General features: G+C 48.4%; 1 protein-coding gene and 2 long non-coding RNA genes across 3 annotated transcripts; 2 read left to right on the top strand and 1 right to left on the bottom strand.

Moving 5' to 3' along the window:
* The first annotated feature begins 62,957 nt into the window (after positions 1-62,957).
* Positions 62,958-70,790, top strand: LOC123154791 (uncharacterized). The gene is made up of 3 exons (XR_006477059.1): positions 62,958-63,293; positions 69,259-70,006; positions 70,108-70,790. It is a non-coding gene; the product is annotated as an uncharacterized lncRNA (long non-coding RNA).
* Positions 70,791-71,497: 707 nt separating this feature from the next.
* On the bottom strand, positions 71,498-121,242 carry LOC123154095 (glutamyl-tRNA reductase-binding protein, chloroplastic). Its single transcript, XM_044572888.1, has 5 exons — positions 120,828-121,242; positions 119,832-119,912; positions 117,391-117,495; positions 72,475-72,624; positions 71,498-72,086 (listed from the first exon to the last, which is right to left on the bottom strand). Exons 1-5 carry the CDS (start codon positions 121,197-121,199, stop codon positions 71,862-71,864), a joined length of 933 nt encoding a protein of 310 aa, XP_044428823.1. The 5' UTR covers positions 121,200-121,242; the 3' UTR covers positions 71,498-71,861.
* On the top strand, positions 79,360-80,203 carry LOC123154096 (uncharacterized). Its single transcript, XR_006476669.1, has 3 exons — positions 79,360-79,583; positions 79,699-79,803; positions 79,934-80,203. It is a non-coding gene; the product is annotated as an uncharacterized lncRNA (long non-coding RNA).
* Positions 121,243-144,179: the final 22,937 nt, after the last annotated feature.

The raw sequence follows: 144,179 nt of genomic DNA, 5'->3' as shown, positions 1-144,179 counted from the left end.
GTGTTTTTATTCATGTGTCTTGAATTTCTGACCGCGGCATGGAATGGTCGGTGCTGACGCTAGTTGTCGGTGTAGTAGCGTTAGGCGGGGGAGGCGGTGACGCGGGCAGCGTCGGGTCCTCGCATAGGGCGGCGCCGAGCCGCCCACATGGGAAAGACAGCGTCGCACCACGACCCCAGGCCCCGAAGCGCACGGCGGACCTGGCCGGGGCCGGGAGGCCAACCCCGGTCCCGGTCTTGGCGGGGTAAGCTTCATCTCTCGTTTGCGCTCTGATTTTTTTTCCTTGAGCTAGTCTTGTTTCTTTTCTGCTTATTCTATCTTCTTCGGGTCGCCAATCGCACTGGCGAGGGCGGCGGCGGAAGCCGCGGCCGCCGAAGGGGCCGAGTTCCGCAGGAGCCAGTCTAACCTCGCCGACCAGGCCGAGGTGGAGGGATGGGCCGCCTCGGCCTGGATCCAAACGACGCAGAAGCCTTGGCCTGGCGAGACAGGAACCGGGCCAAGGCGGAGCTGGAGGCGGCATCGGTCCGTACTTGGACCGACGCGGCGGCGGCATGGGCGCGAGCCGGCGCGGAGCCGGCCTGGCGCGAGATGCCGGAGGGCACGATGGTGGCAGCGACGGTCTTTGCGCCGTCGTCGGTGAGGGAGCGCTTCCATGGAGGCCGGGCTGAGGTGGTGATCCCCGACCGGAAGGTCGTGGAGGTGGCGGATGACACCCCGCCGCGGGCCGACGTGGTCGGGCGAGCGGGGACTGATGGTGGTGGAGGTGGCGACATTTTGGAAGAGACGCTATGGGCGGCGGTGTCGGAGGAGGCACCGCGGGTGGCGGTGCCGGAGGCCACCCCGGCAGCTGGGCCGGAGACGGCGACGCAGGGCATCCCGGCGTCCGGGTCATCGGCGGCGCCGGGAGGGGCGTCGGAGGAGGTGTTGGCCGCGTCGCGAGTGGCCAGCGGGGAGTATGCCTTGGTGCCCCGGAAGGGAGGGCGCCGAGATGCCATGCCGCAGCCGGCCCGCAGCAGGAGCGCCGTTGTCTTCGGGCCTCTGACCCAAGAGGAGGCGGCGCTGGACGCCGTCAGTCACTGCCTGCGAGGCCGAACAGACGACTCGAGGCCTTCGCCCAGGCCGAGGTGGAGCGGATGCGCGACCTGGAGCGCATCGTTCTGGTAAGTCTTCTTGTAATTTCTTCTTTGTGGGGGCGCGCCAGCGCACCCACTGGGTGTAGCCCCCGAGGTTCGGGCCAACTTCGTAGTAGTTGGGTCGAATCTTTAGAGTGTTGGCCTTGTTCTGATTTCTGCTTTCTTCAGCATCTCGACGCCTTCCGGGTCGCCGCCTAAAATCGTCTCCTGGGCAAGCACTAAGAGCTCATGGAGCAGCTTGCCGCCAAGGAGGAGGAGCTCCGCGTCGCCACAGGTATTCTTGTGCTCTTTTCTAGTGGGGGCGTGTTAGCGCACCCACTGGGTGTAGCCCCCGAGATTCGGGCCAACTATGTAATAGTTGGGACAAATCTTAAGTCTTGCTTTTTTTCTTCTCTTGAGTCCTTTTTCGCAGCCGAGGTGATGTCCTGGCGGACTCGTCTGCTCCAGGCCGGTCATCACTACGACCGGCTCATTGCCGACACCGGCCGTCTTGGCGTCGAGGCTGCGCAGGCGAGGGCGGAGGCGGCTGCGGCTCGGCGGTCTCTCGACGAGGCCAACCGGCTGCATGAGCAGCTGGCAGGTCACAAGAGCCACCTCGAGGCCGAGGTGGAGCTCCTTAAGGCGGAAGCCGCCAAGGTGGCAGAGGCGCAGCAGGCCCTGGTGGAGGCGGACCAGCAGCGCGGCCAGCTGGCCGACGACAAGGGCCGGCTCGAGGCCGAGGTAGATCACCTGCGGGGGCAGGTCACCACGGCTGAGGGGGCCGTCAGGATGAGGCCCGTCGCCGCGAGGCGGCCGAGAAGGCGGCCGAAGACAAGGACGCTGAGCTGAAGGCGGCCCTTACCAAGGCGGCCGATCTGGAGAAGGTGCTCAAGGAGCACGACCGCGCCATCGAACGGGAGCGGCGTGGTACGTTGCTTGTGGCGCAGCACCTGGAAGAGTCCTTCTCCACTAAGTGCTTCTTTTGTCGTTTGCCGGGTCGGGATCTGGCCTTTCTTCCTTGTTGTTATTCTTCTAACTCGCTTCTTCCTTTGCGGCAGGGGCCTTCCCGGAGACGCAGCGGCTGGCGGAGGAAGCCGTCCGCCATCAGCGCGACCCGACCGGCATCGTTGGGTCCAAGACGGATCCGTGGGTGGCCTGGAGCTTCCCGAAGATCATCGCCGCCGCTGAGGCCCGCCTGCAGGTCCTGGGAACGTAGTTGGGGAGGCTGTCTCAGGCCGGCACCGCAATTACGGCGGCCCTATGGCCGGACTCCGTCCAACCGAGCAGCTTCTCGCGCCTGGCGTGTTGGTTGGAGATGGGGCCGGACCGGCTTGGCGAGTGGCGCGTCTCCGCCGCTCGTGCCGGTGCTGAGACGACGCTTCGGTTCGCGCTGTCCTGGCATCCGGACCTGCAGTAGGACGCGTTGATGGGCCAGCGGGCCGATTCGGAGTAGCTCTTGCATGAGCAAGCCGGCCGGATCGCCTCCCGGGCCAGCTACATCGCCGAGTTCGCCTTCCACGACGAATTCCATTCAGAGCGGACGGAAGACGGCAAGGCCATGGACGGCGACGACTACGGCCTGCTCCTCCATGATCCGGAGGGGAGCTCAGAGGAGACGGGCTTCTACCGTGACGCGGGTGCTGAGGAGGACACCGGCGCCTCGCTGGACCCGGAGGCCGCCAGGGGAGAGCCGTCGATGTCGTGACGCGGCGCTGGAGATGCCTGAGACACTTTGTGTAAAATCTGTTAAATAGCAGGTCCGCCCACCCACTGGGGGTTTTTAGGGTGTAATGAACTCGGGCTGTGGGCCTTTTCTTAAATACTTATGTAGATGTCGTGGGTGCTTTTGCTTTTTTCCTTCTGTTTTTTGGACTGATTTCATGCGTTTTTCCTTTCTCAGACCTTCCCCCCCCCCCCGCGAGTTAGACGGCCGAGCCTCCGGTCTGTGACAAGGAGTTCGGTTCTTTGAGAGGATCGTGCAGGACTTGGGTCCCTCAAAACGTTGAGGGAGAGCGAAACACCCACTGGGCCGGCTGGCGGCAATCCGGCGAAGCCGGTTGGCAAGTAGCCGGTCGTGCGGTTGTTTATTTGATGAATGGTGGGCCGGGTTGATCGACCTGGCAGCCTTTGACTTAGTGTATGAAGTGTAAAGGAGCTTTGGCCCGTTGTGCTTGCCAGCCGACAGCCAAAGCTGGATCTGTGACTTTAGGGCGAAGTGGGGGACCACGGCATCCTAACTTTATCAGGAATCACCAAGTAAGGCGGCGGGGTGGCGACCGAGCCGGCCAGCCCCCGAGCCCCCGGGTCGAGCGAGTCGGACCGGTGGCCGGGTTCAGTGGTATAGTGATGCAAGAAAATAGGGACATAATAAATTGGTCGACAAAAGGCAGCTCCCGAGTCTCGTTCGGGGACCCCATAGTTTCATGCGTTTACAAAAGGCGACGATACCTACGCTCGTGCGGATAACTGTAAAATGGGCGGAGGAGTTCCGCGTTCCACGGCCGGGTCGTTTCTTCACCGGCGGTGTCCTTCTTGCACTTCCTTGACTTGCGTGCGTTGATGAGGTAGTAGGCGTTGCAGTCGCGCAAGGCACTGCTCACGATGAATGGGCCCTCCCATGGAGGGGATAGCTTGTGCTGGCCTGCCTGCTCTTGGACGAGTCGGAGGGTGAGGTCGCCCTCGTGGAACGTGAGGGGCTTGATCTTCTTGTTGTGGTAGTGCCTCAGGCCTTGCTGGTAGATGGCCGAGCAACTGAGCGCCAGGAGGCGTGCTTCTTCGAGCAGGTCAACGCCATCTTCGTGGGCTTCTCTGGCTTTGGCTTCGGTATACATCGCGGAGCGCGGCGAGTTGAACTCGACGTCGGTCAGAATGACGACTTCGGCTCCATAGACGAGGAAGAACGGGGTGAACCCGGTCGACCGATTTGGCGTGGTGCGTAGACTCTAGAGAACGGCTGGCAACTCATCAAGCCAGCTGCCGGGTGAGTGGATGAGTGGCTCGATGAGTCACAGCTTGACGCCGGACAGGATGAGTCCATTAGCCCGCTCGACCTGCACGTTGGACTGCGGATGCGCAACGGAGGCCAGGTCGAGGCGGATGCCGGAGACGGAGCAGTATTGCTCGAGCGCGTCCTTGGCGAAGTTGGTGCCGTTGTTAGTGATGATGCTGTTCGACATGCTGTAGCGCACTGCTATGTCCTTGATGAACCGGACAGCTGTTGGCCCGCAGTTTCTTGATTGGTCTTGCCTCAATCCACCTGGTGAATTTGTCCACTGCCACTAGCAAGTGCGTCATGCCGCCTCGAGCAGTTTTGAAGGGTCCCACCATGTCGAGTCCCTAGACCGCGAAGGGCCAGGTGATCGGTATGGTGCGGAGTGCTGACGCCGGCTGGTGGCTGCGTTTTCTGAAGCGCTGGCATTCCCCACACTTGAGGATGAGCAACTCGGCATCTTGGAGGGTCGTGGGCCAGTAGAAACCGTGACGGAACGCCTTGGGCACCAGGGATCGTGATGCGGCATGGTGCCCGCACTCGCCCTGATGTATGTCGAGGAGGATGTCGATGCCCCGTTCCTGCTCGACGCAGCGCTGGAACATGCCGGTCGAGCTGCGCTTGACGAGCTTGTTGTTGATGATGTTGTAGGCAGATGCCCGGCGCTGCACTTGCCGAGCTTCAGTCTTGTCCATGGGGAGAACCACGTTCTCCAAAAATTCTGATATTGGGAGGGCCCAAGATGGAGCCGTAACCACGGCGAAGACGGCCACTAGGGTGGGTTCCGGGTCGGCAGCCCTCGAGCCGGGTTGAGCAGCCCCCGGGTCGGGGATGGCGACGGCCGGGTGCGGGTCTATGGTGGTCGGGTCGGGCTGAGCAGCCCCTGGGCCGGGGTCAACAGTCCCCGGGCCGGGTTGAGGTGCGGCCGGGTTGTCTGGAACGTGGATGGACTCGGAGTCCGGTGATGGTTTGACGGACGGCTTGTGCAGGTGCTCGAGGGAGACACCGGACGGGATGTCTTGTCGTGATGAGGTGATCGTGGCGAGCGTGTCGGCTGCTTCGTTCTCCGCGCGCGGGACGTGGAGGAACTTGTAGCCCTCGAAGGATCCGGACAGCTTTTGGACGAGGAAGCGGTAGCTTGCCATGTTAGAGTCGCGGGCGTCCCATTCGCCGGAGCACTGCTGCACCACCAGGTCCGAGTCGCCGTAGCACAGGATGCGCCGGATGCCAAGTTCCTTGGCAAGCTGGAGGCCATGCACAAGGGCTTCGTACTCAGCGACATTGTTGGTGGCGGCGAAGTGGATCTGGAGCGCGTAGCGGAGCCGGTCGCCCTTCGGGGACGATAGTACGATGCCGGCCCCCAAGCTGAGTCGCATCTTGGACCCGTCGAAGTGCATGCGCCAATGCGTCGAGTCGGGAGGCGGCGGCAAGTACTGGGTCTCGGTCCAGTCGATGAGGAAGTCGGTCAGGGGTTGAGACTTGATCGTGGTGCGGGGCTCGTAGAGGATGGTGTGGCTGGCTAGCTGGATCGCCCACTTGCCAACTCAGCCAGAGACATCCCGGCACCCGATGATTTCTCCGATAGGCGCCGTGCTTACCATGGTGACAACGTGCTCTTGGAAATACTGCTTCAGCTTCTTGGCGGTGAAGTACACGCCGTAACACATCTTCTGGTAGTGCGGGTAGTTCTGCTTGGAGATGGAGAGCACCTCGCTCAGGTAGTAGAATGGGCGCTGGACGGCTTGGATCTTGCCCTTCTCTGGTCACTCGACCACCAGCACCGTGCTGACAGCCCGCGAGGTCGCGGCTATGTAGAGCAATAGTGGCTCCTTGTCGGTCGATGCGGCCAGGAGTGGTGCGGTGGAGAGCATGCGTTTGAGGTCTTGGAAGGCCTCGTCTGCCTTGTTGTTCCATTCAAACGGGCTCGTCTTCTTCATCAGTTGGTACAGGGGTAGCGCCCTCTCGCCCAGCCGGCTTAGAAACCGGCTGACCGAGGCCAAGCATCCGGTGAACTTCTGGACATCGCGCACCCGAGCCGGCTTGCGCATGCGCTCGATGGCCTTGATCTCCTCCAGGTTCGCCTCAATGCCGCGTTCCGAGACGAGGAAACCGAGTAGCTTTCTAGCTGGGATGCTGAAGACGCATTTTTCCGGGTTAAGCTTGACCTTGTATTCGCGGAGGTTGGCGAAGGTTTCCTTAAAATCGTCGAGGGGCGTGAGGTGCTACTTGGTCTTCACCACGATGTCGTCCACGTATACGTGGATATTGCGGCCGAGTTGCGGCAGTAGGCATTTCTGCATGCAGCGCTGGAAGGTGGCGCCGGCGTTCTTCAAGCTGAACAACATGGTGACGTAGCAATACGCCCCAAAGGGCATGATGAAGGATGTCTTCAGGGCATCGGCCGGGTCCAGCTTGATCTGGTGGTAGCCGGAGTAAGCATCCAGGAAGGACAGGAGCTCACACCCGGCGGTTGAGTCGATGACTTGGTCGATCCGCGGGAGGGCGAACGGATCCTTGGGACAGGCCTTGTTGAGGCTGGTGTAGTCGATACACATGCACCAGGTCTTGTTCTTCTTCGGGACAAGGACTGGATTGGCCAGCCACTCGGGGTGAAACACTTCCATTATGAAGCCGGCCGCCAAAAGCTTGGCGACCTCTTCTCCAATGGTTCTTCTCTTCTCTTCGGAAAATCGTCGTAGGGGTTGACGGACAAGCTTGGCGTCCTTGCGGACGTGAAGTTTGTGCTCGGTGTACTTCCTCGGGATACCGGGCATGTCCCTGGGGGTCCATGCGAAGATATCCCGATTCTCATGGAGGAAGTCGACGAGCTCGCCTTCCTATTTGCTGTCGAGGCGGGTGCCTATGACAACATACTTGCTGCAGCTGGGGTCTTCTGGGTTGAGCTTCACTTTCTTGGTCTCCTTGGAGGGCTTGAAGGTGCCCTCGTCGGCCAGGTCTGGGGTCGGGATCGACGCGGCGGAGGCCTCGCCTGCCAGGGCGACGATCCGGTCGAGCTGGCGCCGCTCCTCGGCAATGACCAGTGACTCGGCCAACTTGGCGCCGTCTCGGGCGCACTCCAGGGACTTGCGGTAATCACCTGTGATGGTGATGAGGCCCTTGGGACCCGGCATGTTCATCTTCAGGTACGCGTAGTGGGGAACCGACATGAACTTGGCGAGCGCGGGCCAGCCCAGCAACGCGTGATACGTGCTGGACAGGTCCACCACCTCGAACCAGATCGGTTCGCGCCGGAAGTGGCCGCTGTCACCGAACAAGACATCTAGCCGGACCTGGCCAAAGGGGGAGCAGGAGAGGCCGAGCATGATGCCGTGGAAGATCGTTCGGGTCGGCTCCAGGTCCTCGGCCTTGAGGCCGAGCTTGGTCATCGTGTCACGGTAGAGGATGTTGATGCTGTTGTCGCCGTCGATGAGGACTCGGGAGAACTTGCATGTGCATCGCGCGATGATGGTGGGGTTGAGGACGAGGGCGTAACCACCTGGACTCGGCATGACTGCCGGGTGATCCTCCCGGGTCCAGGTGATCGGGTGATCCAACCAATGCATGAACTCCCGCTTGCCCGGGATGACGGTGTTCACCTCCTGCCGAAGGAGGCGCTCGCTGCGCTTGTCGTCGCCGAGGCTGGTGAAGACGACGTAGGCCGCTTTCTGGTCCAGGTAGGCGTCGTTGCGCATCGCGCCGCCAGCTGGAGGCGGCGGTGGAGGCGGAGGCAGCTGTCCCGCGCCTGGAGCCGAAGGGGGCGGGACGTCGCCCCTCATGATGCGATTGGTGATGGCGCACTGCCGAAGCGTGTGTGTGTGGAGGGTTTTGCGCCGCTGTGGTGCTTGCAGGGGGCGTCGAGCATCTGCTCGAAGCTCATGGCGCGTTGCCATGCCGTCTTGCCAGTTTGTCGGCGCTTCGCCGCCGGGTCCACCGCGGGCTCGGTGGCCGCGACGAGCTGGTTATCGTGACGCGGCGCCGGCTGGTCGGCCTTGCGCTTGTTGTTCTAGTGATATTGCTGTCGGCTGCTTTCGCCGGTCGGCTTTGGAGGGGGAACCGGCTTCGTCTTCCCGGCTTCATCCAGCGCCACCTGGATCTTCATGGCGGAGTCGGCGGTGGCGTACTTGTCCGCCGTCACCATGAGCGCGGCCATGGTGGCCGGCTCGGAGCGTAAGAGCTTGTGCTTGAGGAGGGTGCCGTCTCGGCACCCGCTGACGAAGTACTGGATCGCCTGGACTTCATGGACGCCCTCGCTGCTGTTTTGGAGCTCAGTCCAGCGTGCGAGGTACTCGCGACCGGTCTCCGTAGGCCCTTTCACAAACATGGCGAGCTGGCTAGGGCGGCGGGGCCGCTTGTAGGTCCCCGTGAAGTTGCAGACGAAGGCTTCCTCGAAGTCCACCCACGTGTTGATGTTGTACTTCGGTAGGCTGTTCAACCACGTGCAGGCCGACCCTTGGAGCATGAGCGGTGCGTAGCGCACGGCGAGACGACGATTGGCACCGGTGATGCCAATGGCCGTGGTGTAGTCGGTGAGCCAGTCTTCTGGCTTCACCGTCCCGTTGTACTTGGGGGTGTCATGGGGGAGCATGAATCCTTTGGAGAAGGGCTCTTCCCGGATGCGCAAGCCGAAGCACGCCGGCTCGATAGCGCCGCTCTCCTCCACCTCCAGGGAGCGAGCGAGCCGATCGAGGCGGTGGCGAGCGTCGGCGTCATTGATGGCACGCGGGCCGAGTCGACTTGCGGCCAGGCCACGGGGGGCCGGGTTGGTTGGAGCCGGATGCCGGCCATGCTGGCCGGGTCCGCGCTGGATCTCTAGGACGGACTCGTCACCCAATCCGCCGGCGGCTGTAGCGGCCGGGTCGCGCCGAGTCCGGGCTCGGCTGGAGTGTGCCTCGCCGTGTGGCGAGGAAGCGGTGTGGTCGCGCCGAGTCCGGGCTCGGCCGGAGTGCGCCTCGCCGGGTGGCGAGGAAGCGGTGTGCAGAAGTTCGCCGGGCCCGCCAAGGCGCGTAGAGCTGGATCCCGCCGGTTTGGTGAGCTGGTTGAGGCGGTCCTTCTAGGTGTTGGCGGCGTGGAGGAGTTCGCGCATCCGTCCGATGCGCTCTTTCAGCTCCTCACCCGCGAGCTGGTCCAGGCCGGCTGCGGCTGCCTGGGCAGCGCGCATATTCTTCGCTGGGGTCTCGTAGACGGTTGGGACGGCGCCGAGGGCCCGGCCGATCGCTCCCCCCTGGGCACGCACGTCGGTGCCCGGCTTGGGTCGGCCGCGGCGGGCATGAACCGTAGGTGGCATCGTGCTCCAGCCGAGCGGCGTCCAGGCGACGCTGAGTGGCGGCAAGCATCTCGGACAGGTCCAGCATCTGCTGGTGCCTTTCCTCGAGCTGTGTTCAGGCCTCAGCGACGTTGGTGGCGTCGACATCGGTGCCGATGGGGATGCGGAGGCTCTGCATCACGGCGCGCAACGGATCAGATGGCTCGATCCGATCCGCTGCGGCCCTGGCTTCGGCAGCCTTCCTCATCTTGCTCGACGAGGAGGAGGCGCCGTCGCCGGTGACGAAGACCTCCACGTGGACGTCCATTGCCCCGGCGGAAATGCCGCTGTCGAGGGAGAGGGGAGAGTCAGAGTAGCTAAGCACCTCGCTGGGGTACTCGTCGGTCGCGAACGCATCAGAGATGCGCAGCGCGGCGAAGGAACCGACAAGTGCGCCGACGACGTCGTCCACCAGCACGACGGACTCGTCGGTGTAGGAGAAAGGCCCCGTCTGAAGCATGTTCCCGGCCAGCTCCTCGAGCTGCCCCACTGTGGGCGCCAACTGTCGTGGTGGGCGCATGGCAGATGCCAAGGGATGGCTAAAGAGAGGAGGAGGCTCGAGGGCGCTGGTGGACTCCAGAGGTGAGGTTGGCATGAGCGGGCGCGGGATGCCGGACATACCCAGGTTCGGGGCTCTCCGGAGATATAATACCCCTAGTCCTGCCCAGTGTAGTTGGATGATCGATAGTACAGTGTTGCTCCTGGAGCTGTATGGAGGAGGAAGGAAGCTGGCCAAGGCTTGGGCTGCTCCTTCTCTCCGGTGTCGCTGTTTTGTGGCTAGTCCTATGCTTACTTGCTTTTCTCTCGTATGTGTTTTTTGCTTGCTCTCTCGCTCGGTCCTTCATGATCGTGGGCTCCTAGGGGTTTTATAGTCCAACCCCCCGGGGGTACAATGGTAATGTTACAAGTCGGTGGGTCCGTATTGTCGGTGTCCGGGAACCCGGGCTGGGTCCCGTTGAGGGCTTGTGGTTCGCCGGGTTCCCATAGGTGCGGGCACTGCATGCCTAGGGGGACTGTGCGCTGTCTTGTCAATCGTCAGGGCGTGGCCGAGTCGAGTCACGTACAGTGCTCTCTGCCAGGTTGCCGCTTGCTGTCGTCAGCGGTGAAGGCGGGGGCACTGTAGCCACGCCAGCCCTGGTCAGCGGGTAGGTGAGGGGCACTGTTGCCACGTTCCTGCTGACCAGAGGCATGGGCGGGGCACTGTTGCCTCGGTCATCGTTGATTGAAGTATCGTTCCCATCATACGGCCTGTATGGGACGGGAGTTGACCCGCGGCTGGATTGCGTAGCACGCCACAGGTGGCGCTGGCTTGTTGAGGAGGCCTTGACCGTGCCGGGTTCGGCTGTCTTGCGCTAGTTATTGGGGCCGAGTCGGCGTGCCTTGCCGGGTTGGCTAGTCTGGCCGGCTTGCGGGGCTTGGCCGGGTCGGGCAACCCGGCCAAGCGCGTGCCGGTATTGAGGGGCGGTGCCATCCCCGTTGTTTTTTGAAGAGGATCCGGGTTCCCTTGCCTGCCCGAGGTCCATCCCACCGACAAACTTGCATGGCATCTTTTGTCCTACCCTCCCATGGCAACGGGGTCCATGAGGGACTTCCTTATTTGGCCCTTTCTTAAAATTTGCTTCCCTTTTTGGCCCAAAAAACCTTTTCTTCTCTATTTGACACTCAAACTTTATTTTGTGCCTTATGTGAAACTTCCATCCATTTTTTAATCCAGAGGTGTTAACTGGCATATGCAAAGACAATTCTGCCCTTAGTGGTAGTATGTCACGAAAAGGGTAGAGAAGGGGCACTTCGGTGGATGGTGGCATTTCATCATATTATTGTTATTAGTTATATAAATACTTTTTGTTGCTCTCGCAAAAAAAACTTTTTGTTGGAATTAACCACGATAAGAAGACGTTGTCCGGCTCAGATCGGTGCAATCACCAAATAGATTTGTACTTGTATTACTAGCTTTTCAAACTATATATATTCGTCTAAACTACTCTGTCTAATACAAAGATATTCAACAGCTGTGACACGCCTGAGTTTGTACCGGCGAGTTGATCGCTAGCTTATATCCTATTTAAGCTTGCTACACGTGCGTGAGGTTCCCGCTGAAATCGAGCCACCTGCCTGTATGCTTGTCTACTTGCATGTTGTGTACGTGCATATCCATCATGAGAGAATCGATCCAGCTGCCTGCCTACTTGCTTCTTCTGTACCAGCGTGTTATGCTCGATCGGCTGGAAAGCAATCGGCTGCAGTAGCTCGTACGTGCGTCTCGCTGAAAGGTACAGGGCGATCGCAGCGTTGAGGTCAGACATGTGCTAACACTTTTTTATTTACTTATTCAAACATGACAAAATATATCACATTACCTTTATGTTTGCATGTAAATAATCTATTCACATACTACACTAGGGGTAAAACGGTCTTTTCATATCAGACTTAACACTGTTACTAGACAAAACTGACGGAAGTGTCACATAGGGAACAAAACGAAGTTCGGGTGTCAAAAAGGGAGAAAACAAAAAATTTAGGCAAAAAAGGAATTAAACTTTATGAAAGGGCAAAATAAGGAATTCTCTCAGGAAACTAAGAGATATTAAGGCCTCCTTTTAATAGAGAACCGGAACAAAGCATTAACACATAGTGAATACATGAACTCCTCAAACTACGGTCATCACCGGAAAGTATCCCAATTATTGTCACCTCGGAGTTTATAGATCATAACACATAATAGGTGCATATAACTTGCAAGTTCAGATCAAGAACATAGATATAATGGTGAAAACATAAACGGCTCAGATCTGAAATTATGGCACTTGGGCCCTAGTGACAAGCATTAAGCATAGTAAAGTCATAGCAACATCAATCTCAGAACATAGTGGATACTAAGGATCAAGCCCTAACAAAACTAACTCGATTACATGATGAATCTCATCCAACTCCTCACCAACCAGCGAGCCTACGAAGGAATTACTCACTCCCGGTGGTGAGCATCATGGAATTGGTGATGGAGGATGGTTGATGATGACAAAGACGGAAGATCCCCCTCTCCGAAGCCTCGAACGGACTCCAGATCTGGCCTCCCAATGAAGAACAGGAGGCGGCGATGGCTCCGTATCGTAAAATGTGATGAAACTTCATCTCCTCTTTTTTCTCCAAAAATAGGAATTTATAGAGTTGAAATTAGGGTCAACGGAGCCTCATGGGCCCCACTACCCACTATTGCACGCCAGAGGGGATGGGGCGCCCGGTGCCTAGTGGGCAGCTGGGACCCCCCTCTAGTGGGTATTGGTTCCAAATTTTTATTTATTCCAAAATAATTCTCCAAAAAGTTTCGTCCAATTCCGAGAACTTTTATTTCTGCACAAAGACAACACCATGGTAGTTCTGATGAAAACGGCGTCAGTCCGGATTAGTTTCATTCAAATCATGCAAATTAGAGTCCAAAACAAGACCAAAAGCGTTAGGAAAAGTATATATGATGGAGATGTATCACACGCTCCCGCTTTTCTTTCTTAATTTTTGTTCGCTTCTATCACACCACATGGCTAGTATTCGGTGATTACCTATCTTCTAATAACAGTCAGGACATGGAACGAACAAACTGAGAGTTTGATTAGCTCGGTCACCAGTCGTTTTTTTTCTTTTGGTTGGTTGCTCGGTGACCGATCATATTTACCACGGTAACACTGACCCCAGAGAAAAAAGTTGTTTGAAAAATATTAACATCCCATGACCTCTGTGTAAACAACATGGTAATATACGCATGGCAGAGATGATAACTCACTTCAAATACAGTGGTACCTTTTGAACCCGTGATAAAAGTTGCTGAAAAACATACCCTTGGTAATTTCTATGTAAATAACATGGTAATATACACAGAGAAAAGATGATAACTCATGTAGAAACACTGTGGTAACTTTGGACCCTAGGATAAAAGTTGTTAAAAAGCATACTCCCGTAACCTCTATGTAAATAGAATGGTAATACACGCACAACAGATGATAACTCACATATAAACACCACGATAACTTTGGACCCCGTGATAAAAGTTGCTGAGAAACATACTCCGGTAACCTCTATGTAAATAACATGGTAACATACGCATATCAGAGATGACAACTCATGCACAAACATCATGGTAACTTTGGACTCGGAATAAATGTTGTTGAAAAACATACCCCTAGTAACCTCTATGTAAATAGCATGGTAATATAACTAACAAAGATGATAACTCATGTAAAAACACCATGATAACTTTTTGGAAAACAATTTGTGTAAATATCATGGTAATATATGCAGAGCAAAGATGATAATTCATGTACAAACATCATAGTAACTTTTGACCTGGAATAAACTTTTGAACAAATATACCCCCAGTAACCTCTATGTAAATAGCATGGTAATATACACACAACAGAGATGATAACTCGCGTACAAACACCACGATATGGATAAAGATTGTTCAAAAACATGTTTGGTAACCTCTATGTAAATAGCATGGTAATATGTGCACAACAGAGATCGTAACTTACTCAGCCCACACATGGTAACTTTTTGACCCGGCCAAAAAGTTGTTGGAAAACACCCCAATAACTCATTTGTAAAAGGTATGATAATATATACACAACCGAGCTGATAACCTAGTTAGCCTAGACCTGATAACTTTTTGACCAGAAAAAGTCGTTTGAACATACCAATATGGAATGTAGTTTCGAAGGTCTCATCGCGACGGATTTTTTGTATAAAAACATTTTCCCGGTCTAACTGACGGTTTGAGTTACAAAACATTTTGAAGTTTCATACTAGTAGAATGTAGGACGACATCAGTTTTTTGTCTCTAGTGCATGTGAGGAGGAGATTGGAGGAACTATTTTGTATGCACCAATAATTTTTGTGTAAATAGTATAATAACTTATGTACCACAAGTATGATAGTTTGCACAGCACAGGCGTGATAACTTTTTACTGTAAAAAGTTTTTGAAACATATTAATATGAGATCTAGTTTCGAAGGTCTCGTCGTGATGATTTTTTATGTTAAAACTGTTTTTAATAAGATTGGTGGTTCGAGCTACACATAATTTTAAATTTCGAATTACATGACAATCTTTGTTGACGTTGTCAGTATTGTCTTACATGCATGCATACTTAAAATCACCTAAGCACATCACGGCTTTCACTAGAAAAAGAGCCACACTGGTAAAACTACATACATGCATAGGGATTGTTCAGTAGTGAACCTAAATTCCAAACAATCAAAATGTATCAAGGTCTTAATTAGAAATGTGTGTCAAACAATGCCATGTGGTTTCTAGCTATATAACAACACATACCAATTTTACCTCCCGCTTCTTTCCTTCGACAATCGTAAATCCTTGCAAAAATATAAAGTGCCTTGTTTCTCCTCGCATGTCCTTCCCTTTCACTTTACTTCCTTTAACTTTACTCTCTTCATACTCTCGCCTAAACAACATAGCATCTCGTTGTACCATCCATTGGGCACCTTTTTCAATTGTAGCGAATCAAACAACAATGTTAAAAGCATTGGCAAAACTCGTTTTCCACTTTGTAGTTGTGTGTTGAGCTTGTTGTTTTCTTGTGTTTGATGAAAGAATACATATTTCTTCCACTTCTTACCTCCTCTAGCACTTTGGGTCTCTTTCTCTTGTTCATGTTTGATAAAATTAAGCATACTTTTTCCCACTTCTTACCTCTTTGACCACCGTGCACCACTTTGACTCTCTTCTCTCGGCCATATATATGCTTTCACATGGCTACCCCGTCACTCCATTCCACTCCACATTTCTTTGTTGTCCCCTTTGTTAACTGGGTGAATCTAAGAGGCCAAGCATAAGATCTCGCAACCAACTCATGGTTCTAGCACATGTATAGCAGGCTTCCACGCACCCCCTGTCCATGGCTAGTTCTTTGCCGATACTTCAGTCCTCCATATATCTCTCTACGGACTCCTCCCATGTCAAGTTCGGTGTGCACTGACCTCTCTTGACATTAGAAACATGCTTTAGCTGTCCGCTATGCACTTATGCTTCTAGAGGCCTATGTTGAATATGCCCAAACCATCTCAGATGATGTTGGACAAGCTTCTCTTCAATTGGTGCTACCCCAACTCTATCTCGTATATCATCATTCCGGACTCGATCCTTCCTTGTATGGCCACACATCCATCTCAAGATGCGCATCTCCGCCACACCTAACCATTGAACATGTCGCCTTTTAGTCGGCCACCACTGAGCATCATACAACATTGCGGATCGAACCGTCGTCCTATAGAACTTGCCTTTTAGCTTATGTGGCACTCTCTTGTCGCAGAGAATGAAAGAAGCTTGGAACCACTTCATCCATCCGGGTTTGATTCAATGGTTCACATCTTCAGCAATCTCCCATCCTTCTACAACATTGACCCAAGATATCGAAAGGTGTCCTTCTGAGGCACCACCTGCCCATCAAGGCTAACCTCCTCCTCCTCCTCGTGCCTAGTAGTACTAAAATGGCACCTCATGTACTCGTCTTTAGTTATATTGAGTATAAAATCTTTCGCTTCCAAGGTTTGTGTCCATAGCTCTAACTTCCTGTTGACCCCCATCCGACTATCATCGACTAGCACCACATCATCCGCAAAGAGCATACAACATGGGATATCTCCTTGTATATCCCTTGCGACCTCATCCATCACCAAAGCAAAAAAGATAAGGGCTCCAAGCTAACCGTAGTGCAGTCCTATTTTAATCGGGAAGTCATCAGTGTCGCCATCACTTGTTCGAACACTTGTCACAACATTATCGTACATGTCCTTTATAATGGTAATGTACTTTGCTGGGACTTTGTGTTTCTTCAAGGCCCATCACATGACATTCCGCGGTATCTTATCGTAGGCCTTCTCCAAGTCAATGAACACCATATACAGGTCCTTCTTTTGCTCTCTATATCTCTCCATGAGTTTTCGTACCAAGAAAATGGCTTCCATAGTCGACCTCCCAGGCATGAAAACAAACTAATTTTTGGTCATGCCTGCCATTCTTCTTAAGTGGTGCTCAATGACTCTCTCACATAGCTTCATTATATGACTCATCATCTTAATTCCACGGTAATTAGAATAACTCTGAACATCCTCCTTGTTCTTGAAGATTGTTAGTCCCTCCATTTCCTTATACAAGGCCATTATGAAAATTAGATTTTTCATCTATACAAGGCCACTAACAGTAATCGAGACAAAAATTGATGATGTTTTCTCATTGTAGGATCTAGAAGTAGATGTGTCTAGAGGGGGGGGGGTGATTAGACACTTAGTGCTAAAGTTGCAATTTTTAGGCCTTTTTGGTTTGAGTGGAGTTTAGGCATAATTTCAACATTCACAATACATATCAAGCAAGCATGCAAAGAATATATGAGCAGCGGAATGTAAAGCATGCAACTTGCAAGAATGTAAGGGGAAGGGTTTGGAGAATTCAAACGCAATTGGAGACACGGATGTTTTTCCCGTGGTTCGGATAGGTGGTGCTATCCTGCATCCACGTTGATGGAGACTTCAACCCACGAAGGGTAACGGTTGCGCGAGTCCACGGAGGGCTCCACCCACGAAGGGTAACAGTTGCGCGAGTCCACGGAGGGCTCCACCCACGAAGGGTAACGGTTGCGCGAGTCCACGGAGGGCTCCACCCACGAAGGGTCCACGAAGAAGCAACCACCCACAAAGGGTCCACGAAGAAGCAACCACCCACAAAGGGTCCACGAAGTAGCAACCTTGTCTATCCCACCATGGCCATCGCCCACGAAGGACTTGCCTCACTAGCGGTAGATCTTCACGAAGTAGGCGATCTCCTTGCCCTTACAAACTCCTTGGTTCAACTCCACAATCTTGTCGGAGGCTCCCAAGTGACACCTAGCCAATCTAGGAGACACCACTCTCCAAGAAGTAACAAATGGTGTGTAGGTAATGAACTCCTTGCTCTTGTGCTTCAAATGATAGTCTCCCCAACACTCAACTCTCTCTCATAGGATTTGGATCTGGTGGAAAGAAGATTTGAGTGGAAAGCAACTTGGGGAAGGCTAGAGATCAAGATTCATATGGTAGGAATGGAATATCTTGGTCTCAACACATGAGTAGGTGGTTCTCTCTCAGAACATATGAGTTGGAATTGTGTATGTGTTCTGATGGCTCTCTCCACGAATGAAGAGGAGGTGGAGGGGTATATATAGCCTCCACACAAAATCCAACCGTTACACACAGTTTTCCAATCTCGGTGGGACCGAATCAAAAAACTCGGTCGGACCGAAAAGGTAAACCTAGTGACCGTTAGAGATTTTCGGTGGGACTGACATGCAACTCGGTAGGACCGATATGGTTAGGGTTTGGGCATAACGTAATCTCGGTGAGACCGATTACACAAACTCGGTGAGACCGATTTTGGTAATTAGCTAACCAGAGAGTTGGTCAGGCAAACTCGGTGGGACCGATTTGCTCTTTCGGTGAGACCGAAAAGTTACAAAAAGGAAACACTGAATTTACATTGCAATCTCGGTGGGACCGATTCGCTCTTTCGGTGAGACCGAAAAGTTACGAAAGGGAAACAGAGAGTTTGCAATCCCATCTCGGTGAGACCGAGATCCCTATCGGTAGAACCGAATTGCTAGGGTTTGGCAGTGGCTTATGACAAATGAAACTCGGTGGCGCCGGATAGAAAGAATCGGTAGGACCGAGTTTGGCTTAGGGTTTAGGTCATATGTGGATATGGGAAAGTAGTTGAGGAGTTTTGGAGCATATCACTAAGCACATGAAGCAAGAGGCTCATTAAGCAACACCTCATCCCTCCTTGATAGTATTGGCTTTTCCTATGGACTCAATGTGATCTTGGATCACTAAAATGTAAAATGAAGAGTCTTGAGCTTGAGGCTTTAGCCAATCCTTTGTCCTTAGCATCTTGAAGGAGTTCCCACAACCTTTAGTCCATGCCACTCCATTGTTGAACTTATCTGAAACATGCTAGATAGAAATGTTAGTCCAACAAGAGATATGTTGTCATCAATTATCAAAACCACCTAGGGAGCACTTGTGCTTTCAATCTCCCCCTTTTTGGTAATTGATGGCAACATACATCAAAGCTTTAGATAAAGATATAAAGAACAGCAAGTAAAGCTTTGGAAGGACATGTAACAAGCATAGGCTCCCCCTACATGTATGCACTCATGTAAATATGAAATATAGAGGCATGTGAGAGCATAACCATGACAGAGTAGGCAATGTGTTACATGTATCTTGGCCATATGCATCAGAGCAAAAGATTATCAAGGAGAATACCTTCATGCTCATGAGTCCTTCTTGCAAACAGTATGTACATAAGCAAGAACTCCTCATACTCATGATTTTGATGCATATACTTACCTTGTGGTCTTGAGTTGGCTTAGGATGGAATGAACCTGCACAAACAAAGTTAGATAACACAGGTACATCCACTAGCCAGAGTAAACAAAAGAAACCACAAGAATACCAAGACTGGGATGACATGTAGAGAGTGAGTGCAAGGTACCACATTGGATTCAACATGTCCCCAAGAATAAAGATATGCAATGAATTTGACTGATTTCTTTCCCTTAGGTGTCTTGCTCCCCCTGAATCTTACATGGGATATTGGGAGAAGATAGGGAACAGAAAATCAGAGCTGAAAGATACAAATGGATAGAACTTAATGCAAATAAGCGTATATGAACATGTCTTTCCCCCACAAAGACATGTGACATCTCTCCTCTTGAACATCAAGCATCTGGGATCCTTGAGTATTTTCTCTCCCTGGAAATCTCTCTCTCCCCCTTAATAACATCTGGGAAATCTCTCTCTCCCCCTTAACAACATCTGGGATCCTTGAGACTTTCTCTCCCCCTTGAGCTTTGATGTGCTTTGATGTGATCTCTTTCTCCTGCAAGCTTTGATGTGATCTCTCTCTCCCCCTTTGACATCAATTTCCAAGAAGGGCTTTCTGGAATCCGTCGTATAGGTTTGGTCCTTGAGACTCAGCACAAAGCAAAGGATAAAATTGTGATGCTTGTAGAGGACAAGATTCATTGAGTGGAGCTGGATCAGAAGAAATGTAGAACAAGTGGCAAACTGTTTTTCTGATTGCAAAGTCGGTGGCACCGAGTGGCATATTTCGGTGGTACCGAAAAGATTCGGTTGGACCGAAAATTGCAAGTCGGTGAAACCGAGTTTACACAGAGAAAAACACTTGTCACCTCAGCTCACTAGACATGTAGGATCTCACAAAGATTTGCAATGAATTACCTGAAGGATTTGCAAGGAATTAAATGCAGAAAATGCAGAACAAAAACAAAGAGAAAAGAGAAGAAACTGAAAGATCTAGATGGAGTTTTTTTTGAAAAGAGAAGAAACTAAACATGCATGAGACAAATGCAATAACACAGAAAAGAACACAAGAGAACTTCATCTAGAGTTGGGCGGTGACATAGTCACCTATGTTAGAGTATATTGACTTAGGAGTCAAGTGAGAACACTTGATCATAGGTCATACTCATCGTTTAAGCTCAAAATGGGGTTACCATTTTTCGTTTAAGCATCTTGATGTATTCACATCTTGTTGAGTTGCTTTGACTCATGTCTTGGAGTAAAGCTTCTCTAAGATGGAATAACATACCTTGGGTGGTGGTGTGGTTCTTGCTCATGTAGTTGAACTTGTGTGGGTGCTCAAGGTTGATGTAGCTCATCAAGAGTTGGGAGCACCACTTGGAGTTTGAGTTCATCTACCTACATGGGTTAGTTCTTGCAAGGAAGAGCACTTGTGTATCCAAAAATGACAATCATGAAGCTCAACATAGAATTTGTCAAAGGATATGTTTGAATGGTTTTGTGCTTCCTTGTCTTCAACCACCATTGTGTAGAGTCTTGGTGATGTAGAGATTGCTCAAGATGTGAGTGAGTCGCAATCTCATGGAATTAGATTCAACCAAGCACCTACATGGGTTAGACAACATGCAAGGTACAAATATATCCAAGACATAAGATAGTCATCATAAGAGATATATCATGGATTAGTCATAAGCTCATGTCTTGCATGTATCCAATGGAGTTTCTACTCCAAGTTCGAAGCATCAATGATGTTCAATTCACCTCTCAACCTGCAAAATACTTTCTCATCAAGAGGTTTAGTAAATATATCCGCTAATTGCTTATCGGTGCGAACGTGCTTAAGATTAATGTCACCCTTAGCAACATGGTCTCGAATGAAATGATGACGAACTTCAATATGCTTAGTTCGAGAATGTTGTACAGGATTATGACCAATTTTGATAGCACTTTCATTGTCACAAAGCAGTGGAACATGTTTCACATAAATCCCATAATCTTTAAGAGTTTGGGTCATCCAAAGTAATTGAGCACAACATGAACCAGCGGCAATGTATTCCGCTTCGGCGGTGGATAAGGATACCGAGTTTTGTTTCTTGGAAGACCAAGACACAAGAGATCTACCAAGAAATTGACAAGTACCCGAAGTGGACTTTCTATCAACCTTGTCTCCGGCATAATCCGAGTCGGAATAGCCAACAAGATCAAAAGAAGACCTCTTAGGATACCAAATGCCAAAATTTGGTGTATGGATTAAATATCTCACTATCCTTTTCACAGCCTTAAGATGACATTCTTTAGGAGCAGCTTGATATCGTGCACACATGCACACGCTTAGCATAATATCGGGACGTGAAGCACATAGGTATAACAATGAACCAATCATAGAGCGATAAACCTTTTGATCAACCGGTTCACCATCTTTGGTCAAATCATTATGTCCACTAGTAGGCATGGGTGTAGACATACCTTTGCATTCTTGCATATTGAACTTCTTGAATAAGTCCTTGGTGTACTTCGTTTGAGAGACAAATGTACCTTCCTTAGTTTGCTTGATTTGCAAACCGAGAAAGAATTTGAGTTCACTCATCATAGACATCTCAAACTTCTCTGACATAAGCTTTCCAAACTTTTCACTAAAGAGAGGGTTAGTTGAACCAAATATGATATCATCAACATAAATTTGGCATACAAATAGTTCTCCATTAACCCTTTTAGTAAAAAGAGTAGAATCAATTTTACCAATTTCAAAACCACTTGTAATAAGGAACTTGGTCAAGCATTTATACCATGCTCTAGGAGCTTGTTTAAGACCATAAAGAGCTTTGTGAAGTTTGTAAACATGATTTGGTTTCTTAGGATTGATAAAGCCGGGAGGTTGTTTGACATAAACTTCCTCCTCTATTTCACCATTTAGAAAAGCACTTTTAATGTCCATTTGGTACAAGGTGATATTATGGTGATTAGCATAGGCAAGTAAGATGCGAATGGACTCAAGTCTAGCAACGGGAGCATATGTCTCACCATAGTCCATACCTTCGACTTGTGTGTACCCTTGGGCGACGAGACGTGCTTTGTTGCGAACCACTTGTCCATCTTCATCTTGCTTGTTGCGAAACACCCATTTTGTACCAATGATGTTGTGGTTGTTGTCGGGCTTCTCAACCAATGTCCAAACTTGGTTTCTCTCAAAGTTGTGTAGCTCTTCATGCATAGCGTTTATCCAATCCGGATCTTCCAATGCTTCTTCAACCTTCATAGGTTCAATGCTAGAGATGAATGAATAGTTTTCACAAAAGTTAGCTAAACGAGTTTTTGAGCGAGTGATTCTCCCGGTTTGTATATCATTGAGGATTTGCTCGACGGGATGATCTTTGGCAATTCTTGCTCGAACTCGTGAGAGCTTTTGCTTGGGTCTTCGTTGAACATCTTCTTCATCTTGTTCTTCTTCTTGGCCTTCTTCATTGTTGACGTCATCGTTCTCTTGTCGTGGTGGAGAAGGAGGTTGTTGATGTTCGTCTTGATGCATTTCCTCGTTTTCTTCATCTTGGTGTGTCCCACTTGTGGATGCTTCCGTGTCAATTCTTGGTTCACCTTGTCGTGAAGTAGAAGCTTCCACTTGGACGGATGAAGTACTCTCCTTCACCTCCGTTGGACGAATTTTGCCAATGGACAAGTCTTGGATTGCTTCTGAAGGGTCTTTGTCTCCTACATCAATTGGCAATTGCTCTACTTGCGAGCCATTAGATTCATCAAACTTCACATCTACCGTCTCTTCAACCTTTCGGGTGAAATTGTTGTAGACACGGTAAGTGTGAGAGTTTGAGCCATAACCAAGTAGAAAACCTTCATGAGATTTAGGAGCAAACTTTGAACGATGATGCTTATCAAGAATGTAGCACTTTGAGCCGAATACTCGAAAGTATCCAACTTGGGGTTTGTTACCGGTGAGAAGCTCGTATGCCGTCTTGCCGAGTAGCTTGTGAAGATATAAGCGATTTGTTGCGTGACAAGCTGTCTCAACCGCTTCTGCCCAAAAGTGCTTCGGCGTCTTGTATTCATCAAGCATCGTTCTTGCCATTTCGATGAGCGTCCGGTTCTTCCTCTCAACGACTCCATTTTGTTGAGGTGTGTACGTAGCCGAGAACTCGTGTGAAATCCCTTCTTCGTCAAGAAAGGTGTCCACATTTGCGTTCTTGAACTCCGTTCCGTTGTCACTCCGAACCTTCTTGATCTTCACGTCAAACTGATTTTGGGCCTTCCTAGCGAAGTTTTTGAAGATCTTCTGGACCTGCGACTTGTCATTAAGAAAGAACACCCACGTAAATCTTGAAAAATCATCAACTATAACTAGACCAAAAGAATTTCCACCGAGACTCTTGTAGGCGTTGGGACCAAAAAGATCCATATGAAGTAGCTCGAGTGGCCTCCTTGTGGTCATGATGTTCTTCACGGGATGTCTTCCTCCAACCTGTTTACCTGCTTGACAAGCACTGCAAAGTCTATCCTTATCAAATATGACATCGTTAACTCCAAGGATATGATTTCCTTTAATAAGCTTGTCAAGGTTTCTCATGCCAACGTGACCTAGTCGTCTATGCCACAACCAACCTTTTGAGGATTTAGCAACAAAGCAAGTTTTAGGTTGTGCCTTTTTAGAGAAATCGACAATGTAAAGATCACCTCTACGCATACCGGTAAAGACCATTTTATGATTGTCTCGACGAAATACTTGGCACTCTACCTCAGTAAATAGGACATTCAAACCGAAATCAGCAAGTCTAGATACTGAAAGTAAGTTGTAGCCAAGAGATTCAACGAGCATGACATTTTGAATGGAACTATCATGTGAGATGGCCACCTTACCAAGGCCAACCACTTTACCCTTTGAATTATCACCAAAGGTGACATATTTTCGAGGGCCGTCATTTTCAGCAAGCTCACGGAACATCTCTTCATCTCCGGTCATATGATCAGTACATCCACTATCAAGAACCCATTCCTTTCCTCCTGATTCATATCCCCGAAGATTTGCCATAAGACCAAAATGTCTCATTGCATCATCAAGATCGAAGTCACTATCATCATCATCATCATAGTATCCATGTTCATCATGATCTTGTGACTCATCATTTCCTAGAGAGGGTAATTCATTAGATAAATGATCATCAAAGTGGTCACTTTTATGAATTCTTATAGCTTCGAATATGATATCACTAATGATTCCAACATCTCCTTTAGCATGCTTAAGATTGGTAAGTTCAAATAGACAATTACCAAAACTAGGATCACTAGAGTTCATCTTACTCAAGGCAATAGATTTATGGAGAATTTCATCCAAAGTTTTCAAGGAATGATCGGGAAATCGTTCCTCAAGAAATTTCCATATAGTATAGGCACAATTAAGAGTAGGCAAACTAGCAATCAAATTTTTGGGCAATCCTCTAATGATGAGCTCAATAGTTCTAAGATTGCGAATCATGTCAATATCTTCATCTAGGGTAGGATGCAAAGGATCAATGTGAGGTGCACAAGGACTAGCAATATACTTGTTCAAATGATATTGATTGAAAATTACAAGCATCTCATTTTTTCACTCATGAAAATACTCTCCATCAAGAATAGGCACTCTATGTCTAAGACTCCCTAAAGTAGACACATCCATCTTCCTCCAATGGTGATTAAACCAAGGCAATGGAGACCAATGCTCTGATACCACTTGTAGGATCTAGAAGTAGATGTGTCTAGAGGGGGGGTGATTAGACACTTAGTGCTAAAGTTGCAATTTTTAGGCCTTTTTGGTTTGAGTGGAGTTTAGGCATAATTTCAACATTCACAATACATATCAAGCAAGCATGCAAAGAGTATATGAGCAGCGGAATGTAAAGCATGTAACTTGCAAGAATGTAAGGGGAAGGGTTTTGGAGAATTCAAACGCAATTGGAGACACAGATGTTTTTCCCGTGGTTCGGATAGGTGGTGCTATCCTACATCCACGTTGATGGAGACTTCAACCCACGAAGGGTAACGGTTGCGCGAGTCCACGGAGGGCTCCACCCACGAAGGGTAACGGTTGCGCGAGTCCACGGAGGGCTCCACCCACGAAGGGTCCACGAAGAAGCAACCACCCACAAAGGGTCCACGAAGAAGCAACCACCCACAAAGGGTCCACGAAGAAGCAACCACCCACAAAGGGTCCACGAAGTAGCAACCTTGTCTATCCCACCATGGCCATCGCCCACGAAGGACTTGCCTCACTAGCGGTAGATCTTCACGAAGTAGGCGATCTCCTTGCCCTTACAAACTCCTTGGTTCAACTCCACAATCTTGTCGGAGGCTCCCAAGTGACACCTAGCCAATCTAGGAGACACCACTCTCCAAGAAGTAACAAATGGTGTGTAGGTAATGAACTCCTTGCTCTTGTGCTTCAAATGATAGTCTCCCCAACACTCAACTCTCTCTCATAGGATTTGGATCTGGTGGAAAGAAGATTTGAGTGGAAAGCAACTTGGGGAAGGCTAGAGATCAAGATTCATATGGTAGGAATGGAATATCTTGGTCTCAACACATGAGTAGGTGGTTCTCTCTCAGAACATATGAGTTGGAATTGTGTATGTGTTCTGATGGCTCTCTCCACGAATGAAGAGGAGGTGGAGGGGTATATATAGCCTCCACACAAAATCCAACCGTTACACACAGTTTTCCAATCTCGGTGGGACCGAATCAAAAAACTCGGTCGGACCGAAAAGGTAAACCTAGTGACCGTTAGAGATTTTCGGTGGGACTGACATGCAACTCGGTAGGACCGATATGGTTAGGGTTTGGGCATAACGTAATCTCGGTGAGACCGATTACACAAACTCGGTGAGACCGATTTTGGTAATTAGCTAACCAGAGAGTTGGTCAGGCAAACTCGGTGGGACCGATTTGCTCTTTCGGTGAGACCGAAAAGTTACAAAAAGGAAACACTGAATTTACATTGCAATCTCGGTGGGACCGATTCGCTCTTTCGATGAGACCGAAAAGTTACGAAAGGGAAACAGAGAGTTTGCAATCCCATCTCGGTGAGACCGAGATCCCTATCGGTAGAACTGAATTGCTAGGGTTTGGCAGTGGCTTATGACAAGTGAAACTCGGTGGCGCCGGATAGAAAGAATCGGTAGGACCGAGTTTGGCTTAGGGTTTAGGTCATATGTGGATATGGGAAAGTAGTTGAGGATTTTGGAGCATATCATTAAGCACATGAAGCAAGAGGCTCATTAAGCAACACCTCATCCCTCCTTGATAGTATTGGCTTTTCCTATGGACTCAATGTGATCTTGGATCACTAAAATGTAAAACGAAGAGTCTTGAGCTTGAAGCTTTAGCCAATCCTTTGTCCTTAGCATCTTGAAGAAGTTCCCACAACCTTTAGTTCATGCCACTCCATTGTTGAACTTATCTGAAACATGCTAGATAGAAATGTTAGTCCAACAGGAGATATGTTGTCATCAATTATCAAAACCACCTAGGGAGCACTTGTGCTTTCACTCATACTCCCTCCGGTCCTTTTTACTCTGCATATTATATTTGTGTCAAGTCAAACTTTGCAAAGTTTGACCAAATTTATCTTAAAAAGTATCAACATCTACAATAGCATATATATATATACTATGAAACTACATTTTGTAGTGAACCGAACAATATTGATTTGGCATTGTAAATGTTGATAAATTTTTCTATAAGTTTTGTCAAAGTAGAGATACTTTGACTTCAGACAAAACTTATATGTGGACTAAAAAGGACCGGAGGGAGTACTAGCAACTTGTTTAATACTTGCATGCATGTAATCATAATGACACTATGCTACTTCCTTCACATTCCTTCTTTGCATGCATGCAGGCATATTAATGATCCCGGTTAACAAAAAAAGTTGGCCTCCAAAGCAGTCATTAAATTTTACCATGGTATGTGTAATATGAGTTTGTGGCCTTGTATAAGGGAATGGAGGGAGTACTAATATACTCCGTCTCCATTCTTTTGGCATCTTGTTTGCCCGAAAAATGAGGTTGAAAAGCTAAGCTAGCCATACTATAGCTATGTCTCTGAGGCCTCTCCACACTTCAATGGGGATACAATCAGGGCCCATCGCCATGCCTCCTTTTCATCCTTTTTAAGGCCTCCTTGACCTCAGACTCCTGAATTCACCACACAAAATGCCTGTTGGTATCATCAAAGGAGTCATCCAGTTCAGTGGTAGAGCTCTCATTCTCCCCATTGAATAGTTTGTCGAAGTACTCCCGCCATCTATGCTTAATCTCCTTGTCCTTCATCGGGAGCTGGTCTGCTCTGTCCTTGATGCATTTGACTTGGTCAACATCCCTTCTCTCCCTCTCCCAGATCTTGCCCATCTTAGATGTCCCTTTCGCCTTCCTTCATGTCTAACCACTGGTAGAGGTCCTCATATGTCCGACCCCTTGCTTCACTCACAGCTCACTTTGCGGCCTTCTTTGCCATCTTGTACTTCTCTATGTTATTTGCACTCCTATCCAGGTATAGGCATCTAAAACAATCTTTCTTCTCCTTAATAACCTTCTAGACATCATCATTCCACCACCAGGTATCTTTAGCTCCGCTTCTACTTCCCCTGGACACTCAAAACTCCCCTGAGACCACCTTACGAATACAAGTCACCATCTTCGTCCACATATTGTCTGCATCACCTCCTTCCTCCGAAGGGCCCTCCTTAATGACTCTCTCTCCTTGAATGCCTATGCTACCTCCCCCTTGAGCTTCCACTGCTTCATCTAGCAACTTTGGCACACTTATCCCACCGGACACAAATCCGAAAGCGGAAGTCAACCACCACAAGCTTATGCTGCGGGACAACACTCTCTCAAAGTATCACCTTACAATCTAAGCACGCACGTGTGTCTTATCTTCTCGAGAGGATGAAATCAATCTGGCTAGAGTGTTGACCACTACTAAAAGTCACTAGATGTGATTCTCTCTTTTTAAAGAGGGTGTTAGCTACAATCATGTCATAGGCTAGAGAAAAGCTTAAGAAATCTTCTCCTTGATTCCTGATGCCATAGCCAAGGCCCCCATGCACCCCCTTCAAAACCTCTAGTAGATGTACCACATGGCCATTGGTGCCTCCTCCTATGAAAAGCTTCTTCTCAATTGGTACACTCCTAACCATGTCCTCCAAACCTTCTCATAACTCCCTCTTAGTGTTCTCATTGTGGCCTACTTGCGGTGCATACATGTTGATAACATTCAGAACTATGTCCCCAACTATCAGCTTGACCAAGATAATCTGGTCCCCGTGTCTCTTGATGTCTACCACTCCATACTTGAGGTTCTTGTTGATAAAGATGCCTACTCCGTTTCTTTTGGCAGTTGTCCTCGTGTACCATAGCTTGAAGCCGCTATCCTCCACCCCCTTCGCCTTCTCCCCCTCCATTTGGTTTCTTGGACGCAAAGGATATCAACACCTCTCCTCACCGCTATATCAACTAGTTCCTGAAGCTTACCTTTCAGGGACCCTATGTTCCAGCTACCTAATCGAGACCTCCTAGGCTTAGCTAGCTTTCTTACCCTTCGCACTCATCGAGTCAAATGTGAAGACCCTTGCTCATTTTCAACTACACCCGAAGTCGGTGTAGCACGCCACTAAGGATGTGATGACTCGATCCTTGCTCACTTGCCACCATATCCATATCAAGATACAGTGCGTCACTGGGGGGGTGACGGCCCGGCCCTTGCCCATTTGACACCACACCCAGGTTCTGATGTGGCGCGGCGCTGAGAGGGTTACACCCCAACAAAAATCTTTTTGAGTTTCATCTCCATAAGAGTGGCTGAGTTTTGACGTTGGATCGCCAAGCCTATCCCAACCCTCCTCCTTCACTCGGGCTTGGGGCCAGCTATGTTGAGACTGTTGGAAATATGCCCTAGAGGCAATAATAAAAGTATTATTATATTTCATTGTTCATGATAATTGTCTTTTATTCATGCTATAATTGTATTATCCGGAAATCGTAATACACATGTGAATACTTAGACCACACAATGTCCCTGGTAAGCCTCTAGTTGACCAGCTCGTTGTGATCAACAGATAGTCATGGTTTCCTGACTATGGACATTGGATGTCGTTGATAACGGGATCACATCATTAGGAGAATGATGTGATGGACAAGACCCAATCCTAAGAATAGCATAAAAGATCGTGTAGTTCGTTTTGCTAGAGCTTTGCAGGTGTCAAGTATCTCTTCCTTCGACCATGAGATCGTGTAACTCCCGGATACCGTAAGAGTGCCTTGGGTGTACCAAACGTCACAACGTAACTGGGTGACTATAAAGGTGCATTACAGGTATCTCCGAAAGTAGCTGTTGGGTTGACACGGATCGAGACTGGGATTTGTCACTCCGTATGACGGAGAGGTATCTCTGGGCCCACTCGGTAATGCATCATCATATTGAGCTCAATGTGACCAAGGTGTTGGACACGGGATCATGCATTACGGTACGAGTAAAGTGACTTGCCGGTAACGAGACTGAACAAGGTATTGGGATACCGACGATCGAGTCTCGGGCAAGTAACGTACCGATTGACAAAGGGAATTGCATACAGGGTTTGATCGAATCCTCGACATAGTGGTTCATCCGATGACAACATCGAGGAGCATGTGGGAGCCATCATGGGTATCCAGATCCCGCTGATGGTTATTGACTGAGAGCGTCTCGGTCATGTCTGCATGTCTCCCGAACCCGTAGGGTCTACACACTTAAGGTTCGGTGACGCTAGGGTTATGAAGATATGTATATGCAGAAACCCGAATGTTGTTCGGAGTCCCGGATGAGATCCCGGACGTCACGAGGAGTTCCGGAATGGTCCGGAGGTAAAGAATTATATATAGGAAGTGCTATTTCGGGCATCGGGACAAGTTTCGGGGTTATCGGTATTGTACCGGGACCACCGGAAGGGTCCCGGGGGTCCACCGGGTGGGGCCACCTGTCCCGGGGGGCCACATGGGCTGTAGGGGGTGCGCCTTGGCCATCATGGGCCAAGGGCACCAGCCCCTATAGGCCCATGCGCCTAGGGTTTCCCCCTAGGAGGAGTCCTAGTGGTGGAAGGCACCCCTAGGTGCCTTGGGGGGGAGGGAAACCTCCCCTAGGCCGCCGCCCCCCTAGTAGATCTCATCTACTAGGGCCGGCGCCCCCCCCTTGGCACCCCTATATATAGTGGGGGGGAGAGGAGGAGAACACACCAGCCCCTGGCGCCTCCACCTCCCCCCGTTACGTCTCTCCCTCGTAGTCTCGGCGAAGCCCTGCTGCTGTGACGCCCTGCATCCACCACCACGCCGTCGTGCTGCTGGATCTTCATCAACCTCTCCTTCCCCCTTGCTGGATCAAGAAGGAGGAGACGTCTCCCGTCCCGTACGTGTGTTGAACGCGGAGGTGCCGTCCGTTCGGCGCTGGTCATCGGTGATTTGGATCACGTCGAGTACGACTACATCATCACCTTGCAAGCTTCCGCACGCGATCTACAAGTGGTATGTAGATGCAAACTCTCTCCCTAGACTCGTTGCTTAGATGAACTCATAGATGGATCTTGGTGAAACCGTAGGAAAAATTTTAATTTTCTGCAACGTTCCCCAACAGTGGCATCATGAGCTAGGTCTATGCGTAGTTCTCTTTGCACGAGTAGAACACAACTTTGTTGTGGGCGTGGATTTTGTCATCTTACTTGCCTCTACTAGTCTTTTCTTGCTCAACGGTATTGTGGGATGAAGCGGCCCGGACCAACCTTACACGTACGCTTACGTGAGACCGGTTCCACCGACTGACATGCACAAGTTGCATAAGGTGGCTGGCGGGTGTCTGTCTCTCCCACCTTAGTTGGAGCGGAATCGATGAACAGGGCCCTTATGAAGGGTAAATAGAAGTTGACAAAATCACGTTGTGGTGATTCGTAGGTAAGAAAACGTTCTTGCTAGAACCCAATTGCAGCCACGTAAAAGATGCAACAACAATTAGAGGACGTCTAACTTGTTTTTGCAGCGATTGATCATGTGATGTGATATGGCCAGAAGTTGTGATGAATGATGAATTGTGATGTATGAGATCATGTTCTTTGTAATAGGATTCACGACTTGCATGTCGATGAGTATGACAACCGGCAGGAGCCATAGGAGTTGTCATTATTTTTTGTATGACCTGCGTGTCATTGAATAACGTCATGTAAACTACTTTACTTTATTGCTAAACGTTAGTCATAGAAGTAGAAGTAGTCGTTGGCGTGACAACTTCATGAAGACACGATGATGGAGATCATGATGATGGAGATCATGGTGTCAAGCCGGTGACAAGATGATCATGGAGCCCCGAAGATGAAGATCAATGGAGCTATATGATATTGGCCATATCATGTCACAACTATATAATTGCATGTGATGTTTATTATGTATTATGCATCTTGTTTACTTAGGACGACGGTAGTAAATAAGATGATCCCTTATAAAATTTCAAGAAGTGTTCTCCCCTAACTGTGCACCGTTGCTACAGTTCGTCGTTTCTAAGCACCACGTGATGATCGGGTGTGATGGATTCTTACGTTCACATACAACGGGTGTAAGACAGTTTTACACAGCGAAAACACTTAGGGTTAACTTGACGAGCCTAGCATGTGCAGACATGGCCTCGGAACACGGAGACCGAAAGGTCGAACACGAGTCGTATGGAAGATACGATCAACATGAAAATGTTCACCGACGATGACTAGTCCGTCTCACGTGATGATCGGACACGGGCTAGTCGACTCGGATCGTGTAACACTTAGATGACTAAAGGGATGTCTAATCTAAGTGGGAGTTCATAATTTGATTAGAACTTTATTATCATGAACTTAGTCTAAAACCTTTGCAAATATGTCTTGTAGATCAATGGCCAACGCTAATGTCAACATGAACTTCAACGCGTTCCTAGAGAAAACCAAGCTGAAAGATGATGGCAGCAACTATACGGACTGGGTCCGGAACCTGAGGATCATCCTCATAGCTGCCAGGAAACAATATGTCCTAGAAGGACCGCTAGGTGACGCTCCCGTCCCAGAGAACCAAGACATTATGAATGCTTGGCAAACTCGCGCTGATGATTACTCCCTCGTTCAGTGCGGCATGCTTTACAGCTTAGAACCGGGGCTCCAAAAGCGTTTTGAGCATCACGGAGCATATGAGATGTTCGAAGAGCTGAAACTAGTTTTCCAAGCTCATGCCCGGGTCGAGAGATATGATGTCTCCGACAAGTTCTACAGTTGTAAGATGGAGGAGAACAGTTCTGTCAGTGAGCACATCCTAAAGATGTCTGGGTTGCACAACCGTATGACCCAGCTGAACATTAACCTCCCAGATGAGGCGGTCATTGACAGAATCCTCCAGTCGCTCCCACCAAGCTACAAGAGCTTTGTGATGAACTACAACATGCAGGGAATGGAAAAGACCATTCCTGAAGTGTTCTCGATGCTGAAGTCAGCAGAGGCTGAAATCAAGAAAGAACATCAAGTGTTGATGGTCAATAAGACCACTAAGTTCAAGAAGGGCAAGGGTAAGAAGAACTTCAAGAAGGACGGCAAAGATGTTGCCGCGCCTGGTAAGCCAGTTACCGGGAAGAAGTCAAAGAATGGACCCAAGCCTGAGACTGAGTGCTTTTATTGCAAGGGGAAGGGTCACTGGAAGCGGAACTGCCCCAAATACTTAGCGGATAAGAAGGCCGGCAACACCAAAGGTATATTTGATATACATGTGATTGATGTGTACCTTACCAGTACTCGTAGTAACTCCTGGGTATTTGATACCGGTGCCGTTGCTCATATTTGTAACTCACAGCAGGAGCTGCGGAATAAACGGAGACTGGCGAAGGACGAGGTGACGATGCGCGTCGGGAATGGTTCCAGAGTCGATGTGATCGCCGTCGGCACGCTGCCTCTACATTTACCTACGGGATTAGTTTTGAACCTTAATAATTGTTATTTAGTGCCAAGTTTGAGCATGAACATTGTATCTGGATCTCGTTTAATACGAGATGGCTACTCATTTAAGTCTGAGAATAATGGTTGTTCGATTTATATGAGAGATATGTTTTATGGTCATGCTCCGATGGTCAATGGTTTATTCTTAATGAATCTCGAGCGTAATATTACACATGTTCATAGTGTAGATGCCAAAAGATTTAAAGTTGATAACGATAGTCCCACATACTTGTGGCACTGCCGCCTTGGTCACATTGGTGTCAAGCGCATGAAGAAGCTCCATGCCGATGGACTTTTAGAGTCTCTTGATTATGAATCGTTTGACACGTGCGAACCATGCCTCTTGGGCAAAATGACCAAGACTCCGTTCTCCGGAACAATGGAGCGAGCAACCAACTTGTTGGAAATCATACATACCGATGTGTGCGGTCCAATGAGCGTTGAGGCTCGCGGAGGATATCGTTATGTTCTCACTCTCACAGATGACTTGAGTAGATATGGGTATGTCTACTTAATGAAACACAAGTCTGAGACCTTTGAAAAGTTCAAGGAATTTCAGAATGAGGTGGAGAATCAACGTGACCGAAAGATAAAATTCTTACGATCAGATCGTGGAGGAGAATACTTAAGTCACGAATTTGGTACACACTTAAAGAAATGTGGAATCGTTTCACAGCTCACGCCGCCTGGAACACCTCAGCGAAACGGTGTGTCCGAACGTCGTAATCGCACTCTATTGGATATGGTGCGGTCTATGATGTCTCTTACCGATTTACCGCTATCATTTTGGGGATACGCTCTAGAGACAGCTACATTCACTTTAAATAGGGCACCGTCTAAATCCGTTGAGACGACACCGTATGAATTATGGTTTGGAAAGAAACCTAAGCTGTCGTTTCTAAAAGTTTGGGGATGCGAAGCTTATGTCAAGAAACTTCAACCTGAAAAGCTCGAACCCAAGTCGGAAAAATGCGTATTCATAGGATACCCTAAGGAAACTGTAGGGTATACCTTCTACTTAAGATCCGAAGGCAAGATCTTTGTTGCCAAGAACGGATGCTTTCTGGAAAAAGAGTTTCTCTCGAAAGAAGTAAGTGGGAGGAAAGTAGAACTCGATGAAGTACTACCTCTTGAGCGGGATAGTGACGCAGCACAGGAAACCGTTCCTGTGATGCCCACACCAACTGAAGAGGAAAACCATGATAATGATCAAGGTACTTCGGATCAAGTTACTGCTGAACTTCGTAGGTCCACAAGGACACGTTCCGCACCAGAGTGGTACGGCAACCCTGTCCTGGAAATCATGTTGTTAGACAACAATGAACCTTCGAACTATGAAGAAGCAATGGCGGGCCCGGATTCCAACAAATGGCTTGAAGCCATGAAATCCGAGATAGAATCCATGTATGAAAACAAAGTATGGACTTTGACAGACTTGCCCGATGATCGGCGAGCGATAGAAAACAAATGGATCTTTAAGAAGAAGACGGACGCGGATGGTAATGTTACCATCTATAAAGCTCGACTTGTCGCTAAGGGTTATCGACAGGTTCAAGGGATTGACTACGACGAGACATTCTCTCCCGTAGCGAAGCTAAAGTCCGTCCGAATCATGTTAGCAATTGCCGCATACTATGATTATGAGATATGGCAGATGGACGTCAAAACAGCATTCCTTAACGGGCATCTTAAGGAAGAACTGTATATGATGCAGCCGGAAGGTTTTGTCGATCCTCGGAACGCTAACAAAGTATGCAAGCTCCAGCGATCCATTTATGGACTGGTGCAAGCATCTCGGAGTTGGAACATTCGCTTTGATGAGATGATCAAAGCGTTTGGGTTTATGCAGACTTATGGAGAAGCCTGCGTTTACAAGAAAGTGAGTGGGAGCTCTGTAGCATTTCTCATATTATATGTAGATGACATACTCCTGATGGGAAATAATATAGAATTTCTGGACAGCATTAAGGCCTACTTGAATAAGTGTTTTTCAATGAAGGACCTTGGAGAAGCTGCTTATATATTAGGCATCAAGATCTATAGAGATAGATCGAGACGCCTCATAGGTCTTTCACAAAGCACATACCTTGATAAGATTTTGAAGAGATTCAGAATGGATCAGTCCAAGAAGGGGTTCTTGCCTATGTTACAAGGTATGAGACTGAGCTCAGCTCAGTCACCGACCACGGCAAAAGATAAAGAAGAGATGAGTGTCATCCCCTATGCTTCAGCCATAGGATCTATTATGTATGCCATGCTGTGTACCAGACCCGATGTAAACCTTGCCGTAAGTTTGGTAGCAAGATACCAAAGTAATCCCGGCAAGGAACACTGGACAGCGGTCAAGAATATCCTGAAGTACCTGAAAAGGACAAAGGACATGTTTCTCGTTTATGGAGGAGACGAAGAGCTCGTCGTAAAGGGTTACGTCGACGCTAGCTTCGACTCAGATCTGGATGACTCTAAGTCACAAACCGGATACGTGTATATGTTGAATGGTGGAGCAGTAAGCTGGTGCAGCTGCAAGCAGAGCGTCGTGGCGGGATCTACGTGTGAAGCGGAGTACATGGCAGCCTCGGAGGCAGCACATGAAGCGATTTGGGTGAAGGAGTTCATCACCGACCTAGGAGTCATACCCAATGCGTCGGGGCCGATCAAACTCTTCTGTGACAACACTGGAGCTATTGCCCTCGCAAAGGAGCCCAGGTTTCACAAGAAGACCAGGCACATCAAGCGTCGTTTCAACTCCATCCGTGAAAATGTTCAAGATGGAGACATAGAGATTTGCAAAGTGCACACGGATCTGAATGTCGCAGATCCGCTGACTAAACCTCTCTCGCGTGCAAAACATGATCAACACCAGAACTCTATGGGTGTTCGATTCATCACAATGTAACTAGATTAGTGACTCTAGTGCAAGTGGGAGACTGTTGGAAATATGCCCTAGAGGCAATAATAAAAGTATTATTATATTTCATTGTTCATGATAATTGTCTTTTATTCATGCTATAACTGTATTATCCGGAAATCGTAATACACGTGTGAATACTTAGACCACACATGTCCCTGGTAAGCCTCTAGTTGACCAGCTCGTTGTGATCAACAGATAGTCATGGTTTCCTGACTATGGACATTGGATGTCGTTGATAACGGGATCACATCATTAGGAGAATGATGTGATGGACAAGACCCAATCCTAAGCATAGCATAAAAGATCGTGTAGTTCGTTTTGCTAGAGCTTTGCAAGTGTCAAGTATCTCTTCCTTCGACCATGAGATCGTGTAACTCCCGGATACCGTAAGAGTGCCTTGGGTGTACCAAACGTCACAACGTAACTGGGTGACTATAAAGGTGCATTACAGGTATCTCCGAAAGTAGCTGTTGGGTTGACACGGATCGAGACTGGGATTTGTCACTCCGTATGACGGAGAGGTATCTCTGGGCCCACTCGGTAATGCATCATCATATTGAGCTCAATGTGACCAAGGTGTTGGACACGGGATCATGCATTACGGTACGAGTAAAGTGACTTGCCGGTAACGAGACTGAACAAGGTATTGGGATACCGACGATCGAGTCTCGGGCAAGTAACGTACCGATTGACAAAGGGAATTGCATACAGGGTTTGATCGAATCCTCGACATAGTGGTTCATCCGATGACAACATCGAGGAGCATGTGGGAGCCATCATGGGTATCCAGATCCCGCTGATGGTTATTGACTGAGAGCGTCTCGGTCATGTCTGCATGTCTCCCGAACCCGTAGGGTCTACACACTTAAGGTTCGGTGACGCTAGGGTTATGAAGATATGTATATGCAGAAACCCGAATGTTGTTCGGAGTCCCGGATGAGATCCCGGACGTCACGAGGAGTTCCGGAATGGTCCGGAGGTAAAGAATTATATATAGGAAGTGCTATTTCGGGCATCGGGACAAGTTTCGGGGTTATCGGTATTGTACCGGGACCACCGGAAGGGTCCCGGGGGTCCACCGGGTGGGGCCACCTGTCCCGGGGGGCCACATGGGCTGTAGGGGGTGCGCCTTGGCCATCATGGGCCAAGGGCACCAGCCCCTATAGGCCCATGCGCCTAGGGTTTCCCCCTAGGAGGAGTCCTAGTGGTGGAAGGCACCCCTAGGTGCCTTGGGGGGGAGGGAAACCTCCCCTAGGCCGCCGCCCCCCCTAGTAGATCTCATCTACTAGGGCCGGCGCCCCCCCCTTGGCACCCCTATATATAGTGGGGGGGAGAGGAGGAGAACACACCAGCCCCTGGCGCCTCCACCTCCCCCCGTTACGTCTCTCCCTCGTAGTCTCGGCGAAGCCCTGCTGCTGTGACGCCCTGCATCCACCACCATGCCGTCGTGCTGCTGGATCTTCATCAACCTCTCCTTCCCCCTTGCTGGATCAAGAAGGAGGAGACGTCTCCCGTCCCGTACGTGTGTTGAACGCGGAGGTGTCGTCCGTTCGGCGCTGGTCATCGGTGATTTGGATCACGTCGAGTACGACTACATCATCACCTTGCAAGCTTCCGCACGCGATCTACAAGTGGTATGTAGATGCAAACTCTCTCCCTAGACTCGTTGCTTAGATGAACTCATAGATGGATCTTGGTGAAACCGTAGGAAAAATTTTAATTTTCTGCAACGTTCCCCAACAGAGACAACATAGGCGGAGTTGCGTGCTTTTTTGCATGCTTTGGTTAAGCATGACACAAAATGCATAGGCTAGTCAGTTGTTTAAGTTTGTACCTATACTTTTGGGTGCTACGGCCACCATACTCTATGGCTGAAAGGAAAAGGTGAAGAAAAGAAAAAAAAACTCAAACAGGCCTAGGAAACTTTACATGTTTTAGCTAAAATGTAATAGAGAATAATATAGCACGAGTGTATTCATTGACGAGAGGTGTGTCAAGGATTGTATTTTCCTTTAGACCTATAATAAATGAAGATCTTTTTTGACTGATTACTGTAAGGCAACAGCCTCATAGTCCTTTATTAAAATAAATCAAGCAAAAAGTCTCTAGAATCTAGGTTACAAAGGAAGCTTACATAAGGTTACATGGGGTGTATGCACATACCTATATACAACAAAAGCTATTCACAAAAAGTGAGCTAGTGTAAAGAATCTATCCATGCAAGAAGAGCATGTCTTGAACCTATGCGCCAGCGGGGTAATATCATGGATGAACTTTCATCTCCAGGCTGAAAAAGTTGGCCTCTCATTTCTAAATATCTTGCCATTTCTGATTAACCATACATTCCATGCTGCTAGGTATACCACTTCAAAGAAAAAGGGGTGCCCAAAGTCCCTCTTGGCTATCAAAAGGCAATCCTTGATTGACAGGTTGGCTGCCCATTGAGTTTGCAAATAATTCCAGACCCTAGTGCTGAAGAGATAGGTGAAGAGAAGGTGCTCCCTGGGCTCCCAAGATTGCACATGACATAAATGGGCATGTATTATCCTCATGCGGGGACCTCCATTGCCTCCTTACAAACATATCTCTCGTGTTTAGCCTGTCATAAAGTAGTAGCCATTCAAACACTTTAATTTTCATTATAGATTTACTTTGCCATATTCATTTGCAAGGTTCGTCAATTGGCAAGTGAGCATGCATCATGGTATAGTAGCTCTTGGCTGGGAATTAACCTTTTCCTCGTACCCAGTACCAAAAATCATTCTCACTAGCATCTCTGTGCAAAGAAGATAAACCATTGTGTATGCCTAGCAGTTCTTGCATAGCCTCTTGCGAGAGAGGCGGTTGGAAGAGGGTGGAGAGCTCCCCTTACATTATGAAATCATTGACAGATAGTTTATCATCCAGAGCAAAAGAAAATAACCTTGGGTACCTCTCTCTGAGAGGTACAGAAGAGTTGAGTATCTTCCATGAATCATGCTAGAACAAAACACAATCACCTTTGTTAACAATTATAAGTGAGTGCATTCTGAAAGTGTCATTGATCCTCATGATATCCTTCCACCAGTATGAACCACAGAAATTGGTAGCATGTGGGACCACGCCATCATAGTAAGTGTTCTAGATTAACTGAACCCATGGAATATTAGCCTTACTGTAAAATTTGAAAAGGTGCTTGCTAAGGAGAGTTGTGTTTTGAATGCTCAAGTTGATGATGCCCATGCCACCATTCTGATTTGGTCGGCACACCAGAGGCCAAGAAGCTAGGGACTGTTTAGGAGTATCAAAATTACCTCTGCATAGACACTGTCTCATAATACTTTCAATTTGTTTTATTATTCTAGCTAGCAGGCAGATGCTACATAGGAAATATATAGGCATTGAGCAGAGAACAGACTATAACAGCTGGAGCCTTGCCCCTTGGGAGTATAAAAATACCTATCCATAGACACTGTCTCATAATCCTTTGAATTTGTTTTATTATTCCAGCTAGCAGGCAAATGCTACATAGAAAATATATATGCATTGAGTAGTGAACATACTATAACAGTTGGAGCCTTGCCCCTTGGGATAGTAAGGAAGGACTGGCAGTTAGCCTTCTTTCAATTCTATCCACCAAAGGTAATAGATCTTGTATTCTTGGCTTGGTTGTTCCAACAGGCATCCCAAGATATGTAAAAGGCAAAGATCCAACTCTGCAACCAAAGATAGTTGCAAGCCTTGCAGTCTCAGCCTCATCCACATTAATTGGTAGGATACAAGATTTGTGAAAATTAACCTTAAGGCCAGTGGACTCAGAAAAATCATGGAACATCTCCTTAATTGCAAGTAGCTATGATTCCTCAGCTGGAACAATTAGTAGTGTATCATCAACATACTAGCTAATTGGGAAATCTGAGTCATGAGATGGAATTGGCAGAGACAAGATTCCTCTTTTGAGCATATCATTAACAATTGTTTGCAGAAGGTCTACAGCCAGAACAAAGATCAAAGGTGACAGAGGGTCACCTTGCCTGACACCTCTTTTACAGATGAATTGCTTGCCAGAAACTCCATGTAATAAAATAGATGATGTTCCAGAGGCCAGAAGCTCCCTAGTCGAACCAACCCACTTGTTATCAAATCCCTTGCAGCACATGCTCTAGTGTGTCAAAAGCTTTTGCAAAGTCTATCTTCACAATAAAATTTGGTTTCTTTGAAGCATGGCATTGATGGATGTATTCTAGAGCCCGGGCTATGCAATCCTGGATAGATCTGCACTTTAGGAAACCATACTGGTTTTTATGTATGCATCTGAGAATAACCTTTTGGAGCCTGCTGGCAAGCAGTTTAGTTAAGAACTTCAGACATGCATTTGTGAGTGAAATGGGTCTGAAGTCATTTGGTCCTTCTGGAGAGAGGATTTTAGGGATCAAAGTTACTAGAGAACCATTGATGCTTGCAAAACTGACTTTGCCATTGTTAAAATCATTTATCGGATTAATGAAGTCATATTTAATAATGGGCCAACATTTTTTGACAAAAAGCCCTCTAAAACCATCAGGGCCGGGAGCTCTATCAGTTGGCAAATTCTTGAGGACTTCTTCCTCTTGGCTGAAAGGAGCAGATAGCTCTTCCAAGTCAGGTATTTTGTCAATCAAGGAATTTAGATCAAATTTCATATTAATTCCTTGTGCCATACCCATTCTTTCCTTGAAAGCCCCCCAAAGCATACCCGCCATCTGTTGGTGATCTATAATTGGTACTCCTTCATCGTTGTGCAGGCAAGCAATGGTATTTTTCCTAAACCTTTCAGTGGCCATTGCTTGGAAAAGTTTGGAATTTTCCTCTCCAACTTTTATCCATCTTATGGTGCACCTCTGCTTCTAGTACACAAATGGAGATGAAGAAGTTTTTCAAGGTGGAGTTTTTACCACTTTTCTGAAATTAAATTCAGGCCCGTAAAGGGCCCTCCTTTCCTCCAGATTATCAAAAGCAAGAATCACAGAGTTACAAGCATGTATCAAAATCTTTAGCTTAGATAAACATGTGTGCCACTTTTTTAAGTCATATATCAACCTCTTGAATTTTCAGTCAAAATTGCCGCAGAATTTGTTTTAAAGGTTGGTGCATTCCAGGAGGCCTAAACATAATAAAAAAACCATGCATATCAACCCAGTAGTTCTCAAATCTGAAAACCATTGCTTTTGGTATTGAAGTGGCAATAGTAACCAGACATGGCACATGATCAGGGGTGGTTCTGGCCAGTGGCAAAACCATTGTGTTGGGGTAGTCAAAGATCCAGCTGGAGGAGGTAAAAAAACAATCCAATTGCTCTAAAAGAGGATTCTCTTGCATGTTAGACCAAGTGTAGGACCTTCCTTTAATGGGAAGCTCTAACGGCCCAAGGTGACCAATAATCTCATTAAAGAGGATATATCATTCACATCCCCCCAAGCAAATTTCTATTTTCAGGTGATCTAATGAAGTTAAAATCACCAACCAAGAGCCATAAATCATCGTTTGAATGTTCAAGTGATATAGCCAATTACTACCTCCATCCTGGTTTATTGGTCCCCTCTATAATTTGTGCCAAATTTTGACCAAAGATTTAACTAACAAAATATTAATGCATGTTAAAAAATTATATCGTTGGGTTTTTATTTAAACATAGTTTTCAATGACATAATTCTTGGTGGCATGCATGAACATTTTGTTAGTTAAATTTATGGTCAAAATTTGGCACTAAGTACATCAGGGACCAATAAACCAGGACGCGGGTAGTAACAAATTCATCTCTTAGCTGACCTTGGCAGGGACCATAAATAGTAACCAGATTCCATTGACTTGAGTTATGCATAGAGGTAAAAGATATGATTATGCCATAACTTTTAATTTGAATGACATTGCTTGAGAAAACACTAGAGTTCCACAGAACTTAAATCCCACTAGAAGCCCCAACTGAAGGGGAATAAGCAAATCTGTCAAATCTCCTTGGACAGATTTTTCTGATAGATCTCTGATCAAACAAATCACATTTAGTTTCCTGAAGACAAATGATTGAGCACTAGGATTTGTCAATTTTTGCTCTTACTGCCCTCTGTCTAGCTTTAGAATTTAAACCTCTTACATTCTAGCACAACACTATCCAGTATCTAGTATTGTGTGCATCTATATAAACACAAATATAACAACCAGGGATAGAGCTCTAGTACATAACAGTAGAGAGCCAAAATATAGTAATAACCAAGTGCATAGTCTGAAAGATCCCAAACAAGGCAAGAAAGAAAATAACTGGCATGACAAGGGACATGTCTCCCAATAATACATAAAAGATGTTTATACATCATTGGAAACATTAGCATCAGTAGCATTTCCTAGAGATGCCATAAGCTTCTCCACATTAAGCTCTTCTTGTGGAATTCTAAGAGAGGCACCCATCTGTTGCATTGTTGGGATTCGAGTTGGAGGGACATCATCTAGCACAGCTTGCTCCTTCTCGGGTTGCTCAACAGGAGGAGTATCATTAGATACTAGTGTAGATGGTTTCAACTTCTTGGCCCTGGGCTGTCTGAGTGGCTTCTGTTTTGCAACAAGAGGAGATGTAGGTTTAAAGCCCATGAGCTTAGCCAAGCTCCTTGTCACCTTTTGTCAGAGAAATCAGCAGGTGCCACAAGCAAGGGCTTCTTGGACTTCTTGTCTCTGTGCTTGACAGCTAGTGGTGCGGTAAAAGTCATTTGCATTTCAGGTAGGTCACTTGGAGCTTCAAACAACAAATGCCGAGCAACAGGACATGCTAGAGAAACAGCTTGAGTTGGCATTGGAGAAGAGGGCCTAGTGAAAACCTTATATCACAATGCAGACACAAAAGCGTGTGCCTGGTTTCTCTTCAGTGGTGTGGGATGATAAAAAAAATTCAGAGGCCTTGGTACTTCAGCGGTCAGTAAAGAAGGCATGAGGGATTGAAAAGCCCTGCTCCATATCATATCAGGGGGAAAAACAAGGCCCATGTAGATTCTAACCAACCCAATCTGAATGGGTTGCTGGGGTGCAACAATTGGGTTATAGGGCACAATGTCCAGCTCATTATCCTTCTCGATTTGAACAACCTCCTATTGCTGGGCTGGCTCTGGCCGCATCACTTCCACCTAGGGCTGTTAGATTTGAGCATCAACCATGATATGAGGGCCATCAACTACTTGCAGGTTAACTGAATCATTAGAACCCAAAGAGGGGTTCAGAACCATCGAATTAGCATCTTGCACTACATGTTACTGATCTTCAGGCTGGTCATGTTGGGCCTCCCATTGCTGTGCCCAACCATCTTGAACATCTGCTTGCTGCTGCTATGGCTCCTCTTGAGCGTCTGGTTGAGGAACATCATTCCATCCCAGAGATGGGTATGGAGGAACTGCCCAAAAATGCTCAGGCGGCTGCAACTGCCCTGGCATTGAGTGTGGGTTTTCTGTCTAGCGGCATGAAATCCTCATCTAGTGGCAACTGACCAGCAAACATAGTTGTGAGGATGTAACATGCAGCAGTCCAAGACACAATAGGAGCCCCAACATTTGCAAGCTGACGAAAAACAACATCATGTGGAACTAGCTGACTATATGGGAAAGAAGCATAGACGAGAGATCTGACAAGCCTATCATCTTTAGAGTTCCAATACTAAAACTGGCCAAAAGTACCCACTACTTCTGCTAGATTAACTTCATTGCGATAATCAAGCGGAACACCAATAAACATGAGTCAACCTGATTGATGCCCCTGAAGTGCACAGAACCCCTTCCCATCATCATGATTGATGAATCTGACGAAAAGCTCATTGCCATGATGATCTAGACCCAAAGGCCATGGAGGGTGATTCACTAAAGCGTTGTGAATGACTAGGTCTTGCATCTCATATAGCCCGACTCCTTGAAACCAGGTTTGAGCAGAGTGTACCAGGAGTTCTATCTCATTGGTGATGAAGGACAACACCTGCTTTCTTCGGATGGCAACATCTTCAATTGGTGGCGCCGGTTTGACGATGTCAACCATGAAAGACTCATGGCGGTTGGGCAGAGCTTGTGCTGGAGTGTAGAAAGTCTTGAGGACCCGCAGTGACCCGCCATCAACGATGTCGTGGTCCGCCAGGAGGAAGCGTCGTGGGTCAAGCTCAAATTTTTCCATAGGGCCCGGCGATGCTTTGGGTGGCGGTGGCGGGCTGGTTGTCGGCGATTGATCTGACGATGGTGGAGGACGGTTTTGTTGTGGAGCAGAGGAGCACGAAACATCGTGGCTATCTAGCCAGGGATAAGGAGGAACGCAGAGTCCGAGCTAGGCTGTTGGTGGGCGCGAGACTTGATGTTTTTGGGAACACAGAGTTAAATGGAAGGAGATGACCTGTTGCAGCCTTTTTAACGTGACCGAGTCTGAAACATTTATGATAGCAAACGTTATTAGTGCAATTTTCCAAAATATGGCCCATGCCAAGGCACTTCTGACAATCGCAAAACCATGCGGCAATATCTTCAACAACCTCATCTAATCCTTGTAGGTCATGTATAATCTCCTGGGGTGATTTAGCCAAAGAAAGCGGAGATGCATATGGAGATACCAAAATAATTGACGGGCTGCGTTTTGGAGATCCTGGGCCCAAAGGGTCACCGCCTTCATGGGTTGGCCCATCGGAGTCATCATCAGAGATTTCAACCGGATCCCGGGCCGAGCCAGGAAAAGCACAAGGCCTAACATGAAGATTTGGCAAGAAAATTATGCTCGAATTCCCTCCAACTTCTAAAACCCTTGGAGATCGTCATACTGGTGAAACGGGCCCAAACTGAATTGTCAGGGAAGCTGGAATAGCCATCGACGGTGAGCTTGCCAATGGTGGTGAGGTTGTAACCATATCTTGAGGGTCAAGCACATAATCTGCATCATTGGAGACAGTCAAAATTTCCTCAGGGGATGCATGATAACGATACCCTTTGCAAGCATCATAGTTAAGAAAAGTGGCTGTGACGCCCGGATAATTAAGCTACAGTAACTTTCTACTAATGATGCCACGTCTCCTCGATTAGTGTTGCTAATCTCGGGTTAGTTCAAAACCGATTCAAATTCAAATTCAAAATAGAGGCAAACATCAAAAGCTATCAAATATTAAAACTAAAATGTTCAGTTTGTGCCAGATAATGCATAGGTAATTAAGGTGAAGAAACCCTACTTTTATTAAACATTTAAATACTCTAAAATGAATAAAACAGTAGCTAATGCAATTATTTAAATGCTCTAAAAATAATAAACATTTTCAAAACTAATTTGTTATAAGTATTAAACTATTGTGGCAGTGGCATAATTTGTAAAATCTATTTAGGTGCCACTGTGGTAATTTACTAAAACTAAAATAAAAGGAAACTAAAAGAAAGCAAACATAGCAAATAAAAATAAGAAAAGAGAAAGAAAAAACAAAATAAAAATAGAAAGAAAAGGACACCCCCGGCCAACTGGGCCAATAGGCCCAGCTGGCCACCCACGCGGCCCAGCTGGCCCACCCCGGCTGGATAACCCCACCCAGGCCAAACCCTAACCCACTGACACCCCCCACTCCCCCCACGTCGCCACTCCCTCTCCCGATCCGATCTGGATCCGGGACCAGCCCCCTCCACTCTTCCCTCACGCCTTGCTCTTCTCGCTCCCTCCCGATCCGATCGGGGCGCAATGGCGCCCCCTCGCCGCCGCTCCACTGAGGCAGCGCCCCGCTGCCCACATCGGCCGGCGCCTCCCGTCTCCGCCACCGGGCTGGCGCCCCTCGCCGAGCCCACCTCGTCTCCGGACCATGCCGGCAGGGTCCCACCGGCGCGCACCGAACCCTGCCGCGGCCGCTCCCAGCGAGTCGACCCACCTCTCCGACACCGACGTCCCGGAGTGCCTTCGCCGAACCTCCTCGCCGGACTGCCTCCTCTCCGGCGCACGTCTCTGACCTCCACCTCGCGCCACACTGCCCCTTAACCCTACGGCCCCATTGAGCGCCTCCCTCGCCTCGTCTCTCCTCGGCTCGCCTCGACACCGCGCACCCCGGTCTCCACCCTCGTGCGCGCCCGCGCCATCTCTGGTTGCGCCCGACGCGCGCTCACCGCGCCAACATCCGCGCGCACAGGTCCCAGGACCGCCCTCTGCCGCGCCCGCATGCGGGTGGCCGCGCGCATCGTGCTCCCCTGGCCGAAGCGCTCCGACCCCTGCCCCCTGCTCCCCATGCCTTCGCCGCAGCTGACCTGCCGTGCCGCTACCTCCCCAGGTCACTGTGGCCTCGCTTGTGCCGCTTCATCGCCGCCCCGGCCGCCTGGCTGGCGCCGTGGTCACCGGCCCCTCCCCTGCTCCCTGCCGGCTCCGCCCGCCCCTGGAAGTGCGCCCGAACGAACGGGTGCCGCGCCCGTAACCCGCTCGCCTGCTATGGCCCCTGTGCCACAGACAGGAGGGGCCCAGCCCCTGAGAATGTTTAAAAAAATTAGAAAAATTCAATAATAATAAAAGGAAATTTATTTAATAAAATTAATAATTAATTAATTATTTAATTAGTGAATTAATTAAGTTAATTAATCATGTTTAATTAATCTAATTAACTAGTTAGTTTAATTAAATAGTAATTAGTTAACTAAACCCTAATTAATCTAAAATAGAGTATGACAGGTGGGTCCCACTGGACCCACACGTCAATTTGACTAGTCAACACCTCTGTTGATTGCTGACGTCATGCTGATGTCATGATGAAGTCAGCATGCACTATTCTGGATAATGTTGGATTAAATTAATTAAATAAATTCTAAAAGTGATTTAAAACTTAAGAAAATCATATAAAATAAACCATAGCTCAGATGAAAATACTTTCTACATGAAAGTTGCTTAGAATGACGAGGCGAATTCAGATACGCAGCCCATTCGTCCGCCACACATCCCTAGCATAGCAAACACGCAACTTTCCCCCTCCAGTTCATCTGTCCGAAAATGCGAAACACCGGGGATACTTTCCCGGATGTTTCCCCCCTTCGTTGATATCACTTACTACCGCGTTAGGGCATAACTAGCACCGCGTATTGCCTCGTTATGTTTTGTGATGCTTGTTTGCTTCGTATTTACTGTTTCTCCCCCCTCTTCTCTCCGGTAGACCCCGAGACTGCCGCTGATGTCGATGCGTTCAACTACATCGACGACAACCCCTCTCTCTTGCCAGAGCAACCAGGCAAGCCCCCCCCCCTTGATCACCAGATATCGCCTACTCTTCTCTATACTGCTTGCATTAGAGTAGTGTAGCATGTTACTGCTTTCTGTTAATCCTATCCTGATGCATAGCATGTCCTTGCTACTACTGTTGTTACCATTACCTGCTATCCTACTACTTAGTATAGGATGCTAGTGTTCCATCAGTGGCCCTACACTCTTGTCCGTTTACCATGCTATACTACTGGGTCGTGATCACTTCGGGAGGTGATCACGGGTATATATTATATACTTTACACTGTTACATTACCTATGGTACTGTTCGGAGTTGGGGGCTGAAGGGGCAGGTGGCTCCATCCCGGTAGAGGTGGGCCTGGGTTCCCGACGGCCCCCGAATGTTACTTTGTGGCGGAGCGACAGGGCACGTTGAGACCACCTAGGAGAGAGGTGGGCCTGGCCCTGGTCGGCGTTCGCGGATACTTCACACGTTTAACGAGATCCTGGTATTTGATCTGAGTCTGGCCACTGGCTTATACGCACTAACCATCTACGCGGGGAGAGTTATGGGCACTCGACGTCGTGGTATCAGCCGAAGCCTTCGTGACGTCAGCGACTGAGTGGCGCGCGCCGAGTTGGACTGGAACGCCTACTCTTGTATAAGGGAGGCTAGGTCTGCTCACCGGCCGCGTACGCAACGTGCAGGTGTGCAATGGGCGATGGGCCAAGACCCCTGCGCCATAGGATTTAGACCGGCGTGTTGAACTCTCTGTTGTGCCTAGGTAGGGCTGCGACGTGTTAATCTTCTAAGGCCGGGCATGACCCAGGAAAGTGTGTCCGGACAGAGGGGATCGAGCGTGTTGGGAAATATGGTGCACCCCTGCAGGGAAGTTAATCTATTCGAATAGCCGTGATCTTCGGTAACAGGATGACTTGGAGTTGTACCTTGACCTTATGACAACTAGAACCAGATACTTAATAAAACACGCCCTTCCAAGTGTCAGATACAACCGGTGATCTCTCTCTCACAGGGCGACGAGGGGAGGATCATCGGTTAGGATTATGCTATGCGATGCTACTTCGTGAACTTACCATCTACTCTCTTCTCCTACTGCAAGATGGAGGTTACCAGAAGCGTAGTCTTCGAAAGGACTAGCTATCCCCCTCTTATTCCGGCATTCTGCAGTTCAGTCCACATATGATACCCTTATTCCATTTGATACCAATGCATACATATGTAGTGTAGCTCCTTGCTTGCGAGTACTTTGGATGAGTACTCACGGTTGCTTTTCTTCCCCTTTTCCCCTTTCCTATATCCGATTGCTGCAACCAGACATTGGAGTCCAGGAGCCAGACGCCACTATTGATGACGACTACTACTACTCGGGGGGTGCCTACTACTACGTGCAGCCCGCTGACGACGACCAGGAGTAGTTTAGGAGGATCCCAGGCAGGAGGCCTGCGCCTCTTTCGATATGTATCTCAGTTTGTGCTAGCCTTCTTAAGGCAAACTTGTTTAACTTATGTATGTACTCAGATATTGTTGCTTCCGCTAACTCGTCTATGATCGAGCTCTTGTATTCGAGCCCTCGAGGCCCCTGGCTTGTAATATGATGCTTGTATGACTTATTTTATTTGTAGAGTTGTGTTGTGATATCTTCCCGTGAGTCCCTGATCTTGATCGTACATGTTTGCGTGTATGATTAGTGTACGATTGAATCGGGGGCATCACAAGTTGGTATCAAAGCCGACTGCCTATAGGAATCCCCTTTCCAACTCCTTGGCCGAAGTTGAGTCTAGTCATTGCAAAACCTTTACTAACATGGTTGTGTTGCCTATGGGCCCACGTCACCATTGGGTGGTATTAGGATCTTTTATTCCTCGTCTATACTCTGGGACTCTGATCTCTCTTCTATTCGGGTTTAAATGGTTTTACTAACTCTAACATTAGGATCTCGTGATCACGTCCATGTGAGAGTTTCCCTTATTACAGATAATTGCCTGCTGCACCAGAAGATTCCGAAGATAATCTCCGTTGCCCTCTCAAGACAGTTGTGCTCGCCGCCTTTGCAAATTCCCTACCACTATTGTATCATTATGGATAACTACATATGCTTGACCTTTCAAATCTCATTGATCTTGTTATTACAAGATACGCCAAAAATTCTCTCTATTGTTCCGAGAATACTTTGTGCCTACTGCCTTGCAGTTCTAAGCCACCTGAATACCCCTACGGATAATTCCTCGCACTTACCGAGTATCCGCCCTTCCCCAGTTGTTTATGTGTTTCACTAAGGTCTTCAAAATAATATTCGATCTTCCAAAAATCCTTAGCACTTATTGCTCTTGAAATTCTTGCTTGCTTGCATTATGGTTAAGCCCATAAGTATAGTAATCTTATTGGCAGCCTTTGTCACTATCATTTTGAGTCCATTGCTTTAATATGTTGCGAATGCTCGCGGTCCTCAATCAGTTCCTAGAATTCATCCTTTCGGCTCAGACATAATTTTAAACATGAGTTGGATCTCGACCAACCCAATTGTCGTCGATTGTACCCCTAAGCTACTCGACTTATCCATCCTTAATTAGAGCATTTGCTTCTGATCCCTTGATTAGGAAATCATAATTCCTTTGCAATTGAGCTTTGAGTTAGTCAGTTGTTTCTATAATCCAATGCCTTTGCATGGTTTCTTCCTCTGATAGAGTACCGATACTCGCAACAGCTCCGTTGTAGACCACAAACCCCTTGTTGGATTATTATCCGACGGTGTCCTTCATATTCAACAACCTTGTGAGCCTTTCCATGGGTATATAATGCCTTTGGTAATTTGTATCCTCTGCCCTGATAACCATACTCTACTTTCGAGCTTGTATTATTTACTCCGAAGTTTGTGGTATATGTTCCTAAGATGCCCTGATGAGTTGAACCAACGCCTTCCCTAACCTGTTTGAACCCATAAGATTTCACGGGTCATACCTATCTGGTATTGCACCAGGTAAAACTTTCAACAACTAATGTCATTTTTGAAACACGAGAAGTGAATGGAAGGTTATGCATTGAAGAAGTGGGAGTCAACCTTGAACTTAGTGTTCATGCCCATGGACCCGATGTGGAACTTATCATGGAAGCTTCTTGCAAAACTTTTAATCAGTTGGTTAATTCTTTCGGTGTCTTTAAATTCGATCCCTTGCAGCTATAGTTTCGGCCATATTGATATTCCTTGATTCCTTTTCTCGGACAAGTTAAAGTACTTGTCTTTTGCAGATCAATACACTTGTCAACCCTCTATTTTGCTCTACCTCTGAGTATTACCCTCTGGTATCTCTATTATATCACCAAACCATGTTGCTTATTATGAGCCTTCATCAAGTATTATTCCTCACCGATTCCAATTTTTCCTGGTTCTGAGTTGTTAGTCACTCGAGGACACCGATAACTAAATCAGGTCCCCACCATGATTAAACAACTCTTAGTAATCTCCTTTACTCACGAGTTTGTACTCAACCATGTCATTCCTGGCTTGCTCGGCTATATCATTATCATGCCGATTTTAACTGTGCTACCTGGTCCTTATTCTCGGAGCACCAATTTGCGACGATAGCTAAGCTTACGTCGATCTTCCTCGTCATGACAATTGTCCTTGAATGACAAGCTTGATTTCAAGTTTGTGTCATACCTATGGTTTCAATAACTTCTCGCTTCATCATTCCGTTAACTTGATGTCATCGCCGATCGGTTACATCTTCTTGAAACCTCTCGACAAATGTGTCGTGATCATCATCAACATTTTGACCCCTTCCAAGATATCAATCGAATTCATGATGAGAATTACCCTCCTTCCCTTGATGATTTGTGTTATCATCGACCACTTTATTGCCTTCCGTTCAACACAAACTTGTTCGTGTTTCTAGCAACCCTATTGCTTTCAAGTTAATGGTCGATATTTCATTCTTAGACTATTGCTTGTTGGATCACCTTTCTAACATTGAGCATGCTACCTAAGACCATATTTTGGGTCCACTTTTCAACCAATGCTTAATTGTGTATGTTTTCCTCGAGCATACATCCTTATATCAATTGATCCGACAAATGTTATCTCCTTGTTCACATAAGTGCAGAAATCCATCTTTTGGAAATCTCAATAAATTGTCGCTGAGTTCATCAGCCACCTCTTCATCCTCTCCTTGGTTTTAATGATGAACTCTTGTTTCGGAACTCGCTTCCATAGTACATTTTCCGAGAATCTTACAATGTCGTCTCGTCAATTGTGTTGTACCTTTTCTTCTCAGGCATCCTGGGTCTGGGGCATCCTGGCACCAATCAGATCTGAATCTCGGTCAGATATGATGGTCGGAACATATTTCCAAGAATTATTACATTGGTCCTTATATATCGGTAAGGTGATGTCATGCCTATCACACCTGGCCGGAGGACTTGTTGTTATAGATTCCTTTTTAGCAAAGTTATCCCTTCTTCCATGAGGGAATTGTAAGACCTATTCTTCAAGTTATTCCTGATGGATCCTTTGTGTCTCCAGAGTCTGATCTTCACCTGTTGACCATGTCAATGCTATCTCGAAGCATGTCTATGGTATTCCGATTTTCAACAAGAACATTGAAGCTAATGCTAAATGTTTCCTGCTCAATTATCCAAACACCGTTGTATGGGTAATATCATGAGCTCCCCCCCTTACTTATGTGGTTTTCTACCTTCTATCCGGTCTTGGATATCATACTCTGCTTGTTCTTGGGAAGGATATACCCCCGAAATATGTGTTTAAACACATTTTCCTTTCCATTGTTCTGTTTAATCTTATAATCACATTTTCCTTTCCATTGTTCTGTTTAACCTTCTTGAGGTTTATATGATCTAAGCAATAATACGTCACTGCTTTTATAAGCACCAAAGTGTACAACTCTGTCAGTAAGACCATGTTACTTTGTTGATGACATTCCGGTAACCACCGATGGACGAGAACTTTGCCTATTGGCCCGCCTCGTAGCAACGAGCAGGAAAATGGTTCTCTTTGTCCCTCGCCCTTGGTACCAACGTTGTTGCCGACATAACTGACATGGTACTCTCTGACATGCCTTGCTATCATGACTGTGCAAGATGTCACTGCTCCTATTAAAAAAACACATGGTGGGCCCATAACCCACAGTTCCACAGGATCGAAACCTGACTCTCCTGTACACCCCCAGTTCCCAAAGTTATTCCTCGCGCGTGGCCTCGTGTGTAATTCAAGAGCCACCTTCCAATGAGATCATCAATTTGGTATCAGACGCAATACTTATTCCCATTACTCTGAACCCCTTTCACACTTCGCTTCAGGCAACGAACGATTGCCTATGCGCTTGAAACTTCTATTTTGCACCTTCTTACTTTGCTCTCAATATTGTCTTAAGTCTCAATTCGAGAGTTACTTCTCGCCACCTTCCCTGATGTTATCTACTAGATTAGCAGTCCGTTCTTCCGTAATACCCCCTTATCCTTTCGTAAGTACGATGGAGTTCCTGAAGAAAGGATGCTGACTTCATCATGATGACTTGAAGCAGAGAAATGAAGACAACAATGTAATGGATCGACCTCTTCGAGAAGATCAACCAAGACCGAGAAGAATCGTTAGAATTTCGTAACCTAGTCTTCCCCCTTACTCCCCTCTTAAATCTTGGGACGAGATTTCTTGTAGTGGAGGAGAATTGTGACGCCCGGATAATTAAGCTACAGTATCTTTCTACTAATGATGCCACGTCACCTCGATTAATGTTGCTAATTCTGGGTTAGTTCAAAACCGATTCAAATTCAAATTCAAAATAGAGGCAAACATCAAAAGCTTTCAAATATTAAAACTAAAATGTTCGGTTTCTGCCAGATAATGCATAGGTAATTAAGGTGAAGAAACCCTACTTTTATAAAACGTTTAAATACTCTAAAATGAATAAAACAGTAGCTAATACAATTATTTAAATGCTCTAAAAATAATAAACATTTTCAAAACTAATTTGTTATAAGTATTAAACTATTGTGGCAGTGGCATAATTTGTAAAATCTATTTAGATGCCACTGTGGTAATTTACTAAAACTAAAATAAAAGGAAACTAAAAGAAAGCAAACATAGCAAATAAAAATAAGAAAAGAGAAAGACAAAACAAAATAAAAATAGAAAGAAAAGGACAACCCCGGCCAACTGGGCCAGCAGGCCCAGCTGGCCACCCACGCGGCCCAGCTGGCCCACCCCGGCTGGATAACCCCACCCAGGACAAACCCTGACCCACCGACACCCCCCACTTCCCCCAACCCCCTCACGTCGCCACTCCCTCTCCCGATCCGATCTGGATCCGGGACCAGCCCCCTCCACTCTCCCCTCACGCCTCGCTCCTCTCTATCCCTCCCGATCCGGATCGGGGCGCAACGGCGCCCCCTCGCCGCTGCTCCGCTGAGGCAGCGCCCCGCTGCCCACCTCGGCCGGCGCCTCCCGTCTCCGCCACCAGGCTGGCGCCCCTCGCCGAGCCCACCTCGTCGCTGGACCATGCCGGCAGGGTCCCGCCGGCGCGCACCGAACCTTGCCGTGGCCGCTCCGGGTGAGTCGACCCACCTCTTCGACGCCGACGTCCCGGAGCGCCTTCGTTGGACCTCCCTGCCGGACTGCCTCCTCTCTGCGCACGTCTCCGACCTCCACCTCGCGCCCCACTGCCCTTAACCCTACGGCCCCAGTGAGCGCCTCCCTCGCCTCGTCTCTCCCTGGCTCGCCTCGACACCGCGCACCCCGGTCCCCACCCTCGTGCGCGCTCGCGCCATCTCTGGATGTGCCCGACGCGCGCTCACCGCGCCCCCATCCGCGCGCACAGGTCCCTGGACCGCCCTCTGCCGCGCCCGCCTGCGGGTGGCCGCGTGCACCGTGCTCCCCTGGCCAAAGCGCTCCGACCCCCACCCCCTGCTCCCCACGCCTTCGCCGCCGCTGACGTGCCGTGCCGCTACCTCCCCAGGTCACCGTGGCCTCGCCTGTGCCGCTTCATCGCTGCCCCGGCCGCCTGGCTGGCGTCGTGGTCACCGGCCCCTCCCCTGCTCCCTGCCGGCTCCGCCCGCCCCTGGAGGTGCGCCCAAACGAACGGGTGCCGCGCCCATAACATGCTCGCCTGCTATGGCCCCTGTGCCACAGACAGGTGGGGCCTAGCCCCTGAGAACGTTTAGAAAAATTAAAAAAATCAATAATAATAAAAGGAAATTTATTTAATAAAATTAATAATTAAATAATTAATTAATTAGTGAATTAATTAAGTTAATTAATCCTGTTTAATTAATCTAATTAACTAGTTAGTTTAATTAAATAGTAATTAGTTAACTAAACCCTAATTAATCTAAAACAGAGTATGACAGGTGGGTCCCACTGGACCCACACGTCAGTTTGACTAGTCAACACCTCTGTTGACTGCTAACGTCATGTTGACGTCATGATGAAGTCAGCATGCACTATTCTGGATAATGTTGGATTAAATTAATTAAATAAATTCTAAAAGTGATTTAAAACTTTAGAAAATCGTATAAAATAAACCATAGCTCAGATGAAAATACTTTCTACATGAAAGTTGCTTAGAACGATGAGGTGAATTTGGATACGCAGCCCGTTCGTCCGCCACACATCCCTAGCATAGAAAACACGCAACTTTTGCCCTCCGGTTCATCTGTCCGAAAACGTGAAACACCGGGGATACTTTCCCGGATGTTTCCCCCCTTCATCGGTATCACTTACTACCGCGTTAGGGCATAACTAGCACCGCATATTGCCTCGTTATGTTTTGTGATGCTTTGTTTGCTTCGTATTTACTGTTTCTCCCCCCCCCCTCTTCTCTCCGGTAGACCCCGAGACTGTCGCTGATGCCACTGCGTTCAACTACGTCGATGACGACCCCTCTCTCATGCCAAAGCAACCAGGCAAGCCCCCCCCCTTGATCACCAGATATCGCCTACTCTTCTCTATACTGCTTGCATTAGAGTAGTGTAGCATGTTACTGCTTTCCGTTAATCCTATCATGATGCATAGCATGTCCTTGCTACTACTGTTGTTACCATTACCTGCTATCCTACTACTTAGTATAGGATGCTAGTGTTCCATCAGTGGCCCTACACTCTTGTCCATCTGCCATGCTATACTACTGGGCCGTGATCAGTTCGGGAGGTGATCACGGGTATATACTATATACTTTACACTGTTACATTACCTGTGGTACTGTTTGGAGTTGGGGGCTGAAGGGGCAGGTGGCTCCATCCCGGTAGAGGTGGGCCTGGATTCCCGATGGTCCTCGACTGTTACTTTGTGGCGGAGCGACAAGGCAGGTTGAGACCACCTAGGAGAGAGGTGGGCCTGGCCCTGGTCGGCATTCGTGGATACTTAACACGTTTAACGAGATCCTGGTATTTGATCTGAGTCTGCCCACTGGCTTATATTCACTAACCATCTACGCGGGGACAGTTATGGGCACTCGACGTCATGGTATCAGCCGAAGCCTTCGTGACGTCAGCGACTGAGCGGCGCGCGCCGGGTTGGACTGGAACGCCTACTCTTGTATAAGGGAGGCTAGGTCTGCTCACCGGCCACGTACACAACATGCAGGTGTGCAATGGGAGACGGGCCTAGACCCCTGCGCCATAGGATTTAGACTGGCGTGCTGACCTCTCTGTTGTGCCTAGGTAGGGTTGCGACGTGTTGATCTTCCGAGGCCGGGCATGACCCAGGAAAGTGTGTCCGGACAAAGGGGATCGAGCGTGTTGGGAAATGTGATGCACCCCTGCAGGGAAGTTAATCTATTCGAATAGTTGTGATCTTCGGTAACAGGATGACTTGGAGTTGTACCTTGACCTTATGACAACTAGAACCGGATACTTAATAACACACACCCTTCCAAGTGCCAGATACAACCGGTGATCGCTCTCTCACAGGGCTTCGAGGGGAGGATCATCGGTTAGGATTATGCTATGCGATGCTACTTGGTGAACTTACCATCTACTCTCTTCTCCTGCTGAAAGATGGAGGTTACCAGAAGCGTAGTCTTCGAAAGGACTAGCTATCCCCTTCTTATTCCGGCATTCTGCAGTTCAGTCCACATATGATACCCTTATTCCATTTGATACCAATGCATACATATGTAGTGCAGCTCCTTGCTTGCGAGTACTTTGGATGAGTACTCACGGTTGCTTGCTCCCTCTTTTCCCCCTTTCTATACCCGATTGCTGCGACCAGATGATGGAGTCCAGGAGCCAGACGCCACTGTCGATGACGACTACTACTACTCGGGAGGTGCCTACTACTACGTGCAGCCCGCTGACGACGACCAGGAGTAGTTTAGGAGGATCCCAGGCAGGAGGCATGCGCCTCTTTCGATCTGTATCTCAGTTTGTGCTAGCCTTCTTAAGGCAAACTTGTTTAACTTATGTATGTACTCAGATATTGTTGCTTCCACTGACTCGTCTATGATCGAGCTCTTGTATTCGAGCCCTCGAGGCCCCTGGCTTATAATATGATGCTTGTATGACTTATTTTATTTGTAGAGTTGTGTTGTGATATCTTCCCGTGAGTCCCTGATCTTGATCGTACACGTTTGCGTGTATGATTAGTGTACGATTGAATCGGGGGCGTCACAGTGGCAAAGTGCAGCTTCTTAACTTGCTGGGTAGGATAGGATGAACGCGTAGAGTATTTAACTGAAGGAACTTTCATTGCTTCCATCCCTAAACGTGCTCTATGCTTAGAAGGACTAACTAAGTTCCGTTCTTCTTGACATTCAGACTGCCAAGAATTAAAGTCTCGCAACCAATTGGACCCCATGTCCCCATAGATGATAGAAACACTTGAATTGAGAAAAACAAAATTCCTCTAGTGCAAGACGAAAAACCTAACTTCTTTGCAAGACACATGAAAAGAGAAGACATGGTCATTGAGGCACGATACCTTGAGATCAAAACAATAGCCTCCAATTGTGGATTCCAAAGCCAATGAAACATTCTCCTTAGTGAGACGAAACGAGTGCCGCACAGAAGAGACAACCATGATGAAATGCCCGGACTCAGCTGATGGGTGCACCGTGCGGTGAATAGATCGCCAAACCCCCGTGCAAACCCCATCCACAGGGAAAAATCGAGCCCGGGGGAGATGGATGCATGAACCACCATTGAGATGATAACAGGTGGGGAGATCAGAGGACGCGGATTGGATGGGTGGATTAGATGGCAAAACCCGCGGTGGTATGTGGAGATCGTCGGGGTGGTAGGTGGCTAGGGTTTCGGTGGGGGTGGGAGGTGGGAGTCGCCATACTTTCATTTACTTGCACCTATAAATGAAGATCTTGTGACAGTGCCTAGGCTGAAACCATGAAAAAAATTGTCTTCTAATGACCACTCTTGATTTTGAGCTCCAATTTTTTCTAAGGATGGCGGTAAAGAAATGTATACAAGAATTATCTCCCAAGCTCCCAAGGTTGCATTCCAGTGGTGTGATGACATATAATGGTGTTATTCACAACATTAAAGCATGCAACAGATTCAGGTCATTGGTGATTTACCAAGATGGTGAAATTTGCTTTCACAATACTTGATCTTCTTCTTGGGTGAAGGAAATTGCTTTTGTATGCATATATTATTTTATTTATATGAATCATTGATTAGTTTGGATATATAATCCTTTTACAGTGTAAATATTTATGTATAAATTTCATCCAAGTGTGCTAATCCTTTCATCCAGATGTGCAGTTCCAGTACTATTAGGTGCGAGGGGGAGGAGGTTAGCCTTGATGGGCAGGTAAGGCACCTTTCAATATTTGGGGTCGATGCTGCAGGAGGATGGGGTATTGATGAAGATGTGAACCATCGAATCAAACTCGGATGGATGAAGTGGCGCCAAACTTCTAGCATTCTCTGTGACAAGAGAGTGCCACACAAGCTAAAAGGCAAGTTCTACAGGACGGCAGTGCAATGTTGTATGGCACTGAGTCTTGGCCGACTAAAAGGCGACATGTTCAACAGTTAAGTGTGGCGGAGATGCGTATGTGGAGATGGATGTGTGGCCACACGAGGAAGGATCGAGTCCGGAATGATGATATACGAGAGGTAGCACAAATTGAAGAGAAGTTTGTCCAATATCATATGAGATGGTTTGAGCATATTCAACGTAGACCTCTAGAAGCTCCAGTGCATAGCGGACGGCTAAAGCGTGCAGAGAATGTCAAGAGATGTTGGGGTAGAATTTGACATGAGAAGAGTCTGTTAAGAGAGATCTGAAGGACTATAGTATCATCAAAGAAATAGCGCTATGGACAAGAAATAGCGCTATGGACAGAGATGCGTGGAAGCGTGTTACCCATGTGCCAGCCACCTAAGTTTAAACTTGGCATTAGAGGCTAAAATCCTGGGGAAAAAATTGTTAGGGCTTTTCAAACATTTGGTTTTCTCTATTTTGTCCCGCAAAAGATATTTTGTTGTGATTTTTTATCCTTTATTACTTCGGAGGGGAAGTGATCAGTAGAAATTAGTACAGTTTCTAAGCTCCGTCATGTATGTGTAAAACTAATATATTTTTTTACAAGAACAACGCGCTTTATTTCATGTGCTCAAGTTTAGGGGGATACAAAGATTATCCGGAGGATCGATGAGCCACACATGTCGGCCAATATCTAGGGTAGTGGCCATTCTAGCTAATCTATGTGCCTCACCATTGCTTGCACGTTGTTCGTGGACAAGCTCGCAACTCTGAAACTTTTGCTTTCTCTCATTGATCTCCTGTAAGATCATGCAATACTCACCCAGATAGCCCGGGCTCTTAAGGTCATTTATGACTCTCAGACAGTCCGATGCAATTCGCACTTTATGAACAACCAAGTCCTCGGCTAGTGCGAGGGCCTCCCTGCATGCATATGCCTCCAATGTTGCTGGTTCCGTTATTCCATGGAAAACTTCCACCGATGCACCCATGAAAAGACCAGTCTCACTCCGGCATACAACTCCAACCGCACCTGTATTTGATGATTTTGCTACACCCCCGTCAACATTTAGTTTGACCTCTCCCCCAGCCAGTGGAATCCATGCCAAAACATGCCCCGCCTTCTGAGCTCTTGCAGTTCTAGTACTTTGGGTCTTTGCTTGGAGGTCGTTGAGCTCCTGCAAGTACTTCTCAATAAACATGTGTGTGGACAGCGGACTCTGCATCTCATGCTCATGGATGGCCTTTCTCCTAGCCCACCAAATAGCCCACAACATAACAAGAACCGAGATGAATTTGTCCCTGCTGAGAGTGCTGCACAAACCAAACAACCACAACCTTGGATCGGTAGTCTCGTCGCCATAGATTGGAAGAAGAGAATCATCGTCGCGCAAGGACCATACACTCTTGGACATATTACAGTCCAGTAAAGCATGTCGCCATGAATCCACAGCCACTTGACAGATTGGGCATGTCACCTCAGCTGCCATATGTCGTCGAAGCCGCTCCTGACCCGTCGGCAGTGACGCTCGCGCTAGGCGCCAAGCGAATAGCCGCAGCTTGACCGGGACTTTCACCCCCCCCCCCAAAGTGCCTTCCATTGTCGTTCCTCATGCTTCGTGTCTGAGCTGCCCGACGTCCCATTGAGCCAACTTTCTCTTCTGAGTTTTGTCTCTACAACTAGGAGGTAGCAGGACCGGACTGAAAAGACTCCATTCGGCTCGTACTCTCATGCATAGAAATCTCTCTGTTGCTTGTAGCTAATCGGAATCTGTCGGATTATATCCGCGTCCATGGGAAGGAAGTGGTCTTGTAAACATGATTCATCCCATGTTCTGGTCGCATGCACTATCAATTCTGATACACGTGTAGGGGGATTATCTGAAATAGTGCTCAATGGCCGCATGTTGTAGTTCCATGGGAGCCCATTTTCGTTCCATATGTCAGTGTCCTCACCATCACCTATTCGCTTAATTAGACCAGTCCGGAGAATGTCCCTTCCCTCGCATATGGAGTGCCATATCTTGGACGGGTGTGATCCTACCTCGGCCAACAAAATATCAGAGGAAGGGTAATACACAGATTTTAGTATGCGTGCACTGAGCGAGTCCGGGTCCTGAAGTAACCTCCATGCCTGCTTCGCCAGAAGGGCAAGGTTGAAAATCTCCATGTCTCGGAAGCCGAGCCCCCCTTTATACTTAGGCATGCACATTGTATCCCACGCGACCCATGATGTCTTCATTTCTCCTCCTTTGCTACCCCACCAAAACTTCCTTATCATCATTGCAATATGCTGGCATAAGCCCTGTGGCAACTTGAATAAGGCCATAGAATAAGTTGGTAACACCTGCACTACCGACTTGATAAGCACCTCCTTACCACTGCCCGTGAGACACTTTTCCATCCGTCCTTGCACATGCTTCCAGACTCTATCCTTAAGATAGGCGAAAACTCCATTATTGGTGCGCCCCACATCTGATGGAAGACCCAAATATCTCTCACAGAGAGATTCCTTATGAACATTCAGGACACCTTTTACCATGTTCCTACAAGTGTTCGGGCAGCCTTTCCCAAAATAAATGGAAGACTTATCATGATTTATACGCTGACCCGATGCTTGACAGTAATCATTTAGAATGTTGTTTAGTTTTGCCGCATGCTCCTCCGTTGCCCTACTGAACAACAAACAATCATCAGCAAAAAAGAGGTGATTAACATTTGGTGCCGTGGGTGCAATCTTGATGCCCTCAAAAGTCCCCTCTTCTCTAGCCTTCTTGAGCATGCATGACAGCCCCTCTACTGCCAATAAAAATAGATACGGGGAAGTGGGATCCCCTTGTCTGATTCCACGAGTAGGGGCAAAATTTTGGCTGCTCCCCCCAGTAAATAGCAAAGAGAAAGTAACTGAGGTCACCCCTCTCATAACCTGGTCAACAAAAGAGTTACAGAAACCAAGTTTCCTCATGATGGCCTCCAAATACGCCCATTCTACTCGGTCGTATGCCTTCATCATGTCCAATTTCAACGTGAAATGGCTGTTCCTTTTGCTTCTACTCTTCTTCATAAAATGAAGACACTCATAAGCTGTAATAACATTATCAGTAATCAAGCGACCCGGCACAAAGGCCGACTGTTCTTCAGAGATTATTTTCGGGAGGATCTGCTTCAGACGGTTAGCAAGTACTTTGGAAGCGATTTTATAAATCACATTGCACAAGCTTATAGGCCGGAACTAAGACAGTAATGTAGGGTTTTGTACCTTAGGGATAATCACAATGAACGTCCTATTGATCTCCTCTGGGGAGTCCTCTCCCTTCAACACTCGAATTACAATCTTTGTCACCTCTTGACCATATAAATGCCAATACTTCTGGAAAAAATGCGCCGGAAACCCATCTGGGCCCGGTGCCTTCGTCGGGAACATCTGAAAAAGTGCACTCTTCACCTCACCCTCGGTGATTGCTTTAGATAAATTCTCGTTCATATCATCTGTAACTTTACAAGGAACATGTGAGAGGACCTCATCCATGCCAATGACCCCTTCTGATGCATACAAGTTTTCATAAAACTCCACAGCCATATGTTCAAGTTCTGCTAGGTCGTCACAAACAGTTCCATTTGGTCTCGTCAGACGTTGTATTCAATTTTTCTTTTGGCGACTAGAAGCTTTCTGGTGAAGAAAATTTGTGTTCTGGTCACCCTCGAGTAGCCACTGAATACGTGCATGTTGACGCCACATAACTTCTTCCCTGAGCCTTAGTTCTATCATTCTCTGTTCAACTTTTATTTCCTCGTGTGAGGCACTTATTCTGGACGGATCCTCCCGCAACACTACCAACTGCTTGCGCGGTTTACGTAGTTCCTCACGCACTACTCCAAAGATGTCCGTGCCCCAGCCCATCAAGGCCGACGCCAAGTTTTGTAGCTTCTCCTTTAACTGCACCACTGTGGATGCTTGTGTGCTGCTCCATGCTACCTCCACCAGTGCCTGGAATCCCGCATGGTGCTCCCACATCAACTCATAGCGGAAAGGTTTAGACTTTCCTATACGCTGATTATGTGCCTCCATATTATTAAGCAGCAAAATAGGGGAGTGGTCTGACTTTACAGCATGAAGATGGCGAACCGAGGTGAGCGGAAAGATGGAACTCCATTCCGACGTCGCTAGGGCTCGGTCCAGCCTTACTCTGCAGTAGGCGTCGTTCTGTATCTTTCGTTCAAACGTCCAGTCCAGGCCACTGTATCCCAAGTCAGTTAGCTGACAAACATCCACTGCATCTCTGAAAGCATTGATCTGTCCCATATCCCTCTCATTGGGTCCAAACTGCTCCTCCCGGCGTAGAACTTCATTAAAATCGCCGATGCACAGCCATGGTAGATCACTATCCACCTTCAGAAAGCGCATCATGTCCCATGTTTTATACCGCATACTTCTATTAGCCTCACCGTACCAGCATGTCAATCTCCATGTGTCTTTCCCTCTTTCTTTCACCTCCATGTCTATATGGTACTTTGAAAACTTCCTTAACTCAAGCTCCACAGGTCTCTTCCAGTATATGCAGAGACCCCCACTCCTTCCTGAACTTCCAACTCCGTAAGCACTCTCGTAGCCCAACGTTCCTGCCAATCCCTCCACGCGAGACTTTGCGATTTGTGTTTCCACCACGCAGAGGATCGCCGGTGCACTCTCCCGCGCAAGATCGCAGAGTTCATGAACTGTCGCGGGGTCGCCTAACCCACGATAGTTCCAACATAAAATCGACATTAGGCCCGGTGGTCCTCCTCGAGGGAGGCCGCCGATGTTGCCAAGTATTTTTCTGAAAACTTCTTTGCTGCCGATTTGCTAGCTTGAGCCTCTGCCGGAGGGATACCCCTGCCCACTCGATTGAGGCATCGCCACGTTGCCGATCTGATCTCCTCTGAAGGAAAAACCGATGCGATCTCACCCAACAGAACTCCCCTTCGCGGCGGCGGCCAAGGTCGGGCGGACAGGCAGACTGTCCCTGTAATATAAACCATGGTAAGTTGCCAGGTGGGCCTTTTGTAGTCGGTTAAACTTTCCTGGTGGGCCTTTTGTAGTCGGTTCGTTTCGGTCGACCCGTGTGTCTTCGTTGCGTTAACACCCCGAAGAGCCCGCACCCACCCTTCTCTCTTCTCACGCTCGCCTAGGTTTCTCTCCCTCCTCTGGCTGCGTCCGCCTCCCGTTGGTCGTCGACTACGCTTCTCCGACTCCCATCAACCCCTCCTCCTCCTCGCCGTCCATACTAGCGACTGGAGTTGGGGTGGTACAAGCGGCGGTGTCTGGTGTCGTGGAGGGATGCGTCTACATCCAGCAAATCCTCCCCTATCCTCCCCTACGGCCCTGCTGCCATGGATGCGTCACTGATTCATAATGGGTGTGCCTTTTGTGCCACGAATCTGACTCGTGGTGAGCTCCACCGGTCGTCGTCGCATTCCGGTAACCTAACGAACCCCTCACCCCCGGGTTCTTGCACTCTCAATTGATTCTTTCATGTGCATTTAGAGATTGGGAACTTTTTATTTTTGTTATGTTATAGATTTATATTCCAGTTAACTAAAAAGTTATGAATTATTTTTTAGTGTTAAATATGTAGTTGTATATTGTCAGCAACCTTGCAAGCGAAGACACGCAGGAGAGCGCTGTAGCAGATCAAGACGTTGCCGGCAACAGGAAGCCAGATGCTGAACCCACGTTACGGCCCAAGTCTTCGCGGCCCAAGAACCTTCCCCAGTGGCTTGCAGGCCTGAACTGGGCCCGTTGATCGGGTGTAACGTTAAATAGGCGTCTCTCTCCCTCGAGAGGGGGTTGGCTAGGATTTGGACGGCTGAGGCCGATGACTTGTAACGGATAGAGGTGTGTGAGGTTGGGTGGCTTCCTCTACCGAATTCAAATTACTAGCTCGATTCGTACCAAATCCATGGGAGCGTGAGTGGTTTCAGCGAGTAGCTCACATCTGGTATCAGAGCCTCCGTCCTAGAGCTTCCAATCCACCCCCACTGCACGCGCTACAGCGATCGATGGCGACACCAGGCGATGGAGGAACTCAGCCCCGAGAGTCGTGCCGTCTACGAGCTGCTTCGTCATGAGTTTGCCGACGACCTGGATCGGGAGCTGAAGACGCAAGGTGAGACGCTCCTCCAGTCCATGAGCAAAATTATCAATGCGAACAACACCACCCTCGACAAGCTCATGATCGCTCTCGACCTGGAGCAATTGAGGACGGATCTGTACAAGCACGAGGAAGCTGAGCCGGATCCGAAGGTCGACTCCGGCCAAGGTTCGCGCGGTGCTGGGCGAGGTCATGGATGCATGACCAACGCCCTTGGCTTCGACAACGAAAACCGGGGGAAGGCACATAATGTTTATGTACCTCCTCCGGTCAGAGGTGTGCATGATTCTCTACAGTCCCCCTGAATTTTTTCTCCCCGTGAATTTCAGTCTGTGGATGCTTTTGATCATTCATCCTTTTCTTCTCAACTGGAAATGCCCAAATTCGATGGCTCCAATCCCCGTCTCTGGCAAAATCGATGTGAGGACCAGTTCCGTCTATGGAGTACACCACAGCACCGATGGATTTCTCTGGCAACAGCTCAGTTTGAAGGCACGGCAGCCAGATGGTTGGAGTCTGTTCAGCGACGCATGCCAAATTCTTCCTGGACTGAATTTTGTAATGCCTTGCAGAGCAGGTTTGGTCGCAACCAGCATCAGACGCTCCTCAGAAAATTGTTCCGCATCGCTCAGGACAGCACTGTGGAGGATTATGTTGAACGTTTTGCAGAGCTCTATGATCAGTTAACAGCATATGAGGATGCTCCAAACTCTCTCCATTATACTACCAGGTTCCTGGATGGGTTGAAACCCGGAGTTCGGATAGCTGTTGCATTACAGAAACCCAAGGACCTTGATGCAGCTTATGAACTGGCATTACTGCATGAGGAATTGGGGGAAACTGTCAGCAATTCATCAGGTTCAGTGTCTAGGAGAAGTACTACTGTTCCTTCTTATGGCAACAGCAAGGGCAGACCACCAGAGGAGAAGGACACTGCTAAAAGTACTCCAACTGATGACAAATGGTTAGCACTATGAAACTACAGGAAATCTAAAGGTTTGCGTTTCGTGTGTGGGGAGAAGTGGGCAAAGGATCATGTATGTAAGTCTACAGTTCAGTTGCATTTTGTGCAAGAGATGATTGAACAAATGCAGTCCAGTTACAGTGAGGAATCTGAATTTGATAATGATCAACAGTCAATTTCCTCTGTCCACACTATCAAGTTGTCTGCAACAGCTATGGGCAAGGAACCAGAGGCACCAGTACTGCAACTAGAAGTTGTACTACAAGGCCAAGCACTGCAATTCCTAGTAGATTCTGGGAGTACACATTCCTTCTTGGACGCCAAGTATTCTTATATTCAGGGTGTTTCTCCTATCAAACCTATCACAGTTACTGTTGCAGGTGGAACAACAATTCAGTGTCTGCATCAGATAACTGACCGTAACTGGCAATGCAATGGTCATGGGTTTTCCTCTGATTTCAGATTATTGCAATTGCAAACCTATGATGGAATACTGGGATTGGATTGGCTTGCACAGCATAGTCCAATGTATGTTGATTGGGTAGAAAAGTGGATGTCATTTACTAAGGAGGGCCAAACTATTACTTTGCAAGGAATTTCTTCTGAAGAACATAGTTATACTTGTGTAGCTCTTTCTGCTATCCAGATGGGTGAACCAGATCAAATACCTCCAGAGATGCAATTGCTTGTTGAGGCATTTGCTGATGTTTTTGCTACTCCAACTGAGCTTCCTCCCAAAAGGCCTTGTGATCATAAAATTCCTCTTATTCCAAGGGCAAGGCCTATATCCATGAGACCTTATAGAATTGTGCCACAACTCAAGGATGAACTAGACAAACAAATTAAAGAAATGCTCAAGGCTGGGATAATCAGGCCTAGCAACAGTCCATTTTCCTCTCCAATACTACTAGTTAAGAAAAAAGGTGGAGAGTGGAGGTTGGTGATTGATTACAGAATGTTAAATGCCATCACTCTCAAGGGCAAGTTTCCCCTGCCAGTTATTGATGAATTGCTGGATGAGTTGTCAGGAGCTGCTTGGTTTACTAAACTGGATTTAAGAGCAGGTTATCATCAAATCCGACTAGCCCCAGGAGAGGAATACAAAACTGCTTTCCAAACCCATGATGGTCATTATGAATTCACTGTGTTGGCCATGGGGCTTGCTGGAGGACCTGGCACTTTCCAGGGGGCTATGAATACTACACTCACTCCTACTAACAGGAAAACCACTCTCTGTTTCTTTGATGATATAATGGTTTTCAGCAAAACATATGCAGAGCACTTGAAACATGTCAGAGAGGTACTCTGTCTTTTGAGAGCTGATCAGTGGAAGGTTAAACTCACTAAATGTGCTTTTGCCCAACAACAGATCAATTATCTGGGTCACACCATTAGTGCTGAGGGAGTTTCAACAGATCCTAGCAAGGTAGAAACAGTACAGAACTGGCCTACTCCCAGCAATGTCAAGGAGGTCAGAGGATTCTTAGGGCTCAGTGGATATTACAGGAAGTTCATCAAACAGTATGGCATTATTAGCAGGCCCCTGACAGATCTGTTAAAGAAGGGGGTTCCTTTTTTGTGGACTTCTGTTACTGATCTAGCTTTCAATACACTCAAGCAAGCCCTAGTGGAAGCACCGGTCCTAGCATTGCCACAATTTGATAAACCTTTTGTGATTGAAACAGATGCGTGTGACACTGGAATAGGAGCTGTTTTAATGCAAGAGGGACATCCACTGGCTTATGTAAGCAAAGCTCTTGGCCCTAAAAACAGAGCACTGTCAGTATATGAGAAGGAGTATATGGCTATCCTATTAGCTGTGGAACAATGGAGGTCTTATCTTCAAATGCAGCAGTTTACTATTAAAACTGATCAAAGAAGTCTGATACACTTGCAGAATTAGAAGTTACACACTATCTGGCAACAGAAAGCTCTCACAAAACTAATGGGAATGAACTATCAAATTGTTTACAAGAAGGGAGTTGACAACACTGCAGCTGATGCACTTTCTAGGAAACCACACCCTCAAGTTTTCCACATATCCAGAGCTCAACCAGTGTGGCTGGAGGAAATTGTTAACAGTTATGCTCATGATGATAAGATTACTGAAATTTTGCAGCAACTGTCTGTGGACCCAGCTGCTAAACCTAACTATCAGCTTGTGCATGGTCTTTTGAGGTATAAAGGTTGTATTTGGATTGGTAACAACCTAGAGCTGCAGCATAAGATCTTTTCTGCATTTCATGACAGTCCTGTCGGAGGACATTCAGGGTTTCCAGTAACTTACAACAGAATCCACTCCCTGTTTCGTTGGGCTGGCATCAAAGCTTTCATCAAAAACAAAGTGCAATCCTATGTGGTTTGTCAACAAGCTAAGGCTGAACGAGTACATTATCCAGGCCTTCTTTCTCCATTGCCTGTTCCTAAACGAGCCTGGGAAACTGTTACTATGGACTTCATCACTGGGTTGCCAATTTCCTGCCAGTTTGATTGCATTCTGTTGGTTATTGACAAATTCACCAAATATGGTCATTTCATGGCTCTGTGACACCCATTTACTGCTCAAAAAGTTGCAGAGATTTTCCTGGATAATGTTTGCAAGTTACATGGTATGCCTGAACTCATTGTATCTGACAGGGATCCTGTTTTTACCAGCAACTTCTGGCAGACTCTTATTAACAGAACTGACACTCATTTGAATATGAGCTCGGCTTATCATCCGGCTACTGATGGACAAACTGAGCGAGTTAACCAGCAGGTGGAGTGCTATTTGCGGAGTTTCATCAGTTCTCACCCTACTAAATGGAGCAAATGGCTGTCGCTCTGTGAGTTTTGGTACAATACCAATTGGCATTCTGCTGTGGGGAAATCACCATTTGAAGTTTTGTATGGACAACCTCCCAGGTATTTTGGTATTTCTCCATCAGACACAATTCCTCCTTTGGACATTCAACAATGGTTGCAAGATCGACAGGTTGTAGTTGAGTCTGTCAGACAACACTTGCTACGAGCTCAACAGAGAATGAAGCAATTGGCAGATAAACACAAAACTGAGAGAACTTTTGATGTGGGCGAGCTGGTTTTCCTTAAGTTGCAGCCTTATGTCCAGTCTTCAGTGGTGCACCGAGCAAATCATAAGTTAGCTTACAAATACTATGGTCCTTACAAGATAGTGGGCAGAATTGGAGAAGTGGCTTACAAGCTAGAACTTCCGGAGGGCAGCAGGATACACCCAGTTTTTCATATCTCACAGCTGAAGAAAGTGGTTGCACCGACCTGTCCTATATCCAGCACATTACCCTCTGTTAACTCTCATTTGCAGATTCCTATCAGTGTGCTCGAGAGGCGTGTGCGACAGAAGGGCAAGCGCACCGTCGCACAAGGGTTGATCCTGTGAAGCGATTCTACTCCTGAAGCTGCGACATGGGAGGACCTGGAATCACTCAAGCAACAATTCCCCCATGCTCCGCCTTGGGGTCAAGCCGTTTCTCAACGGAGGGGGAATGTCAGCAACCCTGCAAGCGTCGACACTGAAGACACGCAGGAGAGCGCTGTAGCAGATCAAGACGTTGCCGACAACAAGAAGCCAGATGCTGAACCCACGTTACGGCCCAAGTCTTCGTGGCCCAAGAACCTTCCCCAGTGGCTTGCAGGCCCGAACTGGGCCCGTTGATCGGGTGTAACGTTAAATAGGCGTCTCTCTCCCTCGAGAGGGGGTTGGCTAGGAATTGGACGGCTGAGGCCGATGACTTGTAACGGATAGAGGTGTTGGTAGTTGGGTGGCTTCCTCTACCGAATTCAAATTACTAGCTCGATTTTTCGTACCAAATCAATGGGAGCGTGAGTGGTTCCGGCGAGTAGCTCACATATATCCAATGGGTGTTTGCTACTTGGAAAGAGTGAGACTGTTCAAAGATGAATAGATCACATCTGTTCCGTATGCTGATGTATAATGATTTTTGGAATCAGGGGAAACACTTCCCTCCAGTCTTCAGAAATTAAAGCAAATGATATGATGTATACTATCGTATTTGTTTAGCTAATGAAAATACTAGTTGAAAAGGATTGTTGCCCTGGTTGTTCAGTTTACCACTCTTGTGATATAAGAGCTATGTTTTGATAATAAGTATAGTACTTTTTTGGGGTTTATACACCCTCGAAACACTAAGCAAGTGATAACGCGAATACAGTAAGCAAAATGCTGCTTAGTTAGAAGAGAGTATTTTCTATCTTTGTTTGATATTGGTAGCTATTATTTCCTTTCAGCTAACCTGATGGTGCTTTTGACTACCTTATGTGCTTTTAAATAATTTGTTGTTTTCCTACAGGCAAGGGATTCCCAGGAGGATAGAGGAGCATACATGCTATTTCCATGCAGCATGTATCAGATCGGTACTAGGTTTCTGACCTCTAGCCACAACAAAGTACATTATGTAAACTGTTCATCTACCTAAATATGTACTTTCAGTTACCTACTGTGCTTCGGCGATTTATTGTTTCTTGACAGTGAATGGGTTCAGAACTTCAGATGCTTATTATGGAATGCCCAAGTATGAGATTCAGGCATGTGATTTCTGGCCCCAACAACTTACAATGCTACATTCTTTTAAATATCAATAAAATGAACATCACCTTTTCTTTCCGAAAGAGTATTATTGTAGCATCAATTGCTTTACTGTGGTTAAACTTTTTATCGATTAAGCTATTCATCGGGAACTTCATAGAGGTTGTTCCCTGCTCTAGGCCAGTGGACATATAAAGTTTCTGTTCTGTTGTTTCTTGAGAGGTCATAATTTTTGTAGTCGTGAGTATCATTCAGGCCTTAATACAACACGACCGTGAGACGCGGCACGAAGGGCTTGCCAGCCAAGAGGAGTGACGGCCGTTGGCAGCAACTGCTACTGTGGGCAAGGGAAGATTCATTCCAAGGTGGGGCACATGGCGTGCCGATGGAGTGCTAGCCGAGCTATGACGCTGGTTCAACATGGTCATTCAATTCTCGCTTCCTCTCCAAATGCACGAGCGCCCTCGCCACTTGCCCATGCGGATGTTGTGGAAGCCCCCAACCAGCATTAGGTACTGGCTATGCAACTCTCTGTATCTGGATCGTGGAGTTGTGCCTGTTGCCGCGCCGTCCTGGTCAAGCAGTGTGAACCAAATTGAAATCACATCTGCAGGATGGAGCCGAGGGCGGCGACGAGCTTGACTATTGAGGATGATGGAGTCTGAATCAACTAGCTCCGTGCTGATGATGTTGGTATTAGGTCTTTGTGCCACGTGAGGTCGCATAGGGGGTGCCAGTCTGGGGGACTCGACATGCTTGCCGGTAACTTGGTGCGTAAAGTAGATGCGATTTTAAAGAGATGGTGCCCCATCGTGTTTGGCTCAAGGCGGTGGTAATTGACTCCCAGTACAAACAATGCAAACTAATTCATGTGCAGAGTTGGCCAGTCAGATGCTTGCTTATATGTTGATTTCTACTTCGAACCGATGGCTTGGTTTGGTTTGAGAAAGTGGGTTCGGCCCAAGGGTATGAAATTGTTTGGTTTGGAGATGCTTGCCTATATGTAGATTTCTACTTTGACTCGATGGCTTGGTTCGGCTTGAGAAAGTGGGTTCGACCCAGGGTTATGGGACTGTTTGGTTTGGCTGGTGTATATTGGATTGTTTGGTTGGTGTCAGTTTAAGAGTTTATATTGTAGCTATATTGGACTGGGTTTATAGTTTTATTAGTTCTGCATGACGGTTCAATTTGTTTATTTCTTCAGAAAATTTGTTTTATATCGAGCGATGAATCTTGAGTTCTTTGATTTTGAAGATCCAAAATACTGTTAGTTCTTTGTTAAAATTATTTGTAATTTGCTGAATCCAGATAGACACATATTGCAAAAAAATTTCAGTTTTGCTTCGAGGGTATGAATATTTGATGATGGTCTGATTTCTTTGTCATGTGAATTTTAATGCATCGGTGTTGAAGTTTACATTGGTTGTGTATAGTTGCTGTAACTCACACTCACCAATTGTTTATGGATTTCTCTCCACATTGTATTCCCATGGAGATGTTAAAACAAGATGACGCTGCTTTGTAAGATAATTAACTGACAATTACACATGAACAAGCCAACCAACCATAATAAATTGCACACAAAACAAACATTGTAGACTTAATTCGCAACTGAAAAACGGCGCGGCAAGGCGTGCATCACATTCTAGTTCATGATTTATACTCACACGAATTCCACGTGCATCGGTTGTGACATGTGTTGAACGAAATATAAAGTCGAATCTCAGGAATGCTCACACAGAACGATCTTACCCATGTTGCCCAGCAGTCTCACAATTAAATAAGACACAAAGTAACACTGTATAACTACATATGTTTAAAAAAACTTTATCAAGTAAAATGTCTGGGGTACAAAAATTGAAATGGATTTAGATGACTGCTTTCTGAAATAACATTTGCAAGGACAGGATGGAAAATGCATATCACTTTGCATGTTACAACTTACAACTGACAGAGGCCACAAAGGCACACTAGCAAGCGCTAGCAGGAAAGACAGTATAATGGAACATAATTTAGCCCGATCTCATCTCATAATTCAAAGATACAGGTGAGGGTGAAACTATGGTGAACCAACTACAATGTACATCAAACATTACCGTCTAAATTCATTGCTCTTATTACAGAATGGCGCTAATCAATGGTACATAAGGCAAAGAGATGGATGGAAACACACAAAGACACTTAAAACTACTCCGTATGTGTTAGGCATAGAATATCACAACCATGGTCATCTAAATGACAGAAAAAGGCGAAAGAATAGTTCGCTTTGCGCTAAAAGAAAAAAGAAAAAAAGAAATCGATTCGAAAAAAACTGACAGAAAAATACTGACAATGGAGGTATCATATCGAATACAGATATCACACCATCTATATGACCTTCTTCAAGAATTGTACCTTCTCAAACTCTGGGGTGGCATAACTCTTGTCCACCTCCCATGCATGATGAGCCATCATGTTGAATGACGATTTCACCGCCTTCTGGTCAGAGACCTGCCTTGAGAAAGGTATCCGAACAGCGAAGATGCCTTCCTCGGAATGAACGTGCAAGTCAAAACCAAGTCTGTCTACCCAAATCATCTTTACATCCAATGCCTATTACCACACATGGGACACAGTTAATTCTACTATAGCAACAGTTCAAAAGCTTCCTAGTAGTTGCATATGGTATCTTATAGGAATATAAAATGAGGTCTTCTAAAAAAATGAAATCAGAAATTTCCTGCACGGCTAAATTTCTGTTTCTTCTAAAAAAGAAAAAAAAAAGATGCTCAATTTATATCCATCTTCAATTTCTTAACTCATATGTCTGATGCACAAGTTAGTTGTGCCTTTTTGCTTTGAAGTGCAAGAAGCTGAATATAAATAACTCTACAGCTCTATGTTAACTTCCAAGGAAACAAAATATGTGTTTCCATTAGGCTTTCTTTTTCCCAAGAATTGAGAAACAAACCAAGGATTAACAGAATAAGTTGAATACTACCTGAAAATCTGATTCGGCATAAATATTGTATATCCTATGAACATCTTCAGCATGTTCACTGTTCATTTCCTCAACAACGCTTTCAGCAAAGTTTCGAAGCGGATCTGGTTCTGCATCACTGTATTCTGACGGGACTACCCACACACGGCCCTGGATAGAAAAAGTATGCAACATCACCATCTTGATCATTAGCAAATTCCTAGTGCCAAATTGCACTGGCAAAATCCAAGTACAGAAAAATTTCAGAGAATTAATCATTGATGCAAAATGAAAACTACAATGTACTAAGGTATTGTAGACTCTTCAACATGTATCTATGAGCAGAAAAAAATATGAAGTGAAACACAAATCAGTAAATTCATAACATGCTAAAGATGGATCTTAAATATATGATACTAAAGGCAATTAGCAAAATAGAAGGCAGTTGAGAAACCATTTTGGTAACCATATAATATTCAGTTAGCATCATTGTTATGTGCGGAACCATATGGTCGGTGGGCCCCAGCCCTGGCCGCACCACCCCCTGGTCCAGCCGAAAGTGACTAGGATTCTTGTACTGCTACAAGTTATTACGATCAGATTCGTATTAGGTACAGACTCCAGAAGAACCTGTTTCAGAGACCAGATTGTATTTCCTTCGAGTCAGCTTGTCAGCCAAGCTATTCCTCCTATATGTTAGTGCTTCTCCCGAGATTAATAAATCATCAGAATTCAGACTATTACTATCTATTAGGCTGAGTAATTAGAGTTTGTTCCATCTGGTATCAGAGTCAACTACGACAGCGGACGATGACAAAGTCGAAGGTGGCAACACCAACCTCATGCTCAAGGAGCTAACGACCCAGATGAAGGAGGTGGTGGCGCAACGGACCACTGATCAGGCCTTCATGGAGGGCCTCGTCCAGCACCTTGACGCCCTGGAGCAACGACCAGCACTCCACCACCTTCTGCCCTGGTCGACCCTCGAGCATTGGCGCTCAGCTTCACTGACCCACACGCGGTGTTTCACCTGGCAGCTAGCGACTCCTCCGCCTCCTCCGCTCCGGCCCATGCCACCACCACCCCCACCCTCGTGAAAACAGGATCTAATCCACGCCTTCCCCCACCATCGTCACTACCGCGCTTTCCAGCCTCCCAGTTCTTTCCACAGCAAACTGGCCCTCCACCACCCCATCACCAACCCCTTGTTTACCCTCCGTTCAACCCAGCTTTCCACCACGCATCTCTTCCACCGCTGCCCTACCAACAGCCACCCACCAACCCTAATCACCCACTTCCTCAAACACTACATACCCAGCCTACAAATGCAATCTCACAATACCACGTCAATTGCCCCCCTCCCATACCAGCACCAAGGTGCTGGCTCCGGCTCGTTGTCCCAAGCTTCCACAAGCTCGACTTTCCAACTTACCGTGGTTCCGTCGATCCACTCGGCTGGCTTCATAGGTGTGAGCAATTCTTCTGGGGTCAGCGCACGGAGGAGGCTGACAAGGTGTGGACAGCGGCATACCACCTTGTCGACAATGCTCAGTCCTGGTATCTCCAGTTTGAGCGCGATCACGGAATTCCCTCCTGGCAGCACTTCAAAGAGGCGTGACACCTTCAGTTTGGGCAGTGGCAGTCTGTACACACCAACCCCTGGGCGAGTTGGCTCGGCTTCCGCACCTCCACCATTGCCGACTACGCCAGCAGATTTATAGCGCTGCTGCACAGGACCAGCTAGCCCTTAAGCTCAGTGCAGCAACGTTTCTTGTACACACCCGGGCTCCCCGAGAGCCTCAAAGTCAATGTCAAGCTTCAGCAGCCGATGGACCTCCACACGGCAGTCTCCCTCTCTAAGGCATATGAACAATGCCATCCATTCCCAGCACCAATGCCGTGTGGAGGCCGACCTCGCTGCCTGCTGCTCTTCCTGCACCACAGGCCGTTCCTGCTGCAGCTGCTGCCCCTACACTAGCTCCTTGCGCTACACGTTGCCTCACACCCACCGAGATGGCAGAACAACGCCGCCAAGGCCTCTGCTACAACTGCGACGTGCAGTACGTCCTGGGTCACCGGTGTACACGCTTGTTCCTCATCAAACTCGACGACTTTGCGCCTGGGGATGCACCTCTAGAGGATGAACCAAAGACACCACTTCATCCATTTGTGGTGGAAAGTGAGGATGTTATATGTCACTGAAATTTTTATCGAATACGCATAGTGCGTATCATTTCATTGATAAGGAGAAGAGTTTACAGGCGCTTGGTCGAGCCACACACTCGTGGCTAGACTTGCGCGAAGTTACGGTTACAAGGCGGTTACAAGGTTCGTTCAAGGTGGTTCAAAGATGAAAACACGTAGTCCCTTTGCACCAGCCGTGGCCCACATTGCGGCTTCGGCCAGGGCAGCTCGGGAAGCTTCAGTAACTGATGGGCGGGTGTCGTCAAAGGTGCAAGCATTCCTATGCTTCCAGAGGGTCCGGGCCACGATGATCCCAAGGGAGGCAGTGCCTTTGCGAAGGGAAGCTGGAGCAGATAACGTGGATGCCTGCCACCAGCCGAAGAAGGATTCGTGACCTTGCAGCATGTTAGCGATACATAAGCATTAGGTCTTTGTGGTTGTTTGACACATTTTTCACTCCTGTAAAAACTATACCAATTCTAGAAGTGGTCGACCACACACTCTCCACCCTCATCCGAGTGCTCATCAAAAGGAATATTAGAGAGTGAGAAGATTGCCTACCGATTGCCGAGTTTGCCTACAACCTGCAAGACACTCAACAACATTCAAGTCTCCGTTCGAGGTTGTCTATGGGTTCAACCCACTTTCACCCTTGGACATCTTATCGGTACCTCGCCAAGAGCTCACCAATATGAATGCAAGTGCCCGCGCCGAGTTCATGAAGATAATGCACAATGACACAAGACTCACCATTGAGCGAAAAGTTCAACGCCATGCCGACAAGGTCAACTTCACCAAGAAGCCTACGGTGTTCATTACCGATGACCTCGTGTGGGTGAACCTTCACAAAGATCACTTCTCGAAAGAGTGCAAGTTCAAGTTACTTCCATGAGCCGACGGTAGCGTTAACGCATACAAGATTTACACTCGGTGAGCGACACCTTCAACTTCACCGACCTTGCGCCTTTTCATGGTGATTAGGATCTTGATCCAAGGACAGATCTTCCCCAAGGGGGAGATGATGCCGAGCATCCCATGGACATCACCATTAACCCATCATCAACCCCACAAACTCCAAGTGGACCGATGACATGAGCTCGCCCATGAGCCATTGAAACCAAGGTGACTTCATTACTCTCTGAGCTCCCCATGCATTCATCTGAGACATTGCTACTACCTCAATCCAAGATCTGGTGCATGCTCAAGTACCAAGGAACCACCCATGAAGAAGCAAGGGAAGAAGTTTGAGCCGTGGAGAAGGGAGAAGAAGGGGAGGAAGAGTTGCCACATACAGGCAATCGAACAATCCGGAAGAATCATCCTGGAAAGTCCAGTCACAGTTAGAGAATCGCAAGAGAGACCGGCCAACTGTCAAGCTCTCGCGCCCTGGATATCCGAGAGCAAAAACTCAAAGCCTGACAGAGGCCGAACTGTCAGGGCTTGACGTCGGACTGTCTGGCCACTTCAGTCCCGGACTGTTCAGCCACCGAGTTTGCCCAGTTCGCTGACGCCCGCGCCATCTAGGAGAAAGGCACACATTAAGGCCCGGACTATCCGGGCTAATTTCAATTGGACTGTCCAGCCAACTGCCTACAAGCAGGAATCTGGCTGAATGACAATGTATCTCTCCTCCCCACCTACCCCTTCGTCTGTAGACTAAATAAACCGTACCTTAGGCCAGATCTAGGGTTAGCAAAGTATAAACTAAGAACTTGAGAGAGCTTAGTTATTCCAAAAAACACTGAGAGCTTTGGTCGATCTATCTCCTCTAGTAGGTGTCGTGGGTGTAAGTCTAACAGTCTACGTCTGAGCCCAGCTACGACGCAGTTGTTACACACAGATTTACGAGTTCAAGCCCCTCATGGTGGAGGTAATAGCCCTACGCCTCGGTGCTCAGGAGCTGATTGATTAGAGTGTATAGATTAGAAAGATTGCGAACCCTTGCTATGGAGTTGGGGGGGAGGCTTATATAGAGTGCGCCTTCGCCCCATGAATGCTGCCATTACCAAGGGTTTAAGGGGGGAGTTTAAGGACAGTCGTCACTGGTAACAGGTGCATTAACTACACTTGATGAGGGTGAACACACGTCCTGACCGTTGTAATTCCGAGGAGTCTCCTGGACTTCTTTGTCCGAGTGCCGACGGGTTCGGTCGAGTGGAATGCTTCCGTCCGAGTGAACGTTCTGACTGACGTGCATCTGAATGCTATCCTGGCCCTGGGGCCCAATATAAGGTGTATGGTGTCCTAGGGTAGGGTCTGTAGGTCTGGACCGTTACCCTACCCTTAGTACATGACCCCATCATTAGCCCCCGAATCTATCGGGGTTAGGAGGGTTAAGTCGGAGTGAATTCCCAGGTGAGCCGAGTGCTATGGAAGCGCTCAAGGACTCTTGCTGGTCATTCGACGGTCTCGACCTTGCACGACGCCTCGACGGATTCTGGATCACGTGGCGTCCGAGTGAGGGCTCCGCTCTGAGCCGAGCCGATTGAGGGGTATCACCGCCCGAGTGAAATGAGCCTTCGTGCGTCGGGCGGCTGGCCAGGCCCGAGCGTTTTTGGAAGGGCTTTAAATGACAAGCAATTGGATTGTCGGATCCCGGATTTCGCGGGATTCAAAACTGGGAATGTGTGCGCGCGCTAACAGTTGCGACGCGGTGAGTGGGGGAAGTGGGGCGTGATGCCTCGATTATCGCCCCGCTTTTCGCCACGTATCGCAGGATCTCCACCAGCGAGATTCGAGGAGATCCACGGGCCCAGAAGCCAACGATGAGGATCAGCGGGCAGAGGAACCGATGCTATAAGAGGGCCCCCACGTCAGGTGGGAGGGCACGAGATCCCCTTTCTCCTCTCGCCCCCAGTCCTCCCGTCTCCTCTTCTCCACTCTGTGCGAGCCCGCTCGGCACCGGAGTGCTACGCGGCGATGGCGAAGGACAAGACGGCGAAACTAGAGAAGGGGAAGAAGACGTCGAGCTCCAAGGTCGCGCCTCCGACGGGCTGCGTCTAGGGTGATTGGCTCCCGCCGACCACCACGGCGAAAGATCTCGGTGGACTCGTCATCAACGGATTGCTGCCGGAGGGGAGTTGGAGGCTGCCGGAAGGGAGTTGGAGGCTGCCGGAGGAGGGAGAGATCAAGCTTGCACCGCGGCCAGGGGAGCGCGTGCTCCTCGTCACCCACGTGGAGCCAGGTTTCTCTATGCCACCCCACCCTTTCTTCCGTGGTTTCTTGAATTACTACGGTGCTCAACTCCACCACCTTCCTCCGAACACCATAGCTTACCTTGCCGCATTCGTTTTCATGTGTGAAAACTTCCTGGGTTGCCAGCCGCATTGGGGGTTGTTTAAGCACATCTTCACATGTCGCTCTCAGTCGGTGAAAAAGGCTTCTCCTGATGGAGAGAGAACCCACGTGACCCAACTGTGTGGTGGATTAGGGATCCGGATGAGGGGTAGGAGCGCTTTCCCGACGATGACCTTTCCTGATTCGGTCAGAGGTTGGCAGTCGACGTGGTTCTACTGCAATGATATCCCTTGCACCGGCTCGTCAACTGGTCTTCTCCCTTATATGACCGAGAGGGTCAATCTTCCTTCATCACTGACGATGGACAAGTAAAGACGAATGTGGGGATCCTGGTGACCGCTTTAGTCGGGCTGATTCAGGGCGGAGTGACGGACCTGGATCTGCTGGAGGTTTTCCTCTGACGACGGATTCAGCCTTTGCAGGAACGGGCTCACCCCATGTGGTTGCATAAGGGTCCCAACAATCCAACTCGAGTAGACTCGAAGCACGTGGACGAGAAGGTCGTGGAAGGGTGGCTCATGAGCCTCACCGGCACTCGCGACAACCCTTAGTGGTCAAGGCGGATCCCGCTATACGACAACGAGCACCGGCCAACGAAGGTAAGCTTGTATTTTCGACTGAATCATTTCTGCATAAGATATCCGAGTGACTTCGACTGATCTGACTATTTGCGTTTCTCGTGCCTCGCAGGAGTTCCAACAAGTGTTTTCGCCCGTGCCGAATGGAGACCACATTATTGGGAATGTGGAGAGTGACCATGGCAATGTTGATAGTGAAGAGTACATCGAGGAGGACGACAATACGGAAGAGGGGGCGAGGCCGAGTCTTACCCGTCTGCTGAGGAGCGCATAGAACGCCGCACCAAGAAGTCCCACGATCCGAGTGGGCGCCAGACCAATGACGCGGCTCCGAGTGCAAGGAATCCAAAGCGCACTCGGACAGCGACGCCGGAGCCAGCAGAGAAGACTGCCAAGCAGCCCAAGGTCGTAACCCCCAAACCTCGGAAGGCCGTGGCCCTGCCTAGAATCAAGGTGATTGTGCCCATCACGTTGACGTAAGTATTGCACTTTCCTCTTTCGCTTCAAGGAACTCCATTGATTCTTCTTGACCGAGTGAATCTAACCAGACCTGCAACTTCAATGTCGTTGATGCAGGTCGACGAGGAACACGTCGAGGCTGAGTCCGGGGATGTGGCCACTTCCCAGAAAGGTTCAGACTGTTTCCTTTTGTTTTGCTTTCGATCCGGCTGAATTGTGAACTCTGGCTGATGATGTCGAGTGAACGCAGCGCCCGCAGAGATCATCCTTGTTGGGGACGACGACAAAGAGCCGCCACAGAAGAGCGCCAAGAAAGGGAGCAAGATGTCGACCGACTCAAGGACCGCTGCTCGGAAGACGCCACTGTGCCAAGTGCCTCAAGCTCTGCCCGAGTCCAGTGCGACCGCGCCACAAAGGACGAGTGGCTCTTCCCATGCTGGTACTGATCCCATTGCGGCCGCACCAACTGCCCCAGCTCCGGCGCATGTCCCTCCCGCCAGCTTGTTCAGCTTGCATAGAGTGCCGGAGGACCAGACAGGGGCTAGCAAGGAGGCAATGATCCAAGCGGAGCTGATGACCCAGTGCCTGAAGGAGGTGTACGATGCCAACAAGGTAAGAGGGTGCTTGAGGATCTGGTACAGGTCTGGCTTGTTCCTTCCAGGAGTGTTGATCTTCGAGCACTCGGAGTACCTTTTACCGTCGACTGACTCATTTTTTTGTACTCCAGAGAACTTGCGAGCTCGGAGCTCATTATGTGTCACTGGAGAAGGAGGAGAACCAACTCCGACTGGATCTGAAGCCCATGCGCAGGCGGAGGTGCGGACCATGAGAGGTAAGTTTCAGCAACCGAGTGTCTTATTTTCATTTTCTTCCTTTCTTTGAACCGGGTGATTTCACTCGAGCAGATGTGCGTAGTGAAAACCATCGAATCCAACTGCGACTCAGGAACTGCATTTCTTTAGAAACTATGAAGCAGGCCCTTGTCGACAAGGACAACGATCTGGTGGGAGCACAGAAGGTGGCGAGAGAGAAAACCAAGGCTGCCAAAGAGAAGTTGGCCGCAATCGAGAAGCTTGAGGAGGAGAACAAATCGCTGAAGACTGCTGCTGAGGAGGCGAAGAAGGAGATCACCGAGCTCAAAAAGCGACAAGCCGAGTGGGATGGCAAGTTCAAGACTCAAGCGAGTGCTTTCGAGCAGGAGAAGAAGACTTTGAGCGAGAAGATCGCCCAGCTTACCCAAAAAAGGGACTCTCTAGAGAAGTACATACAGGATTCTACCGAGGAGATGCGCGCCAAGCTTGAAGGTATTTTATATCGTCCGGGTGAACTTTGTTTGTTTCCGAGTGAACCTTGTTTGCACATGCTGACCTTTGTCATATTTTTGTTTGGCAGAATACTGCCGTGACGTCGAGTTGGAGACTGAGAGGATTGAGAGGGATCTGGATCCCACCAGGTCACTTGTCAAGGACAAGACAACCCTGGGCATTCTTCGACTGGAAGCTCATCTCGATGACGCCTTGGGGTACATCATTCGTCTGCGGGGCGCGGTGGGAAGGATCGACAAGGAGCTGTGGGTAGAGGAGACACTCCATAGTGACTTGGAGGCGATGATGGCTCGCCTTAACGAGCCCCCCCCCCCCCCCCGCATCCACTGCAAAGACGTGAATGAAGAGAGGTTGAAGTCTCTCAAGGTCGCCAACACGAAGAAGCTCAAGTTTGAAGACTTCATGGAGACATTCATCAAGGCCGTCACTCGAATTGTTGATGGCATCGATCTGGACACCTTTGTTGAGCCCGCCAGTCCCTCAGACGCGTGGGAAAACTTTAAACTTTAACCATTTGCCTCGGTATGCCAAGTGAATTTGTATCCGCTTAAACTCTTTCTGGTCTTGGGCCCGGGTACTTCCATTTGCTTTTGAACTACTGGAGTTATTCGAATGCTTTTCCTTTAATGTCTTTGACTTAGGCGAAAGCTGGTTCACATCTAAGCCCTCGGGTGAGAGGGAAGCCTTCACTCGAAGTGTTTGTTTTAACTTAGGCGAAAGCTGATTCGCAGCTAAGCCTCCGAGTGAGAGGGAAGTTCATCACTCGGAACGGTTGTTTTAACTTAGGCGAAAGCTGGTTCGTAGCTAAGCTCCCGAGTGAGAGGGAAGTTCGTCACTCAGAGTGGTTTCTAACTTAGGTGAAAGCTGGTTCGCAGCTAAGCCTCCGAGTGAGAGGAAAGTTCGTCACTTTGAGTGGTTGCTAAATTAGGCAAAAGCTGGTTCACAGCTAAACCTTTGAGTGAGAGGAAAGTTCGTCACTCGAAATGATTTTTAACTTAGGCGAAAGCTGGTTCGCAGCTAAGCCCCCGAGTGAGAGGGAAGTTCGTCACTCGAAGTGGTTTTTAACTTAGGCGAAAACTGGTTCGCAGCTAAGCCCTCTCACTCGGGGGATTTAGCTGAGAACCAGCTTTCACCCAAGTTAAAAAACTACTCCGAGTGACGAACTCCCCTCTCACTCAGGGGCTTTAGCCGAGAACTAGCTTTCGCCCAAGTTTAAAAACCACTCCGAGTGAGAGGGAAGTTCGTCACTCGGAGTAGTTTTTTAACTTAGGCAAAAGCTGGTTCGCGGCTAAGCCCCCGAGTGAGAGGGAATTTCGTCACTCGAAGTAGTTTCTCAACTTAGGCAAAATTGGTTCGCAACTAAGCTGACGAGTGTTCACCCACAAGGGCTTTGGGCTCAAGTGTGTAAAGGTGAACTCAATGAAGTACTGGAAAAGACATGCTTTTATTTATCAAATATCACTTTAGTGCTTTTATTACATCTTAACATGTCGACGTCAAGTATAAAACCACCGAAGCAGGTCGGCATTCCAAGCGCGGGGCTCATCTATATTCTTCAGGAGGTTGTAGAGCCTGTACGCTCCGTTATGCAGAACCTTTGAAATGATAAAAGGGCCTTCCTACGTGGGAGCAAGTTTATGAGGCCTCTGCTGATCCACTCGGAGCACAAGATCACCTTCCTGAAAGGCCCGACCCCCGGCCCCTGATGTGTCTATCATGGAAGCGCCGCAGGTCCTGTTGATATGTGGCCGAGCGGATGAGGCCATCTCTCTTCCCTCTTCCAGGAGGTCGACGCCGTCCTGGCATGCCAGCTCCGACTCGGCCTCAGAGTATAATTCCACTCGGGTTGAATTGTGGAGCAGATCACTCGGCAGGACAGACTCTGCTCCATACACCATGAAAAAGGGAGCGTGATTGGTAGACCGATTAGGGGTCGTCCTCGGCCCCAAAGAACAGACGGCAATTCGGTGACCCAGGCTCCAGCAGCGTGCTCCAAATCACGCATGAGGTGTGGTTTTAACCCTTGGAGGACCAAACCATTTGCTCTTTCGGCTTGTCCATTCGACTGCGGGTGTACCACAGAGGCATAATCGACCCGAGTGCCTTGAGTGCTGCAGAATGTCCTGAACTCTTCCGAGTCAAAGTTTGAGCGATAATCGATGATGATGTTGTGGGGGACGCCATATCTGAAGACTTGATCGTCGTCCGAGAGTCTAGCTTCTTGATGGGTTTCGCCTCCATCCACTTGATAAACTTATCGACAACGACCAACAAGTGAGTGAATCCACTCGCACCTGCCCTGAGAGGGCCGACCATGTCAAGTCCCCAAACTGCAAATGGCCAGACGAGTGGAATGGTCTTCAATGCAGATGCTGGCTCGTGTGATAAGTTTGCATAGAACAGACAGCCGGTGCAGCGTTGGACTATCTCTTGGGCAGCCTCGTTGGCACGTGGCCAGTAGAAACCCGCTCGGTAATCTTTAGCCACGATCGTCCAAGAGGACACGTGGTGTCTGCAAGTTCCCGAGTAGATCTCCTCGAGGATCAATTGGCCTTCCTCTGGGGAGATGCAGCGCTAAGTCACGCCGGTGACGCTCTTTCTGAACAGTTGGTCGCCCATCACAGTGAAGGCCTTGGATCTACGAACAGTTTGACGTGCTTTGACCTCGTCCTCTGGAAGCTCCTGCCTAAGCAGGTACGCAATATAAGGTATTGTCCAATCGGGCGTGATCGCCAGAATCTTCATGACCAAGTCTATAACTGCTGGGATCTCAACTTCAGTCGAATCGGAGGGTTCGACTACTTGCGGGGGCTCTTTGGTGAAAGGATCTTCTTTCACTGTCGGGGAATGAAGGTGCTCAAGGAACACGTTGTTGGGTACTGGTTTCCGAGTGGAACCGATCTTTGCCAGGTCATCGCCTGCTTGGTTCTTAGCTTGAGGGATGTGGTGAAGCTCTAGACCCTCGAATTTCTTCTCCAACTTTCTCACTGCGTTGCAATATCCCGTCATGGCAGGGCTTCTGATGTCCCATTCCTTGAACTGATCTTTGCCAGGTCATCAGCTGCTTGGTTCTTAGCTCGAGGGATGTGGTGACGCTCTAGACCCTCGAATTTCTTCTCCAACTTTCTCACTGTGTTGCAATATCCCGTCATGGCAGGGCTTCTGATGTCCCATTCCTTCATCACTTGATTCACAACGAGATCCAAGTCACCGTAGACCATCAGGCGACGGATGCCGAGTGTAATGGCCATATGTAATCCATAGAGGAGCGCTTCGTACTCAGCCTCATTGTTGGAGGGAATCAAAGTGGATCTGCAAAGCATAGCTGAGCCGATTGCCTTCTGGAGACACCAGGACTACCCGAGCGCCCGAACCATTCAACATCTTGGAGCCATCAAAGAACATGGTCCAGTGTTCAGAATGACCTTGAGTCGGCTGTTGTTGCTCTGTCCATTCGGCCAGGAAATCTGCTAATGCTTGGGACTTGATCGCCTCTTTTGCTTTGAATTTGATGTCTAGGGGCAAGAGCTCAATAGCCCACTTCGCCACTCGACCAGTCGCATCCCGGTTGTTCATAATCTCAAAAACAGGGCATCGCTAACGACTGATACTGTGTGTTCTTGAAAGTAATGAGCTACCTTCTTCGCAGTCAGGTAAATACCACATACGAGCTTTTGGTAATGAGGATATCTCTGCTTGGACGAAGTCAGAACTTCAGAAATTTAGTAGACTGGACGTTGAACTTTGTAAGCCTTGCCCTCTTCTTCCCGCTCCACGGTGAGGACGGTGCTAACAACTTGGCATGTGGCCGCAATTAGGGCTGGAAAAAAAGCTCGAAGCTCGCGAGCTAAATGAGTAGCTCGTGACTCGGCTCGAATCGACTCGAACTCGAACAATAACGAGTCGAGTCGAGCTTTAGTTTAAGATCTTTTATAGACCGAGTTAAACGAGCCGATCTCACGAGTACTCGTGAAACTCGTTAGGCTCGGTGAAAAAATAAACATTTTTAGGGGTAGTAGAAAACAACCACTAAACACCTTGCGTCCCAACACAAGGCCCATTCACTCACCCCAGGAGACTCACAGGTGCATGACCATATATGTACATGTTAAATTTCCCAAGTAATGTTTTTATCGTATTTGTAAGGTTTTATGTTCATATCTTTAACGAGCTTAACAAGTTAAACGAGCTAGCAACGACCTTTCATACGAGTCGACGCTTTTTTGTCAGTGGAGATTTCCAATAGGCGGCCCCAGACCCTACTAGAGGGACGAGAGTGCTCTCACGATGACTTGCTCCCGCCGTTCTTGTTTTTGAACCGGCATCGCCCTCCTTGGGGACGACAAACTCCCAATCATTATGTTCAGTGTAGGCTTGGCTACCTTGGGGCGAGTCCCTTGCGGACCATACTTGGAGGATGATGGCTCTTTAGTGAGCATCTCCAGCATGAGGTCCTCCCCCATTGGAGCGGCATAGGTTGGCGCGCCTGAGTATGGCGGGGGCACGGCCATGTGCAGTCCCAATAGGGCTAGAACCATGGGGATCCAGAGGGTACCAAAGCCATCTAAGAGACAAAGTTGGCTTGGAACGGTGGTCCTCTAATCGGACCAGATTCCGTTGGTGACACAGGGTTCGTCCTGCTATTGCGACGGTGGAGTCATGGTGGATGCTGCCCGAGGTTCATCGGAGAGGACTGTCCGGGATGCAGACCGATATTTGCCACGCCGGTTTGGAGGGGCTCGACCAAAGCTCAAATGGAGTCGATGTTGACATTCTCTACATTGACGAGTGCCCCCAAGTTGGCAATGGAGCAAGGATAACACGTGGTGTTGCGAGCAGGTGGGGTCCTTCAACTTTGTCGTGAAGGCCTTTCCCTTGAGAGATACTTCAGCCTCATTTGAGGCTCGTTTCATCGGAGCAGTCTAGCTTGGCTGGTTAGGGTAACTTCACACACGATAAGGATTCCCCACAGTCGGCGTTAATGTTGTTGTTCAAGAAACAACTTTCGAGAGGGGGTATCCTTAGTACCGTGGTTAGTGATGAGTAGGCAGGGGTGTGTGCGGACCATAGTTAAAAAAGCGGACCGATGATCGAACCATTAAGGCCTTCGATTCAGGTTTTTGCTGGTCAGACCGCCGGTTCACCGATTCGTTTGCTAGTTTTCTACAATCGAATACTATATTTAGAGTAATAATATATGCTATATAGAATTTAAATAGGGCAAATGGCAATGGTTTCCTTTGTTATACAACAAATAAGCGCAACTAAGGTGGTTATCAGATCAAGGATAGGCCACAGCCAACGACCTTGGATTGAATCCCACTACTCCCAACAGTATTTTTCTGATTTTCTCTCTACACAGGTTCGACTGCCCGATTTATTAGCTAGTTTCACACAAAAAACGTCTGGGTTTCTCATACTAAAGCTCCAAAAAGAATATAAGCCTGGAAATTTCTAGCTAGGCAGTTTTTAATGTTAGTGAGCAAAGGAGCGAAAAAAAGTGCAAAAAAGAGAGCAAAAAAAGTGCGACAAAGAATAAAGATTCATAATGAGCCAACACAAAATGGGATGGAATAGACAATACAATGACCATGGTACATGGATATGTTTTTTTTATGCTGTAGTGATCTAAACGCTCTTATATTTCTTTACAGAGGGAGTACTTAGCAACAAAAGGCATGTTAGTACAATCATGTACATCTTACTACTGAACTGGTTTACCAAAATGTGTTCCATATACATGATAAACTTGCTATCTCTTTGTTCTTCCCTTGATTATGTGTCGCATCGTGATTTTGTTAGTGTTCTAGGCTCGCATCTCTAGTACGGTCTAGCCTAGGACCAGCACAATAACCTTTTTGCTACCATACTTAAGTCTTCCAAGCACATATATCTACTTCATGCATTTGACAGCACCTGGCAATCACTCTACTCAAGCTTTGAGAGTTTTGACTACAGCGGTTGCTAATCATCACCTGCTGCTTGGTAAGAACTGGTAAGAATTTATGGTTAGCTTGACGGATTTGTGACTTTCCACAACACCACATCCTATTAGTAGTCAGTAAGACCATATTCTTGTGTGTTTCTGTTACTACTAATGATGCCAAGATCACAAGTCGATGAGCTGGACTGGGAGAACACGACGGGCAAGGAGCTACACGATAAATTTGCACAAATGATGACTACACAGGTACAAGACATTCAGTCCAGATTTGGAGGGGCCATGGACAAGATAGGTAGCTTAGAGAAGATGTTCAACACCAAGTTGGCCGCCAAGTCCAATGAAGTGCCCGCGCGTCTACCACCACCACATGCTGCACCTCAACAACCACTACCACCTCTTCCTGCACGTCACCTCCCAAATCAACTTGGATGTGCAAAGCATGTCACCATTGAGCAGGAACAAGGTTCTACTACTGACGAGCAGTATGAGGCCTACGAGGGTGAGGACAAGTTTGAAGCTGAGATTGCACAAGAGCAGAACTACGGACAACCACCTGGTTGTCCACACGCTGCAATCGAAAAGGTAGACAGCCACCACCCCCTCAGGTATGAGATGGTGAACATGTGGCCAAACTGAAATTAAATGTTCCGCCATTTAAGGGTAGATATATTCCTGATGTGTATCTTACTTGAGAGTTAGAAACTGAACAACGTTATACATGCTTACAATATCCTGAGGATAGACGGGTTATAGTTGTTTGTGAATTCATTGTCGATTGCATCCTACTAATATTTCAACTACTTGGATTATTTTTAAAAGATGTTATGCGTACTCGTTGGGTTCCTCCATACTATCAACATGAATTGCTTCAAAAATTGCAGCCTTGATAGGAAAAAAATATGTAGAGGAATATTATCGGGAATTGCAAACTTGGTTGCTTAGATGTGGTATTGAAGAAAATAATAAAGCTATGCTTGCAAGTTTATTGGGTGGGCTAAACAGAGAAATTCAAACCATCTTAGAGTATAAGGAGTATAACATCACTCGCTTATTCGATCTTGCTTGCAAAGCTTCAAGTGTAGGATCAACAGACCACGGCACGAACTAACTTTTCTGCAGCACGACCTTCATCGTGTACGTTGTGTGCGTCTTCTACTTCCACACATCCTACTGCACCACCTTCTGACGCCAACTTCAAGTCTTCCACAAAGACAACAAAACAGACACCACCACCATCAGCCAAGAGCACACCTGATGGTGTTGCGGAGAGTTCCTCGTCATCCATGGCATCCACAGGTCAAACACGTGATCGTGATATTAAATGTGCTTGTTGTACTGGTGTGGGTCATTATGCGAGCCAATGCCCATCCAAGCATGTGATGATCGTTATTGAAGATGGTGGTATGAGTCCGCTAGTGACTACAGTGAGGATATGCTGACTCTTATTACACGTGAAGAACAGGGTGGCGATGAATTTGATCAAGATATGAAATATATGGCTGCTGACAACGCCGACAGGTATGCTAGTCTGGCTGCTCATATGGCTTTGAGTGTGCAGATGACCCAAACCGAGCAAAATCAAAGACACAATTTGTTCCATACAAAAGGAGTTGTGAAAGAACGTTCAGTTCACAGCATCATTGATAGGGGGAGTTGCAACAACTTGGCTAGCATGAAGATGGTGGAGAAGTTGTCCCTCACCACGAGACCGCATCCTCCTTATTATATCGAGTGGTTCAACAACAACAACAAGGTTAAGGTGACACGTATTGTTCGTGTGCATTTTAGTATTGTTGCATGTGCTAATTTTGTTGATTGTGATGTGGCACCCATGCAAGCATGCTCCCTTTTACTTGGTAGACCATGATAATTTGATATAAAAAATTGTACACCATGCTAGGACAAATCAGTATGCTCTTGTTCATATGAATAAAAATATTGCTTTACTTCCGATGTCTCCTGAACAAATATTGAAAGATGATCTAACTAGAGATAGTAAAGCAAAATAGGAGCAAAACAAGAGTGAAAATCAAATTGTGGCAAAAGAATTTGAGCAACATAGGACTAATAACAGACCATCATCCTCTGTTGTGAATGAAATAAAATTGAAAAGTCCATTTTATTTATCAATCTGGATGTTAGCAAGCATGCTTGCTATGCTTTTGTGTGTAAAGACGCATTATTTTCATTTGAGGACTCTTTGTCTCCTGTTGTCCCTAACATTTTGCATGAGTTTGTTGATGTCTATCCACAAGACGTGCCATCGGGATTACCACCTATTTGAGGGGTTGAGCATAAGATTAACTTAATTCCCCACCTATTTGAGGGGTTGAGCATAAGATTAACTTAATTCCTGGTGCCTTACTGCCCAACTGTGCGCCATGCTGCCATACCATTCCAATCCAAAGGAGACAAAGGAGATTCATCGTCAAGTACAGGAGTTACTCGACAAAAGTTATATACACGAATCCCTTAGTCCTTGTGTTGTTCCTGTTATAGTAGTGCCAAAAAAGGATGGAACATGCCCTATATGTGTTGATTGTAGAGCCATTAATAGTATTATTATTCGATATTGTCATCCTAATTCTAGGCTAGATGATATGCTTGATGAATTAAGGGGCTCTACCATGTTCTCTAAAATTGATTTGCATAGTGGATACCATCAAATTCGCATGAAATTGGGAGATGAATGAAAAACAACATTTAAAACTAAGTTCGGCTTATATAAGTGGATAGTCATACCTTTTGAGTTGACTAATGCACCTAGCACTTTCATGAGATTAATGAACGAAGTTTTACGTGCTTTCATTGGACGATTTGATGTGGTCTATTTTGAAGATATACTGATTTATAACAAATCTTAGAAGGAACACTTGGATCATTTTCGTTCTGTTTTTAACTTTTTATTGTTCTACGAGATGCACGTTTGTTTGGTAACTTTGGGAAGTGCACCTTTCGCAACGACCAAGTATCGTTTCTTGGCTATGTTATTACTATACAGGGAATTGAAGTTGCTAGAGCCAAAATTGAAGTGATTGGGAGTTGGCCGCAACTCAAAACGATCACAGAAATGGGGAGTTTTCTTGGACTTGTTGGTTTCCATGGACGGTATGTGAGAGATTTCAGCACCATTGTTGCACCTCTTAATGAGCTTACAAAAAAAGATGGTACCTTTTGCTTGGGTTACCGCACAAGAAAAAGCCTTCACGGTATAGAAAGAGAAGTTAGCACATGCTCCTTTGCTCCAACTTCCTGATTTTAATAACACAAGATGGTAAACTCATTGCATACTTTTTTGAAAAATTGAGTTGAGTGGCCCTAGTTTGAACTATTCTACTTATGCTCTGACTTTAGAAACTTGGCAGCATTATTATGGCCCAAAGAATTTGCTATACATTCTGATCATGAATCTTTGAAACATATTAGAAGTCAAGCAAAACTGAACCGTAAACATGCTAGACTTTTCCTTATGTCATTAAACACAATAAGGGTAAAGAAAATATTATTGATGATACATGGTCTCATCACTATACTATGCTTTCATAACTTGACTTTAAAATGTTTAGTTTGGAGCCCATCAGAGATCAATGTGCATGATGCTGAATTTGAAGATGTAATGCAAAATTGTAAAAGAAGAAAGAAGATGGAACAAGTTCATGATGGATTTGTGTTCCGTGCTAACAAACTATGCATTCCAACTAGCTCCGTTCGTCTTTTGTTTTTGCAGGAGACACGTGGAGGATTAATGGGACAGTTTGGCATGAAGAAGACAAAGGACGTACTTGCTACACATTTCTTTTGACCAAAGATGAGATGAGATGTTAAGCGTTTTGTTGCTCGCTACACTGCATGTCAAAAAGCTAAGTCACGACTCGATCCTCATGGTTTATATATGCCTTTGACTGTACCTAGTGTTTCATGGGAGGACATATCCATGGACTTTGTTTTAGGTTTACCTCAAACAAAGAAGGGGAGGGCTACCATATTTGTTGTCGTCGGTAAATTTTCAAAAAGACACAATGCTAATGTTGCCAATTTGTTCTTTCGTGAAATTGTCCACTTGCATGGTGTATCAAATACTACTGTTTTAGATCATGATGCTAAATTTCTTGGCCACTTTTGAAGATATTTATGGGCTAAATTGGGTACTAAAATCACTAAACTGTTTTTTTAGTACTACATGTGACTCCCAAACTGATGGACAAACTGAAATAGTCAATAGAACTTTGTCTACTATGCCTAGGATTGTTTTAAATAATAGCTTAAAAATATAGAAAGAATGTTTGCCTCATATTGAATTCGCTTATAATCGTTCAATGCATTCTACCACTAAGCCTCGTACACTCATTGATTTGTTGCCTCTTTCATCTTCGAAGAAGGGTTAATTTTGATGCAAAACAACGGGTTGAATTTATCTTTAAAATACACGAGCTAACTAAGGAAAACATTGAGCAGATAAATGCTAAATACAAACTTGCTAAAGATAAAGATAGAAAACATGTTGTCTTTGCACCTGAAAATCTTGTTTGGTTACATTTACGCAAAGATAGATTTCCTAATTGCGCAAGTCTAAGCTAATGGCACATGTTGATGGTCTGCAGATTTTACGGTTAGTTACACATATAACATTACAGATTTGAAGCCTTATTTGGAAGAGGGAGATGAGCTTCCATCGAGGACAACTTCACTTTTAAGAAGGGGTGGATGATAAGGACATCCCTAACACTCCACCCATATCCCCTACTGCTACACATAATGGATCAGTTACTAGAGCTCACACACTAATTAAATTATCAGGTACTTTCGTTTCTTTGTAATGTTTCCAATGTTCATGAGAACATGACGCTGCCTAAATTGGATACTTTTGTATTGCTTAGGAATGAAGGGCCTAGCATGGACAAGAGGGATGAACGTTGGGGCATGATCAAGCATGGAGATGAAGGAACGACCTATTCGTGTGGGACTGGGAAGTGATGGGTTCTGTTTCGGGCGAGCCGTTGGGGGCGGACCAGGGCGACGCGGGCGGCGCCTCCATTTTCCCCGGTGATCTCGTCGCGGCTGATGCGTGGGTGCAGGTGCGGCGGGGCCCGAGCGGCGCCCCGGCACGCCCTGCTCAGGTGTGCTCATCGGAGTCGAGGCGGGGGGCATGCGGTGGCCGCTTCTGGGCCCTGGCGGCGGACGAGTCCGACAAGGAGGATGGGTCCTCTTCGCCGCGACTGGCACCCCCGCCGGCGGGCGCAACCCTCGGCGACTTCGTGCAGGTGGCGGTGGAGGCCAGCGCCAGTCGGGGTGACCGTCACTGTCGTTTTGCTCCGGGTGGCAGTGGCTCTCGGGCTACGGCGGTGCGGTGCTTGTCGTGGTTCTAAGTCTGACAGTAGAGTGGGGGGTAGGTATGGAGAGGCAAGGTTCTAGCTATGGAGAAGTTGTAAACACAAGAGATGTACGAGTTCAGGCCCTTCTCGGAGGAAGTAAAAGCCCTACGTCTCGGAGCCCGGAGGCGGTCGAGTGGATTGTGTGTATATGAGTTACAGGGTGCCGAACCCTTCTGCCTGTGGAGGGGGGTGGCTTATATAGAGTGCGCCAGGACCCCAGCCAGCCCACGTAATGAAGGGTTTAAGGGACATTAAGTCCGGGGCGTTACTGGTAACGTCCCACATAAAGTGTCTTAACTACCATAAAGTCTACTTAACTACAGGCCGTTGCAGTGCAGAGTGCCTTTTGACCTCCTGGTAGTCGAGTGAGTCTTCGTGGTCGAGTCCTTCAAGTCAGTCGAGTGAGTCCCTCGTTGGTCGACTGGAAGGTGACCTCTTCTAAGGGTGTCCTTGGGCAGGGTATTTAGATCAGGTCTGTGACCCTACCCTAGGTACATGACTCCATCATTAGCCCCCGAATGGATTGAGGCTTCGAGTGAGGAAGGAGCTGATGTTGTTTCCGATTAACCTTTGCACACTGGTCGTGCGTTGTTCTGGACCAAAGAATCTCTTCGTTGATAGTGAGCAACCTGTCTTCAGTCGACTCGATCCATTCTTTTCTTTCGTCGAGTGATCTTTCAGGCTTCGACGATTTCCGAGCGATGGATCGCAGGAAATCCCGCGCCTGACAGATCGATCTGCCGTTCGCGGATTCCGCGGGATGTGAAATTTGGGGAAACGCGCGAAGCGGAGCGGACCGCGGCGTTCGGATGGGACGGGACATAGACGCCTCGATCCCCGCGCCGCTTTCTTCGCCACGTATCCCGCCTGCATAACTGTTCCAGGATATGATTAGATCGACCGGGCCCACCTGTCATCCACTCGGAAGGGACCTTATAAATGCGCCCGGCGAGGGTTTTTTGAACAGTGCCTCAGCATTCTCTTTCTCTGCTCCCTTCGTCTCCGCCCAACGCGCTCGCTCTCGCCTCCGCACAACTTCTCCTCGCGCGTCTCACCGGCAACCATGGCCAAGGAGAAGACGGCGGCGCTGGAACGCGCGAAGAAGGCGTCGGCGACGGAGAAGGCGAAGGGGAGATCCTCCAGCCGCGGCGGGTCTTCGTCTAGATCCCGCCTGCCGAAAGGCTGGGTCCAAGGAGATTGGATCCAGTCGACCATCACGGAGAAGGACCTCCTCGACATGGCCAACGAGGGCCTGATCCCTCATGGAGCTGCAAGGCTTCCGGGGAAAGAATGGCAGCCCCAGCCGGAGGAGGGTGAGTGCGTTCTTCTGGCTACCCATGTCGACCGCGGATTTTCTTTGCCGCCGAGTATTTTCTTCCGTGGTTTCTTGAACTTCTTTGGAGCGCAACTCCACCACTTTACCCCAAATTCTATCGCCTATCTTGTCGCGTTCGTGTCCATGTGTGAGGGTTTTCTGGGCTGTCGACCGCACTGGGGCTTGTTCAAGCATATATTCACGTGTCGCTCTCAGACCGTGAAGAAGGCGAGCCCAGGCGACGAAAGAACCCGAGTTGTCCAAATGTGTGGGGGCCTGGAGATTCAGGTGAGGAATAAGAGCACCTTCCCAGCCATGACTTTTCCCGAGTCAGTCAGAGGCTGGCAGTCGACCTGGTTCTACTGCCAGGATCAGTCGACGCCGGGGCAGTCGAGTGGACTCCCTCAGTTTACCATGGACCGAGTGAACAAGCCCTCCTCTCTGAAGTTGATTCCGGAGGAGAAAGCTGACGTGAAGATGTTGATGGAGCGCGTAGTACAGTTGGTTCGGGAGGGAGTGACGGGCATGGATCTCCTGGAGGTTTTCCTTAGGCGTCGTATCCAGCCCCTTCAGTTCCGGAGCCATTGCATGTGGTTGTACTGTGGGACTGAGGACGAGACTCGGGTCCATCCAGAAGCAGTCGACGATGTCACTCTGGAAAGGTGGATGGCCGCCGTTACCGGAAACAAGGATAACCCACGCGGAGCCAGAAGGATTCCTCCACTCGACCACCACAGTGATCCAAACAAGGTATGCCTGCTCTGCTCCCCACTGTGTTCTTGTCATATTCATTTCTGTTTATTCTGCCAATCGGTCGATTGATCTTTGTCTTGATGTCTATCAGGCCCTCACCGAGCTGTACTCGATGCCCAATGGAGCACAGGCTCCGACTGAGGAGGGTGAAGCGAGTGGGGGCGAGAGCCAGGAGGAGGAGTGGGACTCGGACGCTGCCGAGGACGATGATGACGATGACGACGATGACGGTGATGAAGATGATGCTGAAGACGAGGAAGAAGAGGAGGAGGAGGTCGTACCACCGCGCTCGGAAAGGCGGTCGAAGCTTGTCCACGACCCTCCGACTGAACGTGGCAAAGGGGTTGCGACCGTTGCACAGTCGACCAAGCGCCCTCGGACCACCTCTCCGGCGCCGACTGAAAAGGCGTCGAAGCAGCCCAGGGTGGCTCCGTCAAAGCCGACCAAACTCCTGCCGAAGATGAAGGTGTCCATCCCCACCATATCAGGGTAATCGTGCTGCTTAAGTCTTCTTATTTTGTACGAACTTTATCTCTGGCTGGCGCTGGGGTTAGTCGACTGATTCTTTGGAGTTGCAGTGCTGCTACTTCCGAGACCTCAGCCCGGGCTGATGACCATGAGATGGAGGACGCAGCAACCTCAAAACCAGGTACTATACTCTTAACGCCGTTTTTAGTCGACTGACTTATGATCTATAATCCTGATTCTTCTCTGTAGCTCCACCCAATGTTGTTATCACTCTCCCAGATGATGATGAAGATGAGGAACCGCTGAAGCACAGAAGGAGTAGGAAAACGTCTGCCAGCAAGGTGCCCCAGGATGTGACGGCGCCTGAGACTCTGGTTGCGGAGGAGGAGAACACCACTCGACACACTGTGTCCTTCGCAGATCCACTGACGAGTGCTCAGCAGCCCTCCCTCTTCACGACGCACCACGTCCCAGAGGACCAAGCTGGCGCCGCGAAGGAGGCGATACGCCAGGCAGGGATCATGATGGAGCAGTTAAGGACCATCCGGGATGCGAGCCAGGCAGCTTACGACGCTAGTTCCGCCCTCCAAAGCAATGTTCAGGTCAGTCGACCACCGTTTGTTCTGTTAGGATATGCTATCAAAAACTTTTCTTTCCAGCATCTATGGTAGTCACCCAGTGGGTGTGTCAATTTAGACTCCGTGTTAGCGGGGGCACGCTGAGTGCACCCGCTGGGTGTAGTCCCCAAGGCTAAGGTCGACTGCTGGCAGTCGGCCTTAGGCTTTATAATTTCAGTCTTTCCGTCATCCGACTATGGCGAATGGATTTCGAAAGCCGGTCGACTGGTCGACTGGTCGACTCTGTCTTCAAATAGGATTAGTGGGGGCACGCTGAGTGCACCCACTGGGTGTAGTCCCCGAGACTGTGGTCGACTGCTTGCAATCGATTACAGTCTTTAAAGAATACATCATTTTTTTTTGAGGTCGACTGGTCGACTCTATCTTCGATAGAATTAGTGGGGGCACGCTGAGTGCACCCACTGGGTGTAGTCCCCGAGACTACGGTCGAATGCTTGTATTCGGCTGTAGTCTTAGAAACGTGTGATTTTTCCTTTTTCACTCGGAAGTGAATTATATTTGACATTTAGTCGATTGGTTCTTCGCAGAACTCCTGTGATCTTGTGGCTCGCTACTCTGAGCTGGAAAACAAGCACATTCAGCTCGAGCTGAATTTGAAGCTGGTTCAGGAGAATCTGACTAAGGCAAAGGAGGAGACCGAAGGTATGTTTGGTGAGACCTTGACGACTGCTTTTTCCCTTCGTTTGTTTCAAAATCTGATCTTGCTGTAACTTGCAGGTAAGGTAAGGGAGGCCCAACAGAAAAAAGACCTTGAATTAGCTGAGAAGATCAAGCTTGCTGACGAGAAGTTAGCTTCAGTCACCAAGCTTGAACAAGACAATACCAATCTGAAAGCTGCTCTTGGGATCGCCAACAAGGAAGTCAGTCGACTGAAAACTGATAAAGCTGCCCTGACCGACCAAGTCAGTAAGTTGACTGGGAAGAAAAATGATCTGGAGGCCTTCCTGAGTGGTCTTGCCAAGAAGCTGTTCCTTATGCTTGAAGGTAAACCTCTATGCTCGGTAATCATTTCTAATCGTGGTTTTTCCATTCGACCATCGCCTTGACTCGGTGATCGTCCTTTGCAGAATTTTGTCAAAACTTTGAAGAAGAAACTAGCCGGCTGGAACCAAACCTCGACCCCGTCAATTCTCCGGTGAACGACGAAGTTGCCATGAATGTTTTCCGACTGGAGTCCCGTGTTGCAGCTGTCGTGGACTATCTTGCAAGGCTGAAGGTCGCCACATCTCGCATCGACTCGACGCTCTGGCCCGGGGAGACACTTCAGAATGACCTCGAGTCGCTGATGGCTCGCTTGAACACGATCCCTGGTCGAGTGCAGGAGTGGAAAAAGTCCTCGGCTCGGTGCGGTGCAGATGTTGCTCTGTGTCTGGCCCGAGTTCACTGCAAAGATGCGCGAGAAGAGAAGCTGGCGGCCCTCCGGGTGGCCAACACCAAGAAACACGACTTCAGGTCCTTTATGGAAACTTTCCTTGCGGCTGCCACTCGGATCGCGGATGGAATTGATCTTGATGAGTTTGTTGCACCTTCCAGCCCTCCACAGGAGGGGTAAAAAACTTCTTCTAAGTTCGACGCTTTAAATTTGCCTCGGTATGCCGAGTGGAGTTGTAACCGATAAACTTTAACAGGTCTAGTGCCTGAGCACTTTCGGTTCCTTTTGGTATCGATCCCAACTTGAACTTGGTGTTTGAATAAGATTGCTTTTGGCTCGAAAATGTCTTTGCAGGCCCAAAGCAAGACGCTTACTGCAGTCGACTTATTCCTTAGTCCACTTAGGCGAGCACTGGGCTGCAGCTAAGCCCCCGAGTGAGAGGTTTGCTCTTCACTCGGTAGGATTTTTATATCTTAGGCGAGCACTGGGCTGCAGCTAAGCCCCCGAGTGAGAGGTTTGCTCTTCACTCGGTGGGATTTTGATATCTTAGGCGAGCACTGGGCTGCAGCTAAGCCCCCGAGTGAGAGGTTTGCTCTTCACTCGGTGGGATTTTGATAACTTAGGCGAGTACTTAGACTGCAGCTAAGCCTCCGAGTGGAAGTCTGGCTTACCACTCGGTAGGATCTTCATAACTTAGGCGAGTACTTGGACTGCAGCTAAGCCTCCGAGTGAGAGGTTTGCTCTTCACTCGGTAGGATTTCGGTAACTTAGGCGAGTACTTGGACTGCAGCTAAGCCCCCGAGTGGGAGGTTTGCTCTTCACTCGGTAGGATTTCGATAACTTAGGCGAGTACTTGGACTGCAGCTAAGCCCCCGAGTGGGAGGTTTGCTCTTCACTCGGTAGGATTTTTATATCTTAGGCGAGCACTGGGCTGCAGCTAAGCCCCCGAGTGAGAGGTTTGCTCTTTACTCGGTGGGATTTTGATATCTTAGGCGAGCACTGGGCTGCAGCTAAGCCCCCGAGTGAGAGGTTTGCTCTTCACTCGGTGGGATTTTGATAACTTAGGCGAGTACTTAGACTGCAGCTAAGCCTCCGAGTGGAAGTCTGGCTTACCACTCGGTAGGATTTTCATAACTTAGGCGAGTACTTGGACTGCAGCTAAGCCTCCGAGTGAGAGGTTTGCTCTTCACTCGGTAGGATTTCGGTAACTTAGGCGAGTACTTGGACTGCAGCTAAGTCCCCGAGTGAGAGGTTTGCTCTTCACTCGGTGGGATTTTGATAACTTAGGCGAGTACTTAGACTGCAGCTAAGCCCCCGAGTGAGAGGTTTGCTCTTCACTCGGTGGGATTTTGATAACTTAGGCGAGTACTTGGACTGCAGCTAAGCCCCCGAGTGAGAGGTTTGCTCTTCACTCGGTGGGATTTTGATAACTTAGGCGAGTACTTGGACTGCAGCTAAGCCTCCGAGTGGAAGTCTGGCTTACCACTCGTTAGGATTTTCATAACTTAGGCGAGCACTGGGCTGCAGCTAAGCCCCCGAGTAGAGGTTTGCTCTTCACTCGGTAGGATTTCGGTAACTTAGGTGAGTACTTGGACTGCAGCTAAGCCCCCGAGTGGGAGGTTTGCTCTTCACTCGGTAGGATTTCGATAACTTAGGCGAGTACTTGGACTGCAGCTAAGCCCCCGAGTGGAAGTCTGGCTTACCACTCGGTAGGATTTTCATAACTTAGGCGAGTACTTGGACTGCAGCTAAGCCTCCGAGTGGAAGTCTGGCTTACCACTCGGTAGGATTTTTGATAACTTAGGCGAAACGGATTCGCAGCTAAGCCTCCGAGTGGGAGTCTGGCTCACCACTCGATAGGATTTTTTACAAACTTAGGCGGAACGGATTCGCGGCTAAGTCACCCACTGAGGGGGGATTTTATTGGACAAAATAAAAAGTGACAAAAATTATGGAGGAACTATGACACTATTATTTTGAGGTCCATGAACTACAGAAGTACTTTATTGCAACTCATCCGAGTGATAAAACTTAAGTGTAAAATGGGCGGAGTAGTTCCGCGTTCCAAGCTCGGGGCTCGTCGATATTATGCTCGACGTTGTAAAGACGGTACGCCCCGTTGTGAAGAACTTTGGTGACGATGAAGGGTCCTTCCCAAGAAGGAGCAAGCTTGTGTTGTTTCTTCTGATCCACTCGGAGAACTAAATCTCCTTCTTGGAAGGCTCGACCTCTCACATTTCTGGCGTGGAAACGACGCAAATCTTGTTGGTAGATGGTCGACCGGATCAGAGCCATCTCCCTTTCTTCCTCTAAAAGGTCGATTGCGTCCTGCCGCGCTTGTTCAGCTTCTGCTTCGTTGTAGATTTCAACTCGAGGAGCATTGTGGAGAAGATCACTCGGCAAGACTGCTTCAGCTCCGTAGACCAAGAAGAATGGAGTTCTTCCGGTCGACCGATTAGGTGTGGTCCGCAGTCCCCAAAGCACTGAGGGAAGTTCGTCGACCCAAGCTCCAGCTGCATGCTTGAGATCACGCATCAGTCGGGGTTTTAATCCCTTGAGAATCAGGCCATTGGCTCGCTCCGCTTGTCCATTCGACTGCGGATGGGCGACTGAAGCGTAGTCGACTCGTGTGCCTTGAGAGTTACAGAAATCTCTGAATTCCTCCGAGTCAAAGTTCGACCCATTATCCGTAATGATGCTGTGAGGGACTCCATATCTGAATATTAGTTCCCTGATGAAGCTAACAGCAGTACCGGCGTCAAGGTTCTTTATTGGTTTAGCCTCAATCCACTTGGTGAACTTGTCGACTGCCACCAGCACATGCGTGAAGCCACTTCGCCCTGTTCTCAAAGGACCGACCATGTCCAACCCCCATACTGCGAAAGGCCAGACGAGTGGAATGGTCTTCAGGGCTGATGCAGGCTTGTGCGACATATTCGAGTAAAACTGACATCCCTCGCACTTATCTACTATCTCCTTTGCCATCTCATTCGCCTTTGGCCAGTAAAATCCGGCTCGGTATGCTTTGGCCACGATAGTCCGAGAGGACGCATGATGACCGCAGGTCCCCGAGTGAATATCATTAAGGATGATTCAACCTTCTTCTGGCGTTATGCACTTCTGACCAACTCCAGTCGCGCTTTCTTTGTATAACTGTCCTTTGATTACCGTAAAAGCCTTAGATCGACGGACGATCTGTCGAGCCTCTTCCTCATCCTCCGGGAGCTCTTTTCTCAGGATATATGCGATATATGGAACTGTCCAATCGGGAATGACCACCAAGATCTCCATAACCAAGTCGACTACTGCTGGGACTTCAACCTCAGTCGGATCTGTGGCACTCTTGGGCTGTGGAGCTTCTTCGGTGAAAGGATCTTCTTTGACTGACGGAGTGTGTATATGCTCCAAGAACACACCACTCGGAATGGCTTCTCTCTTGGAACCTATCTTTGCTAGATCATCAGCTGCTTGATTTTTCAGTCGGGGTATATGATGGAGCTCCAACCCCTCGAACTTCTTTTCCAGCTTCCTCACTGCACTGCAGTATCCAGTCATGGCTGGGCTTCTCACATCCCACTCCTTCATCACTTGGTTGACCACTAAATCCGAGTCACCATAGACCATCAGGCGACGGACGCCGAGTGAAATGGCCATGCGCAACCCATATAAGAGGGCCTCATATTCTGCCTCATTGTTGGAGGAATCAAAGTGAATCTGGAGCACATATCTGAGCTTATCTCCTCTGGGGGAAACCAGGACAACCCCAGCACCGGAACCATTCAACATCTTAGAGCCATCAAAGAACATGGTCCAATGCTCCGAGTGAACTTCAGTCGGCTGCTGCTGTTCAATCCACTCGGCGAGGAAATCTGCTATTGCCTGGGACTTAATGGCATTCTTTGCCTCAAACTTGATATCAAGGGGAAGAAGTTCAATCGCCCATTTAGCCACTCGACCAGTTGCATCTCTGTTGTGCAAAATCTCTGATAGTGCAGCGTCGCTGACGACTGTGATGGAGTGATCAGAGAAATAATGAGCAACCTTCTTTGTGGTCATGTATATTCCATACACAAGCTTCTGATAATGAGGATATCTCTGCTTGGATGGAGTCAAGACTTCAGACAAATAATACACTGGGCGCTGAACTTTGAGAGCTTTTCCTTCTTCTTCCCGCTCGACCGTAAGCACAGTACTGACGACTTGTCCTGTGGCTGCGATATAGAGCAACAGAGGCTCTTTGCTGATTGGAGCAGCAAGCACCGGCTGGGTGGAGAGCAGAGCTTTTAGCTCGGCAAACGCTGCATCAGCTTCTGGAGTCCACTCGAACTTGTCTGCCTTCTTCATCAGTCGGTAAAGAGGCAATGCCTTTTCACCGAGTCGTGAGATGAATCGACTTAATGCGGCCAAGCATCCAGTAAGCTTCTGGACATCGTGCACTCGCACAGGGCGTTTCATTCGGAGAATAGTGCCGATCTTCTCTGGATTAGCGTCGATTCCTCGTTCGGAAACGAGAAAACCGAGTAACTTGCCACCAGGAACTCCAAATGTGCACTTTCATGGATTGAGCTTGATATCATACCTTCGGAGGTTGGCAAATGTTTCGGCGAGGTCAGCGAGCAGGTCGGAACCTTTTCGTGACTTGACGACGATATCATCCATATACGCTTCCACATTCCGACTGATTTGAGTGAGTAGACACTTCTGAATCATTCGCATAAATGTGGCTCCGGCATTCTTGAGGCCGAATGGCATGGTGATATAACAGAAGCACCCGAATGGAGTGATGAAAGCTGTTTTTACCTCGTCGGGTCCATACAGACGGATCTGGTGGTACCCGGAGTAGGCGTCTAGAAAAGACAGTCTCTCGCATCCCGCGGTCGAGTCAACAATTTGATCTATGCGAGGGAGAGGAAAATGATCTTTCGGGCAGGCCCGGTTGATGTGCTTGGAATCAATGCACATTCGGAGTGATTTGTCCTTCTTAGGAACCATGACGACATTAGCGAGCCACTCGGAGTGGTATATCTCTCGGATAAATCCTGCCGCCAACAGTCGAGCCACTTCCTCACCAATGGCTTTTCTCTTCTGGACGGCGGACCGCCGAAGATGCTTTTTGACTGGTTTTGCAGATGAGTCGACTCTTAGGCGATGCTCAGCCAGTCCCCTGGGAACACCTGGCATGTCAGCGGGCTTCCATGCAAAAATGTCCCAGTTCTCACGGAGGAACTGGATGAGCGCTTCTTCCTATTTCGGGTCGAGTGTTGTGGAGATGTGGGTCGGAGCTGCATCGGGGTCGGTCGGGTGAATGTGAACAGGCTTCGTCTCACCGGACGACTGAAATGCAGACTCTGTGGCGGGTTTCTTCGATCGCAACAAGTCACTCGGATCTGCGTTTTGCTTGTATTCTTCGAACTCGACCGCTGTCACCTGGGAATCAGCAATCTTTGAGCTTTTCTGGAAGCACTCTTCTGCCTTTTTCCGATCACCGGTGACAGTGATCACTCCTTTGGGGCCGGCCCATTCCTTTCAGTGTGTCTGCATACAGCAAATTCAGCCCACTACCACCGTCCATAAGCACTTTTGTCAGTCGAGTGCCTTCAACAACTGGATCGACCACCAAAGCTTGCCTCCCAGGGGTGGCAATATGAGTCGGGTGATCAGATTGGTCGAAGGTGATGGGTGTTTGGGACCATTTCAGATAATTTGCTTTTGCTGGGGCAACCATGTTCACCTCACGGTTAATAACTTTCAATCGACTCTTGCTCTCCACATCTACAAAGATCATCAGAGTAGAGTTGATATGCGGATATCCTTCCTCACTGTCCTCCTTGTCTTTGGCCTTGTCCGACTCCTTCTCCTTGTTATTAGACTGTTTTCCCTGAAACTGCTGGATCAGGAGTCGACATTGGCGAGTGGTGTGCTTCGGGTAGATGATATTCCCCTCTTCATCTTTCTTCGTGTGGATGTGACACGGCATATCCATCACGTCGTTCCCTTCTTTATCCTTTACATTCTTAGGGTTCCAGGATCCTTTTGGTTTCCCTTTAAACTTTCCCTGAGTCACGGCCAGAGCCTCTCCAGGAGCTGCCGGTTCAGCCTTCCGCTTCTGTTTCCGACTAGTGTTTCCCTTTTCCGACTGACTCGGCTTGTGCTTGCCGCTTCGGAGTCGGTCTTCTTCTTCGCCGTTGGCGTACTTGGTAGCAATCTCCATCATCCGACTCAAGGTCATGTCACCGGTTCGACCAAACTTCAAACTCAATTCTCTGTTCTTGACGCCATCTTTAAAGGCGCAGACTGCCTGATGATCAGACACATTCTCCACAGTATGGTGCAAAGTGATCCATCTCTGAATATACTCTCTGAGAGTCTCATTGGTCTTCTGCACGCAGACTTGCAACTCCGTCAATCCAGCCGGTCGCTTGCAAGTTCCAACGTTCTGATGAACACTCGGGACAGATCTTCCCAAGTGTAAATGCTGCTAGGAGGTAATTGAGTCAACCATGCCCTGGCAGAACCTTCCAGCATGAGGGGCAAATGCTTCATGGCCACCTCGTCGTTCTCACCACCAATCTGAACCGCCACTCGGTAGTCCTCAAGCCAAGTTTCAGGCTTAGACTCACCAGTGAACTTGCTGACTCCTGTTGCCAACCTGAAATTGGGAGGGATAACTGCGGCTCTGATAGCTCTGCTGAAACATTCAGGACCAGAAACATGCACTCGACTGCTTGTGGGCGCATCTCTGTCGAGTCCACCTCGATGGGCTCTGTTCCGGTCGACCAAACCTTGCACGATAATGGATCGCGCGTCGAAGCCTGGTTCTCTGGGGTCGACTGGAACTCTTCGCCCCGCACTGAACTGATGTCTGTCATCTTGCTGCCGAGGAGCGTAAGACCCACCCCTCGGAGGGGAATTGGGCACTCGACGCCTATCATCTCGGTCGAGTCAGTCACCATATTGGTCTCGCCGATTCTCGCGCCCTTCACGCCGCGGAGGCGATCTGGGACTGTGAGCCGACTGAACCGTATTCGCAGCGACGGATCGACTGTGAATTCTGTTGCGCGACTGCGACACGGCCGAATTCTGATCTCCTGCTGCCCGGAGCAGATCCCTGATCTGCATCAAGCCTCTGCCAGCTTCCGACTGAGAGGGCTGGATGGACTCTGCTATACGGGTCGCAGCTGCCAAATTCTGGATTGGGGTTCGATATACCTGAGTCGGCGGGAAGAGTTGATGTCGACTGGTGTCAGGAACTCGTTGCCGCGCGCGCTCGTCGAGTGCTCGCTGAAGATTCTCCAGTCGAGTGCGTTCGGCCAAATTGGCCAAACGTGCCTCCTCCAAGGCGCGAGCCTCGGGAGTTTCTCCTGCGATGGGAGTACGCAGGACATCCACGTTCCTGCGGTGAAGTTCTTCTCTTTGCAGAGAGTCGAGTGGCTCGGGCTGGTACTCTTCGTGGTCTCGCGCGGGGTCGCCTCCGTCGCCTGCTCCACCATCACGGGCGAAGCCAAGGGGACTGCGGGGCCCGTCGACCATCAGGATTTCCGCTGCTGGATCACTGCTATCGCACTCGGATGCGGTCTCTAGGGAGCCAGTCGACAGATCGAACAGGCCGTAGAGAGATTCGTCGGGCTCGATTGCCGCAACTTGGGTGGTGGCCGTCTGGCGAGCCACCGCGTGCCTCACCCACCGCTGAATCCTCGACCGGCCTGAGCGCTTGCGCTGGCGGGAGACCGAGAGGGTGGTTGATGGGGATGTCGACCGATACGGGGTCGACGGTTGCCGCAGCAGAACGCCGCGGACACATGCGCGAAAATGCGTCGCACCGCGGACGGGGAGCGCATCAACGTCGAGTGGAGCCTCCTGGAGCCAAGCGGAGTCGTCGGCGATGAAGGTGAGAGCGCCGAGACGGATCTCTCGACCCTCGACCAAAACTCCAGCAGCCACCATGATGAAAGTACTCGGAAGAATCGCAACTTCTTCACAAAATTGCTAAAAACACCTGCCCCACGGTGGGCGCCAACTGTCGTGGTTCTAAGTCTGACAGTAGAGTGGGGGGTAGTAATGGAGAGGCAAGGTTCTAGCTATGGAGAAGTTGTAAACACAAGAGATGTACGAGTTCAGGCCCTTCTCGGAGGAAGTAAAAGCCCTACGCCTCGGAGCCCGGAGGCGGTCGAGTGGATTGTGTGTATATGAGTTACAGGGTGCCGAACCCTTCTGCCTGTGGAGGGGGGTGGCTTATATAGAGTGCGCCAGGACCCCAGCCAGCCCACGTAATGAAGGGTTTAAGGGACATTAAGTCCGGGGCGTTACTGGTAACGTCCCACATAAAGTGTCTTAACTACCATAAAGTCTACTTAACTACAGGCCGTTGCAGTGCAGAGTGCCTTTTGACCTCCTGGTAGTCGAGTGAGTCTTCGTGGTCGAGTCCTTCAAGTCAGTCGAGTGAGTCCCTCGTTGGTCGACTGGAAGGTGACCTCTTCTAAGGGTGTCCTTGGGCAGGGTATTTAGATCAGGTCTGTGACCCTACCCTAGGTACATGACTCCATCAGTGCTGGAGACCGCCGGCGCCCTCGGAGCCGTGCCCGCGCTTCCTCGTCGTCCCCTGGCCCTGTGGCGGCCTCGGTGTCGGCCGAGGAGTGGCCTTCGCTCCCTCTCGTGCCAGCTCCGGCGTTGTTGACGGCGGCGGCGACACGGGTGGCGGAGACAGCCAACGCGCTAGGGTTGCTGCTGCCGGGCGGGGTGCCAGCCTTGGGCCTGCTTCCGCCTGTTGGGCCTGGGCCGGCCTCGGGCTGTCTTGGGGCCCAACCGCCTTCTGGGGTTGATTCCTGTGGGGCTGTGGGGGGTCAGGTGGGCGCTGCAGCTGCTGGGCCTGGACGTGCGCGACCCCTCGCTAGGGTTTCCAGCTCGTCCCAATGAGGTGTGGCGCTTTAGGCGGTTTGCCAGATCTCTCTCCCCCCTTCCTCCTCCACCCCTCACCCGCTCCTTTGTTGCGGTGGCAGCCATGGGAGACAGGCGTGCGGAGAAGAGGCCGATGGATCCTCTGATCCCCGACGAGGAGCGGAGGCGTGAGAAGGCGCTGCGGAAGCAGGCGAAGCGTGGCCAGCGGGCCAGGACGGCGGGGCGTGAAGATGGTGGCGGTGGTTTCGATCAAGGACAAGGTGGTGGATTCGGTCAGGGCTACGGGGTAGCCATGGCCAAAGCTATGGCTCTGGATCTCACGGGCGCGAGGGGGATTGGGGTCCTCCTTCCCCTTGGTGGGGTCAGCAGGAGCGGAAGAAGAAGCGCAAGCATGGGTCGCGGCGGCGCGAGCTGGAGCGCAAGCCTCAGGAGCACCCACTCTGTGGTGGGGGCCATGGGGATCCGTTGGCCAAGAAGCCGCGGGCGTCAGCCGTTCCGCTGGCGGTAGTGCTGTCGGACGCGCCGCGGGGGTCGGCGGCCGTGCCCATCCCGGTCGAAGAAGAGGGGGGCGAAAGCTTCAAGTGCGGCAGGACCGGGCATTTCCAAGCCAAGTGCACCTTCCCTCCCCTCTGCGTGATCTGTAAGCAGGAAGGACACGCCTCGGCCTTCTGCCCGTCGCGGGGCAAGCATCTTCACCTCCAGATCATGGGCAGTGCTATCCCGGGCGAAGGTTTTTTCTGCTTGGAGTTCGAGGAAGAAGAGGAGGTGGAGGGCAATAATCTCCAGGTTGCCAATGGTGCTATCTTGTCGGCGGAGCCAGGGAGGCTCTCGCTGCGCGTGCTCAAGTAGGAGCTGAAGCACATGGTGGCGGGGGATTGGGACTGGCATATTTCTCAAGTGGGTGATGATGATTATGCAGTTACTTTTCCCTCCGCGGATCTGCTGCACATGGTCAAATCTAGTGGTAAACTGTTTCTCTCCATCAATGACATTACGGTGCGGGTGCGTGATACTATCCAGGAGACCTGCGTGCCCCTCTCCATGCCGGAGGTGTGGCTTTGTCTCCATGGCATCCCTAAGAAGCACCGCCGCGTCGATCGCCTGATGGAAGGACTGAAGATGTTGGGCAGGCCCATTGTGGTGGACGAGCTCTCTCTCTCATTCGGATGGGACCGATGAGGATGAAGTTTGGCTGCAAAGCCCCGGACAAGATGAATGGCTTCGTGCAAGTATGGTTCAACCATGAGGGCTATGACATCAAGGTGGAGGTGGAAAGACTCCCGAAGCGCACTGGTGAGGGGCCAGTGGCGCCAGGTTCTGACAAGGCTCCTCCCCGCCCTAGCGACAAACACACGGGCCAGCCTGGTTCGGGGACCGGGGGTGCGGCAGGCCAGCCGCAGGCTGCTCCCGGAGCTTAGGAAGGGACGAGCATCGCCAATGGCAACCTCCAGCAGGATGTGGAGATGGCCTGCCGTGAAGAGGAGAATGAGGACAACATGCCGGATACGCCGATTGATACGGAGACTTGGGATAAGCTGGGCCTCAAAGCTCTCGCGCTCGATGAGGACAAAGAAGTCGCGGAGCCGAGGCGCTTGCGATTGCGAACACGGCTGGGAGCAGTCCGACACCGTCTCGTGCGCTGATGGGGGCATTTAACCAGGTTGGCCCTAAGGCGTTGGCTGGTGCTGGCTCTATGCTTTCGGGCGCCCCGGCCTCTCCCAGCCTGCTGGGCTCTGACACGGGTGTGGTGCTCAACGAACCATCCATGCAAACCCCGATGTCAAGTCATCGCAGCGCGGGGGGATCTGGGCGTGCTCCCAAGAAGACGGCTGGACGCAAGCCTTCGGCCAACCTCGCCGTGCTTTCCCTTCCTTCGCCTAATGCGTCGGTGTGCGTGGACCTGCAGGCTGCTCTGGGTTCTACGGGCGAGTCGGCTAAGGCTCGGCGCTCTCGTGCATCCCCAGTGTCCCAGCGCGCTCCTAGTGCCCGGGCCAAGGCACAGCTGGGCGAGCTGTCTTCCATGGAGAGCGCGCAGCTGCGCCTAGCAGAGAAGAACCTCGGAACTTCAGGTAATCCCCCCCCCCCCTCCTTTAAGATTCTGAATGCCTTTACAGACCCTGAACTTGTCTCGATCCTAGACGATAGCGGTTTTAAAGTAGGTGCGCAGAGCGGTGAGCTAGTTTCGCTGATTCGCGCTCGCGAAGATGCCCAAGTGGCTCTGGCCAAGGCAGCCGCGTTGGCAAAGGCCGGGGAGGCCTCTGCCACGGCTCTGGCAGTGCCTGACCCTGTTGGGTCTGTTGTGGTGTCGGGTGGGGCCGCTGAAACCAAGGAGGTTGAGGCTACCCCCTCGACGAGCCGTACCCCGGCTAAAAAACGTGTGGCAAAACCGGTGACATCCAGAGGGGTGCGCCTTCGCAATCGAATTATCTGATGTGTTACCTTTTCTGGAACATTCGGGGCTGCGGCCATTCAGGTCGCCAAACCCAGCTCAAGAGTACATTGCCCGAGAGCGTATTGACGTCGTTGCGCTTCAAGAAACGATTAAAGCCGATTTTACTTATAGAGATCTGGCAGCCTACGACCCTCTTCATCGTTTTGTATGGGGCTGGGTGCCTTCCTGTGGCCACTCGGGCGGTCTTCTTCTGGGATGTAACAGTGATGTTTGTGATGTTGTAAGCTGGGATGCGGGTATTTTTTTTCATTTCAGTCACGATCAAACACAAGATTTCCTTTGTTTCTTGGGCGATTGTATGTGTCTACGGCCCGGCAGATCACTCTCGGGCGGCTGATTTCTTGGGTGAAATCCAAAGTTTGGTTGGGGCCAAACAAGCCGTCAATATCCCCATCGTCCTTGGGGGCGATTTTAACCTTATTCGCTCGGGAGCGGATAAGAACAACCACGATATCGACTGGCCTAGAGTGAACTTGTTAAATAATACTATCGTGGCATGTGCCCTGCGGGAGATTGCTAGGACAGGCGCTAGATTTACGTGGACCAACAAACAACTCTCCTGGTGCGTAGTGTTCTCGATCGTGTCTTTGTGACCTCCGATTGGGAAGTGCTCTTCCCCATGTGTACGTTGGTGGCAGAAACGCGCATTGGGTCGGACCACGTGCCGCTGATTTTGGCCTCGGGGGAGGACCGGATCAAGCGCAGCCCTCGTTTCTACTTTGAAACAGGGTGGTTTGAGGTTGAGGGCTTCGGCCCCTTGCTCATTGCGTGCTGGGAGCGTGCAAGAGCTGCGGTCGGCCGCTCCAGGGGTCCTCTTGACACTTGGATTTCGGCGGCTGGTGCCCTCCATGGTTTCCTCCGTGGGTGGGGTGCAAACCACGGGAGTGACGCGAAGCACGCTAGGGATGCTATTATCGCCGAAACTAAAGCCCTAGACACTCAAGCTGATACCAGACCCTTCTTGGAAGCGGAATGGGCCAACCGTTACGCTCTTGAAAACCAGGTGCTTGCTATCCTTAGGGAGGAGGAGGAATACTGGCGCCGTAGGGGCGGCGTCAAGTGGATCACCAAGGACGACGCGAATACGGGATATTTCCACGCCTTTGCCAACGGCCATAAACGGAAGTGCTCGATTTTGAGACTTCAATCCGATCAAGGGCTGTTGGTTAGTCAGGCCGAGATCTCGGCCCACATCTATGGTTTCTTCCTCAACTTGTTGGGAACAGCCGAGGAGAAGCCCTGTAACAACCCCAGTATCATGCTACAGTAATATCTTGCCTAATGATGCCATGTCGTCATAATTAAGTTGCTAATCCTCACTTTGTTTCAAACCAAACACAAATTCAAATTTAAAATGCCAGTCAAATATTTATTTCTTCAATCAGTAAAACTAAAATGTTCACCTTATCCTATAAATTCCCCTGATCATTGTCATGTTGAAACAACCTCTGTTAAATTCTCAAGATGCCCATGGGAATTAATTTAGTGGTCCAACATCAATTATTTTGGCTTTTTCAATTTCAAAAAAAAAGAGTTAGACAACTCCTTTTGACCCCAAATCTTTTTGTTCCATATCAAGGTTTTGTGTTAGATTTATGTGCCAAGTTTTGTTCAAAACAAAACTCATTTGGTACTAAAAGGAAATGCAAAACAGTGCCTGAGAATTATAGCAGGAAAGGGAAAAGACAAGGACTAAAGCTACTGTGCAATTAGGCCTGCTCAGCGACAGTGCCGGCCCAGCCCGCTCCCAGGTCGCCCCCAACCTCTCCCCTCCAGCTGCCCATGACGCCCGAGCCAGGACGTCGTTCCCGCCACACCCTCTCGCCATCGTGTCGCTACAGGGCGCCTGCAGGGGATAAGAAGACCAGCACCGACGCTCTGGACTCCCAAGATCTTTTCTTCCTCTTTCCCACGCTCTGCTCCGTCCACCTCGCACGTGCCCGAGACGTTGTCGCCATCGCCTTCGCCATCATCGTGGCCATCGAGCTTCCGTGCCACCGGAGGATGTCCAGGAGAGCCGCAGCTTCCGCCTTCATCGTCTTCATCGCTGGATCGGAGCCAAGACGCCTGAACGACGACACCCGCGACCGTCTTCCACGCCACGGCCACCGCAACCCCGCCGCTCAATCCGCCGCCGTCTGCCCACACCGAGCCTCCCCCAAGCCCGCTTTGCACATCTGCAGGGGCGTTGTGAGCTCCACTCCTCCCCTTACTCCCCTGCTCATCTCCGCGCTCGTAGTCGTTGACCACGTCATGGCCGTACTCATCGCCGTAGACGAGCTCGCCGCCGTGACCACCGTAGCCCGAGCTCGCGCCCAAGCTCGTAGTCGAGCTCCTGGAGCTCGTAGGAGCCCAACCCCGCTCCCCGCGTCGCTTGACATGCCCCCACATCGCCGTAACCACCAACGCCGAAATTTGGTGTCCGCTCCGTCGCTCGCCGCCATGACGAGAGCTCCGCTCCCCGTGCGTGTGCGCGCTGACCACACCCTGACCTCGCCCCGACCGCCCACGCGCCCGTCTGTCTCCGCTCACCGTTGGCCGCAGCCGCGCTGGCCCGCGCGCCCCTGCTCGTGGGTCGTGGCCGCACCCACGCGACCCGGCCGCCGCTCCCGCATGTTGCTGCTGTTGCAGATGTGTGGTGTACGCTGTGTGTATGGTGCGTGCAGTGTGTGCATGGCTCCGGCCTCGCCCGCCTTCGGCCAGCCTCGCCGCGCCTGCGCCACGCCGTTGCGCTGCCCCTGCTTCCCCATTGCCGATGCTGCTCGCTGCCTACTGTCGCTGCTCTGCCTGTACTGCTGCAGCTACAGTAACTGCGCTAGCTAGCTTTTCTAATTCTACGATGGTTAACCCTCTAGATAGCCCTCAAACTCCGGCAAAACAATTGTTAACATGAGTAAAAATAATATGTGAAGGAAGTACACTTGACAAACTTCAATATACCCCACTGGACCAAATCCATTTGATGCGCGGATTAAATCCTATAAAATTCACAAAATGGTAAGTTCTGTTAGCTGGAAAACTGAAAAACAGCTTTATAGTAATAGCTACTTTAGAGCTGTTGATGATCAAGCAAATGAACTCTAATATGGAGGAAGGTGTTACTAACATGTAGATCTCAGAAAAATGCTCATAATTGATGTAAGGCACAAGATCATAGGATGTACAGAACAACAGCTATAGCCTCCGAAAAACAGCTAAGTAATGTTCAAAAACCGAGCAGTTCTTAGACTTGGCCAATCTTCAGGAATTTCATAATATTTGTTTAAACTTTGAAAAATCATAGAAAATAAACCGTAACTCGGATGAAAATACTTTGTACATCAAAGTTGCTTAGAACAACGAGACAAATCCGACTACACGGTCCGTTCATCTGTCACATATTCCTAGCATAGCAAACATCGAATTTTTCCCCTCCGGTTTGTCTGTCCGAAAATGCCAAACTTCGGGAAAGCATTCCCGGATGTTATCCCCTTCGCCGGTAACGTGTAGCACCGCGTTAGAACACGTCTAGCTCTGCCTGTTGTCCTGTTATGTACTTGCTTGCTATGTATTTACTGTTTCTCCCCCCCCCCCCTCTTCTCTCCGGTAGACCCCGAGACCGATGTTGCCCCTGCGATCGACTACGTCTCCGACGACCCTTCTTCCGTTTCAGCAGAGCTTCCAGACAAGCAACCCCCCCCCCCTTGAGCATTCCGATATCGCCTATTTCTTTCCCTCTCATGCTTGCATTAGAACTGCTACTGCTTTATGTATAATCCTACTCTGATGCATAGCCTGTTTTTGTTACCTGCTTTCATACCTTACCTGCTTATTCTAAACTGCTTAGTATAGGTTGGTTAGAGATCCATCAGTGACCCCCACCTTGTCCCAGTTGCCCTGCTTTGTGTTCGATGACTCGATCAATGTGATCGACGTCCAGGCCCAGACACCACACATCACTTTCCCCTTTTGTTGCTCGACTTTGCAGAATTACCATCGAGTGCCGAGGATGGAACCTCATACATCACTCCTGATGAGATCTCTGTAGTGTAGCTATCCGGTCGTGGTCATCGAGGGTGATTTCCTCCTTAACCACTTCCGATACGACTCTGTCGTGCAACCCCTCAAGTGTGAACCTCGAGGGTGGATCCTCTTACGTTCACCTTGATGATTACATCGAGTGGAATTCACCGAGGGTGATTCCTCGGGTTTTCCCCTTGGTGTTAGACACACAGTTACTATGGTTACTATAACTTTACACTGAACCATGTTACTAAAGACGGGTCGGCCCTAAGGGGTACCCGCGCGAGCTTAATAGCGAGTGATGTGGAGTCGGGTTGACCTGGAAGGTGCCCGCGAGATACTTACGAGGCGTGGCCGGGCATTCTTAGCCCTTGCCGCAAGTACTCGAGACGGGGCGACGAGGTCACATCTTTCGTGAGTCTCTGCTCGTGACCGCACTACCAACACACTAACGGTTTGGATATTTGATCCGAGGGGCCTCTGGCCTGATAGCACTAACCATCACGTGGGCATTGTATGGGCGTTCTGTGTCGTATGCATCAGCCGAAGCTTAATAGTCATCAGCGACTGAGCGGCGCACGCCGGGTTGGACTGGTAAGCACCTGCCTTTTTGAAGGAGGTAGCTAGGCCTGCTCACCGGCCGCGTACGCAACGTGCAGGAGTTTCCGGGGAGATGGCCCATGACCCCTGGGGGCATAGGTTTAGTCCGGCGTGCTGACCTCTCTATTAAGCCTAGGTCGGGTTGCGGCGTATTGTTTGGCCGAGGCCGGGCATGACCCAGGAAAGTGTGTCCGGCCGGAGTTAATCGAGCATGGTGGGTAAGTTGGTGCACCCCTGCAGGGAAGAAAACATCTATCGATAGCCTGTCCTATGGTAACGGACACTTGGAGTTGTATCCCGATCGACAACTGGATACTTGAGGTGATAACTGGATAGTATGGCTTTGGGATTGCTTTCTCGCAGGGAGTCAGAGAAAGGATCTCTGGCCAAGGTTGTTAACACTACTACTACTTTACTTTATGCTACTCTTATCTCTTCTGATGCTGCAAGATGCTTGGAGTTGCTTGAAGATGCTAGTCTTCGATAGGCTAGGCTTTCCTTTCTCTTCTGGCATTCTGCAGTCCAGTCCACAGATATAGCCCATTTCATTGATACTGATGCATATGTAGTGTAGATCATTGCTTGCGAGTACTTTGGATGAGTACTCACGGTTGCTTTGCTCCCCCTTTTCCCCCTTTCTTCTTCTTTCCGGTTGATGCAACCAGATGTCGGAGCCCAGGAGCCGGATGCCACCGTCGATGCCTACTACTACGTGGAGACCATCGACAACCAGGAGTAGTTATGAGGCTCCCAGGCAGGAGGCCTTGCCTTTTCAATCGTAGATGCTTTTGTGCAGGCCTTCTTAAGGCAAACTTGTTTAACTTATGTCTGTACTCAGATATTGTTGCTTCCGCTGACTCGTTTGTATTCAAGCTGATGTATTCGAGCCCTCGAGGCCCCTGGCTTGTAATATAAAGCTTGTATTATTTTAATTTGTGTCTAGAGTTGTGTTGTGATATCTTCCCGTGAGTCCTTGATCTTGATCATACACATTTGCGTGTATGATTAGTGTACGATTGAATCGAGGGCGTCACAAGCCCTTACAACTCCGGGCCGACTTCTGGGGAGAAGATGCTCGTGTGTCGCAAGCCGAGAACAACTTCTTGGCCCTGTCCTTCTCCACGGAGGAGATCGACGAAGCGGTGGGAGCAATGAAGATTGACACTGCGCCTGGCCCGGATGGCTGGTCGGTCGCGTTCTTTTGCCGTTTCTAGTCTGCGCTTAAAGACCTTTTTTACGAGATTATTAATGGTTTTGCATTAGGTACGGTAGACGTTTCGCGCCTCAACTTTGGTGTCATCAGCCTCATCCCCAAAGTCAAAGGGGCCGACACTATTAAGCAGTACCGTCCCATCACTCTTATTAACGTGCCTTTCAAGATCTGCTCTAAGGCTTATGCAACCAGACTTGCCCCGATAGCGCAGCGCCTTATCGATCGTAGTCAGTCCGGTTTCCTCAAAGGCTGCAACATTCTCGAAGGGCCGGTAGTGTTGCAGGAGATTGTCCACGAGCTTAAACGCACTGGGCAGCCGGCCGTGCTTCTTAAGCTCGACTTTGAGAAAGCCTACGACCGCGTGAACTGGGAGTTCACTCGCGAGGTCCTGACTCGAAAGGGATCCGAGCGAGGCTTTGTTCACCGCATCATGCACCTGGTCTCGGGAGGCCAGACTGCTGTGTCGATAACGAAGAGGTTGGGAACTTCTTTCGCAACAAACGAGGCCTCAGGCAAGGGGACCCCTACTCGCCTCTGATCTTCAACTTTGTTGCGGACGCCCTATCAGCCATGGTTCATAAGGCTAAGGACGCCGGCCACATCCGCGGTGTTGTTTCTCACCTTCTCCCGGGTGGACTCACGCACCTTCAATATGCGGATGACACCTTACTGCTCTTTGAGCCTGACGATCATAGTGTAGCCTCAATCAAACTCATTCTCCTTGCGTTCGAAATCATTTCTATCCTTAAGATTAATTTCCTTAAGAGCGAGGTGATTGCCATTGGGTTGGACCCTCTCCTCGCTGCCCGTATCGCCAACTTGCTTAATTGCAAGCTAGGGAGCTTTCCAATTAAGTACTTGGGCCTGCCTATCTCGGATAAACACATTTCTATCCTTGAATGGGAACCCCTGTACGGCAAGGTGGCGAACCGGGTTAGCCCTTGGCGCGGCCGGTTCCTCTCCTCGGCAGCCAGGCTGATCCTGACTAACTCCAACCTCTCTTCCCTCCCTCTGTTCACAATGGGCATGTTCTTGCTGGCTGATGGGGTTCATGCCAAGCTCGATACCCCCCGGTCCAAGTTCTTTTGGGAAGGAACTGGGATCAAAAAGAAGTACCACCTGATCAAATGGGCCGCGCTTTGCCGCCCAAAGAAATTCGGGGGCCTTGGGATCCTTAACTCCAAACTTATGAATGTCGCGCTCCTCACCAAGTGGATTTGGAAACTTTCCCAAAACGAGCAGGGGCTTTGGGCGGACATTCTTCACGCCAAATACTTTCCTGATGGGAATTTCCTCACTTCCAAAGTTAAGGGCTCACCTTTTTGGAATGGGATCCAGAAAGTTATGCCAGCCTTCACGTTAGGAGCCAAGTTTTGCGTCAACAACGGTACCTCAATGCGATTTTGGCTAGACCATTGGTTTGGCACGGAACCCTTGTGGCGGAGTCATTTCGCTGCCTACCAATTAGTCACTAACATTGATATACTTGTGGCTGACGCGCTTCGCTTCAATCCGCCCGTTGTCTCCTTCAAAAGACCCATCCTCGCTAACGAACGAGCCTGTTGGGATGGGCTTGTTGCTGCTCTGGAGGGAGTGGTCCTCCGCCCTGAGGCCGACTCGGTCTCCTGGGCCCTCTCTCGCTCTGGGAAGTTCTTTGTCCAATCCCTTTACAACAAACTGACCGAGGGACCGACCCTGGACATAGCTAGGGGGCTATGGAAAGCATCTATTCCCCTAAAGATCAAAATTTTCTTATGGCAAATGTTTCGTGACCGCCTGCCCTCCTCTAATAACATCGCTCTTAGGAACGGGCCTTCCGATGGCTCTTGCGTGCTATGCGGACAGCACGAAGATGCCAACCACATCTTTTTTAACTACTACCTTGCCCGCTTTGCTTGGAGTGCGGTTAGGGAGGCTTTTGATCAGAATTGAAACCCGCTCTCGGCTTCGGACCTTCGTGCTATCCTTGTCGCTCACAGGGGCGGTTTTGGGCGTGTGTTGTGGAGTTGTGTGGGTGCTTTGCTGTGGACCATCTGGACTACACGCAACATGATGACTATTGAGCACAAATTTCCTTCTCACCCGGCTGACATTATTTTCAAATGCCACTTGTTCCTTCAGACATGGACGCCGTTGGGGAAACGGCGTGATGCGGACCGGATAACGGAGGCTATGGAGCGGATCATTTGATCCAGATTGGCGCCCGCCACTAGCTTGCCGTTGGTTGCAGTCTTTTGGACTGGCCGTTTGCGCGCTGCAGCTTATTTCCATTTCCTCGCAGGCTTTGGCCGGTAGCATGTAACGTACCTTGGCTGTGGCCACTTTACTTTATGTTGTTCTGTGTTGAACTTGTTGGATTCTGCCTGTTTGTGGGCTTTATTAATTTAAAGCCGGACCCCTCCGGCGTCTTCGTTCTAAAAAAAAAGCATGGAGCTGAAGACGCGCGCACAAGGAACAAGAGTGGAGCTTCAAGTGGGGATGACATGATTTTGAAGCTGCCATAATGACGTATGAAGACTTGGACACAATATACAAGATGTCACTTCATGATTTTCATCCATAGTTTTCTATAGGTGTTGCGCCACCTTATTTTTGGGCCAGTCCCATGTAATTTCGAAATACCATATCATAGGTTGTTTTCGAGTTTGTATTGGTAGGGAAAACAACTTAGAAAGGATTTTAGTCTCACCTTGTCAAGGGTGGATGAAATTCTTTATTGTCTCACTATAAATACAGCCCTTAGGGTATCGTTTAGACTTGGGTTTTGTTTAGTTAAAAGTTAGCCATAGCAACTTTATGTACTTTGTTTGTGTCGAACAACCATGCCAAGACCATACAGAACCCCAACTTTCATCAATAATCATTATCTTTTATTTACAAAATTCAGATTGCAAATCTTAGTTCTTGCTTGTTCTTCGATTGCTTGCCGGGAATAGAGCTTCGTGGTCAGGTGGATCGTGGTCCGACATGGTCAATAACCTCTCGGAGTTGGTTTAGTGATTACTAAGGCGCAACATCATCGCATGTTTGTAGTCGAATCGTCGAAGTTGACTCCACAGAAATCAATAGTTACTATCTCATCGAAACATCAGGACAACTTTGCGCTATCGGCTCCAAAAGGCAAAATGAGGACCTCCAAGGGAAAGTGAGGAAGGTTTGCCAAGTACAAAAGGAGCAACAAGGAGGAGAAGAAGACGGCATCCATTGTTCAAAAGTGAGCAAAAGCTCTCCGCACGGGGTCCTGCACCCCCATGCCCACAGGGTCAAGCCATAAGCTCTTTGGACACCCCATGCCCATGGGACCCGTGTGCAAGCCCCCACCCCCCTTCTTGCCCACAAGTCTGCCTACGAGTAAATATCGGAATGTCCTTTGTACCCCTGACTTATGCCTCGTTCCCTAGGACCTATATAATTCGTACCTCCTTCATTTTCTAGAATTTAGCAAAGCATAAACTAGATCTTAAGAGCGCTTTGGTCATCTTAGAAGTTGGAGAAGAACTATCTCTCAAGACATCTATATCTCCTAGGGATTAGGGAATAACCACCCTTGTTACCCTTTATTTCCTTAGTTGTTCTTGGATCTAAGATGCATCTCTCGTATTGACTTCAGATTTGTAGATCTTGTCCTAGGTGTTGTTTCCCCTTTGCTTACCCTTGTTCTTGTGTTGCTTCCTCAAATCCACCTCCAAATCGTGAAGATCAGGCCACCTATGCGGTTTATATCACCAATGTTTAGTCCAGGATTTGGTCCACGTGTGGCCACAGTCCCACAATATGTGTGCAGTTGTAGGGATTAGTCCACCTTTCTTAGGGAGAAAAGTCATACTCAAACATATAAGCTCAGCCATCCAATGGTAGTAACTCTCGACCAATTGTTCTGCGTGAAGCCAGACTAAAACGCAACCCAGTTGCTACCCATATGGGGTTAGGTCAAAGTAGGGAGATCTAAGCAAGTTTAGAACTGGGACTGTTACAACAAACATGCTAGTAGTACTAGACTAAGGACCCTCCCTTTACTAACATCAGAATATGCGAAAACCCAAGTACTAGAAGAAATAAATGTGATCTACCTCGTTGAAGTCTTCCATGTGCAAGATCCGCTCTACAGATATTAGATACAAACGATCTTCATCTATCTCCTCCCCAAATTTGGTTTCCCACCTAGTAGACAGCTTCTGCGTAATTCAGTTCAGCACATTACAAACCATTAGTCCAACTACACAAGAACTGAACAATCTGCCGTTCATAATGCATTAAGTTTTGAGAGACTAGAACTAACAGAAACATTCCAAATAAACTAAATGCTAACTTTTTCAAGAAGAGTCCAGAATCACGGCCAAGCAGTTCGATTTGCTCGTTCAAATACGCCATAACATTATCATTATTTTCGAGAAAACGCAAGGTTTGCGGCTCAATAGAATAGAGTAACAAATTGCAAGCCTAACACTAGGCCGAAACAACCAACCACTCAAGATAAGAACACAATCGACTGTCGCAAAACATGCGTTACAACTGGATGTCATCCACACAAGCACACAGAACAGAGACCCCCAACACGAGAAGAGAGCATCTGACTCTGCGAAGAAGGGCAGAATTAGGTCGCTCTTGCATTTGAGGCGACATAGTTGATGACGTCGCAGACCACTGGCCACACACCGCCACGGGTGTCGAGGCCACGGTAACACCATATGCCACTTGCGTTATGAACGCCACACCACCACACATCTGCCAGCAGCCGTCAGTCAAGATCCATCGAGTGCCCCTATGTGACCAAGATGCCATGACATGGGATTCTCCGCAATCTGCTAGCCATGCCATCCATGGTATTCGTGCGGGTGTGATGCAGGCAGACCTACGAGCACGTTCGTCAACCTAGGGTCAGACAACCAAAAACAACACCTCAAGGGAGGGAGCGACATCGTCGATGCTGTCGGCATCCGATCCAACAAGCCATATCTAGGTTTTCACCCAGGATTAGACCACAAGGGACGGAGGTGGACTTGGGCTACTCAACGACTACGCCAAGGAGGAAACGACGCCCAAAGGCGTCGACATTGGCACAGACAAAGGTCATGCATGGCTTTTCTCGGAGCACCATGGCCACAACTCATGCATCAACAACAACCCTGCCAAGTCACAACAGCAAGATCCAATCTCTACCTACAATCACGCTCGCTAGATAACATGTATGGCCGCCACCCCGCCAACGGAGGCCAACACACGCCACGCATCAAAGATGAGCACGGACCAGCCACGACGCCATCCCTAGGAGCCAACCTGTGGCTAGAGGGCCCTTGCACTAGCCATCCCAGATCCACAACAAGGATGCCCAGATATGTGGTATGATGCTTGCACACACAACAACACCCACGGCCGTGCCAGGTAAAAATCAACGAAGACTACGAGGGAAGAGGACTAGCTGCGTGAATACGGGCGCAACGGGCAAGGTAATAAGGCACGCATCGCCGAACACTCGCGACACGCTGCCAATCACCATGTCAGAGCACCAACGAAGCCCGCCTCCAGTCGAGCACCGAGACGACGCAGCTACCTAAGGCAGTTACCATGCCAGGAGCATCTCCAACATCGCCTACCCACGCCGATCTCTCGCCGGTCGTGGACCGAACCAATGTTCTTCTTGTCCTGACAGCCGTAAGAAACCTCCTCAAACCAACTAAGCCAAATATTGGCTGACTACTCACCGTCGTCGATTTCCACTCAGTCGACAAGGGGCCTTTGCAGCCACCATGCTCCCCTGGATCTGCCGACCACTACTAGCCAACCAGGAAAAAGGTTGCTCCTTTGCATCCATCATGCTTCCCAAGGCGAGGAGGGACATGAGAGAGGGGGAAGGAAGGAGGCAGCGGGGGCCCCGAGACTCGTGTCGGTTAGCCGGTCGACCTGATGTTGCCATCGGTAGACACGACTGCCAAAGCAAGGCCCGCCGCTCACCCTAGCCACCACAAGTGACGCCGCGCGGCAAGCCACGCGGCTGCCCCCGGCGACGAGTCCACGCCTCCCGCCCTTCGATCTGGGGTGGAGAGAGGCGGAGGCAGCGGCGTGGTGATTTTGGGGTTACATCCAAGGCGGGGAGAGGTGAACTAGGGGCGTTTGACTAGGGGGCGTGCAGCCACAACCAACAACATTCACCGACGCAGGAAGTCCATCGGCAACTGCAACGAGCTAAGAAACGCCCCGCGGCCGCCGTCATCAGTGCGGGCTTTGCCCGGCGGCCTCCTCCAGCAACAATGAGGGGGAAAGAGGGGCGGAGGATGCCGGCGGCGGGTAGGCTTTGGGGCGTCGCACGTGTCACCCAAAGGAAGAGGAAGAGGAGGCCCAAAGGAAGAGGAAGAGGAGGCCCGAGATGCAACCACGCCATAACATTATTGTGCCCAACATAGTATGTAAGCCCATACTTCTAGAGCAGAAAACTCCTTATGTAATCAACTGATAGTTCACAAGTGCAATGCGAAAATCTCCTTGGCAAGATGCGATAAAATAATTTTCTTACCTTCAGCTCATATTTATCACTAGGTTTAGTCAAGGCACCAAGAAAAGTACATTGTGGTGTCCTGGCTCCACTTTGCCGAAACTGCAGCACCAAAAGTAGAAGAAAAAACGGTGAGTATAATATGAAGATGATACATACTTTAGATGTCAAAGTTAGACTATGGGCCCGATATGATTTCGTAACAAACTTACGAACCACAATGAAGCAAAACAAAAAAGTGCTTATCGTGAAATGCAGCAATAAAATCGAAAGCAGTAAAGTAGTTGGGAATTTGGCCATTGGTTCAACAACAATACATAAATCAAGAGATCACTTCACATTCCAAAAGAATGAGATCTGAGGAACAAATTCACCACAGCTACACGGCTACCAATAGCAGACCAAAAGTGATAAGTAGAATGAATCAAATATCACTGGACACCCTACAATGTGGGAACATTCTCAAAATGACAAGAATCTAACACATCAAAGTCCAAACTGACACGGGAAATTCATAGGGTCAAAGTTTCAACTGCAAAACATCTCTTAGTTATATCCAACACCAGATGACAGAACAAATATACTTCAATATAAGGGACGAAAAAAAAACATCAAGACAAACCTCTGGAAGGATCATAATTCTTGTTTTTCAGTCACAGTGCAATTAACAGCGACAAAAATCGATTATATTCATCAGAGAAATTCTACAACAACAACAACAACAACAACAAAACATATAATCTTCGATCAAGTGTTGTCTTTCCAAAAAAGAAATAGTTATGTAGTTCTGATTAAGGGCACACAACTGCGTCTCCGAACTCTAGCTCGATATTCATCGCAAAATGAGCACCATGGACACTAGGAGCCTCCGAAAACAACATGACTTCGGTGTACTACTAGTGGGGAAATTATATCTTAACCCACATTTTATTCCCACGGGCCTTTGGTGGTCTTAATTGGCGCATAGCACGGTGGCGTCTTCGACTATGATGAAGTCGAACTGCCGCATTCCCTCACCTCAACGTGAAAACTTGCCCGCGCATCAGGCACGGTCACTCCCGCTGCGGCTAGGCAGAGCACGGGCGCGCCAGCGGCGTCGGCGACAAAACGAGCGCCGACACCGAGCGGCCAACCGTCGGCGCCCACGACGGACAGCGTCCCGGAAGGCGCGAGCTCAACCACCGTCCGCGCCACCTCGGCTGCCGACGGCTGGGTCCGCTGTGCCGACACCGACGATGCGGGGGACGATACCGCCGCGGCCTCTGCGACCACCCGGACTCCACGCCTCGCCGTTGAGACTGCGAGCGACGAAGCAGACGGCTTATTGAAGACGAGGGCGCCGCGGGAGGTGAGCGGCGAAGAGAGGAGGGAAGGAGATGTCAACGACATGGCGGAATTGGAGAACGTTTGGGTAGAGATTTCGTGGGGATATTGTAGGGGGTGAGATGGTAGAATAGGTCTCCAAACATTTTTTCCCAACGAAATTACGAGCGTTTTCCTTTTTGGGCGACGCTACGCGTCCCCTGACGGATAGCGCTAAAATATCAACCACCTCTCGTCCCATCCGATAAACACTGAATTAGGGCTCCTTTGATTCTAAGAAATTACATAGGATTTTTGGAGAATTTAAACCCTTAGGAATTTTTCCTGTGATGCTCGTTTGATTCGTAGGATTGGCATTCTTAGGAATTTTTTCATATGATTCATTTGTACTACATTTTGAAGGAAAATTTCCATCCACTCAAACCTCTTTATAGAATTCCTTTGTTTTTCCTATGCTATTAAATATTCTTTCAAATCCTGTAGGATACTATGGGACATGTCACCCTATTCATACATTTTTTCTATTCCTTCATTTTGACAATCCTATGAATCAAAGAGGCCCTTAGTCATCAGATCTCCCCTAATCGTGCGCGTCCCGAATTGCAACAAGCCGGTTGTTGCGCTTCTTCCTCCGATAGTGTGAAGCAAACGGTCCATTTTGTTTTTCTAATTTTCTGTAACAATATTCTGGTTGTAAAATCTTCTCTTCTCTAAATTCCTACAACAAGACCTTTTCTTTAATTTCCTGCAACAAGTCTGTTGTTGTAAAACTTTTTCTTCTTTGATTTTCTGTAACAAGACCCTCTTGTTGTGAAACCTATTCTTCTCTAATTTCTTTTAAGACGGGCTTTGTTATGAACCTCCTTTTCCCTAATTTCTTGCAATAAGTCAGCTTTTGCAAAACCTATTCTCTAATTTTTTGCAACCAGACCCTTGTTGCAAAAATTGCAAACATACCTCCCGCCGTATCTAATTTTCTGTAACAAGATCCTTGTTGCAAAAATTGCAACAACAAAAATTGCAATAATATCTCATGTCGCGTCGCGCATTGGTACGATCGTCGTTCCGCAACAACACCGTTGTTGCAGAAACTTGTTCCAAAGGTAGTACATGGCATGGCAGTGAACACAACACCGTATCTATTTTTTCACGTACAAAAAAGGTACTAGTAGCCAGTACTAACTACTAGTACATGGCATGGCAGTGTGTCTCCATTCTAAGAAATTATAAACAAATCAGTAGCATACGACAGTGGGCGTATGTGTAGCCTGAGAAAGAAAGAGCAGACAAAACGAGCAACGTGTTGATTGGTTTCGCGGCGGCGGGTGCGCTCAGGAAAAAAAAGGACGTTGCAGTGGGCTCCCGCCTAGACACGTGGTTGGCAGGGGAGGCGGCTGATGCCTGCGCGTTATCAGCCGGCGGAAGGCGAGCGTTTTCCTTTTTTATTACTTCCTCTATAAACAAATCTATTCCCTCCGTCCGGAAATACTTGTTAGAGAAATGCATAAAAATGGATGTATCTAGTTTAGAATTAAAATATATCTAGATACATCCATTCCTCCGACGAGTATTTCCGGACGGAGGGAGTATAATACCTAAACAATTCATCTCCACTAACATATTTCTCTTGACATGCAGCTTATCCACATCAGCAATAATCATGTAGCCATCCACCTCAGCTAATCTGCCACTTCATCAATTTTTTCTTTTATTTTTTCTGTCCTCTCAGCCATCGCACGTTTTTCCCCGAGAGATTTCCCATCACACCTTTCCTCTTCCCCACGCCCGTGACCTCTTTCTTAACGCAGCGCCTCCTCTGCTTCCGAATCGCAACCTCATGGCTTCTCCCCCACTTCATCTTCTCCAAATTATTTATTAAATCGTGGCAGTGGAAGGGATGCATCTCTTTATTTAGCGATCAATTGATCACATCAGAGCTATGAGGCGGAGAGGTCAAGGTGCAGACTGGTGCCGAGGTGGAGCGCCGGCTAGGAGCAGCGACCTCCTCAGTGGTCATGTTTGATCTGTTGGCGTCGCTGCTCGTAGCCATGGATTCCTCCTCCCACCGGTGACAGCATCAGGCCACACCCCGCCGCAGACTGCACCTTCCTCGATCCGGGTACATTGGTGAGAGAGCCCAGCGGGTGTGTTCCCCACCATATCCCGCCTTACGTGGCGAAAACAGAGCGGAATTGTCCTGTCCAATAATCCTAGCAGACAACCATGCCGACCCCCGCGATCGCTGGAAGCACGACAAGGAGAGGGATGACTCCTGCCATCATCAAATTCTGAAGTGAGGAGTTGTGCCAGCCCCTTTTGCAACCGAGCTTAGCTGGCCTCGCTCCCTTCCCGAGCTTCCAAATTTCGCTTCAATGCAGCCCAAAGAAAAGGTGAGAAATATATGAGATTTTGTTCTGCTGCATCATTGGAAATTTTCATCCAAAATCTGCTGGGTGTCGTAGAATAGAATTGTGAGCATCCAGCATTTGATAAGGTGAGAATACTGTACTGTGTTTTTCTGAAGATGTTGTGTTCAGAACTTTTGCCATGGTATTTTGTACAAAGTCCTCATTGTTGTAGTTCAATTAGAAACAAGCAACTAATTGTGTTTGCTTAATTCTTGGTTAATCACAACAATAACCAACAAAAGCAAATAATTTTATTACCATGGTTTTGACGTCTTATCAGCTGATTGCTGTTTTAGAGGATGATGACAGGGAGACACCGGTGATAGCAAAATAATTCTTAGGATAATATAGCGGAAGGACCAAAGAATCAAGTACAGTACAAAGGTAATGTTGTATACTTCATGCTCTTATGGAGAAAACACGTTGACTGATTGATTCATCTATTCATCAAGCCGTCATAGTTTCATTCAGTTTGATATGCACACTTACAGTTCGGGATATAGCGATTTTATACTAGAGATATTGATCAACAAGAATTCGTGTTATCTATAGCAATTGCAGTGTTCATGTATCACATAATATAAATCGAGTCGGAGCTGCTGGAATTCTACATTTTAATAGAATATTTCATATTTCTTTTGGTTTTCTTCTTCCTATTAGGCAAAATTAGCATATGCATGTATGGCCTTATATTAGCTACCTTACCACAATTTATTGCACCTTTCTTTGGTAGAAATCCATGACGGTCGATTCATGGCACATATGAACATCCATGTACTTCAAACAATTGGGTTATCATGTATATCCTTGTTTTCCACCATGGATGGTTAAACACTGAGAAGTTATATTGTGACATATAATAATGTAAGGATTTTCTGTAACCTGAAGCCCTCTTACTGGATTAGCTTCGAGAGGTATGCTGTTATCAACTTTGAAGCCCTTTTAGTTACAGAACGGTATATACTTTTGTTAAGCATGTTTTTCGTTCACTTGCATTTCATAAAATATTTATTAACTTGACTTGACATATATGTTCTTTTAGGAGGGAGGAAGGTTTAGATGTTCTGTATTGAGAATGTTAGTTGCATCTACATGGCTGTAGTGTATTAGTATCTCAGTTCACTGTCTTCTAATAATGATGGTTGCAAATTATTAGCAATCTCAAGTGCCAATAGTAGCAGTCATTCATGGGTGCCATTCAGCTGCTAAGACGATATTGCTTTTATTCTGATGGTGTCAAAGTCACTACATGCAAAGATTTGTAGGTAATTGTGTGCTGAAAGTTTCTCTATAATTTGCTTGCATTCTTCTACGGTGTCACTTAATGTTGTAACCTGAAAGTGCACATAATTTATCGCTTCATGTTGTGTTTGTTTTTCATCTTGCATTCTGTTTGTCCTTCGCAAGTTAAGTTTTCATGCTTATTCCACTAAGGGCTATAGTTTCTCTTCTGTTATTCATGTTATCAAGATATTGGCTTATTTGAGTCTAAGCAGAAAGAAGCTGGCTGGCCAAGTTCATTCTTGATTAAAATGTTATACTATTGAGCCAAAACATGATAGGTATTTAGGGGCAGTGATTTTATGTTCGGACTTCGTTCACATGTATTTCAGGAGGGAAATTGCGCAACAAGAAATCCTTCTGTTTGATCATTAACTGTTCCACCACTATTACTGAGCTTCGTAAAGAGTCAAAATTGCCGATAGTTCAAGAGTTGTATTTTAGTTTTGATTGCACAGAAAGTAACCTACTCAATATTGCCAAAATTATCACATTCATACTTTGATGCAATATCTAAAAATTATCAGTCAAACATCCCGCAACAATATCCCGCAGCAACGCGCGGGGTATCATCTAGTATAAGAACGTTTCAACGCTCTTATATTTGTTTATAGTGGTAGTTGTGACGCCCTCGATTTAATCGTACACTAATCATACATGCAAATGTGTACGATCAAGATCAAGGACACACGGGAAGATATCACAACACAATTCTGAACACAAATTTAAAATAATACAAGCTTTATATTACAAGCCAGGGGCCTCGAGGGCTCGAATACATAAGTTCGAATACACAAGAGTCAGCGGAAGCAACAATATCTGAGTACATACATAAGTTAAACAAGTTTGTCTTAAGAAGGCTAGCACAAAAGCAACAATGATCGAAAAGGCAAGGCCTCCTGCCTGGGAGCCTTCTAACTACTTCAAGTTGTCAGCGGCTGTCACGTTGTAGTAGGCACTCTCGGGGTAGTGGTAATCATCAGTGGTGTCGTTTGGCTCCTGGAATTCGTCATCTGGTCGCAACAATCGGGTATGGGGGAAAAGAGGTAGCAAAGCAGTCGTGAGTACTCATCCAAAGTAATCATCCAAAGTATTCGCAAGACTTACATCAGATCTAAACTAAGTATGCATCTGTATCAAGGAAAATGGGCTGTATCTGTGGACTAAACTGCAGAATGCCAGAAGAGAAGGGGAAAGCCTAGTCTATCGAAGACTAGCATCTTCAAGCATCTTGCAGCATATAGAAGAGTACAGATCGACATAATGCAAAGTAGTAATAGAGTTATCAACCTCGGCCAGAGATCATTTCTCGACTCCCTGCGAGAAAGCAATCCCAGAGCCGTACTATCCATTTCTCATTCACAATTCATTTCTCATCGCAAGTATCTAGTTCTAGTTGTATCGATCGGGATACAACTCCAAGTGTCCATTACAATAGGACAGGCTATCGATAGATATTTTCTTCCCTGCAGGGGTGCACCAACTTACCCATCACGCTCGATTAACTCCGGCCGGACACACTTTCCTGGGTCATGCCCGGCCTCGGCCAAACAATACGCCGCAACCCGACCTAGGCTTAATAGAGAGGCCAGCACGCCGGACTAAACCTATGCCCCCAGGGGTCATGGGTCATCTCCCCGGGAACTCCTGCATGTTGTGTACACGGCGGGTGAGTAAACCTAGCTACCTCCTTAAACAAGGCAGGAGCTTACGCAGTCCAACCCGGCGCGCGCCGCTCAGTCGCTGACGTCTATTAAACTTCGGCTGATGTATACGACGCAAAATGCCCATACAATGCCCACGTGATGGTTAGTGCTATCAGGCCAGAGGCCTCTCGGATCAAATATCCAAATCATAGTGGATTAGGAGCACGCGGTAACGAGCAGAGACTCACGATCGATGTGACCCCGTCGCCCCGTCTCGAGTACTTGCGGCAAGGGCTAAGAATGCCCGGCCACGCCTCGTAAGTATCTCACGGGCACCTTCCAGGTCAACCCGACTCCACATCACTCGCTATTAAGCTCGCGCGGGTACCCCTCAGGGCCGACCCGTCTTTAGTAACATGGCTCAGTGCAAAGTCATAGTAACCATAGTAACTGTGTGTCTAACACCAAGGGGAAAACCCGAGGAATCACCCCCGGTGAATCCCACTCGATGTTATCATCAAGGTGAACATAAGAGGATCCACCCTCGAGGTTCACATTTGATGGGTTGCACGACAGAGCCGTAAAAGAAGTGGTTAAGGAGGAAATCACCCTCGATGACCTCGACCGTATAGCTATACTATAGAGATCTCATCAGGAGTGATGCAAGAGGTTCCACCCTCGGCACTCGATGGTAACTCTGCAGAGTCATACAACTAGGGGGGTGATGTGCGATGTCGGGGCCTGGACATCGATCACGTGATCGAGTCATCGAACATAAAGCGGGGCAACTGGGACAAGGTGGGGGTCACTGATGGATCACTAACCAACCTATACTAAGTAGTTTAGGATAAGCAGGTAAGGTATGAAAGCAGGTAACAAAAACAGGCTATGCATCAGAGTAGGATCATACAGAAAGTAGTAGCGGTTCTAATGCAAGCATGAGAGGGAAAGAATGGGCGATATCGAAATGCTCAAGGGGGGGTTGCTTGCCTGGTTGCTCTGGCAAGGAGGGGTCATCATCGACGTAGTCGATCACAGGGGCAACATCGGTCTCGGGGTCTACCAGAGAGATGAGGGGGAAGAAACAGTAAATACAGAGCAAACAATGCATCACAAGGCATAACATGACGATAGGCAGAGCTAGGGTTGTCCTAACGTAGTACTATACGTTGCAGACGGAGGGGATAAACATCCGAGGATGAATCCCCGGCGTTATACGAATTCCGGATAGATGAAAGAGAGGGGACGGTTCCATGTTCAGTATGCTAGGGGCATGTGACAGGTGAATGGACCGCGCATTCGGATTCGTGGGATTTTTATGAGCAACTTTCATATAGAAAACATTTCCATCGGGGTTACGGTTTTATTTCTATGATTTTCTAAAGACTTAAACAATATTCTGGAATTATTAAATTAACAGAAAAGAGAATATGACGTCAGCATGACATCGGAGTGATGTCAGCAGGTCAACTGGTCGGTTGACCAGTCAAACCAGACAGGTGGGTCCAGTGGGACCCACATGTCATTGTCAGGGGCACTAACATGGAGGTTTAGACTAACTAAATGGGTTAATTAGTGGGTGGGGCCCAACAGTCAGCGACTATTTAGTTAACTAACTTAATTAATGAAATAATTAGCATTTTAATTATTTACAAAAAAGTTTTAAATGACGCAGGCCTGCATGTCAGTGGTAGTAGCTGCCACATCAGCGCAGTTGACTTCAGTCAACATGGCCAGTTGGGGCCCCAGGCCCACAGGCAGTGACCCAGGGGCGGGCCCCGGTGTGCCAGCTTAGCGGAGCCGCTGGAGTAGCTCCGGCGAGCTCGCGCGCAGCGGCCAAACGCCGGCGAGCGTCGGGATTCGCCTACGGGGCACCAAATCGAGCGCCGTATCTTGCGTTCGAAAGAGGAGAGTGCCCCGTGTCTATGTACGGCGTCGGAATGCGCGGGGGTGGCCGGAAATGACGGCGGCGAGCACATCGGCGGATGGCCGGAGTCGGGCGTGAGAGGAAACGGCGACGCAGCACGCTAGCGAGTGAACTGAGAGGCCAGGGCGAGACGTCCGTGAGGCGGCGAATGCAACGGGCGCTGGCCCGTGACCATTTGGTCATCGGAGGCACGCCAGCGACGAGCACAGGCGGCGACGATGTTTGGGTGTGCATGGAAACAACGACTCCGGGCACGGAGAGCAGCGGCAAGTGGCGCGTTCAAATCCTACGGCTACGGCGAGCACGACTGCGAGCTCAGCCGAGCTCGACAGCGTCCGTGGCGATAGCAGCATCAACGACGACGAAGCTCCGTTTGGGCAAACATGGCGCGGCGGCTACGGGCGGCGACAGGCAGCGTAGAGAGGATGGGAAGGAAGGCATGGAGCTCACCGAGCGGTCACGAAAGACCCTTGGTGGTTTAGGAGCAGCAGAGTTGACGGCGCTCGTCGGAGACGCGCTGGGGATCCGAGGAAGAAGATGAGGCCGGGGCAGCGTCCGCAGGCACGCCGACATCCTGCGGCTCGCCAGGGAGGCGTAGTCGAAGGAGGTGGAGCGAGCGGACACATCGGATAGGTGCGGAGGTCGCGAGTTCTACGGCGGCGAGGCCATGGCGACGCTCGGATGCGGTGGGGAACGAGGGGGAGTGCAAGGAGGGGTCTGGTGGGAGAGGGAGAGGCGGAGCGGGCGACAGTGGAGAGCGGGGGGGGGGGGCGAGAGGACCGAGGCGGCGGGGATCCTTATCCCCTCGGGGTGGCGCCGGCGAGCTGGTTGGACGGGGACGGCCCGGGCGAGCGCCCGGTCGGCTGTACAGGAGAGAGAGGCGACCGGGAGGGGGGATGGGTTAGGTGGGCCGGATGGGCCGGTTTAGTTGGGCTAAGGCCCAGGGGAATTAGTGGGGGACGGGGCCTTTTGTAACACCCTCGATGCGACTATAGCTCCCACGTGTCGAGGCACGACTTAGAGACATAATCGCATTGAAGGCATATATCGCAAGTTAGGCAATCTTCACAACATCCCATGTAATATGATAATAAAAGGGGAGATAGCAATAGTTGGCTTACACTCGCCACGTCAATCAAGTACATAAATAACATTACATCATCCAAACACTCATGGCCCAACTACGGCGCCAAAATAAAAGAGAACCCAACATGCGACAACGGTCCCGTTCACCCCCAACTGGGCACCACTACTGATCATCGGGAAAGGAAACATAGTAACGTTGAGAGTCTTCGTCGAACTCCCACTTGAGCTCATACGCGTCTCCTGGAGCGGAATCATCAGGCCCTGCATCTGGTGTAATAGTAATCTGTGAGCCACAGGGACTCAGCAATCTCGCACCCTCGCGATCAAGACTATTTAAGCTTATAGGTATGGCAAGGTAAAAATGAGTGGAGCTGCAGCAAGTGACTAGCAAGTATGGTGGCTAACTTATTCGCAAAAGAGAGCTAGAAGAGGAGGCAAAGCGCGAGCGAGAAACTAGAGAGCAACCTGCGCAAACATTACTCCAACACCGTGTCCGCTTCCCGGACTCCGCCGAGAAGAGGCCATCACGGTAACACACTCAGTTGATTCATTTTAATTAATTAAGGTTCAAGTTATCTACAACCGGACATTAACAAATTCCCATCTGCCCATAACCGCGGGCACGGCTTTCGAAAGTTCAAATCCTTGCAGGGGAGTCCCAACTTAGCCCATGACAAGCTCTCACGGTCAATGAAGGAATAGACCTCCTCCCAAGACGTTCCGATCAGACTCGGTATCTTGGTTACTCAAGACACTTCGACAGGTTAAAACAAGACCAGCAACACCGCCCGAATGTGCCGACAAATCCCGATAGGAGCTGCACATATCTCTTTCTCAGGGCACACTCAGATTGTTCAAACTTTCGGTAGGCCAGCCCAGAGTTGCCCCTGGTAGCCACCGGCGGCTGACAGTTTGGACCAACACTCAGAGGAGCACTGACCCGAGGGGGTTAAAATAAGATGACCCTTGAGTCTGCAGAACCCAAGGGAAAGAAAAGGCTAGGTGGCAATGCTAAAACCAAGGTAGGAGAGACTTGGAGGTTGGCGAGGAAACCTTGAGGAACAACTTGCAGATTAAGTTTGCGGAAAGCTTCACAAAGCTCGGGTTGATAAGGCTTAAGAATTAGACTGTTGCAATAAGCTTTTCTGCTCAATGCGTCAGCAATCACATTAGCCTTGCCTGGAGTATACTCAATACTCGGATTATACTCTTGAATCATTTCGACCCATCGAGTTTGCCTGAGGTTGAGATTAGGCTGAGTGAAGATATACTTGAGACTCTTGTGATCAATGAAAATGTCCACTTTTTTCCCAATAGAAGATGTCTCCAAGTCAAAAGAGTATGCACAACTGCCGCCAACTCGAGATCATGAGTGGGGTAGTTCTTCTCATTAGGCTTCAACTGGCGAGATGTATAAGCAACAACTTTCTTCTCTTGCATCAATACTGCGCCAAGACCTTGGAGAGAGGCATCACAAAAGACCTCGTACGGCTTGGATTCATCAGGCGGAGTGAGAACTGGAGCAGTGATCAATTTCTCTTTCAAAGTGTTGAAAGCAATATCACACTCCGGAGACCAAACGTACTTGACGTGCTTCTGGAGAAGATTAGAGAGAGGCTTCGCGATCTTGGAAAAGTTTTCAACGAATCTTCGGCAATAGCTTGCGAGACCGAGAAAACTGTGGAGTTGCTTCACATTCTGAGGAGGTTCCCAATTCACAATTGCAGACACCTTCTCAGGATTCACGGCAATGCCCTTGGCAGAGATGATATGACCAAGATAAAGAACCTCATCGAGCCAAAATTCACACTTGGAGAACTTGGCGTAGAACTTGTGTTCTCTAAGCTTATCAAGAACCAAACGCAAGTGCTTGGCATGATCTTCCTTGTTCTTGGAGAAAACCAGAATGTCGTCGAGATAGACCAAAACGAAGTCATTGGTGTAGGCGTTGAAGATGAAGTTCATCATGCGAGAGAACGTCCGAGGAGCGTTGACGAGGCCAAAAGACATGACAGTGTATTCATATGAACCAAAGCTTGTCCTGAAAGCCGTCTTGGGAATATCTTGCTCACGGATACGAATCTGGTGATAACCCATGCGGAGATCAAGCTTGGAGAATACTCGAGCACCTTTGAGTTGTTCGAACAGCTCATTGATGTTGGGAAGTGGGTATTTGTTCTTGATGGTCTTCTTGTTCACTGGACGGTAATCAACACAAAGTTGGTCCATTCCATCCTTCTTCTTCACAAAAAGAACACCACAACCCCACGGAGAAGAACTAGGCCGGATGAGACCCATTTTCTCTTGAATATCGAGTTGCTTCTTCAGCTCCTTCAACTCTTCAGGTCCGAGCTTGTAAGGACGCTTGCACACAGGTTCTGTGCCAGGCTCAAGATCTATAACGAATTCAACTGGCCGGTGCGGAGGCATTCCTGGGAGGTCTTCTGGAAAGACGTCTTGATATTCGCAAACGACTGGAATTTGAGAGATGGCATCCAATTCACCCTTCTCATTGAGAGAAAACAGACGGATGGTATTATCCCGAGCGGCAAAGACAATTACATCCTCAGACGAATGAGTCAATTGAATCTGCCTGGCTGCACAATCAAGCTGAGCCTTGTGCTTAGAAAGCCAATCCATCCCGAGAATAAGATCAATATCCGAGTTACCAAGAACCATTGGAGAAGCCAGAAACTTGAAATCACCCATCGTGATAGAAATATCCGGAATCTCGTGATTAGCAAGCAAACATTTACCCGGAGAGACAACTGCTAACGGTTTATGCATAACTTGGGAAGTCAACTCATGCTTATATGCAAAAGGTTTCGAGATGAAGCAATGCGATGCACCAGTGTCAAAAAGAACTTTTGCAGGAACATCGTTAACAGGAAGGTTACCCATGATCACATCTGACGAGTCCTTTGCCTGAGCTGTATTCGTCAAGTTGACCTTGGCATGCTTGGGGTTATGCTTGACCACAGTTGTACTTGCTGATCTGACAGGAGAAGGAGGAGGAAGACGCCTCTGGTTGAAACACTTGTTGGCATAGTGACCCTTATGTTGGCACTTGTTGCACGTGACCTCTGAAAGCGGACGGTGATATGGAGCACTCGATCTTGGAGCTTGAGACGAAGTCTTGTTCTGAAAGCCAGGGTTGGGTGGGTGGGAAGAACCACTGCCACCTTTGCTCTTCTGCTGATACGGCTGACGGAACGGAGGAGGAGGAAGCCAATACTTCTGCTGCTTGGCCACTTGAGTAGAGGAAGAAGGAGTAACATCTCTGACTCGCTTCTTGGAAGTATCACACCTCAACTGAGCAGCCTCTTGCTTCAGTGCCATGTTGTAGAACTCATCGTATCTCAAGGGCTCAAAGAGGTCAAGAGCGAGCTGAATTTCTTCTCTAAGACCACCCCTGAACTGGTATATCATGCTCTTCTCATCAGGGACGTCCTGCTTGGCAAAGCGGGCGAGCTTCTGGAACAACTTGTTGTAGTCATAGACAGACAAAGAGCCTTGCTTCAGATTGCGGAATTCCTCATGCTTGCTTTCAACCATGCTCTGAGGGATATGATGAGCTCGGAAATCTCGACGGAAATCATCCCAAGTGATAACACGTCCACCTCTGGAGTCCTTGTACTGCTGGAACCATTCTGCAGCTTGATCTTTGAGTTGGAAGGAAGCGAACTTAACAAAGTCCTCAGGCCTGACGTTACTGCACTCGAAATGCTTACACAGATCCACAAGCCAATCGTCAGCATCGGTTGCCTCAACACAATTGCTGAAAATCTTTGGCCCGTTAGCAAGGAACTGGTTGAGTGTAGCAAAGTGATTCTGATTGCTGCCTTGATTCCCTTGGTTGCCTTGATTGCGCTCTTGGAAAATTTGCATGATCAACTGTGTGTTTGCATTGGTTGCGGCCATCACAGCTTGCCATGCCTCCGGAGGAGGTGGAGGTGGTGGCGGATCAGGATTCGGAGTCGTGCGCGTTGGAGGAGCCATCCTGAAGAGGTTGGCGTCCATTAGCACATTGACAGACAAATATTGAAGCTGAATCCAACGGAATGAAAATTGCAACATATAGTCTTCACATCCGAACAAAATGAACGAATGCATTCCTCTTGAAATGGTCACATATCCATAAATTGAGAAGTCACGTAGAATTAGGGTAGAGAAATAAATCAACAAGGTACGGATCAAGAACGAATAATCGGTAAGAAATCCCAATCTCAAACCAATATCCGTGGAAGAAGAACTAGAGCTACTAGAATTCCCACCTATGAAACTCCCGAACCTTTCCGGTTATGCAATCAGGTGTTGGGGATACAGGGGAAGCATAATATCTCACCCAAACTAGCAAATCCTACATCCAGCTGTATCCATCCTTCAACACATAACCAAGAAACCTTCGGAAACCATCTACCTCAACCTTCGAAAAGCATCCGTTATACAAGTTATGGCGATACTCCCGAACTCCCGCCCCAGTACTGGGTGGCGTCGAGGTTATCTCACCAATGAACTGCATAAAAGAGATTTTTGATGTCGGCGTACTAAACTCAGGTATTCCAGAACTGCCCTCAGAGCTCAACTCCCCGGGACACTTCCACTAAACCCCTGACAGGAGGCACCAAGACAATGTTCTCATCATAAAACCATCGGAACGATTCCAAGATACCCGCGTGATCCTAAAAAAAAATTAGTGAAATTTTAGAAGAGAATAGACAAAACTCTACGTCAGGATGCCTTACCAGTGCGCTGAGGAGACTGGGAAGTAAAAAGAATTCCTAAACTCTCCGTTATATAATTCCTAAAGACTCAAAACATTTTTCTAGACACAACTTGGCCGCTAAAAACGATCAAGCAATGGGGCTCCTAAGGTCGGGGAAGGCTATGATACCAACTTGTAACACCCTCGATGCGACTATAGCTCCCACGTGTCGAGGCACGACTTAGAGACATAATCGCATTGAAGGCATATGTCGCAAGTTAGGCAATCTTCACAACATCCCATGTAATATGATAATAAAAGGGGAGATAGCAATAGTTGGCTTACACTCGCCACGTCAATCAAGTACATAAATAACATTACATCATCCAAACACTCATGGCCCGACTACGGCGCCAAAATAAAAGAGAACCCAACATGCGACAACGGTCCCGTTCACCCCCAACTGGGCACCACTACTGATCATCGGGAAAGGAAACATAGTAACGTTGAGAGTCTTCGTCGAACTCCCACTTGAGCTCATACGCGTCTCCTGGAGCGGAATCATCAGGCCCTGCATCTGGTGTAATAGTAATCTGTGAGCCACAGGGACTCAGCAATCTCGCACCCTCGCGATCAAGACTATTTAAGCTTATAGGTATGGCAAGGTAAAAATGAGTGGAGCTGTAGCAAGCGACTAGCAAGTATGGTGGCTAACTTATTCGCAAAAGAGAGCGAGAAGAGGAGGCAAAGCGCGAGCGAGAAACTAGAGAGCAACCTGCGCAAACATTACTCCAACACCGTGTCCACTTCCCGGACTCCGCCGAGAAGAGGCCATCACGGTAACACACTCAGTTTATTCATTTTAATTAATTAAGGTTCAAGTTATCTACAACCGGACATTAACAAATTCCCATCTGCCCATAACCGCGGGCACGGCTTTCGAAAGTTCAAATCCTTGCAGGGGAGTCCCAACTTAGCCCATGACAAGCTCTCACGGTCAACGAAGGAATAGACCTCCTCCCAAGATGTTCCGATCAGACTCGGTATCTCGGTTACTCAAGACACTTCGACAGGTTAAAACAAGACCAGCAACACCGCCCGAATGTGCCGACAAATCCCGATAGGAGCTGCACATATCTCTTTCTCAGGGCACACTCAGATTGTCCAAACTTCCGGTAGGCCAGCCCAGAGTTGCCCCTGGTAGCCACCGGCGGCTGACAGTTTGGACCAACACTCAGAGGAGCACTGGCCCGGGGGGGTTAAAATAAGATGACCCTTGAGTCTGCAGAACCCAAGGGAAAGAAAAGGCTAGGTGGCAAATGGTAAAACCAAGGTTGGGCATTGCTGGAAAAGCTTTAATCAAGGCGAACTATCAAGGGGTTCCCATTATAACCCAACTGTGTAAGGAACGCAAAATCCGGGAACATAACACCGATATGACGGAAACTAAGGCGGCAAGAGTGGAACAAAACACTAGGCGAGAGGTCAAGCCTTCCATCCTTTACCAAGTATATAGATGCATTAAGATAGCAAGATAATATAATGATATCCCAACAAGTAAATAAAAGATGTTCCAACAAGGAACAGCCTCCAATCTTCACCTACAACTAGCAACGCTATAAGAGGGGCTGAGCAAAGAGGTAACATAGCCAAACAACGGTTTGCTAGGATAAGGTGGGTTGGAGGTTTGACATGGCAATTTGGGAGGCTTGCAAGCAAGTGGTAGGCATCATAGCATTGGCATAGCAAAAGAGCGAGCAAATTAGCATAGCAAAGATAGTAGTGATTTCGAGGGTATGATCATCCTGCTTGCACAGTTGTCAGAGTTGACTGGATCCTCAAAAGCAAACTCAACGGGCTCCTCGTTAGCGAACTCGTCTCCCGACTCTACCCAAACAAGACAAATAAGCAATAAGGATACAATCAACCACGTGCAAACTCAAACAACACGATGCAAAGATGATATGCTATGTGGGATGCGATGCGGGATGCAAAATGCAAGATATGACAGGAAATGCATGAACCTGGCCTCAACTTGGAAAACCAAGTGTGCCACTGGAAAGATGAGATGAAATCGCTTGAAAATGATATAAAGAACGCCGGAATCGGAGTTACGGTTTGGAAATGGCAAGCGATTCAAATATGACCCCGATCTGCGATTTACAGCAAGTAGGCATCTAAATGCAATGAGATGAACATGCTACAGCACCCAAACATGACAACAAAATACATGGTAGGGATGCATACAAGATGCTTAACAAAAGTCTAGCACTGAGCTACGGCCAATTAATCCACTAACAGGTTCAAACAAGCATGGCAAAAATGCATATGGCAAACATATCTCAGACTTAGTGAAATCAACACTTGTCTGGAATTTCAGATCAGGTAGCTCTCTTCAGAGCAACAAAACTACATGCTACAGGATCTGAACATAGAAAAGTAAAGCATGGCATGGAGCTAATCAAAGCGCTTAACAAAAGTCCCTTAGTGACCTTGAGCCAAAAGGGATCAGAAAATACAATTGCAAGCACGTGAACATAGCAAAAACATAATCAGTTTTCAGACTTAGTGAAAACTGACACATGCTGAAATATAACTCAAGTAGGCATGTTTACGAGCTCGATGCACTCCCTACGGTGCAAGTCATGGCAAGACAAGCATACATCCATGAAGAAGGCACAAAATGCAAGCTAGACATGGCAAGAATAATAACATAGCATGCACGGATCAACTACAACATCACCGGCAAAATTGCAAACAAGTTGACAATCTGCCCAGATTCACAAAGTAGCAAAAGTAGAGCTCGATTGACTCAAGCTAGGCTGCTCCATAATTGCAAACAAAGGCATGGATGGATAGAGCACTACAATATTAACAAAACTCCCTTAATGATCATCCTCAAAAGAGACACGGATCACTAGGAAACAACATGAACATATGGCATCATGAGATAAACAGCTCCAGGACTTAGTGAAATTACCAAGTCCCTGAAAACAGAATTAGCAAGTGCACCACTTTGCAAGCTTGCACTAGTCACCACACCCATCCTAAAAATACATGGGTTGCACCTCTGGAAAGATGACAAAACCCTTAACAAAACATATATAGAGCATCAGGGCATAGCAAGCACACATTAATCATAGCAAAAATGACAAAAAACTAAACGGAGTAGCAGATCTGACAATTATCTCAAGTAGCCTTCTTCTAACAGCATTTCGGGCATCAAGATGAACTCAAATGAAAATGATGCAATGTAATTAAATGATGTATTCTCTGAGATAAACATTTTGATATTCTATATGCATGAATCGGAGCTACGGATGCAAAGTTACGGAGCCGTGAACATGAGCACTTGAACTGAGAATTCTGAGGACTTAGCCGAATTTTACCACCGGATCAAGGGTTGACTTTGGCGCGGAAGTCGAGGATCGCCGGGATCTGGCCGGAGTTCGCCGGAGGGGGAGGCGGGGCGGCGCCGGGGAGGTCGGAGGAGGCCGGGGCCGGCCGGATCCGGTCGCCGGAGTGGCCGGACGACGGTGGCGGTGACCCGCGGAGGCGGCGAGGCGACGATGGCGCTGAGCGGCGAGGTCCGGCGGCTGCGGCGCGGCGGCGATGGCGGCTTGGCGGCGGCGGCCGGCGAAGGAGGCGGCGGGGCGCGTCTGAGGAGGCGGCGAGCAAGGCGGCTCGGCTCGCGGGCTCGCGGGGGCCGGCCTTGTGCTTGGTGGGCCCGCGCGGGCGGCGCACGATTGGGCGGCTGTGGCGGCCGGACGTGTCCGGTTAGGCGGCGGACATGTCCGGCGGCGGCGGGGAGATTTATTTAGGGTTAGGGGGGAGAGGATCCGCGAATTTGGAATGGGGGTGTATATATAGGCATAGGGGGAGCTAGGAGAGTTCAAATGAGGTGCGGTTTTCGGCCACGCGATCGTGATCGAACGCTCTAGATGATGGAGCAGAGTTAGGTGGGTTTTGGGCCAAATTGGAGGGGTGTTGGGCTGCAACACACATAAGGCCTTTTCGGTCCCTCGGTTAACCGTTGGAGTATCAAACGAAGTCCAAATGATGCGAAACTTGACAGGCGGTCTACCGGTAGTAAACCAAGGCCGCTTGGCAAGTCTTGGTCCAATCCGGAAATGTTTAATCCCCACACACGAAAGAAAGCTAGAAATGACCACTGGAGGAGAACGAAGCGCCGGAATGCAAAATATACAACGGGGAAAATGCTTGAATGCATGAGACAAACACGTATGCAAATGCAATGCACATGATGACATGATATGAGATGCATGACGACACACGGAGACGAAAACCCGAACCCGAGGAAATAAATATAACTTAACGCCGGAAACGGCAAGAGTTGGAGTACAAATAGGGAAAGTTACATCCGGGGTGTTACACCTTTCTCCTTCCTCTCCCTTTTCTCCTTTCCTTTTTCTTTTCTTTTAAAGTTTTTCTGTTTTAGCTATTTTAGGCCACATAGGCATTTTGCAAAAATGTTGGTTCACCACCAATATTACTAGGACAATATTTTACACATGATGAACATTTTAGTTTTCATGTTTGTGCATTTTTGAAATTCACTTAGGATTTGATTTTGAATCAGAAACTGGAATAATGAAAGAGATAGAGGACAATGATGACCAATCACTTGTTTAGCAAAATGATTAGCTTAACCCAGAGGTTACTGTAGCATCATTACATCGGGGTGTTATAGTAGTATTATTAACGCTCTTATATTTGTTTATAGAGGAAGTATTAATTAACGAATAAGGTAAATACACTATGAGTCTTAGAATTTATGTGGGATGGTCAGTTTGATACATAAATTTATAAAATACGTGTTTTTGTGAACGTTCATACGGTCACATTTCTCGTATAGAGATGTAATCGCTACCTACGTGGCATGCCAGTGTGGCCAAGGCCCAGTAGCGGCCGAAGCGCAGTGCACGTCATGTTATATTACTTTTGTATACATCATTCAGGATAAAAATATACATTTTCTTAAAAAAAGATAAAAGTACACATTCTGGACCATATTTTCTTTTATTCAAATTTTCAAATTTAAAATTGTTTGAACTCAATCAAATTTTTCACTGATTTGTCTAAAAGAACTTTATGTACATTCATTATGCTCTATATTTTTTTATCAAGATTTTTTATTTTCAAATTATTTGAATTCAAAAAAATTAGTTGATTTGTCCAAAAAAATATGTGCATGCATTCTGATCTATATTTTCTTTTATAGAGATTCAAAAATAAGTTATTCAAATTCAAAGATAATTTCCGTTGATTTGTCCAAAAATTTACGTACATTCATTTTGACCTATATTTTATTTTATCTATTTTTAAAAAGTTAAAAATAATTGAATTGAAGTAAAAAAATTGTTGATTTTCCAAAAGAATTTATGTATATTCATTCTGCACTTTTTTTAATATAAAATTATTTGAATTCAAACAAAAGTTACTATTTCCTAGATTTTTTAATTCATTCTGCACTACACACACACACACACACACACACACACACACACACACACACACACACACACACACTTGAGGATAAAAATATACAGTCTGAACTATATTTTCTTTTATCTAGGTTTTGAAATTTAAATTACTCAAACACAAACAAAATTGCCGCTGATGTGTGCAAAAATTTACGTACATTCATTCTTCAATACCTTTTATCAAGATTTATAAATTTAAAATTATTCGAATTCAAAAAGAAATTTAGTTGATTTGGCCAAAAAGTTTATCTACAATATCATTTGTTTTCTTACATAGAAAAAAGAAAGTAAAATGCAAAAGATAAATTGTGTTCATCCCGTGAGGTATCATTGTAGTCGGGTGGTTGGTGCTCGTGCGTGCAACGACCTTATGAGGAGGTCACTCGTTCGAACCGGGGTTCTCCTTTCTTGCACACCCTTTTTTTTGGATTTCTATTTTAATTCATAATGTCCGTGTTATATATAAAGTTAATTGTGCTATTTAAATGTCAAAGATGATCCAGTCGAGTGGCGACCTATTTGATTGGTATCGCAGCAGGCCGTGCGTTCGAATGTCACCGCCGTGATAGCATTTTTAATTTTATTTGACGATTTTCTGCGTAAATAAATAAAATGCAAGGGTGCTTTCTGTAGAAAACAAATAGTGCGTGTGGATAACCCGCGCTACGTGTGCGCGGGATACGGCCGGATGCAGTAGAAAGCATCGTATGTGAAAGAGAAGACAAGTTAGATGACCAGAAACATGTATTTTACAAGTTTATGCATCAAATTAACCATCGCGTTTAAGTTTTATGACTCCTGATGTATTTACCTCTTAACAAATCATCATATGGCTACAATTCATCCCTTCACAAGAATAAGGAACTCAGGGCTTACATCAAGCCAGCTCTCGGTTCCATGAAGTGAACAAACAAAGCTAGCTTCGATCTCCTCTAATTCCTTCAAGATAACATCGCTACCAACACTTGTAACCAAAAGAGCTCTGTTCTCTTCTAATTACTTCAAGATATGCGCCGCAATTGAATATGAGTTGATGCGCAATTTTCATAGATTGACTAGCTCCAAACAGTCAATCTGATCACATTTGAGAGGCCGCGAAGTTGAGTAAAGATCATCCCTTTCCGAAGAGCCAAAAGTACAACAGTGAAAGGGTCAGTCACAGCGTGTAAGAGCAATTCCAACGCAGTGAGCCAAACGGGCCCAAATTTTATCTATTTTTTGTCCGCTTGGTCACCTGTCTGCTTAGCGAACATGCAGCGAACATGCGCGGATGATGGATGCATCCAATGCGCAACTCAAGAGTGGACAAGCGCACAACAGCGACACCAGGCGAGCACGAACAACCAAATTGAAATGGCCACGACCTCTGCAGTCGCCCTGCCTCCGTGGCGCGATGTTGCGATGTGCCCCTCTGCTCCCCTTCGCGGCACCAGGCCCCGACGCAGCGCCTGGCAGCGTCGCGCGAGGACGACTCGTCACCGGCGCCCTTCGAGATGACCATGGAGGGCGCTCTCAAGTTGCTTGGCGTCGATGATGCATCCCTATCGCCATCCCAAGGTTCGACACATCCGTGGGGCATTGGTCGTAGTCGCCGGAAGAGGCCTCTGGGTCGAACTGCTCCAGGGACATGTAGGCGGCTGTGCGGACGTATGACGCGCATGGGTCGAGCCGTCGCCACAGGACCTTGTCGTCGCCGAGATTGGTGATCTTGACCTCGTCGGTCAGGCCGACGAGCATGTTCGTTGGCTTAAGGTCGTGGTGCATGATGCGGAGCGCGTGTAAGGCCTTGAGCCCAGAAGCGCTTGCTGATAACCCACAAGTATAGGGGATCGCAATTGTTTTCAAGGGTAGAGTATTCAACCCAAATTTATTGCTTCGACACAGGGGGAGCCAAAGAATATTTGCAAGTATTAGCAGTTGAGTTGTCAATTCAACCACACCTGGAGACTAAATATTTGCAACAAAGTGATCAGTAGCATAGTAGTACGGTAGTTTGATAGCGATAACAATAGTAGTAGCAGCAATAGTAACAGTAACATCAGTAGCAATAATTTTATAACAGTAGTAACTTAGCAAGAACAATATATGAAAAGCTCGTAGGCATTGGATCGGTGATTTCGTTGGATGATATTCATCATATAACAATCATAACCTAAGGCGACATGAAACTAGCTCCAATTCATCAATATAATGTAGACATGTATTCCGTAAATAGTCATACGTGCTTATGGAAAAGAACTTGCATGACATCTTTTGTCCTATCCTCCTGTGGCAGCGGGGTCCATAAGAAAACTAAGGGATATTAAGGCCTCCTTTTAATAGAGAATCAGAACAAAGTATTAACATAGAGTGAATATATGAACTCCTCAAACTACAGTCATCACCGGAAAGTATCCCAATTATTTTCACCTTGGGGTTTACGGATCATAACACATAATAGGTGCATATAACTTGCAAGATCGGATCAAGAACATAGATACAATGGTGAAACATTGTGACGCCCAGATAATTAAGCTACAATAATCCCATGTTAATGGTGCCATGTCACCATTTTCACTATGGCTAAATCCCCCTTTGATTCCATCCGGTTCAAATTCAAATTTAAATTAAAGTCAAGATTTAAAGTTTTCAAAATGTCAAAACAAAAATCTTCGTTGTGTTGCAAATATTCAACAAGAAATTGTGATGAATTATTCAACCTCATTTGAATTATTAAAAATGCCTGTAACAAATTATATAGTGGTCCAACAGCATATTAATTGGCTTATTCAATTTCTAAAAATGCTTGAACAATTCCTTTAGCTCTGAAACTTCTTATGCAACACTAAAATGTTGTGCCTGAGTTATGTGTGAAGTTTAACATTCAACTAAATTCATTTGGTCACTCAAATAAATACAAATCAGTAACTAATTAAATACAAAAGAGCAAAAGAGAAAAGAGAAAGGCCCCTCCCCTCCCCCTGGGCCAATTGACCCAGTTGGCCTGCTGGACCAGCAGCCCACCTCCCCCACTCATCTTGTTCCTCCCTCTACAGGAGGAGGGGATCATGCCGGCCATCCCGCCATGGCCGCGCCCCCTAGGTGACGTGTTAGCCATCTCCCGGTCCCTGGTTGTTAAGGCCAAGCCCCCGACCTCACTCGACCGAAACCCTAGATTCTCTCCCACCTTCTCGCACCTCTTCCCTCTCTCCCGCGAACAACCGCATCATGGTTGCCATGGACCTCATCGGTCCCGCAGCCACCGGCCTCCCTATCGCTGGCTAGCATGTCCAGGAGCCTCCATGCGGTCGTCTCCTTCAACTACACCGAAGAATGCACAACCTCGTCCACAAGCACGGGGGTGACCTCTCTGCCGATTCCCTCGCTTTGGCCCTTTGATCTATGCCATTTGCCACTGCTCCCATGGTCGTCCATAGTCGCCATGGCCGGAGCTCGAGCTCCTATGTACGTGATGCTGTTGCTTACTGCTGCGCGCGCCTGCTGCCTTGGCGGCCCCTGTGCGCGCCCATGCCCGCACCCGCGCCTCGCCGTTGCCGCCCGCTGCTCCCTACTGCCGCTAGTGCCGCCGTTGTCTCCTGTACCACTGCTCGCCGCCTACGCTGGCCGCTCCCCTGTTGCTGCAATTGCCACGCTGATGTTCGTGCTACCTTGCCGCTGCTTTTGCTGCTGCTGCGTTGCTGGCCGCGCTGCTTCTACTTAGCTACTGCCACTGCGGCTACTCCCTACTACTGCAGCGCTGCTGCTCCTGGACATGGCCGTCGTGGCCTATGTGTCGTGCATGCTGCCCCTAGTTTGCCTAGCCAAACACATGGCTCCGGTAGACCTCGGGACTGACGCTGTCGCCGAGTGTTTGCCTAGCCCCCCTTGATCACTCCGATATCGCCCATTCCATTCTCTCTCATGTTTGCATTAGATTTTGCTACTTTTATTGATTGCTCCTATTCTGATGCATAGCCTGCTTTTATAACCTGCTCATCACTACAAAAAAGACACATCCGTGACATTTTGGACTGAACATTTTTTTCTGTCATACATACGACACTTCTATGACGATAATTGTGACAAAACCCGGTATCATCATAGATGTGGTGGGCTCCTACTTCTATGACAAAAAATCATGACAGAAAATGGGCTTTTCGTCCTGGGCGGGCCGGAGACGCAGCTGCATGACATTCTTTGGGCCGTCCATGACGTAAAAAATCATGGTAGAAGCGAGGGCGAGGAAAACTTCGGGGAGTTCCCGGTTACGGTGGGAGGTCGGGGGCCAAGCGACGCATGTTTCTCTCGTACACGTACGCGCGTGTGTGCGAGGCGTTGGCTCTAACTGAACCCGAGCGAGGCGTTGGGCTCTAACTGAACCCGAGCGATTGCACTGTAGGCTATGCGTTACTGAACCCGAGCGATCTATCGATGGCAGTTAACTGAACCCGATCGAGCGATTCCTTCGCTACTGCTGCTAACTGAAGCCGATCGATGCTACCTCTGGGAT

This window comes from Triticum aestivum, chromosome 7A (assembly GCF_018294505.1).
Source record: "Triticum aestivum cultivar Chinese Spring chromosome 7A, IWGSC CS RefSeq v2.1, whole genome shotgun sequence".
In the NCBI taxonomy this organism is placed as follows: domain Eukaryota; kingdom Viridiplantae; phylum Streptophyta; class Magnoliopsida; order Poales; family Poaceae; genus Triticum; species Triticum aestivum.
This window is presented reverse-complemented; position numbering and strand designations above follow the sequence as displayed.

What these genes read in the sequence shown, in the direction of transcription:
- LOC123154095 (XM_044572888.1), bottom strand. Translation starts at nt 121,199, where the DNA reads ATGTCGTTGACATCTCCTTCCCTCCTCTCTTCGCCGCTCACCTCCCGC. An exon ending in GGGCAAGTTTTCACGTTGAG is followed by an intron (nt 119,913 to 120,827) that starts GTGAGGGAATGC and finishes TTGGTGCTGCAG; the next exon opens with TTTCGGCAAAGTGGAGCCAG. An exon ending in GTGATAAATATGAGCTGAAG is followed by an intron (nt 117,496 to 119,831) that starts GTAAGAAAATTA and finishes TGAATTACGCAG; the next exon opens with AAGCTGTCTACTAGGTGGGA.